Source organism: Corapipo altera, unplaced genomic scaffold, assembly GCF_003945725.1.
Source record: "Corapipo altera isolate COAL_440 unplaced genomic scaffold, ASM394572v1 2b, whole genome shotgun sequence".
Lineage (NCBI taxonomy): Eukaryota > Metazoa > Chordata > Aves > Passeriformes > Pipridae > Corapipo > Corapipo altera.
In genome coordinates this window covers 14,675,584-14,819,762 of record NW_020884874.1, presented here as the reverse complement: position 1 = coordinate 14,819,762, position 144,179 = coordinate 14,675,584, and the positions used below count along the sequence as shown (strand labels likewise).

Sequence of the window (144,179 nt, the reverse complement as noted above, 5' to 3'; positions counted from 1 at the left end):
TTGGGTATTTTACATAAAGCAAAGCAATGGACCTCTCATTGTTCTATGCTACAGACACAACTTGTTAGATATCTTCTGTTAGAGATGTTAGAGTGCTCCATATAGCCATGCCATGCTTCAAACTAAGGGATTTCAAAGCAATAAACAAAAATTTCAATGTGGGTGATTTTCTTGAAGGGAAATTAGCTGATCTAAGAGATGCAACAGGCAGAGACTTTCTTTCCTCTGCCTCCTGCTTACCCTTATCTTAATTAACTTTGAAGCAGCAGGGAACTCAGCAGAGAGGCACAGTAATGATGCAGGAAACACAAGAACATAGAGCATGTCTAGCTGGCCTGAGAACATTCCCTTTGACACATTACACAATAGCAACTGGCTAGTATAATTTGCCCATGTCACTGAGTGGAGAGGAAAGACTAGAAATTCCTGTCTAGGCATAAGCATTCATTAAAAAAAAAAAAAAAAGATTAGGAAGCTAGAGGAGTCTCTTCTGACTTCAATAAAAAAAGACAGTCTGCCTTGCAAGATTCTCTTTGGAAAAAGAATGGCAGTGTGTGGGACTTGAACTCTTGCAGATATATAGCAGTATTTCCCAATTTCCTTTTTTCAATTATTTATAACAGAAGCTGACTGGGAAAAACATGCAAGAAAGTATTAATTTGCTTTTAATCAGGAAGAAAAAGATTCAGGAGTCAGCAAGCATCATTACCTTCTTCATCCAGGAGGACCATGATACTATCTCTATGTGTATGTCCAAAAAACTGGCCCGCAATAACACTACTGTATTTGCGAAAAATCTTTACCAGTCTCTCATTGTAATACTCCCTTATAGCTGTAGTATTCCTTGCATATGGCAAGTATCCTACCGGTACATGACCTATGATATATACCTAAGGAATTAAATACAGAAAGCATGATTAGCACCTTCATTTGAAACTTACACTTTTAGCTGTAACCTAATAATGGTTACCACAGTTTCATAATAATGCTGTCTCAGAAATGTCATTCTGAAAGATGTAAATCATGACAGGTTTTTTATATAAAATACAAACAGTATGAATATTCAAATTCATAATATCAATTAAGTATATTATTAGAGGAAAATAGTTCCAATAAATCTACGCGTGATTTTAGGTCTAAGGAAAATATTATCAATTACTTTGAATGATAAAAATGAGTTACTATGGCAAGACTTATAATTTGGCATCTCAAGAAGATAGAAGGAAAAACTTATGTTCAAGTATTACAGCGCCTGCATGGTCAGAGAGTCACCAGAAACATGGAAAAACTAGTTAAAACCCCTCTGTCTGAGGCAGAGGCTTAGTGCCAACTGCACACACCAGCTAATATGCTGCAGAGTTTCATGAGGAAGGGAAATCTCTCCTTTCTCCTGACTGAACTATAATATTTTTTAAATTAAAACACTGCAGCAAAATGTAAACATGTTTCAAATTAAACACATCTTCTGCTCAGATGATGATCCAATCCCTGCACCAATCAATCAATCAATCTATCAAGAGCCAACAATTTATAGCTTCACTTCAAAACCTGAGTAATATATGACAATTTACTATAACACTCAAATCATAGCAATTGCGCAGCTTGGCTAAGTTTTGTGGTTGACAAACTCCTTTCTAATTTCTATTTTTGATACTTTTAATTATATTGAAATGTAAATCAAACATGCTAGCTTTTGTCTTAGGCCAAGAGTGTAGATTTTAAAATTAAAGACTATGTGTAAAAAAGCTAAGAAACTGGCTTCTGCAGTATTTTACATAGTTGGAAAGAAAAAGTATTTTACTGTAAAATTTGAGAAACTTCATTTGAGAAACTTCATTCAACTATTTTATTCATTGTTGCAGTATAATGTGCCTATCCAAAGAGGACTTATTAAAAAATAAATTTTAATTTTTTAGTATCTTTGGCAGCATTAATATTCTTCTAGAAGCATGTTTATATTTTCATTGTCTCTACTTCTTCTGATGGGTTCTGTTCATGGCCCCTACCTTTTCCTTGTTTTGTGAAGAGGTTTCAAGTATTGCCTCCAGCCAGGCAAACTGGTTGGCTGGGTCAGTGATATTCACAGTTAGGCTGTTGGGGCTGTAATATAAATTTGTGTTGAGACTGATTATCCTGAGCGGTTGAGAACTATCGTCGGATTCAAACAGCTGTGTGTAGAAGCCACCTGTGAAAACAGGACCAATATCCTATGAAAAATGAAAAGCTTCAAGGCACAACTTTACAATCAAAGTATGCCACTGACAAAATCCCCAGCCTTACTCTTTCTAATAGACTACTGATGCTTAATCAAGCCACATATCACCATATCACAACAGAACATCTTAACAACGTTTTCAGCCACATTTTAGTATAAATTGACACAGAATTATTTATGAATTCTTGCCTGTAATTGTCTTTGTGTTTATTTGACAGTATTCAGATGCAAATATCACATGCAAGAAGTGCCCTCCAATGTTTCTTCCACACTGAGATACAACAGTTGTTAAAAGGCCCACATTTCTTGAAATACCGCAAATGTACAGGCTCCTCCAGGAAGAACTGTTTGAGTTTACTACCCTTATACTTTGAAAGTCGTTTAACTTCAGACTGGTAATATGATGAAAAGTAAAGATCACATTTTTCAATTCTAGCTCCCAAAACTCTCCCCAGCATGCTGAGCTTCTTCAATGGGTGTAACTTCATAGTTCAGTGGAGCTACGGCAACAGAATTATAATATACGTGAATTTATGGTCTGTCCTTTGAGTTTTATTATCCTTCTTAAAGTTTCCACTTCCATTCTTATCCCGAGGTTGTTCTCATTCAGGACACAAACTCACAAATTAAACTTCCAAATCCGTAATGTTTGAGTGGATTGGAAACTGGGTTGAACTTTTCAGTCCTTTGCTAAAAAGAACAATCCTAATTAGGATATCAATATTCTCCCAGGTAGTAAGTTGGACACAAATGTCCAACAGTATAATCACCATGACTATGTGCTATCATAACCTGAACCAAAATGTACCCATTCAATATGCTCTGAAATACATATAGCATTAAAACAGAAACATCATTTTAACAGTTTTTTACAACCAAAGCTAAGTTTTCTTGTGCATCCATACACCTTCATCTAAAAAGTATTAAGAGGTATTAAAGTCAGAAAGGTATTTCACATGCATTGGTACAATGTCAGTAACACTGTACATCTCTACAAGAAGCAATAATTATTGCATCAGAAAGGAATACATGTATTTTGAATATAGGCATTGCCATTGAAAAAGATAAGTAACTTCTTCCAGGAGAAGCATTACAGATAATCCATTGTTCTGATTCATCCTATGAGACTTAGCTAAACAAACAGCTAATCCATAGAAACATTAATTTCCTAAACCTGAGCTTCACAATGCATTACTGCCATACTTTACCTTTTCTGAAGGTATTGATTGCTTCATCATTTAGCCAAGGTTTCCAGAAATCGGCAACAGCATTGTAAACTTCACTGGTAGTTACAGGAAGCTGATCCTGTGAGAGAGGAGAATCTGGCTAAATCTTAGCATTCAGACACACAGACAAAAAAAACCCCACTAAATTATCCTACCCGGCCTCTTGCGTAACATATAAGTGTATCCAGTCATCACCAGGAGGAATTCAAGAAAGGAAAAAACCAACTTCTGAACATCCAGTATTGCTGATCAGCTTCAAATGCCTAAACTTAGTCAGAACTGACTGCATGGCCTTATTAATGCACTGATAAACTAATGCCAGAAATACGTGAAACCTTAGGACTACAGCAGAATGGAAAACCATACATTCTGCAGAATTAATAAACATATCAACTGACAAGTCAAAGTCTAAAAATAAAGTCTCTTGGATGAAAAGCTTGAAGGTAAGCTTCTCTTAAAGAAGGTGATTTTTTCAAGAACTTGGGGTTCATAGCAGCTCCTTAAAACTCCACTACGGCCCTCAGACACATTCAGACGAAACTGGCAAATGTTGCTGTGGTGTCCTGTAGTTCTAGTAACAAAGCATTTAAAATATAAAAGAAAAAGTTTTGTCAATGTTTTCTCCCACTGGCTTTAATTAGGACTCTAGCACTCTTCAGCCTGAGCCACAGCCTCTTAAGAGCCATGCTCTGATCTAATCCTGACAGAAAGATACCAGCCTGTCCTAACAGGGTGGAAAAACAGGAACGGCATTGCAGTACATGTTTTCTTAAACATAAATTTGACCTTTCCAAGATCTTTGAAACTAAACCTACGTTGTTAGAGGCTTAGGCAGTAAGCCTCTGTCTAGGAGCAGTGCAATCAGACGTCTGTTGAGAAATTTGTTGCTTGCAGTGCACAGACATCAGTTATTAGGACAGTTTTGAGCCAGACCTAACAGTCACTGAGACACACAGCAAAACCTGATCTCAGATAAAAGATCATGTTATGGACTGAAGGTGGTTTGGACTCAGGCAAGCCAGTGTTCTGTGAACTGCTAGACAGCAGTTTGGGAATTTGTTTTAAGCAGGGGCAAGCGTGTGAAGCAAATAAGACAATGCAGAAAGACTTAGGTCACAATATACGATCTGAAAGGTATCCCAATGCTTGATTATACTGAGTAGTGTTTAGAACACGTTCTGCAAGAAAAATCACCCAAGACTGTTCAGGTGTTAAGACAGTTCAGAACACAACTGAGAGCAATAAAATTCTTCAGTGCATGGTGAGCACGCAGCTCTCACACTTGCTTTGGAGCAGCCCACAGTGTGTGTCTTGTTCCACATCACTTCCAGCCTACAGGACATTTGCCATGCATGTCCATATGAAAAAGAAAAATGTCATAAACTGCAAAAAACAAATGTTAAACCAATCAAAACAGATGAAATGACCCCATAGCGGGGATATTCTGATCCCATGGCCTTTTTCAAGCAGTAACTGAAAAGCATGCCAGTTCTGCACATTGGTGAAGCACGTGGTTTCAAAGCAAAGTATCAAACAAACTGTGTGGCTTTGCGCAGAGAAAACTACAACAATCACCAGTTATTCCAATCACCTGCCTGCTTCAAAGTCCTATTTGCTGCCCATCTGCCCCTCCTGAGCATCTTTTTTTTCTATTTTCAGATTTAATTTCACAAGCAAAATTCAAATTTTTTGAAAAAGTCCCTACATTCTTTGTCTACAAAGTTATTGTATCTAGTTTTTTTCTTCTATATCAAAGGAGACTGCTGAATGACAACTATTATCTGTTTAGACATTTTTATAAACAAAACAAAATGAAAACAAAACGAAAACAAAACAGCCCTCAGTTAGGGGGTTATTTATCAAAATACTTTACCAGAGGTTTCCAGTGAACCAACCTGTTCTCATCAGTGCACCTCACAAACCAACACAAGACTACCACAGTAAGAACACAAGAGACTGAAGTCCCAGTTTGTTTTCTACGCTCACATTTCCAATATATGTCTAGCTCTTATTTTTGTTTTGCATGTTTCCTTTTCCCACCCTCTCAGCACCTCTGTTAGTCTTCAGTCTGGAAACCACAAACTCCAGCAATGACACGGGAAATTATATAATTACCTAGTACACCAACATATACCCTGACAGGCCTAATGAATAACACAGAAAGCTGGAATAAATCCTTTGGGGTGTGAAAGGGTGTTACTGAATTCCCATGAGGCATTTCAAACAAAATATTTTAGTTGACCTGCTCCACATCCCTTCTGATCCCCTCAGATCCAATGACAGCATTTGCTTCTGAGTCCTGTGTGCTGCCAGATCAACCCACAACATGCTTTAAAGGACACATGAAGCAACTGTTTACTTTTGAGCTATGCCAAGAACAATATTCACAGTACACTCAAAGCAAAAAAGTCCTCAGCTGCACATAGAAATATTCACATTGATGATTCAGTGGCTACATGGAAAGAATAAGGAAAGAAAAAATAGACATATTTTTAATAATAGTGGCAAAACTACAGGGACATTACAAAAATTCTGCCATTAGTTTGGTAAAAAAAATAAATCCAGTGATGCCAGCAGACAGATTTCCAGCAGGACTTTCAGTACACCTGGAAACTTATCACAGGCTCATAGATCCATTACATTAAGGATGTAATTTCTGACAGATTACACATGCATGACTCATACAGCAATAAAAAAATAAGCATATATTAACTATTTCGACATATGGTGGTTCTGAGCCATGAGGAACAATTAGCAGTGAATTCAAATGATCTCAGGCCACGTACAGATTTTACCTGGCATCAACCCTTCTTCGGGTAAGAGCACAAAGAGAGAGATTTAGTTTCTGTTCTACAGCGGAACTATTGATAATTTTAAATGCTTACTGAAGAACTGTAGAATTCTGTTTCCAGAATAATTTCTGAGGCGTTAGGAACACACTCAATATGACGTATAAAAAAATAGCTAACTTGTTTTACCTGTGGCCAGTAGTCATGATTGCCCAAGGCTGGGAAAACCTGAAGATCTGGAAAGAAATTACGAATTGTAGAACTCATATTGCCAATGATGCTAATGACCAACTTTGTGGAGAGCTCTTTTACAGGAACATGAGGAGGGCTATCCCTGAAAAAGAAAAAGGCTTTATTAACAAGGGTTTGTTAGCAACATAAGGAATGGCAAAAAATTCTGCAAACACATCTACATTCTAACATGTAAGGCTACTATACTTTTTAATTAAAACAACAGAATTGCTTGAAAGGCTCACTGCAAAGGCTTTAAAAATGAGTAGACTAATGTTGTTTCATATCATAATGAAGACTTCTTAGAAATTAAATTAATTCAATGCCATCATTTTGAGCTACTGCGCAGTTTGGGTTATATGTCTTTCATCACCTGCACAACTTTGCAAGTTTCTTTTTTTCCTTTTAACAACATCCTGTTGAAAATTACAATAAGGTAAGTGAAACAAATTCATCACTTATCTTCATATATTAGTATTTTTTAACACCCTTCACCAGCAAAATTGACACAACATAAAGAAACTAGTTCTTGCAACACTCCAAACTATTAATCTCTTTGATAAATTATCTGTTGAGCTATACCATAAAAAACTATGTGATGGTAGAATTCAGAGTTTTCCTATGGCAGAAGAGTACATCGATGCTATCTTTCATGAATACCTAGAAAGTAGCAGGGCATAGTACTATCAAGCTACTCATATGCCTCCCTTTCACACTTCTTTCTCCAGTCGCATTGCTAAGGCACACAAAGCTTCACAGGTAACACCTCTGTGAGAGTATTATTATGCTCACTTTCTAATATGGAAGATTGGAACAGGAAAGGTAAATGTTTTTACTCAATAGAGTATAATGATAGACAGTACTGAAGAGAGAGGCAGCAACTATGACACTGTTACCCTCCCTCTGAGAGCCGCTGATCTAGAATCCATACAGGTACCAAAACAGAATGGTAACCTTTATAAATTTAAAAAAAAAAAAAAGCATAAGCTATAGTATTGCTTGATTCTAGTTACCCCTTAAAGAACTAAATGCAATGTAGTTACAGGGTATTTTCTAAGAAAGGATGCACTTCAGATGCAGACCTGAAGATGCCTCCCGTAATGATTAATTCCAGTCAGTTATTGCCCTGACCTTTCTTTTTGTTTTTTCCATTTTCCACCCCCCTTACACCATTTCTATTAACTTACACTAACACAGCCATGTGGTAAATACCACAATGAACAGTCCAACAATTAATACAGAGATCGAAGTCTACTCCTGAGGCCTTATATTCTCAGTCTTCCACCTAGTAGCCATTTGGACAACTAAAGGGACAACTAGCGTTTGTGAGATACTGAACTCAGATCTGTTGGTGCAAATATAAACTTGTGAATTACCACACTATCTGGCTATCCAGCTTTAACTGCAATGACTTGAACACTTACCCTGTCCAAATCATGAATGAAACCTGCTCTTTTGAATCCTTCATGAATGTAAATGCTGACAAAATAAGTTGATAAGGAGAATCACACAAAAAATCTCCAAATGGGCCTGGGTTGGAGGCATTGGCTCCTTTGGAAGAAGAACAAACTTTGGTGCGATCAGGGGTAATGTGATAAGTCGGATCTAAATGTAGATCGGATACATGCCAGAACTGCCCTGTTTTCAGAAAACAAAGATTAAAGAAAATGCATTATTTGCATCCGAACTGGATGTACAGGGTAATGCCAAGTTTGCTCCAGGTTGTCTACTGCTATTCCTCTTTAAAGTCTTGAAAAGGAGAATAAATTTAACAAATTGTTGATCAGCCTGTCTGATAACTGTGGGCAAGTTCTGCATTCCTGACAAGAGTCGAGTCCTTCATGTAGCCTGCTTAGAAAAACTGAAAACAGAGGCAGAGGCATGGGTTTACACTATTCACCAGAAATAAAACGGAGATTGGAAGGAACTGAAAAATCAGCTCTTTTTCATTAATAGCAATCTGGAAACTGCAGAGTAGAGGAGGCAATAGAAGGACTTCTCCACTTCACCTGAAAAGAGAGGGAGTTGCATTTTTATTATTTTTCCAGAGCTCCCCTGGCTGGAAGCTACTATAAAAGATCAGAGCCTAGAAAGAATGGCAAGAAACAGCATGTGTGCAAAAATTTCAAAGCTCTTCTCCTCAGAAGCCACAGTAGCAGAGACTGGGCTTCTCACCATAGAGCAATGTGTCAGCCTTACCACTGTTTTCCAGGCTGACATGTTCTCAGCCATGGCTACACAGCACTGCACGGATAAAGGAGCTGAGAAGTATAGGAATATGCTGAACAAGGTGAATCACGTCTGTATTAGCCTATAAGCCTTCAAGTTTCATGTAAAATAAGAGTAATTTCTTTCTGTCCGTTTCAAAGCACTTGGTAAAGGCTTTGACAGGCATGTATCTGGGGCAGTGATTGTGAAACAGGGACGGACATAAATTGATTTTTCCCAAGGTCACATGCCCACTCTGTGGCTGAGCAGGCACCACGCAACTCTACCCCGTGGAGCTTTGTTTCAGGAAGCAAAAACCAGCACCGTTCTTCAAAATCTGTAAAACTGTGACTCCTACGATTAGGACTCTCAGAAACGCCGGGATAGTGCTGCGTGTTCGGTCCGAGGCAAGTGTGAGCGACATGGAATGAAAATTCTGTGGGAAACCACTTGGGAGCACTCACCTGCGTGCACGGCCGTACCAGGGGCCACGGCGGGCAGAGCGCGTGTGTGTTTGCTGACAGCACGGAGCCCCGACGCGGTGTTTGCAGTGCATGCCCCGGGACACCGCGCCACAGGCAGGGCCGCGCTCACCTCACCTCACCCCACCCGCCGGGTAACTGGATAATAAACCCCGCTTAACCCCCCGTACCTGAAAAGCGCTGTGTTTACTGATCTAATAGCCACGTGCAGCTGCAGCCACTTGGGACAGGGAATACCAGGGCAGGGGGCTAAGCGCGGGCAGCAGTGCCACCAGGGGAGGGGAAAGGAGGCACAAGCGGGGAGCGCGCACCCCAGCCACCCCCGCCGCCGGGCCGGCGGTGCCCCCGGCCGGGTCTGCCTCCGCCGGGCCGCCCCTCGCCCGCCTCCCCCGGCCTCCGGAGGCGCTGCCCCCCGCCGACTCACCCACGGCGGAGCGGGGCTGCGGGCCGGCCGGTGCCGCCTCCAGCGCGGCGCAGAGCAGCGCCAGCCCGAGGGCCACTCGCAGCTCCATGTTGGCCGTGCGGGAGCGCCTGGCCCGCCGACGGCTCTGCTCATGTGACTGCCCGGGAAAGGGGCGAGCCCCGAACGGCTTGTGCAAGCCCCGGCCCTCCGAGGCCTCGCCGGGGCCGCCGGAAACCACGGCGCCGCGCCCGCCCGCTCGGGGCCAGCAGCCGGCCCTGCCCGCGGCTCCCGCCCGCTGCCAGGCGGCCGCTCCTGAGAGGGCGAGGTGCTGTCGCCTCGGCCGGCCGTGCCCGCGGTGACCTTGAGGGGAGCTCGCAGGAGCCAAGCCTGGCCGCGGGCAGGGCTCAAGTCAGAGCACCGGCTGATGTGAGGCGGCCTTGAAGGAAGGCTGCGCTCAAGACACCCCACACCTCAAACATCTCTTGGAAGGATGCATCCCGGTTACTTAAGATGCTTTAAAATAAGAAACAAAACAAAACAAAAAACTGATTAAATATGGTATGAAGTACACGTTTAATACAGCTTAAGGGAAGCGATGAGAAGTACTGTAAATACGAGTCTTCGCTGCCAAGGCTTTATGGTAGCAAAGCTGCCGTTCATTGCTGAAGTCAGAATAGTTTTGTCTAGAGGAAGAGTACTTGCTGTCAGTTTAAGGAGCAGATCACAATAGCGGTGTCATGGATCCTGTGGCTGCCCTCTAATGTCACAATGCTCTGTATGCTATTCTGTTCAGATCTGCTTTCCAGGGCTCTGCAAAGCTGTTTTATTAGCAGCAGCTGGAAGTCCCATGTGTCATTTTTTCACTCCTCTGAGCAGTGTCACAGGCACTACTTCTCCACTTTTCTCTCCTTAATTTGACATTAATATTATTTATCTTTAGAATAGCAAAAGACTTTACCAATAAGCTTCACGATGGTTTCATATTACATATAGAACTGATGTCTGTAGGGAAAAGTAGCCCTTGTTTAAAAGCAACTGTAATGTAAAATATTTACTGTTCAAGGTTTATTCTGAAATGCAACGCCTCTGCATTCCTTTCCTCATGTTTAATAAAAACCTTTTTTTTTTTTTTTAATTAATGACCCCACAAATTACTTGTTGTGAAGATGAATGTCAATATTGGGGAGGCAAGTCTGTTTTTCTCCAGTGAAGAAGGAAATGCAGCTGCTTCCACCTTTCTCAGAAGGGGTGGCTGGGAAGGACAGTCATGTGGCAAGAGCACCCACAGGCAACAGAGGGAAGGCAGATGAAAGCTGCATCAGATACTGAAGCTGAGGATTAAATGAGCTAATAAAACTGAAGGGCGGAAGATGCTCCTTAAACAGAACTTGCACTGTAGCAACTAAGCAGCCCAGAAGAGCTCCCCATACCACTGGAGCAAGTTCTACTTTCCATTTCTCTGATGAAAATTGTTTGCTCCAGATTTTAAAAACTATCAATAGCCACCAAATAAAACATCTTTAATGGTTCATAATTAAGGACTCCCTTCTAGATGTGTAGTGTTCCCCACAAAACAGACTTGAATCTTCCTTTCAGACAGCTTCTTTGTGAAAAAATAAGCTAATAACATTAAATTTTATAGTTATGTGGGTTAGGTGCCTGTTATGTCTGAACTTTTATCAGATGAGTGAGATGGGCTACCCACATTATCCTACCTATCCAGGGAAGTCAACAGCATCTTTCCATGATATCATACAGGAGACCTGAAGGATGACATAGTGCAGGATTAGGCCTGGGAGTTGGGCTCAGCTGTGCCTTTGCTTGCAAGGCTATAGGTACCTACATCTCTATGTGGTTCACTGACTCAGTGTGTAGAAAACATGGACTCTCTAAACAATTTCCTCCCTGCTGCCAACAACCCATTCCAATTTTCCTAATAATCTGAGGTGTAAGGTGAGCTTTCTTACTCTGGTATTTTAAGGAAATATTGGTCAGGCATAAGGTTTTAATTTATCGTTTTTAAGCAGCATTTTTATTTTAAATTGCTCACAGTGCAAACTGTTATGTCTCCTGTACATATTAGCTATAAAAAAAAAACCAGTTCAGGGAAGGGAATTTTACCAGGTTTGTCTTGTACTGTTTTCCTGCCATCCTTGTGGAGACTGATGAAAGAGTTATTTATCATGTTGACGCTTTCCTCTGACCCTGTCAAAGACTTCAATATTTGCATATTAGCAAAAAAAAACCCCAAAAACAATCCAACAAAAAAACACAACCAAAAAACAAACCTATCAAAACAAATTAACTCTCTTAACTACTAAACCCAAAACTCCATGATCACCCCAACATCAGTCTGTCTACTGACCTTAGCCTGCATTGGGAAACAAATTCCCAGTGAAGAGGGGAGCTGAAATTGGCTTGAGCATCTTACTTCTTTGTCTACATAAAGACAGGGGCTTTATCTTTCTCCAGCAAAAAGAAGCCATTGAAGTAAGTCTGTTTTTCATTTCCCAAAATACTCTACACCACATAGAAAGGCTGCTGCATCATTGTGCTGCATACTTTTCCATCCTTAAACTCAGAAAAGCAACTTTGAACACCTCCCTCCAGAACACTAGAATATTAGCTGATTAAATGCCAAAGGAGCACATGTTTAAAAAATGTTTTAATTTCTTTTTGATTTGCATTCCAAAACAATTCACATATTTTCCATTTACTGTAATAAAAAAAAAAAGAGGCAAGTGTTTCAGAAATTTAATGCCAAGTTTAACCTTTAACCTGTTTCACTATAGAGCACAAGCATGCCAATTTGATGGCATAAAGTTGTTTTTATATAAAAAACACTCTCCAAAACTCTTTATTAACCTTTCATGCCAGAAATGTGCATTTTAGCTATGCTTGATTATGGACAGGACATTAATCCATCCAGCAGAAGTAACATCTGGACAGAGGTCACGTAAACTCTACGCTTTCTCATAGTGGCGAACAGCAACCACATCACCAAAGGTGAGAGTCTGCAAGTCCAAGGAAAAGACAGACATGTTAGATGCTGGACTATTTTCTGTAATAACACATATTATGAAGGCCATGCTACAACAAGTTCAGTTTACATTATGTAATTTATAGAAAAATAAATTGGTCTAGCTTGACATTTTAAATGAAGAAGCAAAGCCTTACTTTAGTTTCCATAAGAAATGAAACTTTCTCCTTGCTACTTTCACACCCAAGAAGCACATAATGCACATTTACAAGGCAGCACGAGTGAGGTTAGAATTTAACTGTTTTAATATAGCATTGTTTTAGTACACTTGTTTTCCCAAAGCTGATCACACCAAGATGTAAATTTTAAAATTTGAAGTCCTCTATACTATTATGCATAGGTATATACTTAAGGAGAATCCTGCATTAAAAAATGCATTCTGTGCCCTGTGAAGCTAGAACTAGCAGATACTATAGTTGCTGCAATTGTGTAGAACACTAACTACAGTATGCATTCTGGAGGTATTTCCTGAAGTAGAACAGGGCACCTCAGAATGTTCAAATTCCAAAGGAAAAGGTTTTCTGCATGTGTAGCTATTTCAAAAAGCAAAGCATGTGTTTTCCCTTGAATCGCTTGCCACATTGTGTTGCCTTGACTGTATGCTTTAAAGTTTGTATTATTTGCAAGTCTCCATCCATGCAGATACTCTCTGAAGTATGCAGGAAACAAACTAACTGGTTTTCTCCAGCAACCAAGTCTGATACATTAGTATAGCTGAAGACGTTTTTTTTGAAAGCTACATCTCTGTGCCAAAAATAAGCATGAGAAGTGCTACCCTGGACATTAGCTATAGTAACTTTAACATTTATTCACCCTATACTCCAATTTCTGAAAAGTTGGGAAAATAACATGAATTTAAACAGATTTTTCTCTATACAACAGCTGTTTATTGTAGTTTATAAAAAGATAGGAGGACTAAATCCTTTATTATTAAATAAGAATATACCATTACCTCCTGCAATATTGTAATTATTTTCACAGGGAAATGCTTGTTTTGTATAATTAACTATTTATGTGTGCATGCATAAAGTTTTCGACAGATAATTTCCTATATAATCAAGAACTTTGTATCATTACCAGAACTTTTTTTCTTGGGTATTTACATAAAAGTCTAGAAAGAACATATACACTCTGGAAATCCATAGCCTGACTTGCCTAAAACCACTAGCAATTTTTTAGTTGTCACTAAGACAAGACACAAAACAAAACAACTATTTGAAAAATCCCTGCTAGCTTTCCCTGCTAATTAGTTTAAGGATTTGTGTCTAAGTAACACTATCTGTTCACAAAGCTTGAGATAAGGGTAAGTGAGAAGTGTTAGTGGTACATTCGAATGCTCAGGGAGCTTTATACTTACCATTACCATTTTGCCATCCTTTATTTCTCTCACAAAGTTTGTCTCTTTGCCGTCCCATTTCTGTACGTGCACTAGCTTGTCTCCATCCAGGGTCACAACTGACTGTGAGATACCAAGAAACACAAAGACCTTCATTTATTTGGGATATTTGGGATTCTGCTCACACATCCAGCATTCTATTGAATTCTCTTCAATAGATGGATGTGGATCTAGAATTATAAAGTAGTCCCAGCCATTTTCAAGCCAAGGCTATGAATCATCCTTGTTTTAAGCATGAATTCCACACAATTCTTGTTTGTGTCAAAGGATGAAAAAGTTGTTTCCTTCGAGTTCCAGTCTCACAAGAACCTGCTTCAGATGTGCTTTGGGATAACGTTTCATGTTAAGCCCCCAAAGGTGCACAAAAAAAAGGAATTTGACTATTTCGACGGGAAAAAAGTTTCACCAAATTGTATTTGGATTGAGAGAAAAGCGGGCAAACACAATTCATCGACACTGGAAGGCAGACAGGGAGCTGGGGAAAGTACACATTGATTCAGGCAAGACGGTAAGCGGGCTGGGCAAGCAAGATGCAATCTTGCCTTTTTCCCCCGTCCTTCGCAGTGCTACAACTAGTAGTAGCAGAAGTTACATTTTTTTCCCTTTGACCCTACCAAAGATAGAGCCTCGGGGGCGGGGAGGAAGAAGAGAAAAAAGACAGAGGCCACTGCAGCCCCAGAGTTCACTTACTTTGCAGTTTCTATCATCGGGGGTAGTTTCATCAAATTCCTCTCCAAGTTTAAAGCTGATTTCTGTGTTTTTGAAAGTGCTTTGAGTCCTGATCACTACTTTGTCCCCCTCGCTGCTGATAATCACAGTGGGTTTAGTCACATTCCCCACCTGCCGTGTTGCAAACCCCACTCCTAGACCATTCAAGGACAAAGAGAAATCCATCAGACCTTCGAGTTTTTATATATTTTTTCTTTTTGCCACACATCGAAGTACAGAAATCTCTCCTCCCGCTCTAGAACTGTAAGCTATCCCTGTGCAATGCTGCTTTCTGCTTCGCTTGTGCCCTGGTAGGGACATTATCCATCGGTACTGCCCCCCCCGCCCCCGCTGCAGCTCCGTACCCCCCTGGCCGCCACCGCACCCCGTCCGCGGTCACCCCTACGGCCTCGATCGCTTCTGCTGCTCTGAGTTTCAGTTCCTTATCACTCCAGCATAATGATTTCTTTTGTGTTTGTTTGTTTCCTGCTTATCCGCAAGCAGCATGTGCCCGTCTTTCACACGCATCTCCTCGCCCGGGGCCATCGCCCGGAGCCTCTCCCCGCAGGACGGCTCCCACGCAAGCACACCCGCACCCCCCGCCTGAATGACCCGCAGCGAAGTAGCTCTGGGGATAGAAGCACAGCCGTCTCAAACAACCCCCCTCACCAGCACCAGCGCTGCCTATGCCTCATCTACATCTCTGGCAATGGGAGGGGGTCCTTTTAAATTATTATTTTTTTTTTTTTTTTTAGTATGGTGCAAAATTCCGAGGTCTCCTAAAGGTGCCGCCGCCCGGCCGTACCTACCCAGGGCCTTCATGTACTCGTCGAAGTTGTGGCTGTCCACCAGCTTCCAGGTGGCGCAGAAAGCCTCGACCATGGCGGCCGGCTGCGTGATCCGAGTGCGGTGCCGGGGGTTGCAGAAACGCCGGTCCTTCCGCGCCGCCCCGCATTTAAAGCAGGCGCCCGGCGGGGGGCCGGGGGCGGGGGGCGGCCGCGGTCCGCCCCCGACGGCCCCGCAGAGACGCCCCACAACGCCGGGGGAGGGGGCTCCCCGCCCCGGGGAAGAGGCGCGGTGTTACCCAGCCGGGACACAAGGCGGGATGCAGAGGGGAAGGGAGAGGAAAGATCGAGGCACCGCTCCTCACCCGAGCCTCCCCGGGGGCACCCCCCGTCGGTCCCCGTTGCTATCCCTAAATGTAAAGTAACACGGTGGAAAAAACAGAAGCGGGCACCCGACGTGAAAGACTCCACTGAGGATCACAATGCTACCGAGTTTTCCCATGAAGATTTTCAAACCCAGTTTGGTGTTGGCCAAGTGCAGATCCCTTTACCCCTCACAGCATCTATATGGATGCTTTCTGAACTTGGCGTTTGGCGTTGCTGATTGGAAACAGCACCTTGCCCCCACAACTGGCAGCATTTGGAGACTAAGAATGAAGAAAGAAGGAAAAGAGATTAAAACTGTTTCTTTCTTTTTATCCCCCCCCTCCTCTCCCTGCAAGAGAGGGAATGTTTTCTTCCTAGTTGTTCTTTGAAATCCTTTTAAGATGCTAGGTGGTCATCTTGTCTCTCAAATGTTTTTCAGAAAGTAGCCTGTCTCTGTGGGACACACCACAGTGTCAGCATTTCCAGACCTATGACTTGGATGGATTCCAGAATACTGAATCTAGCACTTCAGCTCTTGTAACAAAACTCAGGGACTAAGTGAATTTGTGTGATTCAGGAACAAAACCTCAGCAATTTTTTACCTTGTTTAGCCATACAAAATATAAATAATTATGAATATTTTCCCAATATTTTAAAATTAGTTTCTGATCATCATTTGCATTTCTTTCAGGCTCTTGTAGTATGGCACATTCTTTAAGCATAGGGCAAATGATGATTTCTGATGGGATTTTAATTAAATTTGCCATTTTCTCACTCGTCCTCATAAGGAATTAAACCCTCTCTGAATTAATCCGAGGAGTATAATCCTAATTCCTTTTACCACACAACACAATTTTCATTAATCTTCATAACCTAACGTTATGAACTAGTGCATCAATTTCTCTTTAACTTTCCATTCACTTACTTTGAAGCAAAAAGTGTCCTCCTGCAGCTGCTCAGTTTATGTCTGACTGCCTCTTCTGACCAGCTCTTCTGAGGCTTTTCAGCCAGTGCTCAGAAAGCCAGGGAGACTGGAGCATCACTTGAAATAACAGACCTCCAGTTGTTCATGAGACTGAAAGGAATCAAGTCCCCCTTTTTTTTTTGTCAAAGTTGAGTAATGCTGTGCCTCCAAAGTTTGCAGAGAATATCAGTCTTAGTGGTGCATCTCATATGGATATTCCCTAACTTCATGTCTGTAGTCAGTCAAACCCTCTGTAATGAATGAGTGCCAATTACACTTTGTAATGGGCATTGTCATGGCATAGGGCACATGGGTTTGGTATTGTGTCATCCCTGGCTCCAGTTCAGTTTGGGGATTGTGTTTCCTCAATACAATAACATTATCAAGTAAATAATGCCCACCACTCATAGCCAAACTGCAGTGGTGGTCTCACAGAGCCTCATCGCTGGCACCCAGGCAGCTGACACACAAGTACATACAAACTGACCTCATCACTTACTTACTTCACCTGAGATGCATCAGTACCTAACGCGGACTACAAGAAAGCTGGAAAGGGACTTTTTCCATGGGCATGCAGTGATGGGAGAAAGGGTAAATGGCTTTAAACTGGAAGAGAAGAGGTTTAGATTAGATATTAACAATAAATTCTTCTAGTGCACAGGAACATGGTCACATCTTGCCTTTAGAGCAGATTAAATTTAAGACCTATCAACCTCAGCAGTGTCTGGGTCAGTTTTCTTCCTCTGCACTGACAGGGAACAAATTTGAAGCCCCTGAGGTGTCATTTCTCATGCTTTGAGTTATTCCCTTCCTTTAGTTCCCTTCCTGAGGATGATCATTTTTCAGCCAAACTTGTGAAGTCAGTGAGGCACTGGAACATGTTGCCCACAGGAGCTGTGGATGCCCCATCCCTGGAACTGTTCCAGGCTATGCTGGATGGGGCTTTGAGCAACCTGATCTAGTAAAAGGTGTCCCTGACCATGAGGGGTGGGGGTTGGAACCAGATGATCCCTTCCAACCCAAATCATTCTATGATTCTATGATATTAAATTCTAAATGATTTTACCAATATCATCTTGATCTGTATAAATGCTTTGCTATGGCTGGAATGGAGATTGCAGTGTGAAGTACACTGACCTGGTGTGCATTTTAGGTTGCTGCACAAGAGACCAGCTTGGAGTTTCGTTTTTGCTGTCAGCAGTTTGATGGTTTTAACAGACTCTGTACTCCCCTGTAAAATGCCTGTGTGACGAAAGCTACCTCTGGAGATTTCTCTCTGAACACGAAGGGATTCATTCTCCTTTACACTAAACTCTTTACACCACCTGAGCAGTCTAAGTAGGCACATTTGTGTTTTCTGTGCAAGGTCTGCTTGAAAGATGAAAATGCTGTGGCAACATATCCCTGTGTAATGAGTAATCCTTGCTTCCAAAGGCCATTCAGGGTGAACATGAGGCTACTCTAACCTTCAGCCTTCAAATACAGGTCACAAACCCTGCTTTTAGCTACCTTTCCCCTCTTATATCCCTGCTTCACGTGCTCTCGGACATTCAGAGAATGAGGCTGTCGGCCTCGTTCAGCCTTCATTCTGTACTTGAAAGAAAAAAATTCACTTGTTCAGGAAAAAGGAAAAAAGAGGAGGAAGGGGGCACCACATTATGGACACCAGACTCCTATGGTAGAAAAGGGGGGCCATGAGATTCTATCATGTGTGGATTCCTCACAATCAATGTCAGGAGCTGCTGAGCATATAATCACTACAGCCAGTCACTAAAGGCTTAGTGTCTGGCTGTAGAAATGTAGTGAAATTGGTGCAGCTTGTGTTTGAAGTCAGGTTTATCTGTCCTTCTGCTCTGTACCTCAGTGGATCTAATGCAGGCAGGGCACTCTTGCTACACCAATTCAGTTAAACCTCCATCATTTCACTGTCTTTTCAGTACAGTAGCCAGGAACTGCGTAGTACTCTGTAAAGTTTGATCAGTAGTTAAGGGGATACTAAGTTATAAGATCTTCAGATACTTTAGTGATGACTGCATTATTCAAATATTTTTGTGTTCGAGGCAGTAAAGACCCTGGAACTGCAGAGTATCTTGTATCCATGTATCCAACAAAGGGTAGCAGTGTTACCAGGGCCTAACTCCCCTGGTATAAAAGCAGATGTAGGCACTCAGAGGCCTTTTAGGTATTGAATCCAATTGAAACCAACATGATTCAGGGTCCTAACTTACTTAGGTGTTTCTTTAAACTCTTAGCATTGTGAAACATATAGGGGGCTACTTCTGAATTAAGGAAATTGAAAATGTGCAGCTGAAAGAAGAAGCTTCCCCCTTTTATGGACAGCCAGCTAGGGTATTCTTATCATGTTTTAAGCTTTTTTGAAGTCCTGCTGTGAATCTCTGTGCAGTTTTGATCTCAGTGCAACACAGAAATGAACAGATTTTAGTAGGTATTGTGTCAGATGGGATGATGTTACTTCAGGGCTGAGTGCGATTTGATTTTTGATGTTGCAGAAAAACCTAATGTCAAACAGGGCAGTAGTATGTCCTTAACTAAAATTATCTCATATGCTCTCTAGCTGCCTGAGAGATTTGCTAATCCCCTTAATAAAAATAAACCATTTCAGTGCTGTTGGTGAATCACGGAAAATATCTAGGTTTATTTACTCTATTTTCTTTAGAAATCCCAATTTCAACAAATGCCTTATGGAGAAGACACCCAATTATGCAGCTGCACAAGGAAGTGGTCACAGAATGGCCCCAGGTACAAAGCATCTGTATGAATCCAATCTTGTGCTGCATAAATCCCACGTGAAGGGCTTTGCTGGAGCTGTGGACCACGTGATAGGCCAGGGTGCAAGGTAATGCAGGCAGAAGCAGGGAAAACATGTTTATAGCATATCCCTTCTAAGAGCATGGCATACTGTAGGCAAAACTTAGGAGCATGTTCAGCAGGCTTCTTGCCACTGTAAAAGCTCAACCAAAATAGTGCCAGGACAGTCTAACATTAGACACAAGTCATGTTAAGATCTAATTCTGGTGTTGATTGCTAATTAGTGAAAATGAAGTGGTCTGTGATCCTGCATTTCATTCATGAAGATTCTCTCTTATGTTACAAATTGGTGTGACATGAGATTAGGAGAGTCCTGGAAAGTAAATACCCACTAATACCTCATTATGAACTATTAGACATATATTAGGATTGGTTTAAGCTGAGAGGACAGCTGGTCGACAATGGTTTAAAGAAGTAAGCAAATGCTGTGAAATATCTCCAGGGTCTTCTCTGCATCTAAAAGGCTTTCAAGGGGTTGTTATCTGTTATCTAATATTACTGTATCAACTCATTTAGAGGACTCAAGTCAGAGGTTCTCCTCAAAGAATTAGCCTGCACTAAAGCCAGCTACCTTCCTGGCTCCCGGTTCAATTCATTGAAGATGCAATTACTTTAACTTCATGCCATTACGCCTTTTTAATTTTAATATGTGCCTTTGCTTTCTTTTGTATTTAAGAGTAGAAAAACTATTTAAAACCCTCCAAAATATAACAGAAATATCTGATACAGGGTGTCACAATAGCAGTCTAGTTATTGTAAAATCAGTACAAGAAATCAGCTTTTCAGACTTACAATTTCAGCATGGGCAAATGTCAGGTCGTACACTGAGGAAGAAAGAAAGAAAAACAACTATTTCAGGGGTAATAATAACTCAGAGAAATTTAGAAAACATATGAATAAGAGGAACATATTAAATTAAAATAATCCTTATGTGGAAAAACAGAAAAATAGCACATAGATTTAAGGAGATTGGATGACTTGCATTTGGCTTGTTACAACTGATTCTGAGTCATGTGTGGATTTGGTGTTCAGGGCATACCGGTGAGAATATTAGTGGAGCTGAAACACACTCTGTATTAAGGTCCAAGGATTCTGTATTATAGCAATGGAGGGAATGATTTTTATCATCATCAGTATAAATTTTACAGTGTTAAAGGTACAAGTTTAAATTGTCATATGTCATTAATGTCATATTCTCTTTCTGTAGCCCTAGTATACAGCATGTCAAATACTAAGTGTGACTACTTGGAATTCAGTGTAATCAATGTCAAGCTAAATCCTTTCAGCATAATAAAAGACTGCGTAGTCTGCAGGGCTGAATTTAAGAAATTTTTGGAATAGCTCAATGTAGCTTTATTCCGTTTATCCATACTGAGGCATTCCATTTTATGCATTATCCTGAAATCACTCTCAACACCAGATAAGATTTAGATAAGAAGTAAAATCAGGTTTGTTTAACTAAATTTCAAGTTTAAGAAAACAGCTACTGAATTTGAAAAACAGATGCAAAGTTAAAGCACAAGGACACAGCCACAGCCTGCTGGAGCCAGATGTGATCCCTCACTCCTCTGGGTTTGTGTCCTCTAAATCAAAATCTCTCATCTGGAGGAAGCCATTTTCTCTGAAGTTCTAAAATGCAGTGTTAACACACTGAAGAAATGTCTGAATTCCACAGTCTTGATAAATAATTTAATTATGTTACCAATTTATGGGATGGTCATGGATGAATAAATGCCTGACACAGTTCAGGCATTTGAAATGAAACCTCATGCTGGGTGACCTAGCTGGAATTACACACCTAACCTGATTCATTCAAGAGTGCAACTATATCCCTGCTTTACATATTGGTTTGTGACCAAGTGTTGAGTTATTTCTGAGTTTTCATGAGTCTAAATACATAAACTTCCTGGAACACAAAATTCTAAAGCAACTTGAACCATTGTAGAGTTAAGATAGCTCATTACTAGCTTTAAATAGGTACTACCATCAAGACAAACTTCAGGAAAATTTAGGTCATACTGGCTGTTGGGAGACAATCCCAGAGAAACAGTGGTCTCTTCAATCTGGTATACAAAACTCCAGTCACTGGAAGTTAAGCCAACAGAAATTTATATTAAAAATGATGTGCATATTAGCTGTCAGGAGACTTAACCCTTTGACCAACTTTCAAACTGCCTTACAAGACTTTTTATTCCTGCAAGTTGTAAACTATGCTAATAACCACAGCTATTGAATATCATGCAGGAAGTAATTCAGAGAAGTTCTATATCCTGGATTATGCAAGAAATCACATTGAGATGGTTGCAATAAGCAAGTCTATACCAGGAAACTTAAAATCACATCCCACTTGCTAAGCGTGTGTTTGCACTTTGCCAAATTCAGAATCTACCATGGGAAAAGATAGAGATATGCATAGAAAGGAAAAAAGGCATGCAGTCCCTGCCTGGATAATCGTGGGACTCACTTTCTGGACTGTACTGCAGCAAGTGCTAAAGAGGAAGTATAGATACAGCCACTATTCCTTTAATTCTATATAGTCATGTTTTTCAAAACATGTTTCAAAATATTTCCCTCTCCATGTGGCAGTAGTAAACATAATCCAGATCTTCTAAGGCCAAAATGAATAACTAATTGTGTAACATTTAAACAAAGCTTCTAATAGCATCTTCCTCCAGACCTTTGAAACTTTCTTGAGTGGCTGATCAGCCTTGCAGCCGGAGTTCAAAACATCCAGAGTCCAGAGTCAGTGCGGGGTGCAGGAGCAGGCAGCTAACTTGCTTGCACCATGACTGGCTCATCTGTTCTTATAAAAGAAGGGCTATGGAGAAGAAACATGGCACAACTTTCATGCATTTAAGTCCATCTCACTGTGCTTTGTCTCCCCTGTCCTTAAATATATTCCTTCTTACATTTCAACATTTCATTTTATCCTTTATAAATTTACCTAGAAGTTCTGACTCACAACAGGCCATGTTTAAAAAAAAAACAAAAAAGATACAAAGTTCAAAGGCTGTCTGAAAGAAGGCACTTATTTCAGCACTTTCTTATATTGCAACACCATCTCTGCATAATCACATGGTATTTGTTTTCTACAGAATCTTTCTCCATGTTCAAGACAAGGGCTGTTCAGGGACTGGCTCAAGGGTCTCTAATGTGTCTGTCTGATATGTAAGATTTACCCAGAACTTGCTGGGAGGAACAGCAATGAGTTGCCCTTTTACCATCTCATTTTAGTGAACACAGAGGTAATTAAAGAGATTAGTTTCTTGTATTGGGCGTTTAAAGCACTAATAGTTGATGTTGGGCATAAGAAGGTGTGAGTGAAGCGAAGGGTGAGCACTGAAAAAAAGGCAGTAGATGGATGTGAGCTTTGAATGGAGTTAGATGAGAAATTAAGAGGGAAGGAAGGAACATGACGGGATTTTTGAGCAATTAAAATAGAAGATGGGTACAAAATTGGTGGGAGGAACAAGAAGGTTGAAAACGTATTGTTCTCCTATGAATGCATGTATGGAAGTTTTCCTGTTTTTCACTTAAAGGGCCTTTTCGTTCACAGTGCCCTGGATGTCTTCCTCAGCCCCGGCTGCCTGTTGGAAGCTGGAGGTTGTCCGGATAGCTGCCGGAGAAATTTCGGCTCCCCGGGCAGCTCTGTGCGGGGGGCTACTGGGCCATGGGGGGGCCGCTGGGGTCCGCGGGCTTGCAGGAGCCACAGCTTTGCTGGAGAGAGAGAAGTAATGATATAGTGCTGCTGTTTTAGCTGCGCAGAGGGACGCCGGTGCGGTCCCCATGCAAGGCGCCTCTGAGGGCAGGTCACCGACAGGAGCTATAAGGGAGGCACGTTTCCAGCCCAATCTCCCTGCTTTGGAAGCCTCGGGAGTTCTGGCGCTCAGGGCCCCTGTAGGGCTGACCCGCCGAGCCCACGGAGGCTGGACGCGGCCGCGGGAGACGAGACCGGCCCAAGGCAGGAGCGCCCTCTGCCGGCACCGCACGGCGCCCGAGGGGAGCCCTGTCATCCGTCCCGCGGCCGAGGCGCCGGTACAGCCGCCGCTCTTTGTCATGTTATGGATCATCCTGAAGGACAGGCGAACTCTGCCGTGTCCGAGGCGCTGAGAGCCGGCGGGCGGACAGAGGCGAGGGCTGAGGAAGGCGAGGGCTCGGCCGTGTCCCTGGCAAGGCTCGGGCGCCATCTTGTGCCCGCTGAGCGGGAGGTGCCGCCTGACGGCTGCGGAGCCCGTCCTTGGGGAAAAGGTGTTCCTGCAACCTAAGGAAAGTGGGTGCGTTATGAGAAATATGCATCTGGAATACTGCTGAGGGTTAACAGCAGTTCATGTGCTCCTTCCTTTTGTGTTTACCCTGCTGGTGTATAATTTGCAAACATGCCCTAGAGGTCTGTAAAACAAAAACAAACAAACAAACACCCAAAACAAAATACACAGTAAGGTTAAACCAGCCACAGATTAGCTTTTCCGTACACTGTATGGTAAGCACTGGGTTTACACCACCAATCCCTGCATAGCAGTGTGCCAGGAATAAAGCCCTGGTAGGGGTTGTCCAGATCCTCACATCAGGGCCCTTTAAATTGCAGGTAATTGTTTAATACATGTTTAACACAGAAAAGCCCACGGCACCCAGGAAAAAAAAAGAAAAAAAATCCATAAAATCTAAGTCTTGCACTAAAATCCAGAGATCTGGCATTAGGCTATGGTGCAAGAACAAGGTGAAGTGACACCCTTTAAGCTTCCTATCACTCCCAGCCATCTTGGGATATTAACTGGCCCCATTGAGCTGACGAGGGAAATAAACCAAAATAGTAACATAAAGTAACAGCTCTCAGCATTTATTGCTAATTACTAGTCAAAGTAGAACAACTTCAGGTTGGGAAGATGAAACTGAGTTCTCCCTAACAACAGGTCAAAACCAGTCTGCTGTGGCGGGATTGACACCCCAGCCCAAATTGCGGAGCGGGCACTCAAAGCTGGGTACCAAGTCAGGCTCAGGCACCTGTTTTACTACAGAATTTATGGGTTGGAACATGAGATGCCTCCTGTTTGCCATCACCCACATTTCTCAATACAGAGGCACCAAGGTTCTGGGCCCTTAGCAAAACCCCTGGAGTGAACGTCTCAGATGAGCTGGAGACAGTCGGCCTCTCAGCAGGCCAGTTTGCAGTTGGGTTTGAGGTCTCTTAAACTGTCTCCCTTCACTTCCTTGCACAACCTACCTGAAAGCTGAAGACCCCACTAGATGGCAGGACCGTTTAAGCCTTTGCTATTCCTACTTAAGAGCAAGTGCCCCAGCGGGCTCAGCCCCACTGGTCTGTACTGTCTGGACCGTGGGGTTTATAAGCTGTGCCAAACTGGTGGAGAAATCCATGCAGAAATCTCTGCTCAATTCCTTTTCACGGGCTTTATCACACACAGAGCTCCATCAGACCGAAGAGAGGAATACGAACTAATCCTAATTCCTCTTTGTGTGTGTGATACATAAAGGATATTTGGCTTACTGATGGTAAAGTGTAGTTTAAATCTCTTCTAGCCTCTGCTCTGTTGTAATTTTTACGTAATGCAAGTGGAGTTATAATTTTGTATGATCACCATTGTATGAAAGTTGCAAAACAGAGAAGTGGCTGCTGTGGGTCAGGTCACAGATGGATATAACTAAGTAAGATGTCTTGGATAGTGCAAACATTTCCACTGATTAACTTCCTTGCCTCCAAGCATTTGTGTTTATGGACTTTCTGAATTGGGAAATATTTTCTATTTGATTAGTAACTCATGACTTAAAACTAAAGCTACATATAACTCACAGTGTAGCTAGTATAGAACCAATTTTTGTCTTCAGCGATAACTAAATTTGGCCTGCATATGGCTGTACTATCACTGATTTGGAAATTTCTTTTAAAATACACTACCTTGTGAACTGCTTTGCCACTCATTTCATCCATGCAAGTTCAGCCTATGCAGTACTGCAGCAAAAAGATGGTACATAGCACAGGTACATAGTTGTATAAAGAATCAGCAAATAAACTTCATTTTAAAAAATCCTTAATTACTTCAAATTATCTAATTAACATTCTAATAATCAGTCCCCTACTTCAAACCTATTTAGTCTTTTATTACCTTTGAGATAAAAAATTGAACTCTCCTGTTCTATAGTAACAAAAGATGTGCCTCAGAATATATATTCATCCAACTCTTAGAGGAAGCTTCTGATGAAGGGCTGACCCAAAGAAAATTACCTTCTTAATGACATCTGGCAAATAATATGGCTAATTTTCTGTATATTCAAAATACCTACATTGGTTTATATATGCACAATAAAATTACAAGGGTATTTCCTGGGGTTTTTTGTTTGTTTTGTTGGGTTTCTTTGTTTGTAGTTTTGTTTTTGTTGTTTTGTTTTAAATATGCAGAGTGGGTAAGAATAGATAATTGTTTCATTAAGTTTTAAAATCTGGAAACAACAAAGTTAACTTTTTTCTTGGTACTAAAATGAAATTGTTAATAAAAGCTCAGAATAGTGCTGTATGATGATGAAAAAGTTACTATTACCTATGCTGCACTTGCTGGAATGGAAATTGGGATTAATGCATTATAATACCAGATTAGCCTTAATAGAAGTTTGCTGCAGTAATTTATCAAGGTAATTAAGTATGTACCTAATTTTAGGCACCTAAGTAGTTCTGTTGACTCCTGTGAGACTAGTCTGCATTTAAAGTTAAGCACATTTTAAAATACCCTGCTGATTCAAGGCCATAACTTTTTGGCCACAGTGAATTAAGAGAATGCACTGTCCTCAATAACCCATTAGTTAAGCTAATGGGAGGTGGTACAGACTGGATAATGGTTAAAACTGGATAAACTGGCTCAATGAAAAGTATATTCAGAAGCACTTCATTTGTTCTTTACAGGCTCAGCTGAGATTTAGTAGGTCTATTACCTATCTTCAAGATACTAACAACAACATGAACCAGAGCTTTCCCAACTTTGGCTGTGCTTAAGACAGTAACCCCACCTAAACCCCAGATTCCTGGACAGCATGGAATACAGTCCCCCCAGAGAGCTCTAAAGGGGCTAGCTCCCATCTGCCTGAGTCAAGCATAATGCACAACTAATAAACTCTGCTCGTGTTCAAAGATTATATGGCACAATGTCTCCCACACCAACCAGTTTGTGGTTCAGTTTATACTGGTCAAAAATATTCGTCTGGCTCAGAATTTGAAAGATTTGAAAAAATCCAGGCATAACTAAATATTCCTCTTCTATTTCTGAATGAGCTCTCTCATGCAGTCTAGACTAATAATTGTTTAGACACAAACAGTACATGCACGTGGCAAAGAAGCATTTCTGTGTCTGTAGCTTGGTTAATATGCAACTAGGTAATACATGTGTAACACTGTATAACATATTATCGATATTTTAAAAATGTTCATCCCACTTTTAATTGAGTTGCATTTTAAATCTTAGTTTTTACTACTTAGGTATTTTTTCAAATTTTCTGTTAAAATTCTTCTTTCTACACAATGTATTTTCAATGGCAGGTTCATACAGCTCAAGTACAATGTAAGAACTGTAAGCACCAGAGTGCTTACATTTGTGAGCGGTTAACTCCATTTATGTAAAAAACTTCAAATCATCTTAGGCTAACAAAGTACTAAAAGTATCTATTCCTGTAGCCCAAATTTCAGTGTCTGTGTTCTATCAGAGAAGGATCTAAATATATTCAGTGCTGCAACTGCAAAAGTGCAGAATTCAATATAGGCTGTGACCCAGGAGAGCACATTAGCATATGCTCCGCCTAAAGCATATAAGGAATTCTGTTTCAGTAATACTTGGCTACTTGATTTCCATGGGATCATTATAGCTTCTTATAATTTGCCAATTTTATGTACTGTGATGCTATAAAGGAGGCTGGTATAGGAGAATGAGACTGCAACCCAGAACAAGAATGTGTGCCACAAATATAGTTGTCTCCAAATCCCTCTCCGCTGTGGTTTTCAACGCTGATCTCCCGCATCAGCTACTTCAGTCTCTCAGACTCTCTTACGTCACCTGTTTTTCTCCAATGGAGTAAGTTATTTTACCTTTTCAAACCTGAAAAAACTCCTGAGATGTTGCACTTGTTACATGAATACAGGTTAAAGAGAAGGGAAGTAAATGTCAGTTCAGTTGAAACTGGATCCTTTATTGAATAGTCCCCAAACAGCAGGGCATGAGTAAGCGCACAGCAGGAATGGAAGTTGTACAGAGGCCTCTTACAAGTTCTCTGCCAGCTGCAGAATACACAGATATTTTATAGATGGAATACCAGTCAAATGTGGAATGTACCCATCAAAAATGCTTCCTCTGTCTGGCTACAACGCAACAGTGGGCAAAGAAAAGCACTCGATTGCAGGTGTTGGTTAGGTTTCAAGATGTATGTAAGTGGCTGCTACCCAGGCTATAGTGAAGGTGCTTGCCTGTACCTGAATCTTAGGTCTCCTACAATAAGGGAATGAATGCCAAGTATTTTCAGGAGCATGACCTCGACAGCAAAACAATTCCTTTCAATAGACAAAAAGCTTTACTTAAAATCTGTGTAAAAATCACAATGATTGAAACATCTTCATTGTCAGCAAACAATAAAACAAACTCTAGATAAAATAAAAGAAGCATGTATTATAGGGTTTTGTCATACAGGAGAAACATCAAGGAATCAACCCAAGACAGAAAAGATTATAGATAATTAATTTCCACAGTGAGATTAAACAATATTCATCATATACAAACATGGCTACTTTATTTTAGATACACATGAACAGCTACAATATTCAGCCTGAAAACAAATGACAGAAGTGGCAAGACTGTAAGAGTGGGAGAACTGAGATGATATGCCATAATCAAATAGAGCTAAGGAGAGTTTGAAAACAAACAGTGGTGTTTAAGTAGTTTACAAAACCTTTTGGAGACAGGAGAAGGAAAGAAAACATTTTTTTTTTAATTTCTCACACTCATCTATATATGTCTAATGAGAACAAAAATCTCAGGAGATAAATACAGATAATGTCTGTAATCTAATATATACTTAATATCATGGTGGAGAGAGTGAATCCACCTCTGTGTCAGAGAGAAGAAAGCTGTTTTAGGAAATTAAGATACAGGATTTTTATTTTGAAACAATCATTCCTGGAACATCTGCTAAATATGTTAGTTGGAACTGTCAAAGAAGATTAGTTAGGATGAATACTATAACCATGACAAAACCCCAAACAAGAGATACATTCTTTAGTTCTCTTCCCATTTGGATGTGTAGAACATTGGTTTTGAAGGATGACAGTATTAAAAACAGTATGTCATCCACATTAATGTCATCTAGATACAAGTGTCTTGCAAAACCATGTCTATGCTCCTAAAGTTGCTACCACACTTCAGAAAGGGTGACACAGGGAAGCTGGAAAGTCTGTTTATAGGTTTCATTAACCCAGCAGTCCTTAGGTATTAGGAATCATTGCTTTTTCGTTCCGCCTCTTGACTTTCCAGCAAGGCTTTGGATGATGGCACTTCTCCACCCTCTGCTCCTGCATCTAAAAATAGACAGAATTAAATATTTATACCACACACATTCTCACAGCTTTTTTTAATGCAGCCAAATATTTGAGTTCATCTCTGTTTGGACTGGCTCTATTGCCACAGTCCTGGATGCTTTAGAAACAGAAATTAACTTGCAAGATAAAGACCTTGCAGAGTATCTTCCAAAAGCAATTGCCTATTGGTGTTGATTTGCCTGTTCCTTGCACATACTGATCAATGTATATTTGGCTTTAAGAAACAAATTGGAAATAATTCTGTATTATTGTTATTCTTTTTTTACTGGGTCATTTCCACAGACAAGTTACAATATTGCATTCCTTTGAGCGCTGCTTGGTTTCAGGTAGATAATGTTACAGTTTATGAACATGCCAGTTATCTGTCTGACCTTCTTTGCCAAGAAATACCTATGTGAATTCACCCTGTCTTCACAAGAGGAGAGATTTTTTATTACTCTGATTTGGAAGTTTGCTCTTCTATAGATTAGAGTTGAATTCTTACATGACTAATATACCTAAAAGCTCCCCAGTGTGCCTGGTCATTATATGAAGAGTTCCACACTGTTTCTTTTGATCCTCAAGTTTAATCACTAAGAAACAGGAACTTCTCTTCCCTCAATTTCCTTTATAACCATAATAATTTTCACATTACCTTCAAACTCCACATGGCAGTACCAGAGGTAAGAGAACACCCAAATCTATGGCAGCACATAGTTTTTGGGGACAAGGAGAAGTCTACTCAGCACATCTGGCTGTACCATCTTCTACTTTAACAGCCATAATCTAAGGAGTACATTTTCAGCTATTTGCCCTGGAGACTTGCTATAAAATATCACAAACACCCAAAAGAGTTACATGTCTTGATCTCTACATATCATAGTAAATATATAATGCTGTACACAATTCATCAGCTAAAGCTCTTGGCAGCAACTGATTATGTTTTAAGTCTGGTTGGACATTTAGAGGCTTTGGAGGTCTATACTGGTAAATAAAGAACTGAGTTATTTGACACCCTTCAACATTACGTATCACAGCACTGTTGTGGTAAGACAAAGCAATATCTTCTATTGGCTGTTTCTGTACAGGGTTGGATGTCTAATAATAGAGGAGTCTTGCAAACAGGGTAGAGGAAAACGGTTAGAGGAAATCTAATCTCACAGTTGGTAGCACTTAGGCATGCAAACAGGTGTTAGGCTGCTGAGTGTATCAAGATAGTTATACACAGTCACCTAGGAAAAAATCAGTAAACAATAAAAGTTATTGACAGAATGGTGCCCTAATCCAGATTACCAAATGTGGGAGACCAGTATAGCTTCTTTGCTCTCTCTTTGTGTCTTGCAGCCTCCTCTTCAACCTTTGGATCACCAGTGACACCAATCAGCTGTTTAACTTGGTTCCAGTACAACCTCCCACCAGATCACCTGTGGAAAGTCTCTGCCCTCCAAAACTTATGCACCATAAGAGGACAATCAGACAGGATACAGATGGTCTTCATTTCAGAGTTAGGCTCCAAGATAAACAGCTGGTGCCAGAATCTCTCCCTCTAATCTCATGAGAACATTAATATGGTGTGGCTTGCAGAGTACATGGACATCTATATCACACAGCTACAATCCTTGTACAAATAAAGCAAATCTCTTTTCTAAGACAGACAAAAGGTATTAGCACATCCTGTTCCTGATTTTTCTCTATGACAGGAGCTGAAAGCATTTTAGAAAGAGGAAATGTATGATACAATGAGCATTAGCTAAATTTGAAACAAGATGGAGAGAGTCCTCTTTACCACTTCCCATAATCTTCACTGTCTGAATTTCAGAGCAGAAACAAAATAGGGCATACTTTATATAGCCACATGTTCCATCTTCTGCACTTCTCTCATTTATCTAACTTCTTTGTTCTGAGCTGAAAATTACTTTCAATTTTTAACAATTCATTGTTATAACCTGAAACAGGCAAAAAGAGATGCCTGTTTGAGCTCCAAATGTTTTGCAAACAAACTCTTTCCCTGTTGCAGCATTTGATCTTCAAAACTGTCTTTCCATTTTGATGAAGTCTTCTCAATTTGCTTGCTGCCTCATCAAAAGTTTAACTCACAACACGAGGCTGTAATTCCCATCTGATGCTTACGGAATTGCCATCCCCGAAAAGCATCCCAACAGTCAGTGAACCTAACTGCATCCTGTATTCATTTCCTATTATCACTGCTGTAAACTGCTGATAACAGAATCTGCTCCTTTCCAGCAATCTCTGGCACAGCTATATGTCAATGACAAAAACAAAGTACAATTCCATGATCTTAATTGTTCTTCAAATCCTGGCAGTGCTGGTACCTGTATTTGTAAGAAAGCATCGCTACATTTTGCTAAAACTAACATAGCTATTTCTTCCTCTTAATGCATTGGAAAGGTACCAGGAGAGGAAGACTATTCTGTCTGGAGGGCTAAATACTTATTTTATACTATGCTGTAACATTTCTTATAACAAGACTTTCCCTCTTTCCCGTTTATTTCTGCGGGGGTGGGGGTGAGACTGAATAGAGAAAATTTTTATGCTTTAGAAAGTATATTCTTTCCAACTACTAAACTTTCCAGAGGCTAAAGTGAAACAAACATGAGAAACTTATCTATAGCTGTTGTATTCTTTTGTGGTCTAACATGGTGCAACTCCCTCAAGATTTACTTCTCTAAACAATACAAAGGCTAGTTACCCCTAATATAGCAATGAATATTTCAGTGGATTGAACCTGTCATTTCACTTCCACAGCTCCTGACAATAATAACAATATAAATTCCCATCTACCTCCCCTTTGGTAATGGAAACAATTCTTTCCTGCTGAAGCCTGACCATGCCAGGCAGAAGAGCTATTTGGAACAAAAAACCCCATAATATTTGAAAACCAGAACATTAAATGTTAAGTGACTGTTTGTATTTCAGAATGGATTTCCGGTGCTCCAGCTGCACACACCAGAAGGAGAAAATCTGCAGGGACATAATGTTCATATTCATAGCGAAGAAAATCTCTCCTTGAGACAAAGGAGTTTTAACCGGACTCACAGGACTCCCAGCTTTACTTTGAATGTACTCTGTCACAGGAATCCCACCTGCTCTTCCAGATTCTCCCAGTTCCCCTCACTATTATCCTGCAGCCTGAGGGTATCTAAACTTGCCATCTTTCCCAATTTTTTCTTTATTTCCACCCTATTTTCTTCACAAATCCTTGCACCTTCCTTTCTCAAAAGTGACGTCTTCTTCCAGCACCCATTCAGGTTCTTATTTTCCTCTCTTTTCCCAGTTCAAGTCAGGGTAAGGTCATTTCATCCCCTGTCACACCTCCTGGAAGTGTTCTTTCCACCTGCCCAGCAGTCCTTTGATTAGGCCCATGTTTAGTTTAGATTACAGAACCCCAAATACATGAATATAAATTAAATCACCAAAGCAATGACAATTTGTGATCAAATAAATCCTCCCCCCCAGCCTTTATGGTACTTTAGGAAGCTGTAAACTCAACATCCTGTAGTTGCTTCAGGCAATGTAAAATGAGGACATGCATCCTCATCTCTCCTATAATCTACTTCAGTTCAGATTCATGGACCCTCCACACCCCAGTGCAGGCTTGCCTTTCCCTGTGCTGCACCCAATACCATCACTGCTCCTGGATGTGGGACCATCAGTTGTGGTGGCATATGTCATGGCAGCAACAGTGATGGGCATGAGAAGAAAAGGTTTTCTGAAAAGATTCTGATTAAAAAAGTAGGGGCAAACCATGTTTAAGGTCAACCTATAATTTTCACTTCGTATGCATTAGAAACCAGATTTTTCTGAGTATGAAAATCCCCCTGAAGTCACTCTGAAAGTAAAAAGCTCACATGCAAAGCTGGTGTTCATTAGACCTGTGCTAAATCAACAGAGCACCTTATCAAATTAAAGGACATGGCAAAATTGGGCACTGGTCTCAGATAGCAAAGTTGAAAGCCTACTATCAAGAGTAAATCACTATAAACCCTACTCTTAATGTATATGCCTGAGTTAGGTTAGCTGTCATTGGATTAACAGCACAGCTTGCTGTCTTGTGCTAAGTTATCTCAGTGTAGAAGTACATTTGAATTTATAGGTGATGCGATGGGTTTTCCAAGATGCCCATCAATGCAAATGTGTTTGCTCTTCCTAAGGGGAACTGGAATTCAGTTCCTAGCACTGAACTGTTTCCCCAGGCTGCTGAACACTGAATCTGTGGGTGAATATGGCAGACTTAGTCTGGGTTACTGTTAACTTGTCTTATCAGGAGATACAAGAGAGAACTGCGTTGGAAGGTTGAACTCATTTATAAATTAAGAAATAAATGTCAGTATTGTGATAAATAAATAATTGTGATTCGTGAAACAAATGGGTGATTATATCAAAATAAAACAAACTGATTGTAAAACCCTCCTCACAAGGTCAAGAGGCCTAAACCCTCCTTACTATCCTAAGAATAAAATATAGTAGAACTTTAAATCTTTAGGCGCCTGTTCGTCCAAGGATGCATGAACTGGTTGTAGAGAGAACCCTTTTAGCTTTAGCTGTAAGAAAACCCATATATTAAATACTTAGCAAAAACCTGTAGAATGTATATGTATATGATATAATTAATATGCATGAAGTAGCTAAGATAAATACTAAATGTACCCTGTAGTAGAGGTGTGCAGATTTGGGAAACTGGTCCCATTTCTGTCACCCAGCCGGGTGCTTGCTTTTACCATATAATAAACTATTATTCGAAACTTATAGAAACTCGAGACTTTGTTTATCACAATATTGACATCAAAACTGTGTGGTGGCAGAAGCCTTAAGGAGAAAGCAAAGGACGACTGCATAAAAATGTTCCTGTCTGCGTGTGCAGCCATTACCTTCTGAAACAGAGAGATCAGCCAGTTTGTGTGGCAGGTCTGAAGTCCCAGCACCAGCAGGAGAGCCCAGGATATCTGGTAAGGCGTTGCGGCGCCCTGCCCGTCCTGATGCTGCAAAATCTGTGACCACAGGCTCCACATCAGTCATTGCTGACTCCTTTCGTCATAGCAACGTCTGCAAACAGAACAAACAGAAGAGGCAAACAGCAGCCTGATGGACGCTACTCACCTGCTCAACAATACAATAACTATAGGCTTTGCCCAATGGTTCTTTTGTTATTAAAACCCATACATTTCAATACTGAGTGCTTAAGCTTTATTTCTGCCCCAGCTGAAGATAAAAGAACGTCTGTCCATTTCCTTTGCACATCACATTAGCACTATGAGCAACTCCGTACTTACAATAAACCTGTGAACAGGGTCAGCAGCGGCCCTTTCTACCAGCCATCTGTATGTCTTTTCATGACCTGTTCCCTTTTTTTAAGTGGTTTTGCCATACAGCTACCTAGAAGGAAACTGAAACTCTGTTGTCATAGTGTGTATGAAGTAAAGCATGTTTTCTTTATTATCAATCTTGCTCAGATTCTTATTTACAATCTTGTTAGAACAAACTCGTTTCACAGAGGAGCAAATTATACAAAAAAGACCTCTCAAAAAACAAACTGAAATTCTTCATAAAATTTCTTTATCCAGCAGTTACCAAACCACTTGTTTTCCTCTACTCCTTATTACCCTGGTTGAACTTCCGCTTGGGAATGTGACTTTTATCTAACAAGTAACTGAATCCTGGAAATAACAGAGCCAACAGTGCTCTGCTCCCTTGTTCCCTGTCTCAAAGCCCACTGAATTGAATAGGAAAACTGCTGACCAAAATGGGCTTTGGATCAGGCACGGAGGTGTTTGCAGGATCACACCCTAGGGCAACAGGTTAAGTGAGAACACTGAGCAGAAGGAGGCGATACTTGGCTGCAAGTGGCACACAGGGATAGTGTGTGAAAACTGCCATTAGCAGTCACAAAAGACTATCAGACCAGAATTTACACAATAATTGCTGGTAATTAACAGAGTAATTTCTAATAATTAGGCATCTGTTACTCAAAAACAATAGTTACTTGCCCTATATGAATGCAGTTCTGTGCACAATATGGAAACAGGAATTTTGTCTCTTTGGGTAAATACGGTCAGTACTTTGAGTGGGAAGGGATACAGATGGAAATGGAGACCAATCCGATGGAAGGCTGTCAGTTTCTGTTTGACAACTGTCCGTATTTAGGATAAGAACTGGATAAGGAAAATCACAATCACTTTAGTGTTGATAGTGTCGTTCGTGTAAGAAGCAAAGCATCATAATCCCCTTTCTAAAATTCTAAAGTTGGCAAATATTAGTGCTTTCATTTCATGGAAATAAAAAAATATAGAAATAGAGATCAAACATGACTTGCTCTGATCTGCAGGAAGGAAGGAGCAGAAATCTGATTACTGATGCTGACCTGGCATTTCCACCACAAACATTTTCTCCCTCAAAGTGCCTTTCAGCTGTGCCGCTCCAGAAACAAGAATAAATATTCTTCATCTTCTTTATATCTCTAAATACTTTGTAATAAAAGAAATGCATAACTTTTGGTGAGAAATGAAGGCACAAGTAAAATCTGCAAGTCTGAAAGATGACCTGAACATGCAAGTAAACCACTTTCTTTAACCAGAGTCAGTAAGTGAAAGTTCTGACTTGGAGATTTAGAAGAAGGTTCCTGTCCTGCATGAAAACAGGTCAAGTCCAAATGAATCTCTTCCATAAGTGGCAAGAATATAAAATCATGGATATTCAAGAATGCAACTTTTGAGAAAATACATAAAGTACATGCATTGACATTCTCAGATATAGCATTATACTATGTATTAATTAAAATGGTTAAGATTCAGTACTTGACATGCAATATAAAAATAAGGAGAAAGAATCCATGTTTACAGACAGTCTCATGGTTTTTTGTGCGTGTCCATATTTACTTAACTGTAGGTGTTCTAAATGTTTTCTTCACATGCTCACCAGAGCAAGTACAGACATTGTGAATTGCACTTCAAGAAAATACTTGGGATCTTCTTTTGCTTAGTAAACCTGTTAAAATTTGTTCCCAGTTCTAAAATACCAGTATTGCTGCAGTTCCTACCCATTTCATTTCAGCCATTTATACAGTGAAGACAATAATACTGTTGTGAGTTGACCGCTGTTCACATGACGATCTACAGAATGACATTAGTGTTAAAGACTTTCTCAAGCCTGCCTTGTGGAATTTTTTCCATTTTTTCTCTCCTGCATGGATGTTTTGGTCCCTAAATGGTTACTTTTTAAATGGAGAAAATCTGCTCTACAACTCATGCTATATTAAACTACTCTCTTTTGCAGCACAGTTTCAACTTACCCACCTTGTGTATTTGTTTCGAATCCCTCCCTTTCCTCTCCAGCACACCTCTTTCTCCTATGACATAATCTCCCTTCATTGCACAATACTAGACAACACAGGAAGATGATGAAGGACACAGTCTGACACACCTTTGTGTAAGCGAATTTTGATTTATGCACTTGATTAAAAAAGTGTGCAGAGACAAATCTAGAACATCTGTCAGACAGAAAATCAGATGATCATTATCAATACGTCTGCTGGCCATAATTCAAATGGAGTTATGTATAAATAATAAAAGTACACCATCCTTTATATACATAGCAGTTGTATGTTTTCACCTTTGTTTTTTCTGTGCTACACTATGGCTAGCACAGGATGTTCTTTAAGTATATTTGAAAGAGGAGGGACTATCCCAGCAGGCTTAGAACTGACATTAAAAAACTTAAGTCCATTTAGGTCCATATAAATCAAAACTTAAGTTCACCTCCAAACATATGACAGACATTATTCAAAACAGCTTGCTGCTGTACTTGAAAGAAATGGCATTTTGTTCTTTAATGTTCTAAGGAATATTTTCAATTTAATTCTGATCCTCTTGCAGAGTTTCTCCTCTTCATCTGTTTCTACCTTTAATTTTTTAAACATATCCATCAGGAAATGTCTACCTTTCTGGCATCTTCTTGCATCTGTTAAGCACAGTATTATTCATCCTTACTCACAGAGTAAACAATAATCACAATGTGCAAAGCACCTATTTTCTCAATTCCACTCCTCCTCCTGCCGGCAACATCTCCTTCAGCTTCACTGAACCCATTTTGCTCTAGCCTTATCCAAGATAAAGATACTTATATCTTGCCAACTCCTGCATGCAGTTGCTTCTCTCAGTTTCCAAATTACTGTTATCATTTTTCTCCTGTGTCACTGCTCACCAGACTAACAGAGCACAGCTCTAAAAGAATAGTGCCAGATTTGCAAAACAGAAACTTCTGTTTCTGTACTTCCCCAGCTCCCTTTTTTCCACAGTAAAAACCCAGGCTACCCAAAAGTATAAGGAGACTGACTGCGTGGAAACAAAGAGCTGGGTAGGGATGCAGGCTGTTTGCAGGAGGGTCAATAGTAGGAAAGCAGATGGATGTCCCAGAAAAGCTCATCTACTAAAGTTAGAGACCAAAGGCTTTGCCTGGCATCCCATCAGTACTCCATGGCACCAGGCTAACTTTGAAACTCATTCCTGGGCCAGGTTTTTGGGAGTACTAGGTTAATCCTCTCATATGCGCCTCTGAAATCCCTGCAGGACCACACAGAATGCACATCAGACCATTCAGGTGTTGTCAGAGATTGAAATGGTTAATGATTTACACATTCTGGGACCGCTAGGGGACTTTTGCAGGCTGGGAAGAGACGGCTGCTCACCCAGCCGGCCCTATCCTCCCAAGAGTGCTGCTGATGGGTTGAGGACTGAAAGGCGGGATGAGCCGTTTTTGCCATGCCCTTCACGTGAACTCTGCACGTCTGGCCTGGGTTGTCGGAGATGTTGGAGGCTCGTGGCACGGCCTGTGACACATGGTAAAACTCCCCGCCCCTGAAAGGTACGTGGCATTCGCACCTGAGCTGGAAGTATATAATAACTCATAACTTCTTTGAGCATGTGGGTTTCCCTTCCCCACCCCCAATGGACCAAGACCACCACTTCAACTAATAGACATGGAAGCTGCAACTACCAAGTTTCATCGCTGGATCCAGTGGGCAGTGACTATATATATCTTTCCACCTTTATCCTTTCTTTCCCTTTCTCTCCCTTATGCATTTCCTTAAGTGTTATCCTTATGCTCTAATGATTGATATATTGCTATAGATGATAAATATAGATGATAACACCCAAAATGGCAACATACCTGTTTACCTTTGAAACAAAATTGGTCTAAAATAAACCCTACATGTATATGTTTTCAAACACTGATTATTCAGTGTCATTTTCACTCTAATCCACCCCAAGGGATTAATTAATAAGAACTTGGGTTATCCTCCACTTCTTCTAGGGGCGGGTCACAACAGGTGTGCAAGTGGAGAGGAAGTGCTCTGCTTGTGAAAACTGGCTACAATGAAAAGCAAAACTCAATTACTGATGTATGAGACATTCAAGTAATCATTCTCAGACAAAATAATGGCAGGTAAACTACTAGTGACATTTTTTCTGAGAGACAGCTAGTTTGTTAATCTTTGAATCCTCTTTTGTTGGCAGCATAGCCAGCCCTTTGGAGGAAAATGAGTCACAGAAGCTGGTAAGAATTTCTTTAAATAAATGACAAAGGAAGAGAACAAATAAGTCTCACGAAACAAGTTGTGTGCAGCAACAAGAGAAATAATGCTTCAAGGTACTCAGCTGTAGCAGTCCACATGAAATGTCAGTGCTATCTCTTCCTCACTCTTATCTGCTAGGAAGTAGATAAATCACCACCTTAAGTATTTGTGAAAGCTGTTCTTTCTTCTGATCTTTCTACTGTCTCACACAGACAAAATACTGGTTTTGTTCTTCTTGGAAGGACAAGCTGTTCCTCAGTAAATGTCAAAAGGTTCCTGACATTGGTATTGTGGCAAATCCACTCCACAGGAGACTGAAAGATCAAACATATCACTCCTTGCCACTCAGGCATTCTGTCAAAAACTCTTGTCTTAGGTCTTAAGAACAGTCTCTGCCTGTAGCAGAGAAAGCTACACTTACCAAACACTGTTCCTTTTGAATGCCCCTTAATAGGAACAAACTGGAAAGTGTGAAATCCTCTCAAAAACAGATGAAAAATAAGTAGCCAAGTAGTACTTTCAGAGCCATACTGACTGATTCTATGTCTTGAGAGTCTCTTACTGTAAGATGCATTTCAGCATCTTACTGTATTCAGAAAGAATTTCAGTCCTTTCAGTGTTGTTTAGTTCATTTTTATTTACTTGTAAGTAATAAGTGTTCTCCAAGCACCTGTAGGTTCAAAACTTTCTAAGTAAGGAGAACAAAACAGAAAACTTATTGAATTAAATGCTTCCGACCATGCAACTGAGTTGAAAACCACATCGCCTTCCTGTGCAGTTGCAACACTTTCACATCCACTTCTGCTGCAACTGCATCCTGATGGCTTTGCCTCTTCTTACCAAAGGTCTCAGAACAGGAACATTCTCAGTATATGTGCTCATGTAATCCTTATACTTTATCATGAGGCATTTTTGTATTACAGAAAATGAAAAAAACCCCTAGGAACATCCGTGCTTTTAAGGAAAACAGCCCAGAGATTATGATGATGACTAACAGTAACTTGGGCACTTGCATAACAAATTTTGTGAGAAAAATTTCTGCTATGTGTTTTTTTCACATCAGGAACATTTGTAACACACTGGTAACCCTAGTGCTGGGAAGCACACAGGAAGATAAACAAGTGCTCTTTACTATAAGTATATCCAAACACAGGGGTCTTGATTTTGTTTGGGGCTTAAGACAAGAGACCACACATTTCTTAATATACAGAAGCAATACATCTGACTGTATGAATGTTAGAAGTGATTAATTAAGGAAAAAGAAGTAAATTTGTTAGCTTTCAGTTTTTTAATACATCACTAAACTTGAAACAAGAGTTCCTTTTATTATTTCACGTTAGAAGGATGATTTGGGTTTCCTGTACAAAAAGATTTGGCCTCTCTAGTCCATGTTCTCTGAAAAACTGATGAGCTGTTTTTCCCTACAGGGAAACTAAATTATATCCCATCTCAGTAAATCTACAATGCAGAAGCATATCTGAGTCCTTCTACATCTGTGTCAGTCTGGATGTTACAGCCCAAATAACACATGACATTTTTGGGATGATATTTCAAAGTCTGGTGTATTGTATAACAGGTTTTCACTTTTGGTTGCTTACAGTGTACACAGCTGGACAGACATTTAGCACAAATGTCTTGTGTGTTCCTTCTGCTCTGGATACATGATCTGCTCTACACTCTTGCACCAGAAGAACATTCTTACTGATAATGTGCAAAAGTGGATTCTGTTTTTCCTAATGCCAAGTTGGTCAGCCTGGGATATCATGATTACATCATTCTTCCATTTCCTCCCTTGATACTCTTAGAAGCACTGAATGGAAGTCCAAGATCTTGATCCTATTGTTCAGATGCTCATCATTTTGGGACACATAATCTGAAAGTCTTGGCCAAACCTGTAAGACTTTTTTCTTCCTCAGAATGGTACTTCTAAACTAACAGTTGAATATTCTGATCACTTCCATAAAGCCAATATTATACTCATGGGAGGGATAAGAGAAAAAAAGCTGCCTTCATGCTTCTGGAGAATGCGCAGATACCAATTGTGAAGTTCACCTTCTACAAGCCCATGCAAAGTAGAAAGCTTTACTGTGAACTGTGTCTGATTCCTGAGTATGCACAGTGCTCCAGTGCACAGGAGAACACATTACAAAACTAATAACAGTTCTAAGTAATGGCACAATTTTCCCTTTGTGAAAGAAAATAAGGGAGAGAGGAGAAGGGGTCATGATACTGACAACTGAATCAGAAGTTATCTGCAGTAAGTAATAAATGAAGTGACATTAGCTGAAGGCAGTCAATACCAGGCAAGCAAGCACGTCACTTTCGAAATGTCTGTGAGTGACCAAGAGCAATGACAAACATAAATGTTTGTCGACTTCACGGGAAACACAATTCAATTCAAACTCATCAACTATACTGGAAAGAAATCAAACACATCCTCTACTAGAGAATAAGAAATAAAGTTCAGTGGTAACAAATCAGTGACCAACTTAATTCTTCCTCTTATATTTTGGCCATTAATCCTCACAGAGTTTTCATTTCCTATTGCAATATGTATAAGTATCAACTGTCCCACATACCCCCAAATAACTTTCTGAGTTCAGCCACAAAGTTACAACCTTCTAAATCCTTCCTTAGGATCTGTATCTGGCTTGAAATCCAAGAGAATTTTGCCCACTTACAGGAATATATATGAAGAGTAATTTAGAATCACAGAATCACAGAATCAACCAGGTTGAAAAAGATCTCTGAGGTCATTGAGTCCAACCCATGACTCAACCCCACTCTGACAACTAGACCATGGCACTAAGTGCCACATCCAGTCTCATCTTAAAAACCTCCAGGGATGGTGACTCCACCACCTCCCAGGGCAGCCCACTCCAATGTCTGATCACTCTCTCTGTAAAGAATTTCTTTCTAATGTCTAACCTAAAACTCCCCTGGCACAGCTTAAGACCATGCCCTCTTGTCCTACTGCTGGTTGCCTGGGAGAAGAGACCGACTCCCATCTCGCTCCAACCTTCTTTCAGGTAGTTGTAAAGAGTGATGGTCTCCCCTGAGCCTCCTCCAGGCTAAACAACCCCAGCTCCCTCAGCTGCTCCTCATAGAGCCTGTGCTTGAGTCCCTTCACCAGCCTTGTTGCTGTTCTTTGGACACTCTCCAGCACCTCGGTGTCCCTACTAAAACGAGGGGCCCAGAACTGGACACAGTACTCATGGTGCAGCCTAACTAGTGCTGAGTACAGGAGAAGAATCACTTCCCTGGTCCTGTTGGCCACACTGTTCCTGATATAGGCCAGGATATCACTGGCCTTCTTGGCCACCTGGGCACACTGCTGGCTCATGTTCAGCTTCCTGTTGATTAGAACCCACAGGTCCCTTTCTGCCTGGCTGCTCTCCAGCCACTCTGTGCCCAGCCTGTAGTGCTGCATGGGGTTGTTGTGGCAAAAGTGCAGCACTTGGTCTTGTTAAACATCATACCATTGGAGTCAGCCCATTTATCCAGCCTGTCCAGGTCCCTCTGCAGAGCCCTCCTACTCTCCAGCAGATTGACACTCCCCCCAACTTGGTGTCATCTGCAAATTTGCTGATGGTGGACTCAATTCCCTCGTCCAGATCATCAATAAATATATTAAACATATCTTTTATGGATATGGACTGGGCAACAACAGGACAAGTCAACAACTATGTAAGCCAGCACACATATGTCAATACTGTATTCTTCATTAGCAGAAAGGGATTTGCCAACTCTGCGGAAGAAAACCACTCTGACAAAACCACCAGGAAAAGCTAAGGTAGCAAACCGCTTAAGGCATACTGAAGTCTACTTACACAATGCACTCAAGTAAAGCAATCAGCACTGTGCAATCTCAAATGCAATTGAGAGAAGATGAATTTACAGTTTAGCAAATATATGAGAATGGGGCAATCCTATGCACATAACCAACACAGTTGTGTACTCAAAGTCTCTCACTGGAGAAGGCCCAAGTCTCCTTGAGATCTTACTGACATGAACGAGGAATGCATCTATCTGGTTCAGAGTGAATTTGAGGGTACGAGTATGTACAGGCCCAGGAATGGAAATCCTTGTGGAAGTGCTTATAGAAGAGAAGGAGTTGCAAAGCACGAAGTTGACTGGTAGCAACATGTGGGCACAAGTTGAACATGTGGGCTAGGAGCACAAGGATGACAGAGAAGAGGCATGGGGAGCCTGTAACTGTGCCTGTATGTAGAGAAGAGAGATTAACTGAGGGATCTTTATCTACATGGGATAAAAAAATGACACAGCAAGCTAAAGGAGCACAGGAAGAAAGGAGAGCTCTGGAACCTTACTGAGGAAGAGAAATTAAATCAGTAATGAGGAGTTTCCTTGGAAGACAAGCAAGATGGCGACAGGGAGGATGAGAGGCTTGTTCAAGTTTGAGGAACATTTCAGGAGACTGAAATGCAGGATGATGCACAGAGACGGGCATGATAGAGAACCTATGGATTAGCAGCAAACTAGCTAGGTAGCTAAAAGATTAACTGTATTTTATTTGTATGATTCTTTCTTCTTCAAACCTATGAGCTGTATTTTTTATGGCTAGCAGACCATCCCACCCTCTTCACAGACTTCTTCCCTGGGCAGCTCAGTTGCACCTTATTGATGAAGACTGGCCATGATGATGATGACTTCAGTTTAGCCAGTTTGGTAGTCACACTCCTTAGCATTTCTTCACCTGAAGATAGGAGAGGATACTCTCTGTCTTGTAATGATATGTCTATGTCTGGTGGACACTTTGGAAAAGTTAAACTCTAACCAAATCCAAGCACCATTCTTCTTTTTAAGTTGCAGTAAAACTTCACTATTTCTGCATTCTGGTTTCATAGGGCCAAGCACATACAAGGAGGAGCCACCATTTCCACACCAAAAACTACTCATAGCAGTCTAATACAAAAACAAACAAACAAACCCCAAAACAAAACCCAAAACAAACACCAAACAAACAAAACCCCAAAATAGAACAAACAAACAAAACCAAACAAAAAATCTCCCAACACAAACCAAACCAACAAAAAATGAAGTGAAACTTAGTATTAAATTGCTGCTTACACAGAGGTCTAGATACAAAGTCAGCTTAACTCTCTATTCTTTATTGAGCAGACTAAGTGCTAACATACTAATAAAGGCTATTTTTATTTTATTTACCACAGCAAGATGCAACAAAGCCTGCTTGTCTTTGTCATGACAAGTAAATCTAACCCTCCAAGTTTTTTTATTCTGTAGCTTCCTTAAGCACCAGCCTGACAGGTAAAGCAGTTGATGACTTCATCTACTTTGGTAATGTTGACTGTTGATGCCTCTACCGCTCTCTTCACAAAAAGCAAATATCAGTCTGAGAGCCACTAAGGTATCTTGCAAACATCACTCCAGCACTTCACTCAAACACAGTTCTCAGGGTCTCAGCATCATCCTTTCATCATGAAGCTCTGCATAACTATTTCCCCCATAATTATTCATATGTTTCTCACTTCAGTTGCTTCTTGTACTCCATAAGTGATCTGGGTTGAACTATTCTTCTCATCCACGGATGCTTCTGGAAATCCAATCCAAAATACTTAATTTGGCATTCTTCACTGGATAGGATGTTGGAAAGAAAACCATGTTTGCTCAACTCAATAAATTTTTAATTAGGTAATAAAATATTATTTTATTAACTCACTTCAAGGGTAGTAAAAACTCTTTAATTTTGGAAATATAAGTGAACTATTGCAGAATAATCCTATAAAGACATCTTTGCTGGTATACCCAAAAGCTTTTCCAATTACATTTTTCTAACTAATAAAAAAATATTTTCTTTCCCTAAGAACTCTGTCTTGACCATGTCCTTAGGCCACCAGTGGTGCTGGAAAGTTCTACAAAATCATTTTGGTTCAGTTTGCCCTCAGGGGAAGATGAACCAACAAAGAGGAAAACACTGTGCTTTTCACAGTAATCAGGTGACTTTTAAAGTATGCGCAGGCAGCAAACAGCCATTTGGCAAGTGAAGTCTAAAGCAAACAAAATGGAGCTAACTCCCAACTGCAAGTCAACCTGGTGCACTGAAGAAGCCTTTAATGAGACACTGAAGTTTCCTACTGCTGTGCTCAACATGTCAGTGATTTTAAGATTCATAAAGATTAAAAATCAATAGGACATATGGCTACATTTTGAGTAGTTATATGACTTTGCTGCAGTGTCTTTGAAAATTGAGTTTTAAATCTAGACCCTCAGTTCCTGCTTTGTATGTTCAATTAATATTTTATTTATGCTTTAGCATAAACTTTTGCCTCAGAAACAGTATTTCTTCAATATTAAATGACTAATTTTTCATTTTCATTTCATTCTCCAGCATACATCATGCTTACTCTAATACAATTCCACTCAGATTATATCCTCTAGAGTTTACCTGTTCAATCTTGCCAGTATCCTATTTTTCTGATTTTAATGAAATTACAGGTAGAAAAATTTGCCCCCTCCCATGGTGACTCACTAAGAAAATAGACTGAGATTCAAGAAATCTGTCTTCCTTTAGGTTTATAATATAAACAATGACCTTGATTCACAAGACTTTCTCAATTATATTTACAATAGACTTTAACATGCAAGAAAAAAAATTTCAATCAATTACAATTCCCTGAAACATATCCTGATAGTAGAGGTTTACAATTTGATCCTGCAGTTCTGCATGTACTTGGCTTCATCTAATTGCAAGGCTTCTGTTGCTTCCACTGAAATTTGCTAATACAGACAGGAGACAGTACTAGGAATGAGCTCTTTGACATTCAAGAGCAGACCAATGAATTGGATTTGTCCCACTCAAATTTGGTGATAGGAGTTGTCTCCAGAGGATCAGACACCTGATGATACAGTCCCTGCTTATCTGCAGACCAAAAAATCTGTGACTGCACAGATAAAGGTCAGAGACTGCAGAGTATTTACACGCACAGGCACAAAGGATCAGAACAATGCAAACCTCAGACTTACTCCTCTTCTAGAAAATTCTGAGATTGGGGGAAAACTTTTCTCACAGAACAAGGAATATGGGGCACAAATATTTGAGAGCATCTTGTTCTTACATTTTCTGGGAATGAGCTACTACTCCACTGAATATCACCGATGAGAGAAATTAAATAAATAAAAAATCCACAACTCACAGTCTCCTGAGGACTAATGATAGAAACAAATAGGCTATATGATTATCCAATTTATTTTGGATTAACTTTACACTTCAGGTGAAGGGTTTGTCTGCAGTACTATACTTGCTCTTGCCTTCCTATTTTTAGATGATTCCATTTGTTTCCTCTGTGACTCTGCTGAAAGGATACCATCGATCACAGCAATTTATAAACCTGGCTGACTTTCATGCTATTTTAGAGTCTCTCTTTTTCCTAGGAGAACAGGTCTAAAATTCATATTAGTTACAAGCCTAAACATGTTTAATTTCTTTAGCATTTCAATATACTTCTATTTTATCAGAATATGAATCATCTCTATTACTTTCCCACACCCTTAGCCTAGGACATTAAAACAACCTTCTTATCTTAGGGCTTCACAGTTATAGACTAGTTTGGTAAAAAAAAAAAAGATGTATTTCAATCAAAATTCTAGTAAAATATACTTAGGAAATTATTTTAGAATCTCACTGATCTTACTTGGCAATTGAAGAAAATTATTGTCTCTCAGAAAAAGTAAGCCCTAAAAGCAAATCCCTACCTCCAAATATTATAACCGATCTGTTGTTCAAGAACAAGCACCAAACAGACCTTCCCAAGGCATGCATGAGGCTGGCAGTCAGGTAATTTGCACACAGTTGAATTTATGTATTTTAAATAATTCAATTAAAATTATCTCAGATTAAGGCAGATGACTTTAAAAGAATCTTTTCCATTTTGGTAAATGATGTTTCAGTAAACAGCACCTGGGTAAAGTGCTTCAAATAGGGACCAAAAAAAGGTGTATTTAGATCCCAAAAGACAATTAGGCTATGGGAAACAATCAGTATATACAGGATGATTTAAGAGACGACAGCAGAGAGAAAAATGTGCTTTTTATAAATTATTTGAATGAAGTACTTGCAGACTTTGAGTACTTAAAAGGGGCCTAGAAGAAAGATGGGACAAACTTTTTAGCAGGGCCTGTTGTGACAGGACAAGGGGTAATGGTTCTAAACTGAAGGAGGGTCAATTTAGATTCGATATAAGGAAGAAGTTTTTTACAGAGAGTGGTAAAACATTGGCACAAGTTGCCCAGAGAGGTGGTGGATGCCCCATCCCTCAAAACATTCAAGGTCAGTTCGGATAGGGCTCTGAGAAACCCGATCTAGTTGCTGATGTCCCTGCCCTTGGCAGGGTGGTTGGACTAAATGACCTCTAAGGATCCCTTCTAACCCCAAACATTCTACGAGTCTATGATTCTAAGTACGGCTAGACCCTTAAGGTATTTTAGCTGGGATGTCAGGAGCCCCAGAACTTTTATTCAACTGTATTAATCTTCATGGGCCATTGATGCTTAAGGAAAAGTGGAGGAATGACACCAGAACATAAACAAGCAATCAAGTCTTATTCCTACTTGTCATACAAACAATATTTAAGTAGAAGTTCCACATACTGAATCTTTTGGGTTTAAAAGTTTAATCAGTTCACTTTCTCCTGGTCTTTTCAATTTTAGTTTAATGTTTAGTCTACTGTATTCTGAGTGAGAGGTGGGTTTAATTCTGACATGTTAGAGCAGAGCCATCAGAGCCATTCTTCCATTAGGAGTAGCAAAAGCAACAAGCAAGATAGGTCTAAGCAAATGTTACTTCCTTTTGGAGTTGAATTGGATAGGATTTTCATCTTGAAAACTGTTTTTCACTATAGAAGAATCTGCACTTCCACTGCACAGAGGTCTGTTGGAACCATGCCATTCCTGAATCACATCAATTTTAATGAAACTTTTTTACTAGGTTTAGTCAAGAGAGAGATTGCTGAAGAGCTCCTGAAGAGTTGCTTGCCAACAGTTAGGGGCTGGCACCGTGTGGGAGGACAGTCAGTTTGAGTTACTATGGATATGGCGAGTGCTTTAATCACTAGGTTTAACTGGAAACTCCAGGAGATTTTATTTTTTTTTTAGTGGAAATATGAGTTGAGCATTTCAAACCAAAACCTGGAAGTGATACTGACAAATGCAGATCATTGAGGGATTATGCTGATGTTGTAGCACTCAAAACATTTACTCCTTGTTTTATGTACTGGCATTTACTTCTGCATTAAGACCTATATATTCAAAAGGTCAAAAATAAGAAGGTTGCTTGCCATGGTCTCCTGATAAGTGCATATCCTTAGAGATAGTGGATTCTCTTTTTCTAAACACCACTTAGCACTGGAGTTCAGTAGAGCCTACACCTCATCCCTAGAGTCTTGCATGAATCTGGCTGGAAAACTGCATATGGTGAGACTTCAGGGGAGTCTTTCTGCAGATAACCTCTTGTTCTTGAAGAGCTACTAAAGACTACGGGCATGATAGGAAACCTTCTTCTACATTTTTATGTCTCACTTTAAAATGAGCAGTTGAAAGGTTTGTTTTATTTATAACTTTTGTTTTTCTTTAAAAAGTGCAGAAATAGTTCTGCATTTTCTTGATTGCAGATGAATAGGCACGACCTTTCACTGAACAGACCTGTATGCTTTTCTCATTTTAAAAACATGGGGCACATTCTGTTCCTTATAACATCAACTAAACCAATACAGATTTGTTCAATGACATGGAGGTTAAGGAGAGTACTGTCAGAAAATAAATCTCTGCAGATACCCCTCCATAAAGCCCTACTCTTTTATGATGACAGATGGAAAAAAGTAAGAGCAAGATTTGTTCCTGCCTGAGAAGTTTCAGCACTCCTCCCTAAACTGCAAAGAGTCTCTCAAATTTATGATGACTGTGTGAAGGCCAAGACCAAGCAAAAGCAGCTATTCCTGCTCATTTCAGAGCTGCTTGTGTCCACTACTCCATCTCAGACTCCTGATGGCCACAAAGGGCTCCAGAAACCTGGCTGTGATGCATACGTCACTACAGGACTGACCTGACAATCTGCATTTTAAGGGCCACATACACGGTTTTGCCTGATGAATCCCTCTTCCCCTCCCCAACAGAGAAATTGAACCCATTTCTGTACTTCTCAGCAGGGCACTCCCTAAAGCACACACAAGCACAGCCAAAGAACAAAATTTTAACATATGATCTAGAGTCTTTTTGGCTTTTAATCTAACCACATTTATTATACCAATAGATGCTTGCTCTGGCATTTCGAAGGAGAGCCTAAAAAGACAAAGGTGACTTCCACAGTGTGTAACGCCCAGTGAACAGGAGTACATTGGCAAGGCTACAAGTTGAAATTAAGGGGAATTTCTCTGTTTGCTTAGTTTGTTCAAGGCAGTAAGGAAACAAACACAGCTCTTTTAACTAAACTTCTTTAGGAATGGTAGATGCTTATGAAATGTTGCTAAAGTACGTTTTAAAAGCAGACTTAAAAGAGATAGATAATACAATATGGAAAATGAGAGCATAAGAAAAAAGTTACTTACAGGACAGCAAAAAGGGGCTGATGAATACCAGAGATGCCCAGAAACAACTGGAACATGATCTCAATGTCTGGCTTTTCAGCTGACTACAGCAAAACACCAAGGGAAAGCGGAACTGTTACCAAGAGGGAAGATAAACTTGCACGCATTTAAAATAAAGGAACTGATTACAAATTCACATAAAGAAGCACATGCCTTATAGATGGACTTCTGGACTTCAGCCTTTCCATTCAGGGCATTTTTGGTACAAAAATAAGTCCTTACAACCATGTCATTAAAGGAATTCTACATCCTCCCATAACAGAGGGTAAATCTTTCTGCAGCAGCAATGCTGTTATATTCACCCCAAAGGTGGCAACTGCTGCCTGGACATAGTGTAAGCAAACAAGCTTTGGCTGTCCAATGGCATTCTGCTATCCAGCGGCATTCTGCTATCCAAAGAGAGAACATGTAACTGGCACAAAAACTACTTCCACGTTGTTGTAAGATAAATAATACTTTCCCAATGCATTTTCAGCAAAGGTAAACAACAGTTAAAATTTCAGCATCTACACACAGATTTCACAGCAGACAAGAAAGCTGCCTGGAAATAACCATACTGCTTAATTTTGTATTAGCTGTCTGTTGACTTGCCTGGAGAACCAACCAGCCTGCAAGAAGAGGGTCATCTAGTATGGCTATTTGGCAATCTGCCCAATTCTGCCTTCCCTAAACCTTGAAGTCTGTGGTTCAGGTATGCCCTCAGCATCCACACCGTGATCTTTCTTCAAGAGGGGCCAGGCATGAGCTACGGGAGAAAGCCACTGCTTGAGCTATGCCAGCAGCTCTGGTTTCTACTGTCTCCTCAAAAATAACCTGCTGTCACATAACTACCAGAGAAGTAAACTGCCGTTGGAAAAGCCTCCCTGCTTTTAAAAATCAGGAAAGCTGAAACAATTTGAAGCCATACAAATAAAAAAAGCTTCTTTTGTGCTGAACATGTCAGCAGGGTAAAAAGAGGAAAGAAACACTGAAGAAAAATTAACTTCTCAGTTAAGGAAATGATTCAATATTCTGTGCCAAGACAAGACATTCTCCACTGATGTTTTTCAAGGGTCAGTCAGCCACAGGTGAGGGATTGGAGGGAAGGTGAGGATTTTATTTACCATCAAATAGGTTTCTTCAACACAGAGGACCAATTCTGGTAAAACTTGGATGCTGTAAATCTAGAGCAATCCCACAGAAGTTATGTTCCTCTAGATGTACACCAGGGCAATCGAGATAGGGATCTTAGTACAAACTGTTCATATCAGCGAATTACTTGGTTACTAAAGTAAAAATGGGACATTTCAGTGGATGTCAGTGGAAACGTAAAGTCAGGTAGCAGAAATAGAAAATAATTTGCCTAGATACGTATTCCTTTTCTATACAGTGTCATCTCTATTTCAAGTATTTAACCTAGACATGAAAAGAAGATAAAAAAGGAAACAATTTTGTTTAAATGGCTCTATTAAGCTAACCTTCAAACAATTAATGTATTAATTTGGGTACCACACTGAAATTAAACCACACTAAAGTCTACACATATCTATTAAACAATTCAGCACTTGCCAAATACAACCTTTTCTTCCCCATATCCTCTCTTGGATGAACATTCTTCCCTCTCACTTTCATACTGAGAGATAATACTTCATGAAACCCTGTACAAACTTTGCAAAGAGCTCAGAGAACCCTTGCCTTTTTCACAGGTATTAGTTATAAAAATGCTGCTCCAGAAAGTTATTAGAATAATAATACAAAAACCAGCAATGTGAAGTAGATGCGGGTTCATCATAGACAGATGACTGGATTTCAAAATAAACTGTAACATTTCTGCAACAGTAGCTGATACAATGAAGAATGCATAAATTTACAGAAAAAGCGCAATCTTCCCTGAAGCTTTTAGCACTCTGTAAAATTAGTTTTCTTCTTGTGCATATTGATTATGGTCATTTTATTGTTTTGCTTAATTAGCACTATCTGAAAAGAACTTCACCTACATAACTGTCTTTGACCATTGGTTACAAGATATGCTTCATTTATTTTAGTATAGCTGGCAGGGCAAAGCAAAAATGGGATTCTAATTAAGAGCCAGGATCTGAGGAGACTACAGGGAGTAGTGAATTCACAGTATCTGTGAATACAGGGAGATAGAAAATGTTATCAATTTCTACCTGTTCTACAGTAACAGAAAGTATGTGGCTGCCACCATGCTGATGCTCGCAGACAACCCAGTTAGGGTAATGCAATGTCTACAGCACCATTAGCCCCCTTTCCAACATGTTTTCTTCTCTTCTATTCCCCTCCCCCCCCAATAAATCATGCCTGATATCAGCAGAGAAGCATAAAATTGTGAATGTTATCTCAAGTTAAAATGCCATCTTGTTCTGAATCTGTTGCTCACCTGAAGACCAAACCCCATGCTTTTATTTCAGCTGATACATTACTGGACAAACTGTTAGTACAGTCAGTGCTTTGAACCACATCCTTAGTCCAAAATAGTTTCTTTGCACATGTCCTTTCAAACCTGACATTTTGTGTGTTGATTTTAGCTGCCTTATAGTTACCTAAGTGCTCGGGAGAGGAAGAAAACAACATGCACATACAAAAGGTCTGTTGATGGGTTCTCTCTTTCCTATTTTGAAGTTTAAAAGCGTATATATCATACATCTTTGCAGCTCTCCAGGTTTTCTACTACCTAAAGGATAGATTTTTCTGAGCTGTTACTGCAGCTTCCAAAACCATGACTCAGAAACCAAATTTTTACACTTAAAAGTTCGGCAAGTGACGTGGTGCCAGATAAATTAATGATCTAAGAGCTTCCTAATATGCTTTAATGAAAGTTTGCCTACTACATATGCAAGGACAGATTACTTGCTGTAAACTTGGACAAACTTTGTTGGTCTTGCAGCATTGAGAGCATTCAGAGTATCACAAAAGACATGTTTGGATTGTGTAAAGTCCATTCAGACATGTAATCATTTAGTAAACCACTTCTGCATTTCAAGAAATTAATTTTCCAGATAATTCTGCTGAGACACTTACTGACTTTTTCTACCATAAGAAGTTCTATTTATTAATTTTTTAATATATGAACAAAGTATTCTGAACTTGAATTTGGTGCACTTGAGAAACTCAGGTTAATCTTTTTATAGACTGACCAAGTTATCTTGTATTAATTTTTAAAGAAATCAAAATTAGAACGTGAGGTATATTATTGGATCAATGTCCACAAGGTTCTTGGGTTTATAAGATGCATACAAAGGCATTTCAGGTTATTTTTAATGTGCATTTATTTTGTATTATTAGGTATGGACAGCTCCACATCTCCTACACTGAGGAGATACGTTATCCAATTTCTTTTCTCTCTGAATGCTTTTGCTATAGCCATTAAGGTGAGAAGACTAGGGATGAAAAGAAGTTCTCTGAGTTTCATTGGATATGAAAATATTTGAGGTCACCCTACGACTGATAAACCCACACTTTTCTCTAAAGCAAATAAAGGTGGAGTTAAGCAGAGTGCAAGCAGCCAATTGCAAAGTCTAACTTTTTGTGGGATGTCATGATAAAGGTCCACTACTGCCCCTGGAACTCCTCTTGCCTTTTTTCTTGTTTCACACACAACAATTCTTCATAGCGTATGGGAGTGGGTTTTCTTCATTCTTCAGCCAAGAGCATGTGCATGTATGACAAGTGCCACAACACCTTTGCTTGAGGTAGCAGACCTGCAAAGCATACAGAGGCCAAACCGAAGAACTAGATGCCAAAGTTTCCTCTCCCAAGTTGGATGCTTCAGAAAACTGCTTCAACCTACAAATTTCATACATGAAAGGACAACCACTCAGAACTAACCAACAGGTAATATCTGGGAGAAGGGCATGCCTAGGGATCCCACTCATCACAGACTTTGCCTTGCTCTGGGTTGTCAGGCAGCATCTGCATCTACCCACCGCTCACTTCAACTAACAAAGAAGTCATCACGTCTGCAATGACACCTTCAAATCACCAGGCACAGTTCATTCCTCCTTTTGAAAACATGCCCAGAGGAATACCTTGTGATTTGAATAAAAACTGCCTTGAGCTGTGGTCTCCTGCATGAATGTTTTGATCAGCAGGGAAGAAATGAAGTTGAGCAATAGCACTTTACACTGTGCAGAAGTATTTTAACTGAAATGTTGCTCTTTTGATGTCAACTGAAATTTTGCCCTATTCTTTACACTTTAACCTCTAATGCGATGCTTTCTTTGAGGGGGAAAAAATGTATGCCACTGAAGTTGGGAGTCAGGACTGGCATTAGTCAGGCCACCACCTGAAACACAGAGGAAAAATATTATGCTTTACACCTAAGGAAACTTGCTTCTGTAATTTATGCAGTGACTATTTTTTATACAAGAAGAAAGAGGCCTTGGAGTCAGGCCAACATTCACAACTTCCACATTTGCAGCTGAGCACCATAATTACTGTGCTTGTTTTGTCCCCACAAACCATGAATTCTTATGTGTCCTTTTCTCTAATTAGCTCCCAACTAGCTGAATAAAACCTGTCAGCAGCACTGAGCTTTTAGAAAGGGTTAAACCAACATGAGCAAAACAAAAACAAAATCAAACCAACCCAAACCACTGTATGTTTACACTTAAAAAGCATGGACCATGCTGCATGGAACATGCTGAGTGTTTCTATGAAAGAATATTTTCCTTGCATTGCCAACATTACATTACAAAAATACTGCTAAAGAAAGCACTCAGGAGGACCCCAACAAGACACTGTTCTCTTGGGGAAAACAGTTGCAAAACATCTTAGGACATTTATGTGCTTCTTGCAACTGAAAGTGAATGAGATCACTCACAACACAGAGCTGCACAGCTGTAATTGCCTCTGTTATGTTAACTCGCCACAACTAATATTTTGATTTTTCCTGTCTCCCTGGTGGAATGGTTAATAGAATTTATCCCTGCTAGTGAGGAGTTACCATATATAGAAGGAAAGGAACAAGATTAAAAGAAAGTTGAAGAGTCAGTTTTCAATTGTATGTATTATTTGCATGTACCAAACTCAAACAGGGATTATTTATTCTGGAAAGAATTTTAGACAGTTTTAATACAACTACACTCAGGGAAAAAAATATGCCTCTTGCCAGCCTTTGGTGATGTTTAAATACATGGCATACATTAGTTTGTGAGGAATACTAAAAGTATTCCTACTAACAGTGTAGCTGTTAGACACACACACAGCACTAAACAGACCACTAATGCCCAAAATAAGCAGAAGTTATTTATGCAATTATTTTGGAAACTCTAGGCATCAATTTTTGTGTTTATCATTCCTACATCACATGTGTCTTCTACTGCCACCTCAATTCCCAAACACTGACAAAGCTGTACCAAGTTCAAGAGCTGGATCATCACATAGTGAAGCCTCTATGATGCCAACACTTCATCATAAATCATACATCTGCACGTCATCATACATCAGAAAATGCCTCTTGTTTTGTTCCCCTCACCAAATAGAAGGCTGATTTACCCAGGTTCTGAAGTGTCTTGCTCACACTGCTCTTTAGGAGAGAAGTTCTCAGGCACATACCAAGATAATCACTGAATTTGAAGTTAGTGAACTCTTAGCAACTGCTAAGAAAACAGTGATGACCAGTTCTCAAGGCAGAATAACTGGATAAAATGAAGTGACTTTTTAGACACAAACTGACCATCCTACCTCTCTGACAACAAGGAGCTGTGTTTTCTGGGAGAGACTTTGCTCACCTTATTGTAAGCCAGTCTAGCAAATTTCCTCTTCAAAGTAACATTTTTAGGGGAAAAATGTAATACCAAACATTCAACAGTGGCGTAAGAGCAAAAAAGAAGTGTTCTTGTTATAACTTTTGTTATATACTTTAACACATTGGAAACTGAGTCTCTTTAATTTTAGGAAAGAAAATAAATTCTGCCATTTTCCTAACTTTCTTTCACATTTTATTATAAAGTTATTATTTCAGACCACTCATGGTGTCATGATGATGTCTTTGTATCTGCCCATTCTGTATGGATTCTGACTCTGCTGCTGAAGAAAAGCACGAGCTTTCTGAGTTTTTCTCAATGTCAGCTGAGGAGGGTAAAGGAACAAATAATATAAATGAGAAAAAGTACAAACTAGTTCAACTTTATGCTTTTTAGTCTTCTAAAAAATAGTTCTGTGTATGAAAATAAATTAGGGTCACCGCTTCTGGGACAACTAAAAAAATGATTTAAATCAAAGCAAGGAATCTTACTTGACTTTGCTGAATACTTTCTGAACAGATGGGGTACATGAGACATGAAGGAAGGTCTGTGAGGAAGCAGATTGTGGTGGCTTCTTAGAGGCCACATTCCACTGATGCTTGCTTCAGAATAACAACACAGATAAATTTTGGGATAGACTAAAATGTCTGTCTCCTGAAAAAAAGAACAGTCATCTCTTTCACAGTGAAAACAAGTTAATGAAACAAAGTTCGTCTGTTCAGATGGGAGTAAATGGATGAGGTAGTCAGGAAGAAATCAGTAACTGTCACTTCCAGCAGTGGTTAGAACCGTCATCTTCACCAAGCAGATTTACAAGGCCAAAGGGACAGACTGCCATAGGTTTGAACTCTGGTACAGAATCAGTCAAGATGATGATTGGGTGTGAAACATATTTTACACTTCTCTGATGTAAGAAGTCAGTCTCTTGCCAATGAGTCCCGGGTTTGCTGTATGGGGTTTAATTTTTTTCCATCTGTCTTTTTGCCTAAATGAACATGTATCCAGTGTCTTTGGCTCATTTCCTGGTCCTGCTCCCAGAAATTGCTCCACTTCATTTTGGACCTGAATACAAGTTCTTTGAACTTACTTGATGCTGGAACACTAGATGGTATTATTTCTTCATTTTCTGAAGCAGAAGGAAAACTTCATTTTTGTTATACTAAACTCCCTCAGCTAAATGTTTGCTGGAATTCCATTCTGCCTTCCTGCTAATTACTGCTATGGCTTCTTGCCAGCCATCATTTTGAAAAGTCAAATACTAGCTTCCAGATGAGCAGCAATGTGAAAGACAACAAAGAATCATTCTAAATAAAATATATGGCTGTCGCTGGGTATCTCCCGAAGGTCTCGGTCCTGGGGGGGGAAGAATGACACACAACACACACAAGGGTAACGAGACAAAGAGATGTCTGCCCGCTACGCTGAGCAGGCAGCTTTTTATTAGGTGCCAAGTTCCCCTTTTCCCATACATACATACTATAAACATTTTCCTGCAAAACACCCAGGAAGGCAACACCTGCAGTTTGTTATACAGCTCGACCTTGCACTGTCCAACTCTCAGGGCTGTCTCCATGGGAATGCACAGTTATCTCTTACTTCTCTCACGGGAATGGCCTTACTCCCTTTAATGCTTCTAGCTCTTCTACTTCCAGGGGGGCCGGGGGTTCCATGGGCCTGCCATCTCCCCCCACATATGGCAGCATGAAAGGAAAGCAAATGTTTTCCTGTTGGGACAGTTGCCTGTAAGTCCTGGCTAGGCAACTGCCTTATGAAGATAAGGTGGGGTTTTGTCAAAATGGGAGTTTGTCCACATCTCAAAAACAGCACACTTTTCATCATGTCATGGTTCACTTGGTGGAGAACAGCATTCCTTCATTCCTTGTAGGTGTCTGAGAGTGGGACAGGAGGAGGTGTCTGGGACAGAGGTAGAAGTAGAGGACAAAGTTAGGCTGAAAATTTGGTGATATAAAATCATAGAGTAATTCAGGCTGGAAGTGACCTCAGGAGGTCATCTACTCCAACCTTCTATTCCAAGCAGAATCAATAATTAATTCAGATCACAGTCCTTGAGAATTCATCCTTTCAGCTATTGAATATTTTCAAGGATAGAGACTCCACAACCTCTCCGTGCCAGGGTTTGACTGTCATCATGAAGAAAAGACTCTTCCTTACCTGACATCTAGTTCTAGTTCATGACCATAGTCTCTTGTTCTCCTGCTGTGTAACTCTGCAAAGAGCCTGGCTCCATCCTCTCAGTAACATCTTACAGCTATGGGAATGCTGGTTATAGGTCCCCCCAAGTCTTCTCCAAGCTGAAAAAGCCCCAGTTCCTCATCCTCTTCTCTTCCCTGACCAACTTGGTGGTCTCCTGCTCCAGTTTATCAACATTCTTTTGGTAAGGTAGGAGCAAAACTGGACAGTCTCCTGTACACAGTCTAATGAGTGCTGCCCAGGATGTTTACTCACCTTCCTTGGTGAGTAAAGTTTGGTTTGCACAAAGCAGAATATGACAAGTCCTGTTACCAAGAGTTTTCAGGTTGAGTGGCTCACCCTGACAGGTATGCAAAAGATGGGGAACTATCCACTGATCCAGCAAGATTTTGTATTCTAAGAGTCTCCACCACTTGGAAACTGGGCATGGTGACAGATTTCCAGTTCGGCTGTGAGACATATAGAGCAGAGCATGTGGTACTCCAAATCAAGCATCAAAAATCAGCTTTTTTATTCTGAACAGGACTGGCGCTGAGTCTGGTTTCCAGATGGTTTTCTGTTGTGTGTTTCTGTTGCTTAGAGGAACATAGCAAAATCAGACAGGGAAGCCCTTCCCCACAGAGAAGTAAGGAACCAGGGAAGCTGAAGTAAAAACCTGAAGAATAAGGCAATAATTAGAATATTACATCACTTCCCATGTCAGTTTTCTCCAGAAAGGAACCAGCAATGGAAGCTCTCACTTTTATGCCAAATAATTCAGTGTTTGACTCTTCTGTCTGTAGTAGCTTTGGCTGGCTACAGTCTTATTTATAGTTAGATGCAAAGCAATCCATTAAAATGCTTGTTATTTCTTTATTAAAAAATGTGGTCTTTTAAAGGACAGCTCTTGTTTACCATTCCCTCAGATTTCAGTCAAACTTCATATCAGTGTTTGTGCTCTATACTATACAAAGTCTGATTTCTTTTGTTCTCTGTCTGCTTTTGATATTTAATTTTTAAAACTGTTCAATGACTGTATTAGGGTCTGGTTTCGTTGTTTCCATATTTGGAAATGTTCCTTACAGCTCATTGATCTCACATTCATTCATGAATCTCATTAAAAGTCAATGGGAAATTTCAGTTTAAGAATGTGATCTTTGGAGTAGCTCTGGCTTCTAAAAGATGCTCAGCACAGCTGAAGAGCACATACTTACTAAAGCAGGGACATGACAAAGTTGACTTAAAGGACTGCTAACTACATTCACCTCTAACTATTTGTTGGTGTTCCATTTATTTGTTGTATTAATTGTCCATTTATTACCTAACAAAAGACAACTCAAATACAAGAGAAGATAATGTAAAATCAATAAACTGAAGCACTATATACAATGAAATGCCTTTTTAACTCCAAGTTGTAGCACTACCCACCATTGTACTGCATAGCTCCAGTACACAGGAGAAGTTGACTGCATGTCCAGTTTTCATAGCTGCATCCTTAAAAACAAATACTTAAGCACTCTGTAAAACTAGGGCCATAAATGCTTATTTTATCTTATTTTTTAATTTATTCTTTAAAAATAGCAGATGCAGGCTTAAGCGAGACTACCAGGACACAACAGGTCCAAATGTTTAACTTTCTCTTTTTAACTCTGCAGAGTACTGAGTATTGCTGACTTCTACAGGTACTGGGGAGACATAAAGTCATTTAGCAATTTAAAGGATTGAGCACTATTAAATTACAGGAATGCACAAGACCTCATCAGAAAGGTTTCATTCATTGGGAAAATCTTATCTAACAGTAGATTTTTCCCTGACGTCTGATTTCCTGTAACGGGATCACGTTCTTGTGGGTCTTTTGTGCTGCTGTGGCCTTGTACCCAGGCATTTGAGCAGACAAACAGAGAAAAGATACAGCAAATTATAAAAACAGGATTCCCTTTGGTGCTTATACCATCCTGCCTAAGGGCATGCATAGGAGGCTGAGCCTGGGGCTCATTGCTGCTGCTGCTGAGCAGCAGTACCTGGGATACAGGAATCAGGGTAGGAATTACATTACCCTCTAATTCTACTGCTTTTTCAGCATTTGCCTCTTGACCTTCAACTCATCTCACAGTTTCCTCACTCGTTACCTATTTTTCTCTTTACCTTCTATCTTACTGATACAGAATTTGAGGTAATAAGCTTTATGAGTTTATTACTTTTTCCTGTCACCTACAAATTACTTGGCTTGAAGCAGAAACCCAGGAAATCTACAGACTGTGGTAGCTAAAATGTCATACTATCTTTGCAGAGACATAAGCAGTATATAGACAGAGAGGCAGATTAACCTGTGCTCATAACCCTTCAGAAGCAGCACTGTAAAAAGGCAAATGTGTGGTTGCAGGACCCATGAAACACAAAGAGTGAACAGGCTGCGTTTTGAAGGGTAATTTAATTTTAATCACCGGTCAGAGATTTGCCGAAAGCAGAGAAGGCCTTTAAGGCTTGCCACTGTCCACAGCACAGCCATGCAGATGCCAGTATGTCAGTAAAACACCTTTTTTCACATGCCCTAGCACAAGGTGGACACAAGCAGAGCCACGTAGATATCAGCAGAGCTCCAAACAGCCCTATCTGCTGGTCTGAGACCCAGAAGGAGCCATAGACTCAAAAGGGGAAGGCAGGGAAAGTGGTCAAAAGGATTTAGTCTGTCCTTTTATACTGTAGAGCCCATTGTGCCTGTTTGTTACACAAAAAGGAAGGGAGGAAAGAAATCTCCCCCAAACATCAGTATGCAATCTTCCACAGCTTGTAGTCAGGAATCAGCAAATTCACACAGACAGACCTAGGTCTGCATGAGGCTACAGCTTATTTCTGTGCAGGTTATCGTACTGTGCACGGGTCTTTTAAAGCACAAATATAGTTTCTGACATCCTACCTAAATGAGTGGAGTGGTCACCATAGTAACACCTGCATCACATGGCACTGAACACCTGATACCAATCAATCTTGAAAAAATCTTTTTAAAGAAACAGTCTCCTGGAAAACTGCAGATGAATATTTCTAAGACTAAGAAGATGCTCTTTTCAAAATTGAAAGTTTTACCTTATCGTCTTCTCATCTGGTTCTCCCTCCATAAAATCCCATTCTCTATCAGTTTATAAAGGTGATAGAAAATAAACAAGGGCAATGTTTCTGTGCTGAGAATAGTTACAAATAACAAAGTACAGCTGGCACATAAATGATACCTTGCATTTTTTCCCAGACCATGAACTGTGGCTTCTGAGAATACAGCCATGCTCTGGTTGCTGAAACAAAATATCAACATGCTCACTAAAGTGTCTCTCCACCTTCCTAGGACACCAGATTTCCTTCAAATGCTAAAAAATCCCAGAAATTTCATCAGCTTCTTTCTCCTTTTTTGGTTTCCAAGTCTAAAATTCAATTTTGTTGATTAGCATTGTGTTCCTCTCTGTGGGTATAAGAAGAAGAGTATGTTTAAGGAAGTGATGTTTGCACTTTGCTTGGTACTGAAGTGCATTCTGCCACCAGCCCTCCAGACACATCCAGCAGCCAAAGAGCAGATGAAGTTGCTGAAGTCCCTAGGGTTTTTGGCACGTTGTTTTTTTTTTTACAGCTCAGTTCCACCCTAACAGCCTACTGTGCTGTGACTGATCCTCTGCCTGTTTCAACAGTCTGCTGCCTCTTATTACTCTAGCAAGAGCATTGCTATGGGTTGATAAAAATAATCCCAGCAAAAAACTCATGCACAAAGTTCCACTAGCCTCAGCAGTATTTCCAACATAGTCTTGTTATTTCCTATTTTATTCTATCCCAAATTATCACTACTTCCATTATTTCAAAGTCTTCTGCTTCTTAGTTTTCCTTTGAAAAAGATTGTTCAGATGGCTTCAATCTTTGTCATCTTCCATTCCATATATATTTTCTTTTTCAAAGAAGTCACAGCTATAATCATCTATTCTGACAGTGCCTCTCCTTATTTCATGTGATTTCAGAACAGGAGAGCCACTGAATCTGTAAATGCCATTGACTGACAAAATTTGGATATCCAACTCCCATAAAGCTAGTAACAAATTTGCACAGAAATTCTTTCAGCATCCTAGAGATGTGTGTAAAACCAACAGAAGTAGACATTGAGCTCATCTGGGTGACTGCACATTAAAATTGATTAGGAAAATGCTTCCACAACTCAGTTAGTAGTTAGTTTGGAACTAACTACTTAAATCATCAGATGGCCACTTAGAAAAGATCTCACTATTGCTCTTCAAGAAGGGTGCTGTCAAGATTTTGTAAGAAAGGAAGTGCAGTAATTGTATGATTATGGTATGTATAAATCACTTTGCATGCATCACAACTGAAATGTCAAATCGTACTTGTTTTGTGCTTAGGTAGGAAAAAATCCAGTTGTCTCCATTTTTACTATAATACAGGCCTCTACCTAGAGGTATGTTTCAGAAGAAAAGCGAGGAGCAGAGAGAACTAAGATGCATGTTACTTTGAAGCTAGAAAAATAAAGGGAATTAGTGGTATGTAAACATTTGTGGCAGTTGTTTTCTGCCCTCATGTTGTCATGGAAATAACTCTGAGCAGCTGTACCAGGTATTTGTGCTGTCTGTAACACTCTACAAGACAGCACTTTCTACAAGTCAGTGCTAGCAGTCATGCAGTCCTGGTACACATAAGGAAGCCTGGCTTTAAATCTGCTTTCATAGTGTGGAAGTTACATTTATTCAGTAGCGGTTCTGATGCATGTCTCACAGTAAATGGCATTACTGTTCAACAGCGCAACAGACTGCAATGATAGAAATATTCTCCAAAATCAAAATGAAGAAGTCAGTAGCAGCTTATTCGGTTTTAAGGTGTGCCAGGGCCCAATTATGGTTTTCAAGCTGCAGAGGAATCAATGGCAGAAGAGATCTACTGATTCCATTGATTTTGGCCAGGATCGGAGACCATACTTCAACTACAACCAATATCTTTTGCAAAGATAAGTGGCAAGGGAATATCAGGAAAGTGCAAGTGAGTTGTCACAGCAATTGAGAAAGCTCTCAGTGGCTTCCTGTGATTTACCAGCCTGTAAGAAACTACTCAGAACCTCTCCTGCCCAAATCTTTAGTTTAAAGACAACAGCGTAATCCTTGCAATGAAACACAAAATGGGTCCACCCTCGCCCTGAAAGAGCATTGTCATAAATAACTAATTAACCACACAGTTCAGCCTGGAAGCCGAACGTTGTACTTGCCACTAGAAAATTATGATTCCTTTGTTTTCCATATAGATTTATAAATGAAGGGTCATAAAAAAAAAACAGCAGTGAGGGTCAAAACCACCACAACTATTTTCATTACCTTCTCTAGCAGGTCTTCATATGCTTTTGCTGACAGGAAGATCACAAATCTTTCACCTCTATGCAGCTGACTCATCAGAGCTGTAGAAGCTGTCAGTACTGCAAGTTTTGATATGTATGCTAAACTGATGCTTTCTGTTAAGGCTGCTACTATCCTTATGTGTATGAACTTCAAACACCAAATACCACACTGTGAATATGGCATGTGGCATTTAGGCTGGGGTTCATTTTTTAGTGCTTTTTTAGTAATAAAATCTTTATATAAGCACATCTACACGGTGACTCTTTTTTATCCCCTGATGCTGTGTAGTATAAATAACTAAGAAAATAGCTTACTAAAGTGTTATTTATACAAATACAAACACAACCCCCTAGATTTGATAATATATTTTTCTTTTGTACTAGTGTAATTGTGAAATAAAATCAGCTTGATAAAAATTTGATTCATAAAGAGAAAACAGGATCAGAACAGCAGAACCCTCAAGCAAAGCAAGTCAGAAAGTCTGCTCTCTGAGTTCTCCTTTCATATTCAGACTTCCATCCCTGGCATCTAAGGTTAAGATTTTTTTGCCCTAGTCCAGTTTTAATTTCTGAGTCTCAGTACTATCACCTAGACACATCTGACACCTTTTGTTCTCCTCCCCAAAGAAGAGTAAAAGTCAAGGATAAAGGCTGGATTCTCTGACAGGTTTTATCTTCACACTGTGATTAATGAAGCTGATGCTGTACTGAATTTTAACTTGAAAACGCCAAAAACAACATCCCTCTGACACACTGTGGAAGAAAGGCACCAATTCACCCCCTTGCCAGCCTGAAATTGCTTAGAAAGGCTCAAAAACATTTCAAGACAAGAGGGTCTCCCTTACTCCTTTAATTTCCCTACAAAACCCTTTAGACATAAACCATTGATCAAGCCTGGCACTGAAATTGAACTCAGCTATACCTAGGCTCCAATAGGAGTTTAGAAAGCAAGGGAGTCCTCCTAGAACCTCATGACTCAACGGGAATATTTTCCTTACCTTTTACATCCTTACCCTCTTACATACCTGGTCTCCATGTAAATCATTTAAAATTGATTCTAAACTGATTTTTCTTTGTATGCTTTATCTACATAGAAAGTCATAGAATGAACCTTGCCATCAAACTTTGTCAAGATGCATCTGCACAAATTGAGATTAAACCTGCTTTTGCCAGTACCTTGGACAGTGATTCTCTAAGTGACCTAAACCATTCATTTGCAACAATCTCCTAAGAGAGCATCCATGGTAACAGTTTTTACCCAGTTTTTACCCTTTGCCTCATTCTGCCTTCAGATGAGTTTGCATCTGTGTTAGGAGCAGCCTCCTAAGTGCTGACCTCTGCTAAGAGGCATTTTATGCCAGCTGTTGAGATGCACAGGATTACTGTCTGAGTACAGCTTGACAGAAGGGGAGGGACTGAACTTCGGTCTACAGACAAACCATTCTCCACGTGCTTCCTACTCCCATGACCGCCATTATGACATCGTATTGGCTGTAAGAGGCAAACTTGCTCTTTCTTCTGAAATACGCAAACATGGCATCAATTTAGACTGCAGTGCTTTTACAGGACACCTTTAATGCCCATGTAGAGCAACTTTAGAGATTCTTTTTGAGAGAGGTGTAGACAGGATCCCTCCAATGAAAAAATCCTTTATTGCAATTCCTCCTGGGTCCAGTATAATGGTATTGATCTGGAGGACTGTTTCCCCACTGCAGTGTGGTGCCCAGTCTCTGGAGGTTTTGAAGTAAAAAAAGGTGTCTATGTTAAAGAAATAAAGATGTGATGTTAATGTGGGTTGAACACTTGATCCAACTCATGCTGAAGTCAGGGAGAGCATTTCCAGGATCTCAGATGCAGGACAGGGCTCTAAGAGAGGGATTTGGTATATGTTTGGACTAGCAGCAAGGAATTATGCCTTCTGTGAAGCACCTTCGAACCCTGAGAGGATGCACAATGGCTTAATCCTCCTCACACAGCCTATGCTGAACATAAATGATATTGGCAGGAATGATTTCTACATTGTAAACTTGTATTTGAGGAGTTTATCTTTTAAAAATGGATGAAGCTTATCAATTTGCATATTTTTACCATTCCCAGACACAGAGATATGTGGGCTCTACGTCTGAACAGATAATGAAGGTCAATTCAATTTCTGATCCCATGTTGCAGCTACTAAGCTAAACAACTTGAGTCATAAGCCTCATCTGCAGTGAAATATATAAAAAAATGACATTTCATTTTAACCTTCTTTTATCAAGGTTAAAAATATGTATATAGCTGCTTCGTAGGTTATCTTATGCTTAAGCCACATCTGCTTACAGTTGTAGTTCTTTACTCAACCAGTAACTTGCATAAGGGCATTCTACCACTTTCATAAGAAATTTCACAGATTCAGAGAGAAAAAAACCCCTTTCCATACCTGGCATGTTATTAATATTTATTGATGAGCATTTAAAACTCTAAATCTGTTCTAAACATTCAAGAATGAGCAATGAAGGAAGCTTGTTTTCAGTGGCAGAAAAACAGTTTTTCAAAAACAAATCTGTCTGTATTAATGAGGCCTAATTAAGCAACTTTCTCTTAACAGTCCTGGCTGAAAGCGCATACTGAATTACTTACTAATTTGCAGAACTGCTGAATATGTACTTCTCATGTGGAATCTGTAGGAATTTAAATGAAACAATATAGTGCAAACATAATCTCCTGTAATTAGCCTTTAGTTTTAATTACACAAGTTCAGATGATTTGTTAACATATATTTTCTTCAGATCTTCAAACACAACATTAAGGAATTCTGCTCTTCTTGTCAATAGGAGAGAGTCCCTTTTCTTCCAGCATTGTGACAGGTTCCTGTTCCATTCTCTTTTTCTGGGACATTTCAATGTATACCTTTAGTATAATCAATAGCTAGATCATCTGAGGGGTGTTCACTGCACACACCTCCTTTCTCACCTCAGTATTTCTGTGTGTGCTAAGAGGCACAAGAGCAATGCTTTTGTCTTCAAAACTGCTTAGCCTTAGCAAGGCAATGGCAACATCCCTATATACTAGAAGTGGACAAGAAAGCAATGGCTACAGCTGGGGTAGGGGACAAGGAGCAAATCACACCAGTTGGCAGAGGTTGATAAGAAGGAAGAAGTTAAATCCAAAAGAGAGGTGAAATATGGCAGCAGTGAGGGCTGGCTTTGAGAAGATGGTGGCTATCATTCCTGATGTCCTGTCCCTTGGCCAATATCTCTGTTAGAAACCAACACTGCAAATTCACACACCTCCACAGATTTATGGTTTGCTTTCCATTACACACGATCTTAGCAAATGTTCACAGAATTAACAGGCAACAAATTTCAACTGTTTCAAAGACAGAACTTGCCTGATGTCATGCAGGTGGCTTCAGGGAGCAACTTCTGGATGTCTGTGGCAAATCTACCCTGGATTTGAAAACTGTTCAATCTCAATAAATCATTGAGAGGTCAAAGCGGTAATTGATAACGTTGAGAAGGTCATAGAAAACCTGAAGCAAGCAAAAATCTATCAACAGCAATTAAAAAATACTGTGTCTGGCTCCAATAACCAGTGAGCTGCTGAGCACTGGACACACGGACAATATACAAGGGGATGCACCTTTGTGTGTTCACGGTGTTTTTCCTTATTTTTTACCTCTCTCAGCAACAACACACTATACACTAGACTGCCATTTGATAAGAACCAGCTCAACTGTCCTCAACTGCTCTAGAGGAAAATATGAAAACAAACTCCCCACAAATGAAATCCCCATTATGTCAGTTCAAAGAAAGGGGAAAAGTTCCATCCCTTTCCTTACCAAAGAGCAATCTAAGTCATTGAGTCACCATCGACTTAAGTAAACTCATTTCTTTCTGTGACAAGGCAGACCATCATGTTTCTAACAAAGAGAGGATGACATAAAAACATTTTCAGTTCTGATTTCAACCTCCAGAACCTGGTGTGAGAGATCACCTTCAACTAAGCCCACAGCAACCCCCTGCAGAGGGGCAGGACTAGTCCCTCCTATGGCAAGAAGTCAAATTTGTCTGCTGATTTTGGAGGTAAAAAGCAGAATGTGAAAGTGGAAAATTACAAGGGTATTTTGTGCTAAGACATCAGCTTTCTGATGAAAATGGGAAAGGATCCCTTTAACTGTTCATTCAGTTTAGTTTTTTTATTTCAAAGAACTAGACAATGAAAGAGTACTCTAAAGATTGAAAGAGATCAGTCAGAAAAGAACATAAGATTATCAATTTTGTCTTCCTATTGAAACTGTGTTACCCCTTCACTTGTGCTAAACTCTGCCTAAATGGTAAAATGGGAAGTTTTAAAGTGCAGAAAGAGATGAACATGTAGGTTTTTCCATACTGATCACCCCTGAAGCCCAGTAAGTCTCTGCTGGTGGCTGCAGAAGCAGCCCTGCAGTGCTGCAGGGTGCCCTTCTGAAAGGACAACAGGAGCAACCAACAACCAAAGCAATGTTCTTTAAAGCAAGGTGATGAGGAGGAAATTTAAAAGTCAAATGCCCCAAAGAATCAACAATTGCTGTCCTGTCTACAGAGAAATCTCTGACATTGGGCAGGCAGAAGATGACAATTTATGTTCTGTCTTTGCCATAAATAAAGCCATCAGCATAGATGTGAGACCTGAAGTCAGCAGTTCCAAAACTAAATCCCTCTTTAAAACCTATGATGAGAAGGAAAAGGGGTCAGAAGCCCAGACAGACTCCAGCTGCATGTTGTAGTCACTTGCCAATGTTCAGCTAAAGCAATCTGCTCTCACACCAGGACTCTCCAAAGGCTGAATGGCGTTTGGAGGTGAGGGGAAAGCACTCCCGGGGAAGACAATGAATCATGTTTGATCCCTAAAGAGATGCAGAGAGACAGCAGAAGCAGAAAAGGGATTTCTTCAGTCTTTGTTTTTCCACTGGGTAGGCCAGATACAGTACTTATATCTGCATGTAGCAAATAATAACAAGAAGATGCAAAACTGATATTAGTAGCAGAATGATGATAAGCCTGAAGCCTTGATGATTAGCCTGAAGAGAAGCAAGTGTGTCTGAACACTACTCCCTTATGTTCAAATTCACTGCTGGATCCACCATTCATTTTCCCCTCCCTAATTTCATGTCACATTATCATTGTGCCTACTCCTCCCTTGCCCCCATGCAAACTGTCCTGCAAAAGAAGACTCGTAGAATCACAGAATCATAGAATCAACCAGGTTGGAAAAGACCTCCGAGATCATTAAGTCCAACCCTTGATCCTACACCACCCTGACAACTAGACCATGGCACTAAGTGCCACATCCAGTCTCATCTTAAAACCCTCCAGGGACAGTGAATCCACCGCCTCCTTGGGCAGCCCATTCCAATGTCTGATTACTCTCTCAGTAAAAAATTTCTTCCTAATATCCAACCTAAACTTCCCCTGGCACAGCTTAAGACCATGCTCTCTTGTCCTACTGCTGGTTGCCTGGGAGAAGAGACCAACCCCCACCTGGTTACAACCTCCTTTCAGGGAGTTGTAGAGAGTGATGAGGTCTCCTCTGAGCCTCCTCTTCTCCAGGCTGAACAGCCCCAGCTCCCTCAGCCTCTTCTCATAGGACTTGTACTCAAGTCCCTTCACCAGCCTAGTTGCCCTCCTCTGGACCTGCTCCAGCACCTCAATGTCCTTCCTGAACTGAGGGACCCAGAACTGGACACAGTACTCCAGGTGTGGCCTCACCAGCACTGAGTACAGGGGAAGAATCACTTCCCTGGTCCTGCTGGCCAACACTGTTCCTGATCCAGGCCAGGATGCCATTGGCCTTCTTGGCCACCTGGGCACACTGCTGGCTCATGTTCAGCTTCCTATCAATCCAAACTCCCAGGTCCCTTTTTCTGCCTGGCTGCTCTCCAGCCACTCTGTCCCCAGCCTGTAGTGCTGCATGGGGTTGTTGTGGCCAAAGTGCAGGACCTGTCACTTGGCCTTGTTGAACCTCATCCCGTTGGAATCAGACCATCTCTCCAGCTTGTCCAGGTCCCTCTGCAGAACCCTCCTGCCTTCCAGCAGATCAACACTCACCCCCAACTTGGTGTCATCTGCACATTTGCTAATGGTATACTCAATCCCCTCATCCAGATCATCAATAAAGATATTAAACAGAACTGGGCCCAACACTGATCCCTGGGGACACCACTAGTGACCTGCCGCCAACTGGATGCAGCACCATTCACCACCACTCTCTGGGCCCGGCCCTCCAGCCAATTCCTGACCCAGCACAGAGTGCCCCTGTCCAAGCCATGGGCTGCCAGCTTTTCCAGGAGTATGCTGTGGGAGACAGTGTCAAAGGCTTTGCTGAAGTCCAGGTAGACCACATCCACAGCCTTCCCCTCATCTACCAGGGGGGTCACCTGATCATAAAAGGAGATCAGGTTGGTCAGACAGGACCTGCCCTTCCTAAACCTGTGCTGGCTGGGTCTGGTCCCTTGTCCATCCTGTAGGTGCTGTGTGATTGCACTTAGGATGATCTGCTCCATAACCTGAGCACTGAGGTCAGGCTGATGGGCCTGTAGTTTCCCAGGTCCTCCTTGCAGTCCTTTTTGTAGATTGGTGTGACATTTACCAACTTCCAATCATCTGGGATCTCCCCAGTGAGCCAGGATTGTTGGTAAATGATGGAGAGCGGCTTGGTAAACTATTCATGCCAGCTCCCTTATCACCCTAGGATGGATCCCATCTGGTCTCATAGACTTTGTGAGGATCCAAGTGGCTCAGCAGGTCACTGTTTCCTCCTGGATTACAGGGGGGGCTATTCAGCTTCCTGCCTCTGTCTACCAGTTCTGGAAGCAAGTTGTCCTGAGGGCAACCTGTCTTACTGTTGAAAACTGAGGTAAAGAAGGTGTTAAGTATCTCAGCCTTTTCCTCATCTTTGGTGACTCTGTTCCCCCCATGTCCAGCAAAGAATGGAGGTTTTCCTTGCCCCTCCTTTTGCTATTGATATATTTGTAGAAGCACTTCTTGTTATCCCTAACAGAAGTGGCTAGTTTGAGTTCAGAGTGTGCTTTTGTCTTTCTAATTTTCTTTCTACATGACCTAACTATATTCCTAAACTCTTCATAAGTAGTCATGTCTGTTAGCACAAGGTTATCCACCATGCAGGCTCTATAACTGCATTTGCTAATGTTTCTTTTGACCTAACAGGCTGTGACTGACCACATAATATTCCATGTCTGGTATCACTGAGATCAAACCTGAAATAAAACAATGGAAGGAAGTCTTAGCACAGTGGGTATCACATTGCTGAGAACTGAAGGTCACCTCTGGACTCAGTGTGCTGTGACACCAGACCTCAGGCAATCTGGTGGTGTTCTTGCTCTTCTCTCTGCTATGTATACCACTGAAACTGTGAAACACTACTTGTGCAGCTTTAAGCAATCTGCAAGTGAAAATAATTCTGATGTTAATTCACCAGGTATTATTCATGGTCCATCTCTCTCTGAGGTATGCACAGGAACAGCATACTCTATGTTCATTCCAGGAATGACAGCTTTACCTTACCCTATATATTGAGGAAAAGAACAAATGCACTTATTCTGAACACAGTTCACATGTCAGTGTTCTACACAAGGATATGGTCAGGCTACACATCAATCAACCATGCAGCTTTACAGCAACAACCAGGCAGATCTATAGATTTTTTAATTGCCTTTGGTATGGATGACATCCCCCCCAAAAAAAGCAGGGCCAGTGTACCACTGTGCTGCAGAGATGCATCTGTGAGGCTAATGTAGCCAGGCATGATTTGTAACAGATATTCTGATATATACCAGAAGCCAAATTCACTCTCGTTTACCCTCAGCCTCCACAAAGTAGAGGAACCAACACAAGACTCTACCCTTCAAGTCCTGGGCAGTCCATTCCTCAAGCCTTGATGAGTTGTGGGTCTAAGCTGGCTAAAAACACCCCCTGAGGGAGGAAACTGTTCTTGAAAGAGCTGCTAAAAAGATCTCCTAAGGATGCACTGCTTCCAAACAGATGCATAAAACCCCAATTGAAATAGAAATAGGGTGGATACATCTCACAGAAATGAAGCAACACATGGGCATAGGACTCAAGATTCCCTATAGTCAACCAAGTTCCTTTCAGAGTTTTATTGAACATCATAAAAATATTCATGCATAGCAATCCAAGCATACCCATTCCCACTGAAGGATGCTCAAGCTCTACAGACAACTTCTCATACAGTGCTCTGAGTTTTTTCTATTTGTCCTTAGTTATTTTTTTGCTTCTTCAAAGAATCCTCAGGGCCGCATGAAGGAGAGGAGACAGCAGTTATTTAGCAGAACTATCATGTCTGTTAAAAGCACAAAAGCTACCCTGCCCCAAATACCATCTGTCAGGGGTTTGTGCCTAATGCCCTTCCTACCATATGTTCTTAGGATTCATCAGTCAGCCTGGCCTACACAGTCTTCTCAGTTTTCGTGGTCACTGAGTTTCATGAGCTAATACTTGATTTCTCAGAGATGCATGTTTTGAACACATCAGCTGACTGACAAAATCCTCTAGAGATATATATATGAAAATTGTATGTATATGAAGAAAAAAGGAGCCACATTAACAAATAAACTACTCTCCTGGAATTCTGGTCTTTCGGCTACAGAAAAATGGGTACCAGATACCAAACACTGATGCAGACAAAATAACCTACTCAAAGGAGAATGAGCTGAAAGCTCACACTAAGTCCTTTACCAGTGCAAGTGTTAATTTTATCAGGAACTGTGAACCACTATAAGAAGAAAAATCAAAGTCAGGATATACCAATAGCCTTTCTGAGATTTCACGCAGTAAGAAAATATGCTGAACCTACATATCCAGGAAAGCTCTATTTAGCAAAGTGAGGTTTCAAATTGCTTACAGAGTGAGCTGAAATAGTTGAATGGACCAGGAGTAGTTTAATGGCTGTAGAGAAAAACAAGCTGAGTGAAAAAACAGTGCCCAGTCTGTGTGATGGCAGAACCCTTGCCTTGTGCAACATGTTTTACATACAGGTCAGTAAACATTTCTGGGATCATAAACTTTTCACAAAAAATGAATTTCTATTATCACTCACTAAGCACAACTGAATCCAGGGCATGTCACTCTTTTGCCTCACTAGAGGACATGAACTCCTCACTCTTTCAAGAAGCTTCCATGGTGACACAGTTGTCTATTCTGTGCTTTGAAGGCTTCATCTCACGACTCAGAAGGTAATGTTTTCCCATTTTAGCAGGGACAAGAAAATCCATCCTTAACCTCACAGATCCCCATCTGAAGGGGATGTGGCCTGCAGCCCCAGAAGAACACTTCCAATGGAGGATGCTCCATAACATTCATATCACCAAATCACAATGTGGAGGGATCTTTTAGATGCCACAACCCAGACCCTAGCATTAATCAACTCTGACAGCCAGATGTGGCTCATCAACAAGATGGAGAAAAAGCTGAAAACTTGTGCAGGAATTGGGGCCACAAATGGCCATGAAACCACCAAGCCAAGGTGGGGGTGTGAGCCCAAAGCCAGTGGTGTGAATGGTCAACAGATGCAATACAACAAGCAGCAGAAAAACAGCTGCAGATCTTACTCCCCTTCCCCATGTCCCACACTATTGGATGTGGAGAGGGAGGTACTTGCTATTGCTGGGAGGTACTGTGATGCTGCACATCAGTATTTTTGTCGAAGCTCATTCTGGATTAATTGGGATAGCTGCCCTCACTACTCAGTCCCAGAGAAAAAAAAAAACCCACAGACAAAAAATCAGGGTTGCATGGTAAAAATACTGTTTTGATATGTTTGGGTTTTTTGTTTCTTTGTTGTTTTATTTTAATCTGAACCGTCTATCACTCTAAAGCTCCATACAATTCCTGCATTATCTCAGTATGCACTGCTGATTCAAAGCAAGGATTAGTAACAAATCTGTGCCACCCCAGAGCTACTAAAACAGCAAGTCAGTGGATGGGAAAAAGACATGCATCTGATAACTAAGATGACCTTTCCTACAGATATTCATGTTTGATTACCGGTATCTTTTCTGGTTATACAGATCTACTAGTACACCATAACATCACAGCTCTTACTGAATTGTAGAGACAAAAATAAGATAGTCTTTACAACGAAACAGTGCTGCATATGCAGTGCAAAATAGCACAAAACTACCAGAACAACGTTATTCTTCTGAATAGTGAAGATACTTTAATAAACCCTATTAAACCCAAGCATCAGTATCAGCCCCAGCATTAAACTGCTGAAGAGCAGTCTTTTAATGGCAAATTTATGACCAAAGGAAATGTTCTAGCCTTGGTATTTTTATAGCATCCATTCATTCTTTAATGGAGGAGGGGGCTATCCAAGATTTTAAATGGTATTCAAAGTGTCCTCTACCTTGAAGAAGAAAAATAACCTACATCCAAACACCCTGCCACAGCTCCCAGAACATGAGATGACACCTGGGTACAACTGCTGTCGACAAAGCACATTCATTTTGTCATCCAGCATTCTCCTCAACAGACATCCTGCACATTCTGGTTATAAAACAAAGCCATCCTGACCTTTTATCTCACTCCTCTTATGAATATCATTGACGCCCATTGTAAAAGTCCTGGTTCACAGCCCCAAGGCCAAAGAGCGAGGGTCCTCAAGTTCTTTCCTTGTGCCACAGACCTTGTTTCCCAAGCTGCCTGCTGCTCTGCCACCTCGGCTCTCCCACTGGTGGGCTGCCTTTCCCAAGGCGTTCAAGTGAACATCCCGCAAACTCAGCACCCCAAACAAGAAGTAAACACAAGTCATGAGATATTTTCCAGTGATTTATTACCAAATGCAGCATGACCTGAGAAAAAAAAATAATTAACTGTTATTTTTGTTCCTCTAATTTAGAAAATGAGGGCACAATTTCCTCCATAAAGCAGATGCCACAGAATTAGCGGTGAGTTTTCTTGGTACTTTGTTCACAGTTTAAATATGCAAATTGGAGTCGAAATATGTGTTTGTTAAATGTTTAGAATAGTTAAACTCCGTTTTTAATTAGAGATGTATCATTTCAGATGTCACAGTTCACCAACAAATGCTGAGCACCACCTTTGCACAGAGTTGCATTTCCCATAGGGTTACAACTCCAGAGCTGTTAGTGGAAATGCCTTTTTCTCCTGAGTGGCAGTTTTTCCAGTGAAACATAATTAACAAGATACCACATCACTGCAGCTCCTCTGCATCTTCCATTTGCAAACAAACTGGTGCTAAGCCCTATCATATTCCAGCTCTTTTCTCAGCTTGCCTTCCCCCTCACCCTCCCTTCCTAAATTCAGGGACACAAATCTACAGAAAAATGTGCTAAGACACTTTCTGAAGAGATGTAAGGAGAACAGTGTCTGCTATGTTTCTCGCCCAAAATAAGTCTATGTGTCTTTTATACAGTCCATATGCCTATTTTCTTAACAATTTTGAAACTCCCTTACTGATACCAGACATGAACATGCCATAATATTCCTTCCTTAGTTTCAGGGGTTTTTTCCTCCCAAGGATTCAGTCCTCTGAACACTCCCAGAACATCTCCAGCCTTTCCCAAGTTCAGTACTGGCTGTGTTGGCACTGTGCAAACACAGCTCACAACACCACTGAGCTGTTTTTAGCTCCCATGCTGCCTGAGGCTGAGATCTTCCCCCTCATCACATCCCATTTTGTGATGAGCCATCTATCCTCATGCTTTTGAATGCTACACTGTCTCTTAGGAAATCAAGCCTTAAAAAGACATGCTCTTCATCAAAAGTATTCTGCTGTCAAGGCCTTTGCCCCAAAACATAGGGGAAGTCAACATAGACACTAGAAAGTCAGAACTAGGTCTTACCCGCACCTATTTTGTTGGGCTGTATATATAGACTGGCTCCCTGTCTTGCTGGAGCAGTTCAGACCGGCACAGGAAGAGCAGAGCCAGATCTCTCTGCCAGCTCCTGGTAAGACATCTGAACAAATATCCCCATTTTGCTAAAAGCTTAATTTCAAATGGTAATTACGCCTCACCTTTGATGGGCTCCTGCTTTTCTAAGCCTGAACACTGGACCACCTCACTTGTCACAGACACAACCAGCGGATCCACTGCCATCTACACATCAAATGTGACTCCCGTCAGATGGCAGCTCAAGCTGTCAGCCTTGCTTCTCTTCCTATACGAAATACTGACATCAGAAATTCTCAACAAGGAAACTGGGATTTCAGGAGACATCCTTTGCTCCAGAGACAGCACTGACAGCTCTTATCTCTGTCCCCCAGTTCTCTATCAGGAATAGTGCAGTAATAAATACATTCAATCCTACCCTGAAAGGCAGCCATACAGAAAGGTCTGGGTTGTAAATCCCAGTTTTTTGGTGACTTTAATCAAATGGAACAGCTCTGGGAGGAGAGCGGAGTGTGGTAGTTGGGAAGTATCAAGCCATTCAAATTTAAACTGAAATTTTCTTAATTTGCTTTGATTCACCTCTTACACACTTTTTCCTAAATTTTGAAAAGGTACAGAAATGAGACCAAGAAACAGATTAAAAAAAGATATTTACCATTTCGTTTCAAAATGTATGCCTAGAAGAGTTGCATAGTTAAAATATTTATAGTAAGGGCTAATCAAGTCATTAAGTATAATTTAAAAGTTTCCTTTCTTAAAAAGGTGCATCTCTGAATCTCATCTTTCAGTTCTTCCAGAGTATAAATCTTTATTTAATTTTAAGCAATAGAACTTCAGGTTCTAGGTTTTACAGAAATCCAAAGAACCAGCAACTTTTAAGATCATTAAGGTGTGAAGTTTTAATTGATTTTTTTTTGGTTGTCAGAATCATGAGGCAGATATCGCACCATGTGGATGTTCAAAATAGATCATCTGGATAAATTTGTTCAGTTTTCTCCTATGCTCCACAGACCAACAATTGCTATTTCTTTCTAAAGAGGTCTCCAATTTTGTTTGTTCTTCCTCTATGTGAATTAAATTCTCTACAAAAGTTGGACTGTTAACCAGTCAATTAATACAGCTATTATAGCATTAAACGTCTTATTACATCCCTTTAAAATAGCTGAGTTTCTGCTAAGAATGCTTGAATTCATGCTAAGATGCATGAATTGTTATAGTTCATGCAAAACAAGAAACTGTGCAAAACAAGAAACTCTCCTTAAATGTGATTACAGCAATAGGTTTCAATTTGGAATTATGTTAATATTCATTAAAGGTAAATAAATTAGTGTCATGACTTAATATTTATTTTTTTCATTTCTTTTTCAAAACTTGCTAGAACAGAAGTAATACATTGAGTCTCTTGAGAAATCTGTTTGAGAAACACATCATCCCATTTATTCTGTTTTACTTTGAAGCACTACTTCCAGCTACCTGTAAGTAATGAGAATCTCGAAGGAGAGAAGGCACATAAAAGTGAGTTACTCATTAATAAAAGGAACTGCGTGGACAGCATGTACGCTCTCTTCAAATTGCAAGTAATAAAACTACCAATTCAGAACAGAAAAAGGTAGCATTGCCTTTTCAATGAGCCTTTTTCCTAAAGGCAACATGCTATATACCTTCCACATTCAAGTGGAAAGCTTCCAACCACATCAATAATAGGTTGTTTCCATTAGGAATTGGCTGAGATTTATTTTTATTCAATTCCTTCCACGATTCTAGCTTTTCCAGCAAACAAATGCCAGTTTAAGGAGAAAGAAAACAAATATTCCCCCAATCCTCCCACACTCATCTTTTTAAGCTTTTTTAAGCTCTCTGAGGTAAACACCAAGCACTTTTAGTGACAGCTTCTGAATAATGATGGGGAAGAGTGAGGAAGTGGTTGAAAGCACCACTGGCTTCTTAATGCAAACTCTTTTATAAAGTTACTCAGGGAACATATGTTCAATCACTGCTTATGAAACAGCTTTGACAACATGGAGAGGAGCTTTTTGCTTGCTGTTTGTTTAAATGAGATTCTATCTATTGTAGAAGACATTGCTTTTAATTTCCCCCTCCTTTTTTTTTTTTTTTTGTTAAACAGAAGGAACTCACAGTCTTAATAACATTTTAGTGAGTGGCTGTCTTCTCTGGAGACTTTGTTATCAAGAGGTTTCACTGCACTCCAGCTCTTCTGAGAAGACATTTAGAGAAAACATCAAAAGGGTAGTACCGAATTTCTAATACCTGACCTTCCCAAGAAGAAAAACAAGCAAGATACATTAGAAGAACCCCATGTTTACTTAGGGACCTTTCTTTTAAAGATCAAAATCACATCACTCCACATGATGCCTACTTCCAAGAAAGCAGTAGGTTCAGTGTTTCATTTCTGAACACAGAACACAACTATCACATTAAGGCGTTAGCAAAACATGTTTACAGAAATCCCTGTGTTTTTATTGTGCTGTATTGTGCCTTGGAGAAAGCTTTTCTTAAGTGAACAAAAGCAATAGCAGGCTGAAGTAGACTTGAAGCATGAAACAGATCACATGCAGAACAGTTAGAAATTGTTTTGCAACATTGAATTTAACTATATCTAAGGTAGACTATATTAGCAAGATATTTTAAGGCAGGGACTGCAAAACACTATGCTGTTGTTAGCAACTATTTGTTATTTCTTATTAAAGATACTGTCACTGACCTTCTTTCAGTCTGGTAAATAATGTTGCTCTTACCTGTTACATTTTTCATGCATAGATGGTTAACAAGGACTTGTAACTTTACAGAGTCTCAGCTTTGGTTTTGAACTTTGAATGACAGAGTCATGGGACAGCTCAGGCTGGATAGGAGCTCAGGATGTCCCTGGACCAGCTCATCATCGAGGTCAGATGGGGCTGATCAGGGTTGTCCCCACTTGGGGCTGGAACACCCCCAGAATGGAAATGGCACAGCCACCCTGGGCAGCCCACACCTCTGCCTCCGTGGCCCCTTTTGCTTGTGCACCATCTGAACCTCTCTGACTTGGTCCAGCTGATGCCCTTTGTGTCTCTTCTTGACCACCTCCCTACAGTACCAGGGGCTGCTGTCAGCACTGCTGGAGCCATGCCCCCTCAGGCAGTCCATCCCTCAGTCTCTACTCACAGGGCAACTTCTCCACTCCTGACAATCATGCTTTTGATACTCTAGAAAATGGCTCCTTCCCCAGAGGATAGTGCATCCCATTTTATAAGGAAACAGGTAAGGTGAACTGCACTGACAGCCCTGGCCAACTCCAGAGCATCATCTGACTCCGTGTGCCAGGACTGGAAGTGCATGCCTGTGCCCCAGTCCACCTCTGCTACAGGCAGGCTTACAGCTAAACTGGTGTCTCGTCTTCCCTTACAAGTTTTATCTGTAAGAGCATCCCATCCATGATCTGGAAGAAGTGACAACAGAATTGCAGAGCTCTGCCCTGCTCCTCAGTTCCAGGCTGGCTTTTTTGTCAGAACAGTCTATAAAGCCAATCCTCAAAATTTTTATTCATACAAAGAGCAGCAAAATTCCTGCACTCCCACTGTATCATAGATTTAAGGTAAGATGAAGTGCCATATGATTGTTTAACACTTTGTTGTGTCATCTGCCAAAGCCAACACTATTCACAACTGGCTAAGCCCTGTATACTTCACGTATTAGCAAACCATATCATTCTACTTGGAACCACAAGGGAAATTCTGGTTAACATTTCACATGCTACTTTCAGAACTGCTTGTCCACTCAGAGACAGAATTTCCAGGTGTCATCTTCCTGTCTTCTGCTTCCTTTAGTCCTCTTATCCAACCACACCTTGTCTACAACAGACAGAAGAGACATAAAGGTCTCCACGTAAATATTCACAGGACAAATCTCATCAATGCTATTTAATGGAAACTCCCTTAATTAAGGACTATAAAATCCACCTTTGTGGATATAAATTGATTATGGACAAAGTATATCACATATTGCCCAGGAATTAAAGCTATTTTTGATGAGAAGGCTTTGAGAGAAGGCTTAGAGGCGACCTCATCACTCTCTTCAACTACCTGAAGGGAGGTTATAGCCAGGTGGGGGTTGGTCTCTTCTCCCAGGCAACCAACAATAGGACAAGGGGACATGGGCTCAAGCTCTGCCAGGGAAGGTTTAGGTTAGATGTTAGGAAGAAATTCTTTACAGAGAGGGTTATCAGGCATTGGAACGGCCTACCCAGAGAGGTGGTGGATTCACCATCCCTGGAGGTTTTTACAAAGAGATTGGACGTGGCCCTTAGTGCCATGATATAGTAATTGGAGTTGGATCAGGGGTTGGACTTGATGATCTTGGAGGCCTTTTCCAACCCAATCTATTCTATGATTCTATGATTCTATGAGGCAGAGGGAGGGCATACACTCATCTCAATGACAATCTTTGGCATCACTCAGTGATACCACAGAGCACTTTCATTAGTTAGTAAGAAATATTTAACAGCTGCCAGTGCTTCTGCATCTGTCTGAAAAGGTGTTGCTTCCTTTTCTTTTAAGGCCTATCACACAGGTAGTGCTAACAGTTTTGAATTCACAACTAATTCAAAATACCATGAAGAATATGCTAGTGACACCACCCTTCAACAAGTCAGCCTGCTCTATCAGGAAGAAAGATCAAACACAGAGATGTGAAGGCATCTGTGTTTGTCTTCTAAAAACAGCTTGTGTACTCCAGTGAGGATCACTGTAATACTTGTTTTAATGGATCTGCTAGATTCTCTTTATGCAAAATGAGTTACAGGATGTTGATCTAATCCAGTGCTGACTCTGAGGGATGGGTTTTCATTGCAGAGGAGGAAGCTGTACCTACTGCCCAAGAAGTGTTGAAGGCTGTATATCTTCCAAGGTCATTTCAACAACTGTGAAGCTGCATTACTAATCACAGTTCCAGATTACTCAGAAGCCTATGGGAAAATTTCTGAGTTTCCCACAGAATTTTGCAAACTGGTTGCAGAGGTAATTGAAAAAGGCAAAAATAAAAGGCTGCCCATTTGCCCATGAGGCCTAGAAAGCAGTAGAAATTATTCCCTCTGTTCTGCATCAGCAGGTGCTCAGATCTGAATACTACTGTGTACTACAAACCCTCTTCACCTTCCTCTGTTGGATGGAATATGTGGACAGGATGGTCCTACAGAGATAGCTTTGCTATTGTTATGTATGCAGCAAATACTGTTTAATCTGTAGATTAAAAGAAGAAGAAGCAGTTAGAAGAAAAAAGGAAGAGGTGCTCCCTGATCTGCAATTTTTTCTCTGAGATTTTCCTAAGGACACAGGAAATACAAGGTTTTTAATTAAGAGCTGTGTCCTTGCAGCACAACCTAGCACACACCTGCTCCCACTCCAGGGTCAGCATGGAGTGTGCTACATACAAAAGCAAGCACATGCAGCAAGCTTCTGCTGCATATATTCAGCCCATACTGCACTCCGGGAAGCAGGCTGAACATCTCCTGTCCAAATGCCTTAGCCTGAGTGCACCTGGCACAGATCCACACTCAAAGGCTGCTCTGGGTACACGTCTTTGCTTGTGCTCTGCAAACCTGATCCAACTGGTAAAATGATCATCTCCCTTTGCTGACAGTGTTTTTTCAGGCTATAGTCAGATTTGCTGCCTCAACCACAGGTGAAGGGCTCCTGCTCTCAGCCCTGCTGATGTCTTGCCCAGCCCACGCTCCTGGCCTTGGGGCAGAGCCACGCTCCCTCTCTGTAGGATGTCACTGCCCTTCTCCAACCTGCCAAGGTAATGGCACGGGTTTGCACACCCTACCCAATCTTTCACCACAACACAAATTAAACACTTCCACTGGTATAGTTTTGAGATCCATCCCTTGGATGCATTTGAACTGAAAAAAACTGGGTATCACCTGCATATGCCACTACATCCCACATTTCCAGAAGCCACACAGCTGCTGGTGAAGGGTAGGGGGTGAGAAACCTCTGTGGGAGTTGTCTTTTACACCAGCTGGGAGGCACCCAGCCCAGGGTGCAGAGTGGCAGCTGCACGGAACACATTCCATGTGGGGCTGCCAGGAGGCCAGGTCCTTGCGGCAGGGAAGGATGTTTGGCTCCATCAAAGTGCAAGAAGATGAGGCAGGGCAAGATGCTACATGAGCATGTGTGCTTGTTCCCAGAGAAAAAGACATCATTGTGCATTTTGTCCTTCCTCTTGCTAAGATAAAACAAGAGAATAAAATCAAAATGTAATTGCTATACAAGCACAGTGCTCCTGTCCTCAGTGGGGAATGAAGGCTTTAATAATATATAAATGATTATAAAAGATGTAGAGGAGAGCTTAGTGCAACTTGAATGCAGACAAGTATTTTAAAAGAAGTGAACATTATCCACTGAACACTTTAATAAATTAGTTTCATTTATATATGTACATTCATTCCCAGAGAGCAAGGCCAGTTGATAGGATTTCTACAACAGGGAAAAAACTGGCAAATCAACCTAATATACTATTACAGCTCTCTAAAAAACAAAATCAAAAAAAAAACCAAACAACCAAACTCACCTTCCCCCAAAAAACCTACTCACAGCAATCTTATAAGGAGATAATGAAAGATAAAAGACAGACGAGTATTGTGATGATATGATATTAAAGTTGTCAAGACAAAGAAGAGAAGAAAATGGGCAATTACCCGTAAACATCTCTTAACTTTAGCTATATAACAGAACAAATAATCAGAACAATAACCACCACTTAAAAGTCAATAAAAGCAACATGTATTTATAAAGGTCTTGCTAGATAAACTCATAATACCTTTTCATATTTCTCCTCCACTATCATTCTCCTGTCATGACACGGGGAGAGTGTTACAGCAGCCTGCTGTGCAGAGAAAGCAGAAGAGGATGTTTGGATGCAACCATAGCCAGAAGAAACGGCAGTGGCAGTAGGAAGCAAATTAAAGTCTAATCAAAAACTTGTAAGCAATTCAGAGAAACTGATTGTGGAAGAAACTGGGTTTTATTGTGACCACATTAATCGAGTGTTTGCACTGAGTCAAGACTAAAAAAGAAAATTATTGCACCATTGGCTATCAACCCTGTATCAAGAAGTATTATATTACAGGCTAGGAATTCAATACATCAGTTTATGAAGTTAAAAAAACCCAGCATTTGTATATATAATCAATTACCAGAAACATCTCGGAGACGTGGAGCTTATTTTGAGGGGACTATGGAGAAGAAAAGGCACGATCAAAACTACCAAGACTGTGCACTCCCAAGGAGCAAAGAAATTGAAAAATATAATCACCAAGCCTTGAGCAGCAGAAGCAGTAACACTCAACATCCTATGGAGCACCCACACAATACCAGAAGTCTTGAGGTTTGTAAGATTTCATCACTTTGAAATCTCTGCTCTTCTGTTTATACTGGTTGAAATTAATCTCCAAGCGTAAAAGCATTACTCCAAGGCAATGAGAGGAGCTATCAGTCAGACAGCATTATTGTTGTTTTAGCTTCATCTCCTTAGGAAACCAGGCTGAAATTAATATAGATAAGGCAGAAGGGAAGAAATAACAAACACAAATCTAAAATGGGAAAAACTTCTAAACCCAAAATTATTAAGTCAAGTATAGAAGACATTATTTCACGTGAGGAAAGCCAGATTTGGGAGCTTTTCACAAAGAGATCACCATTTCTGACTTTCTAGGATTTCTGCTAAGCCATACTCTGATGCTGCAAGGAAAATCTGGATGATCCCCTTGCAAAAACGCAAACACTAGAATCTTAATCCATTCTAACACAGATGTTTGACTGCCTAAATACTTCTACCAGACAAGATCACTTGGATTTACTTTTGTAATTCTCCCCTTTCAGTGCTGGAGGTGATCCCATGGGTCTGAGTGGCCAGTCTGGATGCCACAGAGTGGAAGAAATTAAGGCACCAATCTGAAATCCTGCACTGTTGCGCTGCTCATGAAACTGTTCGAGAGAACAAGGACCACCCTAGGGAGACACAGTGAATGGAGGCTCTTTGGACATCAAGATATGGAGAGAGCACACCGATTTCCCTCACTTTGCCCCCAAAGCCAGCCAGGGGGGAGCCATGCCCAAAGAACTGAGTGCAGTCCTGGGGTATCTTTGCCAGGAGAAGAAATCAGTGAAGTCCAGCAAAGAGCCCAGTAGGAGTTCAGGGAACATATGATCTTGAGCTGAATGAGAAAACTGCACAAATGATTCCTCACAGATTTTCCATCCCAGGTTTTAGAAGTTGAAGGAAGCAGTTACATTCTGAAAGGCCCATTAAAAACACTCATCAATATACTAATAGAAAATATTATTTGTACAGGATAATAAAAAAATGGACACAAGGGAACAGTTTTGCACTTCCAGACAGATTAACAACATGACCTGACTGAGTTTCTTTCTCTCTGTATTTCATCGTTTGCATTAGTATTTTTTAAATTTGTCATGATTCTGAAGTTCATGTATATTTTTATAGCATAATGATGTATGTTATGCTGTTTTGCTTAAACTTTCCACTATCATGACATGACTAATACAAAAAAAAAAAAAAAGAAAGACAACACTGGTCTCTGTTCCAACAAGCTGTATTTCAAAACTAATTTACATAACTAAACCTTCCCTCTAACAGTAAAGTGGTTGCTTTCAGTAGTTATTTAGGTATTTCTAGTTAAGTTTCAAATTATTTTACTTGTGTGTAAGTAATTTTTATCAACCACAACGTAATATCTCAAAAACATCATAGCACAAACATTCAAGTTCAACATTTCAAAGAGAATATTAACAATTGAAGCAAAAAACCCCAACAACCATTCTCATCCCCATGACTCCTTCAGTGAGAAAAGGTAAACAAAGTGTCATGGTCTTTCCTTCAGCTGTTTTCAAGGTCTCTGTTCCGATCAAATATTTCATCAAAATCTGTTTTTTTCTAGCTTCAAAAGGTGAAGAAGTTATGCTGGGTAAGTCGATATGCCTCATGTATTTCCACGCTCTCCAATCTTAACCACAATGACCCGAGAGGTGGCCAGGATTTTCTTGGAATGACCAAAGTCTAATTTCGTTTCAAAATGTAGAACTTAAAGAATTGAATGTATCTGTACCAACCAGACAAATAGCCCGATGTAGACAATTTTATCTATTATACTGCTTAAGGAATATTTTATCTATTGCTTCAGGAATTTTGAATACTCTTTTACTTCTTCCTTCGTTAAAAGCACTTGCCTGCTCTTCAGAGTCCACAAATTATCAAATGCTGAGAAGCACCATTTTTAACTGGACTAAGAAACAATTTTGTTACTGCCAACATTTTGTGACAATCAGAAAGAAAATTTCCTGTCTTGCGCATGATCTAAGTATAAGGACACTTCTTACATGCACAGAAAGCTGAAAGTTAATGATGTATTTTAAGTGATTTTCTAGGAACATCTTTTGCATCCACAAACTGCATGTTAGTTGTTCATTATCCTGCCCGTGCAACTTAGATTATGGACTTTATGCAAAACGGTTATGTTTCAGAAATGTATTTTAATATACCTAAACAGTGCAGCTGTGTAAATAAAACTTGTATTTTTACTCTCTAGTCTTCGTGTTGTCGCTACTGATTAATTTGACCATACAAACATAATTTCACGAAGGAGATGCAGTTAAAGGTCGCACCTGGCGCACTTCTGATTGCTTTTCTCCGGGAGAAAAACTCATTTCAGTTTCCTTCCCGATGAGGGGCAGCCTACGTAGACACCGATTAGCGGTTTCCCTAAAGGCTTAATACCTGGCGTTAATAAACATTAAACCTGGTCAGTGAGAAAGCATCCAGGGCAGGGAGGCACGGACAGATTATCCGTGATCTATCCACGGTCACGCAAAACGCCTGGGACACGGTGGGACACGGGACATCACGTCCCCAGGAGCAACCTCAGGAACAGCTTCACCACTCGCCCGGAGTTGCCCGCCCTCCGCTCCAAACTTCTCCCCCTTCCCTTCGATGCCCACAGGGGTGCCCGGGGCCAGGGTCGCGGAGCGGGGAGCCGGCAGGGACTCGCACGGTACCTGGAAGCTCCGCGCCGCCGGGAACGCTCCGCTTTGCGAGCGCAGGGCGAGCGGCCCCTCCCACGCCCCCACCGCGGCTCCCGCGGGGCGTCCCCGTCGGCAGCCGGACCGGCCGGGAGGCCGATCCACTTCCCGCAGCCACGGCCGGGCTGGAGCGCCGCTTGCCCCCCGCCCGGCCCGGCCAGAGCCCGCTGCCCGCACCGCCCGCACTCACCGGCGCCGCACTCACCCGCTCTACGCCGGGAGCGCGGCCGTGCCGGGAGGCGGCGGGATGCTGTGCCCGCCCCCCCGGCGCGCCCGTCCCGGCGGGAGCGGCGCGGGGGGGCCGAGCCCGAGGGGCTGCCAGGCCTGGAGGGGGCGGGCGTGGGGCACTATTGCCCAAAATAGCGAGCGTGGGGTGGCTTAGCTTGCCTTTGCCGACATGGTTGGGACCCCCCGCCTCCACTCCATCAAGCGCAGAGGGACGTACCCACCGAGGGTCCCTGTCCCCCGTAGTCCTTACAGGGGCACAGAGCTGTCCGCCGGCAATTTGTTGTCGCAGAGAAGAGCAGGTCCCCGTGCCCGGTCACCAAAAAACAGCGGAGAAAAAACACAGCTCTTACCCGGAGCCTTGTTCACTTTAGTCACAGTTCTTCCTGTTACGTTTCTCTTTTTTTTGGCTGCAGTCCCTCAAACTGAACCAGCAAAATGACACAGGACATCCTCCCGCTCCTGCCCGACGCAAGCAGCTCGCGTCTGATAAAAATTTGGCACCTGGATGTAGCCATATGTGACCCTTTTCGGCTACAAGCTTTGTTACACCGCACAGGTAGAGGCCGTGGTGCAGCTGCAGTTGGTGTCAGAAGGCTGCTGACCTCTGGGATTTGCCTTATGCAGGAGTTTGGAAAAATCCAACCTTGGCCTAAAATCAGCAGTCTTTGCCCTTTTCATCTTAAAATGGTACCCTGTGAAGAATACTGTAAGTTCTCTGTCTTAATTATTGCATTTCAGCAGAAACACAAAATTAACATCTGGCATCTGGCATATCAAGGCACTGGTACATTCCCTGAAGCTGGATGTGTAGGACCAAATTATACCAAACTGGCTTTGAAAACTTTTTAAAAGATCTAGGTGGCTTAAGCATTGATTTTTAGCATAGTTTTGGGGTTTTTTTCCTTTTTTTTTTTTTTAAAATTTTACCTAAGGGACTCTAGACTATCTATTTTGAAATCACTTTAAACTGTTTTGAAAATCACACTACAGCCAATCCATATATATCTACGCTTTTATCCAGCCACTTCTCTAGATCCAATCAGAGCCGAATGACAAGGGAACCTACACAGAGGTTTTCCATTTATACTCTCAGATACTCTACATTTGTATTCTGAGAACTGGACAGATGCAGCTAAAGGTGGGTATCTTACCTGGATTTTACAGTGTTTACACTATAAAAAAATGTAGGGTTTTTTATTATATTTATTTATAATAACAAATAAAGAGCGTCAGAGGATTAGAATTTTATTTCATTTTGAAAATGAAGTTGGCCTTCCTGAACCTAAAATCCCTTGGTTTTACTTCTTACAATTTTCTGGCATGACCTAGAATACTTAGGATCTATTTTTAACACTATTTAAGCCATGTTGTTACAGTAATCCAATTTACAACGGGAACTTTAAACTCCAAATAACTCAGGTGATGGCTTAGAATTGGTTGATTATTTCACATTTTTATTAGATGTTCCCAAATGTCCTCTTAAAGTATAAGAGCTGTAGTTTGGAGTTCTGCCAATACTCCCTCTAAAATATTTTTCTTAGAATATAATATACTGTACCTCCTTTGATAATTAGTCTTTTTGTAATTTATTTTATTATTTGGGCAGATGTTTTGATTTCTCGAAAACCCCCCTTATAACTACTATTTTTGGCTTAATGACAAAAAAGATTGGCAGGTGCCTTTCATTTTGCGGGTTATAAGAAAGGTTTATCAGTAAAAATAAACCTGCAGTTATTCTCCCATGAAGCCACAATTTCTACTATAGATTTACATTCAGTGGCTCATTTTTCCAATAGAAACTGAAATTTAGTGTGCTGATCACCTACGGTGCTTTGTTTGTGTGAGGATGCACGAGGTGAGGAGAATACACCCAACCACCATATCTATCACCATTACAGATAATAGTGCCAAGATACAGTCCTGGACTTAACTTGGTGACATGTGAAGGCCTTGACATCTTTGTAGCTCATCTGTATGTCTTCAGAGGGAAAATTCAACCTGCATATTCCTTCAGGCTGAGGCAGGGGTAGGACTTCTGAGGTAGTAGGAGATGCTGGTCAGCTTTCCTGATGCAGCTGGCATCTGCCATGTACAGGTGGGATTTCACGTGTGGGGTTTGGAGGGGAGCACTTCAGACACCTTCTCTGAATTGAGCCAATATAAATATAAATATAAAAATATAAACAAATGCTTGGAAGAACTCCCATGCCTATATGTGAGACGACTACTACATGGCAACAAGTTCTTCAGGGATGTGCACACTCCCACTGTGGCACTGAGAGAAAAATCCTCCCTACAGAGGAGTGAATCAGTTACCTTAGTGATGTTCAGTAGTGGAAAGCTGTTTTGAAGCAGCTGGGATCAACTTATTTTCTGCTGTGGGCATGCCTTGACGGAAATGTGGAGCTTCCCACTTAGAGCTACAATGGTGTTTCTCTTCCCTTTCTTTATCATAAATTGCTATTTCTTTATTTTAGTTTTTCCTTCCTTGTAGCAAAATCAATGTCATTTGAAAAAGAGATTTTATGTATTTGTAAATTTTGCTGAGAAACTTTTCAAGTTGTAACTCTGTGCAGTTTCTATATTTTTAAATATCTGGAGGATTAGGAAAAAATCCTAGTGTACTTTAATAATACTCATGTTCAGCCTCTCTTTCTTTATATTATATTGTACATATTGTTTGAAGTTTCAGATAGATAATAACACAAGATTAAATCCCAAAGAAGCTTCTAGTGAAACTGATTTCTATGCGAGGAAACAAGGCAGTGACGGAAATACTGTAGATGACTGTTTTTGAATTCCAGTTGAGAAATCTATGAAAGAAGATTGTGTTTTACTGTGATGCCTAGCAGACATGGAATATGGAATTAAGGCAGTGGCCCAGATCCTTGCTAGTCTTGTGACCATGTTCCATGTTCCACTTGGCATCTAAAATTTTAGAGATAAACAGGATATAAATAAGGTAAAAATGAACAAAAGCAAAATGCAGACTTTTACAATTATTTTGCTCTCTGTGCAGTGCCCCCACTTGCAGTGGGCACTGGCAATACAACCAGGAGAGGAAGGAGGCTACCCCTGGGGAGCTGTGGGGAGCTGCAGGCTCTGTTGGCCACCTCACTGGATGGGCCATGTACCAAACCTCCTGCCAATGGCTCTTCCCTGGGGATAGAGCTCTGCTGAGATGGGTTTTCATAGGATCTGAGCAGCCACAGTACTGGATGTGTCAGAGACAGAGGCTACCTTTTAAGCTGGAGGCAGAATCTTACCCCAGTAAAGGCTTCTGAATGCTCTCCTTTCTACCAGAGAGCTGGCTTTAGAAAGCTGATATTTTACTCTCCTTAAAAGCATCATCTTAAGAGGTGCAGAATAAATTAATATTCCTTGTAAAAAAAAAAAGATTCTTAGATAAATAAGATGACAGAGCTAAATAGAAAAGGTCTTATCTGAAGGTGAAAGGCATTTTTCAAGAAGTGGAAGCTATGTGCAAACAAGGGAGCTTGCACAGATCATAAGCCCAAACAAATTATGCTTAAAAATATAAACAAAGGGTTTGAAGAACAACTTGCTAAAGTCAAGTATAAAAGTTACTCATAAAACTTTAGACCACAAAAACTAGGAAGATCTGCAGAGCTGAGAGTTGATCAAGGAGTAGGAGTATCACAAAAAAGGACATATAAGAGGTATTAATGCAAATCTTTGTTGAAGTGTTCACTACCAAAGTGCTTGGAGACATTCATATCCATGCACTTTCTTTACAAAAATCAGGTCTGCAGAGTTATCTCATATTGAATGGTTGGAAGAAAAAAAAGCTCAGATAAGGAAAATGGGTAATAAAATCAGCTTGCCTGAGTCCTATGCACCTAGAAGTTCCTTGACAGGCCAGATATTGAACAGCTGTTCCACTAACTGAAGTGTAAACTTAACATTCAAATAGTTTTTGAACTCATCCAAATAGAAGGTACAAAATCTTGAAAAAGGCTTGAGGGTATTTGTATTTGAGACAATCCATTTAAAAATAGCCTAAAGAATACTATCAGTTGGCACATGAATAACTCTGAAATAATAACACTCTGGCCTGTATCAGAAATAGTGTGGTCAGCAGGATTAAGGCAGTGATTGTCCTGCTGTAGTCAACACTGGTGAGGTTGTACCTCAAATCCTCTGTTCTGGGCCCCTCACTACAAGAAAGACATTGAGGTGCTGGAGAAAAAGTCTTGTGAGGAGCAACTGAAGGAGTTAGGGTTGTTTAACCTGGAGAAAGGTCCCTCACAGGGAACCTCATCACTCTCTACAACTGCCTGAAAGGAGGTTGTAGTGAGGTGGGGTTAGTCTCTTCTGCCAAGTAACAAGTGATAGGATGAGAGGAAATGGACTCAAGTTGTGCCAGGGAGGTTTAGATTGGATATTAAGAAAAATTTCTTCATTGAAAGGGTTGTCCAGCATTGGAACAGGCTGCCCACAGAAGTGGTTGAGTCCTCATCCCTGGAGGTATTTAAAAGAGGGATTGATGTGGCACTTAGGGACATGGGTTAGAGATGGACTTGGCAGGGTTGGGTTGATGGCTAGACTCAAAGATCCTAAGGGTCTTTTCCAACCTAAATTATTCTATGATCCTATTCTATGATTCTATTCTATGATTCTATCGTACGATTCTATTGTATGATTCTAATGAAGAAGCATCAACATGCCTTTTGTGGAAGGAAGTCATGCGTCTTTGCTATCTGCTGAATTCTTCATCAAGCTCCTTCCTATGTAAATGTTCTGTTTTATCTAGACTTTTAAATTCTTAAATTAATGCTTCTTTCAAAGTCTTTTAGGAAAGATCAGTGAAAACCTTTATAAAGAATCTCAACTAACTTGAGTTGAAAAGGATTAATAACTACTTAAAGCCCCATCATGGGATATTAAAGGCAGTGTTCCAGATTCAGCTTCTGTCTCACAAAACAAGAAAAGAGTCTCTGAATGAAATCCTCAAACAGTGTTTGAAACAAATAAAAAGAAGTAGTTGTTCCATGCCACACATTATGAAATGACACTTTGCCCACATGATCAGAGGATAATGTAGAAACAAAAATCATAAATGGGTAAAAAAATGCAAATTATGGGAAAAATATCTATCAGGTGAAATTGCACCCAAAAATTGAGGCTTCTAATAAATGACCCAAAGAAACAAGGTTTATAACAGAGTACCGAAACAGAAAAGCAAGTGCATCATCTGTGTCTCAGCTCTTTGCAGCTTTAACACCTATGGTATTTTGGGGGGAAGGCTCAGACTCTGGAGACATTCAGAAATCTTCTTGGAGAAAATGTTAGTTGCAAAAGGTGTTCAACAGGAATATTATTTTTTTTTATTTACTTGTTTACCAGTATTTTCATTAAAATACTGGCAGCATGAGCAATGCATGGAGCCCTTCCTAGTTTGCATAGCACAATTACTTTAAGTGGTAGAATCTTTTTCTTGTTAGTATCACACCCTCATGTTGATCAAAAGCAGGGACAGGGCCTCCAACATATTGGCCTCTAGTGACTGGCCTCTAAATTAGTATGAAGCAAGAGTAAATTCCACAGACGTGGAAAGTAACTGTGAAGGAAAAATTGAGCTTCTATTCATGAGGTTGATGACAGGTATGCATCCAGATACATGCAAACTTCCACATGCAGGCTTCCTGTCATCTGTGATACAGCATCAAGTATCACATCTTGCTGTGACCTAGAACAGAACTGACAGTTATATATGTACTTTGAATTAAAGCACTCTAAGGAGAAGGGAGGAGATTACATTGCCTAGATTCAGAAATGTCTACCCAGAGGATCTTCATCTGAAATGTGTGTTTGTATCAGAATGACAAAGCCAGGGTTTGAAGAGAGATGCTGCTTTTTCAGCCCAGAGTTGGCCTTGATGGGTTGCATGTGATATGTGCCTTGCAGATATCCAGTTCCTGCCTCCTGCCCCTCCTCATTCTGTCCAGGCTTCCACACACAGTCATAAAAGGCTTAGAGGATTTAAATTGCCTGGTTACAAAATTGTATCGAAACATAGATACTGATGCAAATTGTACAGCCTGTTGGCACTGTATGAATCACGTCAGGCCTAGAATGCGTCTACATTAATTCCAAGTGTGCTTATTTCCATTTCCAAACTAGTTCTCTTTTCATATTCATATTGTGAGTTGCCTTCATTTAGATTATTTCCTTCCTTTCTTTTTTTAATTTTCTTTTGCATATATTAATGCTTTTGCCAAGTCTCTGCATACATAGCTAATTTCCAAAGCTTCCCTCATCCTGTTCTGTGTTTGATCTCCAGTTCTTCCAAAGGAATATATACAATGGCAATCAGAAATTGAGATAAAGAAAGAAGCATCTTTAAACTAATTGTTACAAACAAATCCCTATTAGAAACAGAACCAAAGGAATAAGAAAAGGGTTCTTTCCCACCGTAAATTTACTTTTTTTTTGCATCCCAGAGATACGCACAGTGGACTAGTGTCCTACCATTTTGGTCATCCTCACTTCTTTCATATGAAAAGCGTGTGCCACTCTTTGAAGCCTGTTTCTGCTTTCTAAGGGAAAGCTGTTCCCATGTCACTGCCATAGGGAACACAGGCACACATACCAACAGCACATACACCATGCCATCAACAGCAGTCTTCTCTCCAAAGAACGGAGAAGCAGGAAGACAATCCAGGCTGGTGATACTGCCACTGAATCTGCATTTATAAAGTCAGACATAACTTTGGTGAATCTGATTCCTGAGGGGATTAACGGGCAAGACATATGCAACTCTGTGTGCTGCAGCAGCTGCCATGAAGTCAGTACATTGCTACAAAAAATTACAAAAACACCTTTAACAAATACAGTTGTTCATAAATCTCAGGAATAGCCTGCTGGGTGAAATGTTCATTAAAAGTCACATTCAATTAACAAATGACTGTTGTTGCCAGATGTATATATCCTGAGGTACAGTTTAATGTATGTCAGACACAGACAAGAAGACAGGCTAAATGATGATTAATGCTTAGCTGTCAATTTCACAAAGCATCACACTAAGTAAAGGAATACCTCTGAAATAAACATCCTATTCCACATAACTTAAGATAACTAGGGTGAAAATATGAAATAAGTAAAAATAGATGATGCCTCAAAAATACACAGAATTGCAATCTGTTTGCAGTCATTTCCCAAGCTATATTTCTATCTTTTGCCCAGCTGGGGAGGAAACATCTCCTTTTCAGGTCAATAAATAGACAATAGACTTGATACATCTATAAATGTTTTACAACATTATTATCTGCATTTTTTTTTTCATTTATTTAAGCAAAGCAACTACTAACTTATCTTTCAGCTATAAATTCCCAACTTTGGGAATGGGCTTTGGAGAAGTTCCAGCTAAAAAAATGCCACATTAAGGTATCCAGTTTACCTTGGTCATCTCCAAAAAACCAGGTTCTTCCTCAGAATTTTTTAACTAGGGAGCACTCTTTAGTAAGCACTGAGTAAAGGAGTTGGAGCTTATAAAAGGACATAAACAGGACTCTTGGAAGCTGCAACAGCTAGAAGAGCAAATAAGCACTGAGACGCATTAATGATGAATGAAGCACAAAACAGAAGAGAGACAAAAGATAAAAGAAACAGCATTGTGGAGAATTGTCTGCATGTCATCACAAGGTGATTAGAGAACTAATATTACAAGCATCCAGGCACATAACTATCTATTAATTTAGCATTAATTGTAATTTAAATTTAGTATCTGATCAACCTGGACTAAAAAGTTCCAAATAAAGAAGACAATAAATGCAAGTAATTTGGAATAAAAGAACTCAGAGAATAGAGTGGACTTGAATCTGAGTTTCCACTTCAGATGTAGAGATCATTACGTCAGGGATGATGTAAGCAGTAATAAACTTGCACTGTGTCTTTCTGGGAGGTACTCACATCATTGCTGGCTAGGAAAAGTCTCCAGGGAGAGAGCATGTGGATACTGAAAAGCAGAAAAAATAGATTCTCGAGAGGGGTGAAAGGACATTTTGTCCTTAAAAAAACCCCAAAAAACAAGAGAAGATGTTTCATGTAAGAACCTCTCAGAATGAATCAGCTCTTTGGAGTGGGTCAAGTTAGCTTTACAAAAGAGATTGTTGCTATGTATTCACCATTCAGGAACCTTCAGTGAATCAGGGAATTAATTTCTTTTAGGAAGTTTCTCAAAAGTGCCTTACCAACATTACTGGAGAATTAATCTTTATAATTCAGCTGTCAAGCAGTGTGATTGATCACCTACAGTTTTATTCTTGTTCCCTCATTAAATGGTCTCTGCTTCAAAAAGTCTTTTTCCCCTAAAAAATTGATCTCAAATTTAAGCAGGCTTGAAGATCAAAGTTCTTAACTTCGTGTTTATTAGTCATCCAGAATTGTAATTATCTGAAAATACTAGGAAAGCAAAAGTTATATTCTTTAGGAAGCTCAGGAAGAGAAGGTAACTAGGCCATAGACAATGAACTTGAAGATAGGGGCTGACCCTCTTAAATAACCTTGTATAAGACTATGCAGACTTGGAAGATGGGAGAATTAATAAATCAGAAAATTTTAAGAGAATGATCACTATGGATTTGGAGGTCCAAAACATTATACCAGGTAATGAGACCATAGGGGAAGAGATTAAGGATGGACATACCTGGGATTTGATCAGTTCTGTGGTTGGCAGTTTGAGCAAGAATCTACCGACAGAAAGACCATCAGTGAAGGACTGGGGAGAGTGATGAACTTTTAGAAAGCAGAACTGAAATATTTCTCTCCTGATGGTGATTAAAATGTGAAATGTCCAACAAAAACAGTTGCAACAAAACTCCATATTCAAATAAAAGTTGGATGTAGTCAGATGGTACCAACTGGAAATTGTATCTTTATCCAGAAGCACTGAATGGGCATATCTCCAAGTTACTCATATGTTATTAGGATGCCAGAGCATCACCTCTGTTTGCAGACTATGAGAACAGCTGTAACGATTCACAGAAAAGTTCTATGACTACAAAAATGCTGCATGTGGTCTTTCCATATTTCAAACTTACTATTAAGTTCCTTCCTGCTACAACATTTTAGCAACAGTAAAGACCTTGATTATTGTAGAATGCAAAATTTTCAAATCATGACTACGTAGGAGACACACAGTCTGAGGGTTTTTTTCACTCTCATAATCCCTGAAAGACGTTTTCTCTAATTGTCCACTAGAAAATATTATTTCCTTTTCAGATTTTTTTGCATACCATAGGACAGTTAACAATGTGCAGAGATGGTTGGTCTTCTACATTAATAAACAAAATTACTTGGGGAGCTGTCACTGGAAAGTTCATTTGCTATATTGCTTAGAGTTTATACAATGTTTACTCACTTGAATGTGCTTCTAAATTTAATAGAGTTGCTTCTATAAGTCTTCACATAGAAGACAGACAAAGTGGTTCTTGCTACCTGGAAAGTGCTAAATATTGACTTTTATTTTTTCTGGTTTGGTTTAATGCGAGAGGACAGAATGAGAATATCCTAAACTACAGATGTGAAATATACAGAAAAAAAAGATGTTTCCCAATTGGAAAATCTGATTTTTTTTTTCTTTTTCAGTTTGGAGGGTGTGTGTTTTCTGGTTTTGCTTCGTTTTTTTAGTTTAGTTAATTTAGGACAATTCAACTTGATCATGAGAGTAATACTTGGAATCAGAAAGTGAAAAGAACAAAAGGAAAAATGCTTTTAATTGGAACACTGGCACACAGTGGAAAAAAAAATTTTCCAAATTTTTTAGTTTTAATTAGCATCTATTAAAGTACAGCCCCACATCAAAAGTATGACAACATCTTATTCAGAAAAAAACTAAATGCTGATGGCAAGACATAACTTTCACAGAGGTTTCCTCCATTTTAAGGAGCTTCTAAGGACATCTAAAGGTGTATGAACCTCTTAATTATTTTGCTCTCAAGCATTAACTGGATAACCAGGTAATGCTACAATTGTCAGGAGATGAAAGTAAAATATATGGTACCAAACATAAACAGTAAAACTAGGTGAAACTAGCTTAGGCTGGGTTGTTCCAATACACATTTCTGTTGTAGATCTCCTCCATGTTCATTATGTATGTTCACCTTCGTATTCATTATATCCTTATTTGATCCAGGTTTTCTTTCCCTCTGAAATCACACATTGCAGATTGAGGAGGTGTTGCTGCCCTAAGACTCCCTTCCATACAATCCCTATGAGATGGCCACTGATGTGCCAGTGTAGGAGTACAAAGTATCTATAGTTTGTTCCCTTCTTTTCATTCACCAGGGCATGCAAGCTTCTGAGACTGATCTTTTTCCTTTCCTGCAGTCAGCTTTAAAAAACCCCACTTTTTCTGCTAATGGCATATCAAGTCTTGACATGAGAATGTCAGAGTGATCTATAAAATGGTGCCCAGCCTCCCAAGCTTGACTATCTGTGGACTTTTATTTAGAAAGATATGTGTAAACACTTGTATAAACATGAGTTCTAGCAAGAGGCAGCACTTATACTGTTTGCACATGAAAATACCTGTTACTAAATGGAATGCCAGGGATGTTACCTGGGTTCCAGAACAGCACCTGTCACTACCTAAGCTGATAAGGATAAAAACATAACATTGTAAATTCAATTTATGGGCATGTCATAAAAATATTTAGAATGAGTTTAATGTATTTCTTTTACACTAATGTCCATGTTTTATATACAAAGATATGTTGCATATTTATAGGCCCAAACTCCATTACACATGCTGGGACACCAGACTATGCCTGCTTGGATGTGCAAGTCTAGATTCATCCCATCCCCATCCCTGGAAGTCAAGGCCAGACTGGATGGTGCTTTGAGCAACCTGGTCTAGTGGAAGGTCCTTGGCAGAAGAGTTGGAACTAGATGATCTTTCAGGTCCCTTCCAGTCCAAACTATTCTATGATTCTATGATTCTATGATTCTATGATTCTATGACTGTGCTCCTGTAGTCTGCTCTCCACTTTCATTCTCCATCATCTGGGTTAGGATATATAGACAGGAAGGACATTGTCCGCCTCCTGAAACATGACTCCAGTCCTGAGACTTGGAGTCCTGTCACCAAGTGCCCAAAGCCCCCTTCCCAAGTCTCCGTCTTTAAGCCAGTGACTAAAATATCAGTAGGTTAATTATCTTCCACTCACTGACTATGTAGGGTAGGGGAGCTTGAGCAACCAGACATTTATCTAAGGCACATAATTTAAGAAAGAATTAATAAAACTTTAGAGTGGCCTTCAATTTGGTATGTCGCAAGAGATAGATGAGGGCATTTCTAGGCCTTTAATTTATCCAGGAAGATGGACACTGGATAGTGACCTTTAATCCACTCTCAGCACCACCTGGACCAGTACTGCTTGGACCTTTGTCTTTCACCATTCACATTGCCCTGAAACAGCACCTGACCTCCTTCGGACCTGTTACATCATCTGCCTCACTTGACATACTGCTGTCACAGATTTTGCCACTCCAGAAAGAAGAGAAATTGCATTTCATTCTTTTCCTTAGAGCATTGAAATTGAAGTCTACCTCTGTTGTTGAGTAGCTTGGAGCTGGCTCTTCTTACCTGGATTTCAAGTGGGTAGACAAGAACATTTTTGTCCCTGAGCTCTGATTCACTGCTCAGAGCTGGCAGAAAATCTCATTGCCTTTTTTACAAGACCTCACATGCCCACCTGAAACAGGTTTGCTACAAGGAGATAGGAAAATTTTATTTGCAATTTGCTCAGCTTTCACCAAATTACTTTGCCCAGAAACAAAGTTGGTCTGGGGGCATTCCAGAAATGGTGGGAGGCTGCTGAAAAACTGTAGTGCAAATTCCCACCAGGAGACAGCACAACCTAGGCATGTCTTGGCTTTAGCTCTAGAGTCAAAATAGGACTTAATCTAGTTCAGCATTTGAAAGTTTCATGTTAGTGTAGGTGTGAAACAGTATGGATGCTTGGGCCAAGCCCAAGCTGTGGTAAGACACAGCTTTGCACTAGAGTGCAAAGAGGAACTGGCAGAAACTGCCGTGATCCTGCTGCTGACTCCAGAGAGCCAGATGAGCTAAGAGTCACCAGAGGCTAGAAACCTGACAGCCCAGACAAGGAGGGAGTCAGGTACTGTTTCCTTTAGGTGAGCACCGTTTCTCTACAGTTGCCACACATTGCCACTGGCACATATTGTCACCGAAGAGAGATGTTTTCTAGGATAAAAGTTAAACTGCCATGAAAGTGAGGAGACAAGATAAGAAAATTACTTTTCAATCCGGATCTGAAAGGATATCCATAGAAAATAAATTATTTATACAAAATACAGAGAACATATCAAGCAAATTTGCCATAATAATATGTTGAGAAAGCCTGGAAAACCTAAGAAAGCAGATCTAGACCAGTGTTTATATAATAGGTATCATCAATGAATTATAAAACCTATGTCGTAATTACCTTATGTAGGAGAGATGAAAAAGCAGAAATCCAGTTGCACTAGTATGAAAAAAGTACAAAATTTTGTGTTGGTAGAGAAACAAAAGTTACAGTGACTCCTTTTCCTGCCTTAGGTTTCAGTAAGCCTGCTGCAACTGGTATCATAAGGAAAACAAGAAGCTACTAGTAATGAATAATATGTATAATACATTCATGGTAGTAGAGTAGATAGACCCCCTCCTAAATTCTTACATGGCTAAATAACCCCCCTCTTGTTTTTAGACATAAAGAGGAAATCAGTGCTGAACATATTCCAAAGCAGTTACAGAAACACCAATGCTTCTGAACACTTCCTCTAGCCCATGGCTTTTCCATCATTGCTACAAAGTGACTGCTCCAATATCATTACTCCAGTGCGGAATACCATGAATGATGAAATGCAGAATTAGCAGTGAAAAAACAGTGTTCTTCAAACCAACCTGTCAAGCCAGAGAAGAAAAATGGCAGAAGGATGTTGTTCTCATCACAAATAAGCAATTGTTAAAAAGGAATTTTGGCTCTAAGGTTTTGGGTTTTTTTGTAAATAGGGACCCCAAGTTAGGCATGATTGGCCTGAGTGTTCTGCCAGCTGGAGGTCCAGAGAATCAGCAAGTTCAGCTGAAGTTAACAGGACTGCAAAGGAATTATTTACATATTAATTCGGGCATTCATCTCTGAAAACATTGATTCTGTTTAAATACTGGTTCCATCTGAAGTCAAAGGATTCTGAAAATAAACAGTGATTTACTTCCTTGAACGCATTGATCAGTATATCTGTGGTGTGTTCTACTCTTAGGCTATATTTGCACACAGGCAATTTGTTCCACTCCAAAAAATAGGAGCAAACTATTCCAGCTTGCCAAGAGATCATACCGACAGCTTAACAAATTGAGAGAGCAATTTGCCTGTTTAGTACATAGACATAAATCTTTTCTCCTAACAGCTTTGTTTAATGGCCAGGACTGCTCAGTCCTACACCTGAACCTGCCACTAACATATACACGATTGCACTGGGAAAGAAGTAGTGAGGGAGAACATTTACATTTACAAATGCTGACTTGAATAGTGTTGCTTTCTTATGAGAGTTTATACAGATGTAGAGCTCATGGTGTAGTCCAAACTTTCCTCATGTTCAGTACTCCAGTGTTTGTGGCTGTGCAAGGCACACATGTAAAAATTCCAGCTTTGCTTTCCCTGCACAAGCACAGCTCTTGGGTTGAAGGATTATGGTCAACTCGTGTCCCTGCTGGTCACCCAGAACTCTGCAGAGGAGGGCTCTTGTTATAACTCAGCAAACTGCAGGTACCATGTTCCTTTCTCCAAAATCTTCTAAAAATAAGACAAATGATAGATTTCGGCTTACCTCCTACACTGTCCTGCAGCAATTAAAAAAACAGACAACAAGGGCTCAAATTTTGAAAGTTTGACATATTCCACAAAAGAAGGTATTGATATATTCCACAAAAGAAGATTTACTAAGGGCAGATCATGCCTGACCAAGCTGGTGGCCTTCTGTGAAGGACTGATGGCAATGGTTAACATGAGAAGACTGACAGATATCATCTAGCTAGACTTCTCTAATGCCTTGGATACAGTCCCACATAACATTCTTATCCCCAGATTGGAGAGGCATGAGTTTGATGGATGGACTATTCAGTGGATAAGGAATTGGATGGACACAGCTAGAGAGTTGTGGTCAATGGCTCTATGTCTAGGTGGAGGCCAGTGATAAGTGATGTCCCTCTGTCTTAGGACTCTATTTTTAAATAAAATTACTAAGTTACTTAAGGAAGAGTGCCTTTATCATTAAAAAGAGAAAACTATAAATAGTTTTTACTACTTAGTGGATAATAAGACACTTAGCTAAGAATATCAGGAAGGCTGCACTAGGTCAGGGTAAAAGTCCTTGCCTGGCATTATGTCTCTGAACAAGATCAACAGCAAATGCTTAGGAAAGAGTGTATTTGAAGGACAAGCAGGTGGTGATAGCTTTGCCATCCCAGTTCCAGCAATTACCATTTTAAGGATTTTCTGAATAGAGATTGGAACTGGACAATTATGCTTAATAGCCCTTGATGGATCTTGCTAGTAGCTATTAATCAAAAAGGGAGCCTCTTTTGTCATTTCATGACTGATTAGATGCTTTGAAAGGTCTTAGTGAGCATAGTGAGGACCTTGTGTAAGGCTTTTTAGAAATCTAGGTACACTGCAGAGGCCAAATCACTCTTATAGGTTCACTAACTTTTTAAAAGAATGCTATTAAGTTTGTGCAGCATGTGTTCCCACGAGGCTAAGCTGCACAGGTCCCTCTGGAGCCTTTGGAAAAACTGACATCAAATTTGCTCCCCACTATTTTCTGTGGCAACTCCCACAAACAGTTAAATAACAACTAGCGCTTCAACATTTGCATACTTTAATTTGTTTAAAATAGCTGATAAGCTGCATCTGATCCCACAAATGTTATTAATGTCTTCAAAATTAGCCATAGTGCCCAAAATATCAGTCCTAAGAGCAGAATGGTCACTAAGTTCTTGCTTTCTTGTTCCTGCAACAGGGAAGTGTTTTTATGGAGCAAATACTAAAATCCTTATGATTACCTTTTAAGAAGATTAGAACCTCTGCATTGCCACTCCTGGTTGGCAAACTTTATGCTTATCTGAAACTCATAATTGAGGGAAATATGTCTTCATTGCCTTTGAGAATGAAAAGAAGGTCATTAATAATACAGGCCACTAACAGCTGATGTGTGTCAGCATAGCTCCAATAACATCCCTGCAGATATATAAAAATAAATAAAAAATAAATACTATCTTATAACACATAAATTTTCTGTAACAGTTCTGCTTTTTGTGTGCATGTATGCATGTATTTTAAGGGTTATTTTAAAAAAACCCTTATTTCAATAATAAACTGGCTCCAGTCTTGGCCACTTGGGCACGCTACTGGCTCATGTTCAGCTGGTTGTCAACCAGCACCCTCAGGTTCTTTTCCACTGGGCAGATTTCCAGCCACTCTTCTCCAAGCCTGTAGCACTGCATGGTGGTGTTGTGGCCCAAGTGCAGGACCCAATATTTTGCCTTGTTGAACCTCATACAATTGGCCTTGGTCCATTGATCCAGCCTGTCCAGATCCCTTCGCAGAGCCTTCCTGCCTTCCAGCAGATCAACACTCCCACTCAACTTTGTGTCACCTGTGAACTTGCTGAGAGTGCACTCAATCCCCTCATCCAGATCATTGATAAAGATATTAAACAGGACTGGCCCCAACACTGAACCTGAAGGGAGACCACTTGTGACCAGCCTCCCTCCAAACCTGTGCTGAAAGTTGCCTTCAGCAAAGCCACTGCGAGGAGATCTCTGTTGAGACTGGAAGCTGCCTAGTGCAATGCCAGTGGTGTGTCCTCACGTCCTCCCAGACCCCTGAATGAGCCCTCCAATGCACAAGACGGGATGATTTTGAAGAACACAGATGGACCCAGGTCTTCTAAAATCTTGCTGGCTGATGGAAAATAAGGGGAATAAATAATTCCTTGATGAATTCCACATGTTTCTTTAGACTTATCTCCAGGATGAGCAATACAAACATAAAACTTCTTATGGTTGGACCACTAGGCAAGATGGAAATAGACTGAAAGTTGTCAGTATTGGGTTTTAAAGGCATCCATCACACACTGGTACGATGGTAGCAGGAGTTTCCAAAATGCCAAGTATTAAGAAACACTGAACCATAGTATGTTATACAAATTGAAGGGGGTTGTTTTTATTACAAATATTTCTGTCTTTTCCAATTAAGGCATAGAGCATTATGTAGTGATATGAAACTGTCTTATTAATTTATCCTTGGAAAGCATTTATTCCAGGCGCACGATAACAGTAACAGAGGTAGAAATTAGTTTTCCTCTCTCACTTGCAACGACTGTGATGGGGCTTAATAGGAACATTAATAACAGTCTTGACCCAATCTGCATCTAATCTTCTCCTGCTATGAATAGAGTGACAGCAGTTTGCACAATCTGATGATTTTTTGTTCTTTGCTTCATGGCAGTAGCTGTATAAAACAGATTCAGACCATTCACGATTTTCTAAAAAGGATTACATCCATACATATTTACAAAATGTATGTAGTTGTTAATCAATTTCTACTCAGTGATGTATTTTTCAAGATAACATGTCATAATTTTAGAAACATACCAGATAATGCTTTACCATTTAAATCCATTGCATCATTTGATTTTGATCTACATAAACAGGTATTGTTAGAATAAAAAAAAAAGCAAAAAACTAAACTTGTAAGAGGGAGATAAAGAGAAACATTTGTGCTATACTCCTATCTATTTATTTGAATTAGTATTAGATTTATATCTATGTCAGTCATTGAAAAATATGGTCTCTGAATTCCATTTAATTTCTGATATCTCTATTACAAGTCTTTGCACAATCTATCAGAAACAAGAATTTTATTCTTTTGTGTTCTACTTCTCTCACACCAGAGATAGAATCCTGGATATCATAATCTGCTATCACAGACATTATTTCAATATTACTTTTCATTTAGAGGATCAAGAGGACAAAAAAGATTTTTTTTGTAGATTTCAATAAATATGGCTTAAAGTAAGTGAAATGTGGAGTCGTACTGTGTACACAGATGCATTCCAGAAAAAACACCCCTGTAGACTATTTTTCCATTAACATTGTTGAGATAAAACCCACATCTTCAAATTGCCATTTCCATTTAAACGCTGCCAGGGAAATACTTCCATTCTTTAAGTTGCACTGCCCTCTGGGGGAGAGGATCTTCAGCAGCTGTAGTTCCATGTCCATGTTGGGAGAACAAAGGCCTTCCTCTGTTTTCTCCTTCAGTTTTGAAGGCTGAACATTTTCATTCCTCCAAATGTTATGCTGATGCTTCATATGATTTTGGCATTGTACACAAAGGCGAGTGAGGCCTAATTACAGATATGTTTTATTTGCTTTTTTATTCCCTTGAATGTTCTCTTTGTGTGTGTGTGTGTGTATGTGTGTGTGTGCGTGCTTGTAAATCTTGTCTGGGAAGGTTTGGAGGTGCTTTTATATCTTTCTGAAATTTGTGGATGTAAGGTAGTCTATCCACGATGAAGGTCTGATGCTGCTGTACCACAGTGTTGAATGCTTCACGAAGCAATGCCCTAGGCTCCAGAAAAACATGCTCATGGCTTCTGCACATTTAGAGGGGGACAGAAAACACATCAAGATCAACACTGTTCACAAAGTGTTTTAACTTCTGCTTATGCAGTGCATATTCCTAACACATACATGGGCACTGCCTAACTTTACAGAGAATTCCTGAGCTTACGGTGCACGTGCTACACACATGGTCACCATACATATACCTGCTGTTTCCTGAAAGCCACAGGGTTTATTCTGTTTTTGTCAGGCTGTGTAGTATTTATATAGGGTTTCCAGCATGATACTTGCTTTTCCTTCAAGCAACAAATGCAATGAATGGTAACTCAAATACTGAGGGCAGGAATTCATGGCAAGAAGCACAGCCTCCCTCGGTGTGAGGCAGGCAGGCTACATGTCCACCTCCCATCCAGAGCAATTTTCAGGATTCTCCCTTCATGCTGTTTACCAGTGTGTTGAATGACTAACAAAAAAACAGAGATTTGGAAAAGCCTTGCCTAAAGAATAAGCCAGTTTATTGTATCTTGTTCTGTCTAGCTCACCCTTCCTCTCAGTAGTCTGAACTCAGGAGACATAATGGTTACGAGGGCTTTTCTGCTGTAGGTTAAAGTGTGTATAGCTGTGTTTGGGCTCCCCCACAATGCAGCTCTGGACTCTCTGCAGATCTGGTGTTTGCTGAAGGAATTGATGGAAGTTGCTTGTGCAGACCATGGAACTGATAGGTGGTCTCTAGTCTGGAAAAACCATTTTCCAATAAATAGCTGACAAAAAGGCAGGTTTTAGTAAGAAGCTCCCTAACACAAACTCGTAAGAAGTTCTCTAATCCAAACAAGGAAAAAAAAGTTATTTCTTGTATTTGAGTTCTGGTATTTTCTAAAAAAAAAAAAAAAAAAAAAAAAATTCAGAGGGCCAGTCAAATAATAGACAATTATAATTCTCATAATAAGCAGGATATCACACTGGGGAAGCCATCTGGGACAGATATCTGAGTATGGTGAATTTCACCCCCATTCAAACTAAGTAAAACTGATGCACTGCACCACAAGAATGGATTCAAACCTAGTAATGCTGCAAGAAGCTTTTCCAGTGACAAGTGGACTGACAGCAACTAGTTAAAAGAAACTCCAGTACAAAGGAAAGTATTTACCATCATGGCTGATGGTAAGCAAAGTCCTATACATTTCCATATCAGAACATAACAGCCAAAACAGACCTCCAAATTCCTAAAGAACAACATTGAGGAACCACTAGTTTCTACACAACTGAAATTTCACAATGATTTAAAGCTGTCAGGCAAGCTGTACAACTTGAAATTGGAATAAAATTCTAGAAGAGAAATTCTTGTAGTAGATATTTTCTCTTTTACAATTTCTTAGAAAAAATGTGTAATGAAGAGAGGCAGGACTTGTTTCAGGGAAGTATATGTAATGCTTCAGCATCTCTCCACAGTAGATGCTCCAAATAAGACAGCAAAAATAATGATTGCATCAGAGAACCATGATGTGATTTAATATTTGGAAAGAAAAGAGATCGGGTTGGTATGGACAGAAATAGTCTGCCTTGGCTGTAAGGAAAAAGAGTACACTGTGAAGACTGCGGGTATATTGAAGTGGAAAAAAAATTATTAACTAATGAAAACTCATATTTGGAGAAGATTAAGGGCTCCACAAAGGAGAGGGAATAGAGATTATGGATTCATCACATGAAGCAAGACACAGTGTTACCTGCGAGCTGGTGTTGAGCCTCTAGGACCTTCTGGCTATTGTGGTGGCGTTAAGCAGAAAATGAGCACAGCACACTTCACTGGCTCAAATTAGTGCACTAACAAAAGTGAACATTAAGAATTACTGTTGTGGATCTACAGGCCAAACTAAAGGGACTCCAAAATTTTTCCCCACCCACTGCTCTCCCATTGCCCTTCTGAGAAGACACAGGACACAGGAGCATCAAATACTAGTTCACTGCCAATCACAGCCTCATGCTCCAGTGGCAAGGAGCAGGAGAGAGGAGCACTCGCTGCCTTCCTCTCCCCATTGTCTTTCCCCTTGGCACAGCTGCAACTCCATTTCCATTACACTGCCCAACACGTCTGTGTATTTACCTTTCAAACTAATAGCTATGACCATTTTGTTAATTATTCCCATTCCCCTTTTTATCACTAGACAACAATTGCAGCCTTAAACCTTCAGCCTGCAGAAACTCCTTCTTAGTTTTTTCTTTTCATGTTTGATTTTGAAAATAGGATTGCCTTTAAACTCAATTACAAATAATAGATTTAGCAACATCCATAGATACGTCCAATCTGAGCAGCAGCTTAGCCTGTAGTACTATAATCACTGCATGTTGGTAAGGGAAACCTGTGAGAGACAAAAACATTCCTGATTTGTAAAATGATGTGAAATGTTCTGCCTCATACTGCTAAGTATTTTTCTTAAATTCAATTTCTTTACATATCCTTCTGAAGTACCTACTGTATGTATTAAGACACTTTTGACAAATTAAAGGGTTGCATTTTTCAGCTGAGACAGTATCCTTGGTATTATAACGTCTGTATTATTAAAATGTACATTTTCTGTTCCCTGATTGTCTTATTATTTTTTAAGGATTTTTGAAGAATACTTTTTCGTTTAAGGCTATTTTCTTTTTTGGACTCTTTTCTTCTTTTGGGCTGTGTTCATCTTCTATGTAGCGTCACCAGAAAGCCCCGCAGGCTCAACACAATAGATACTTGTAAGAAACATGGTCCCTAATATGATATGATGTAGTAAAAATTTTATATGGTTTTTATGGGTTGAAGCCTTCTAGTTAGTATTGGGCAGGTGAGTACAGCCATCCTGCTTCAGCCCATTGGCCGAATTTGGGAGGTGCTGGGAAACAGCACAGAAAGTGCTGGCAGCTGTTGCAGGGAGCCTGGCCCATGGCCCATTGCTCCGGGCAACATCTTCCCCTCTTTCCGCCACTCCCTGGCTTAGGTACTTGTGGGGAGGCAGTGAAGAAGCACAGGCCAACTCTTAACCACCTTGTGTCCTTCTAACACATCAAAGGACTGTGTGTGTGCATGCGACCAAAACACATGGTGGCACAGGCAGCCACAGCCAGTCAGCCGCTTGTCTTGCCAGGGGATGCCAGAGGCCTGCGACCAGGGATGCCACTGCCGGCCTGTTGTCCAGAAAATTGGATTCTTTACCTGGTGTGCAACAAACTGATAATCACATACCCAAGAGAGACACTGATTAGTTATTTATCTCAAGAGTTGTGCAAGCCTGGTTGCTCAGTGGTGTTCCACAAATCAAACATGCCCCTCTGGACTTTCCACGCCATTATTTATACACAGAAATTCAGAGTTAGTAATTTTCCAAGTACAAATCTTGTACTATGATTAGCTAGAAATTGCCATACAAGCTACATAACCCCAGCTAACTTCTACATATGCTCAGGGTAAGGGTCTGCACCTGGACAGGGGTCTTTTTGATCTGTAGGTGTGATTTTTAGCATTATAATGAACATAGTTCAGCTATAGGATACATGGATCTCGAGTATTTTTTCAAGTTAGCAATGTATACATAGACATGGATCAACATCTTGATTTACTACACCATTAAAGTTTGTTAGTTCCCTGATGTCCTTCACTAAGGGATGCTGTTTTTGTTCTACTGACAGACAAGAACATCTTGATTTACTATATCCACAGTTTACAAGTAACACGCTTTAAGCTTTAGTTCCCGGGTTCCCTTGACTAAGGGATGCTGGCTGCTGCCTGTCCCACTGGTTAGGTATCCTTTCTTGCTGATTAGGCTTGAAAGCGTACAAGGATCTGACACCAAAGAACACCCTGGCTTCACATACTCTCGACATATTGCACAGACCCCGGCCAGCCGCTCCCGGGCGGTGCACAGGGCAGCTCTGCCTCCTCCAGGATGGAAGTGACGCTCCCGCTGCCGTCAGAGCGGCGGAAGCGCCGCTGGGAGCAGTAAACAACGGCGTCGGAGCCGCGTCCGCCGCGCTTCCATCTTGGAGGAGCCCGAGCCGGAGGTGTTCGAGGACCATGGGCGGCGTCCTGGGCCTCTGCTCCCTGGCGAGCTGGGTAAGGGGGGGCGCGGGGGTCCCTCCCTGCCCGTCGCAGGCTCGGAGCCGGCGGTGCTCCCTGCCCTTCTCTTCCCCACTCGCACTTCCCTCTCCGCTTCCCTCGCCGCCCGGGCCTCGCCCATCATCCCGCCGTGCCCGTGTCTCCCAGGGGCGGCTGTGGCGCTGCCTTCCCGTGTCCCCCGGCGCGGGGAGGCTGCGGGCCCCCTCCCCATTCCCAGCCGGGCTCTCGGCCCCGAGCGGGCGCTGCCCCCGCTCCTCCCGGGCAGGGCTCTCTCTGCGGCGGGCTGAAGAGCGCGGGCCCCGCCGGGGGCCTCCCCCGCTCGGGTTTCTCCGGGGATCTCCAGGCATCTGGCGGTGCCGTGTTGCCGGGGCCGTGGCGAGCTTCGTGCTGACCCAGTCAGGCTGGGCTGTCGCGCTGCTGGTCGCTCTTAATCCGCGTTATTGTCCTGGGGGTGTTACGGTGTCCACTGAAATTCCCTCTCCCCGGTTCTGTAAAGGAGTCACAGTTTCATTAAGTGCTTTGAACTCCAGAGGTTTTTTCAGGAAAATTAAAACTCGCGTGTTTCCCTGATTCTAATATTTGTATTTGAATTCCTCTTTCCTATGGCTTTGTCTTGAGCAGCTCCACTCTTTGTAGCATCTTTGTCTGACCGAGCCATCGTTTTCTCAGTGCACAGTAATCCGTGGTGGTGTGTCACCACCGTGCTAAGCATCGTCGGGTGTTTTTTCTTAACGGGGAACAATAGTTTGAGATGGTATTAAAACTGTTTGCACTATGCAGGAAAGCAAAGAAGTTGATAAAGGGTCCTCATCTGAGGCATTGGTCTTTTATGCGTAAGTGATGATACGTCTTTCCAAGTCTAGACCCTAGATATATAGGCACAGTCAGGTGGACTGTGAATTTCTAGACATTTGGCTTAAAAATGTCAATGGAATAGCGAAAATCTAAATTTTCCATACCTAAAATATTGTACCATACATGGATTAAATTAGGTTACCTGTATTCAAACAGTTCACACACACGTTTTAGTGTAGTAAAAAAGCTTCATATTTATCCAAGCTCGTGGTTTTTGTACTATCAGAATGCATGGGCTTTGGCTGCTCTGGTACAGTGATGTTTAATTGAGATGATATGTAATTTGTACTCATGTACAAATTATATGAAATGATCCTAGAATTTGAAAATTTGTATGAGCTGACTTTCCAGGCTGATATACATGTAAATAATCAGCTAGAACACTGATGGTACCCAGTTAACTGAGTACTGTCAGTATTCAGTGTCAGTGTTTTACTTCATTGTTTTTATGAGCAGAAGTGAGCTTGTCAGAGATCGCGGGTGCGATGGAGGCAAAACTGTAAGAGCACTGTCATCTCACCAAAAGTTTTCTAATCCTGACGACCTAGATTGGTCAGGCAGTACTGCTTTCCCTCTGCTGCATTTTGCCACTTTCCCTCTGCTGCATTTTGCCACTTTCCCTCTGCTGCATTTTGCCTCTGCTGCACTATTTCTCTGAAATAGCTGAGCTCCTGTTTTGCTCGCTTTAATATTCTCTGCAAAGGTAAAGATCTTGATTGATTCAGTGCCTTTAAGCAAAAGAGTAGGGATGGTGTAGCTAAAACCTGACTAGGCCCAGCAAGGGCTTAGTGTTTTTGCAAATACTTAATCCAGTATATAATCATTTAGTCATTACTCCAGTAGGAAGATTATATTTGATATTAAAAATTTGTTCTGTGTCCATCAGGGCCAGTAACGTTTGACTTCCAGAGATTTTGTGGGGTTTTCTCTCCTCTCTCCTGCAATATTCATCTTACGTGTTCCTCACGCAATTTCCACTGCCCTAGGGAATGAAGTGACTGGTTTAGCAGGCATGAATTAGCTGGCTGGTCTGCCCAGCTGGCTGCTCCCAGAATAGGTGTGTGGGTTGCCTTTTCTTATTTTGTCTTAGTAAACACCACCAAACTGCTTATTTTTCTCAAAAATGTAAAGGGATATGAGTTGGTTGATAGGTACAACAGTTTCTAGATGGCAATAGATTTTATGCAGTTGAGATTTTGCAACTGATGTCTAAGCTTCCTTATGAAAACAAGGAAAAAACTAATTAAAGAGTAAGTTTTTGTCTGCATCTATGACTCAACTGAGTCTCTTATGGGGAGCTAAGCTTTGATCTGCATGGTAGTATCTTACTATTTGTACTGTTGCATATTTTTGTAGGAAGTGTGCTTCAAATTTAGGATGAAAGTGGCACAAACTGTCCTTGTCTCCTCTGCTGATGGACTGAATTCCATGGGCTGGATGTTCTTTGCTTTCTATTCTTTTCGAAGTCTAACTTGCTAGAAGTCGTTTTGCTAATAGTATAATATTATTTTATTGGAATTATGTATATTCTTTTGCCAAAGGAAGAGTGATTTGGACTGTAACGGGATTCGTTGTAGAAGTGGTCAACTTGTATAAATAGTATCAGTTATCAATAGGTGTCTCTTGTTCAGAGATGTGTGTGATCACAGCTTGAAAGCATGAGCTGTTTGGGGGGAAAGTTTCACAAGATGATGTGGGAGTTCAGACTCTAAAGTGAGCTATATTGTTTCTCTTGAGACACATTGTTTTCCAATGGGGTGGAAACAGTCACCTTTATTTCAGCTACTGCAAGCATCCAGTATCCCTAGAAACATACTGTCTTCCCATTGAGGCACTAAGGAGCAAGCTGTTTGAATTATTTAGGTATTAAACAATTTAACATTGGGATTCCCCAGAGAAGTGACTTTTTTACAAGGTGCTCTTTTCACCAAATTTTCTGCAGCAGATGAGCCTAGGCATATATTGTAATCTACCAAGTTCAACCTTTTATTCAGCAGTATCTTTGGAAATATTAATGCAGACAGAATTAGTTCAAGAAAGTAACTTTTTAAGCAGAGATGTTTTTCACTAGAAAGGCTGTTTGTGCGTGTAGGAAATAGCGTAATACAGTAATACTATAAAATTCTGATGCATTCTGAGCCAATATTTGCTATACATTTCCTATTTATTAAGCATAGATGCCCCTAATGTAGTTTTCATGCAGTCATATAACAGCCTCCAAGGATCATCTGGTCCATCCTTCATGGAAAAGGGGGCCTAGATGGGATGATCTAGTGCCCTGTCCATCTTGTAGACCTCCAGTGATGGAGACTACTGCATCCTTGGGAAGGTTGTTGCAGTTACTGTAAACAATTTCTTTATTATATTGAGATGTCCTGTAATCAACATCTTAATATTATTTGTGCTATAATGATACTTAGTGGAGGAAAAGGTAAAAAAGGGCAATATAATAGCTTTTACATTCTGAAATAGTTAAAACTACCTAGTTTCACAAATTTAGTAGTGAAGTTTACTAATTTAAAGATGATTCTGTAGCACGGTGGAGTGAAAATTCTTGGCTCCTCCATCCTCAGGAATGAACATCAAGTACAAAAACAAATAAGGAAATGATTTAAAAAACCCAACTCTGTGAGTCCAGTGTGTGAGTTGAACACTATTCGAACTGTAAGAACCCCAAGGGCTTCTCGGGAAGCTTCCAAGACAAGAGTGTTGTGGCAGTTTGTCTGCTTTTCCCTGCAACCCCTGGGGCCTTTCCGGTAGCAGCAGACTGCTGGCATTTTTGTTTGTCATATGACTAAACTTTTAAGAACTCTTTCTGACACATTCTGGTCGTACTGGGTGATTGACATGCCCTGGTCATGTGGCCATGTAACTACTCATGTCCTTATGTGACTGGCTGGGTGTCTTTCATGCACAGATGATGGACACCTGTGGCTTTTGTCACATGGCAGAGGTGTCCCTGGATGTGTGCTAGGGGAAAAGATGGGTTTTAACCCTGCTCTGTGTCTTTGTCAGAGGTGGCACAGTCTGGTCTATTGTAGCTCAGATAGGGCAGTGCTCATACATTTTGATTGTATCTTTCCTCTCTTGGTTAATGTTTACTTGTGGGACCTTACCTGTTTTTTGCTTCCCAAATTGCCATCCAGCAAGTGGCAGAGAATTGTTTCTCGCTCCCCAGCCCTTTCCTGGTGAAACAGAACTATCTGCTCCCTTTCTGTCTTCTGACAATTTTCTGCTTAAGTACAGGTAAATTTTGTCCTGGTTTTTGTCCCTCTTGTAGTATTATAACTGTACAGCATTCCCATCCACTTTTGCTGTTGATATTTGGTACCAATAACACATGTACTGTATATTTATTCTGCTCTTGCCTTTTGTATTTTTTAGATTGCGTAAGATAATTTTGCAAACTAACAGAATTATGTGATATATGAGTAGATGATAATACAAAATAATTTGTAACCTAAACTTTAGGCTATTTACCTACTTTTTGTGCTCCAGAAATGTTTAGGGCCCCAGTGAGGGCACTCTGCCAGGTGCTAAAAGTGTACCTTCATGACTGTTATTTTTTTTCCTGCCTTGTATTTGTTTCATGTGTACAGGTGTGGAGGGGAGGATGTAGTTGCTAACTCAGAATAATCCTTGAATCTTATTTAGCTGAAATGAAATAAATTGAAGAGAACAAATGAGCCTGAATCAAGTCTTTATTTCTTTTCAATGGATAAGTGATTACTTTTGACATAGCACTGATTTCACTGTGCAGTGGCGCATCAGGAAGCACTGCCGAGGTCGTTGGGTGGCTCTGTAAGATGTTGCAGTGACTTAGCCTGCGCTGGTGGGTGGGATGCATAGGATGAGTCATTTTTCATCATAACTTCAGATGATCTACACAGCCTGATTAAATATTGAAATCTAGCGATGCAAAGCTTTATAAATAATTTATGTTCTGTCTCCCTCTCAGATACCGTGCTTGTGTGGAAGTGCCCCGTGCCTGCTCTGCAGATGCTGCCCCAGTGGAAACAACTCCACCATAACTCGACTGATCTATGCCTTCTTTTTGCTTCTTGGCGTGAGCGTTGCCTGTGTGATGTTAATACCAGGCATGGAAGAGCAGCTGAAGAAGGTCAGGTTGCTTTATTGCTAACATGTTTGGTAGAACAAATGTCACAGATAATAGTAATTGACATCTTGAAAGCCTGGATTTTATTTGGAAATACGTAATTTTGCTGCCACCTGTACTTCACAGTCACCATTTTTTTGATCATAGATCAAATAAACAAAGAACTTTTGGAAAATCACTTTATAGATGAAAAGAACTATTTTGAAGTGAAGTCGCACCTTTTCTTTAATAGCTTGGAGCAAAAAAAAAATGATTTTTTATCAAACAAGAAAATTTAATTTATGTGTGTATAGTTCAAATTACGTCTTAAGGAGATGCTTGTTTTTGTGGCACTTGATTGATTTTGATCGCAGTTAAAAAATAGTCACAGTCTAAAATATCTTCCAGTTTTATTGTACTGTACTAGTTAAAGTTCTGTTTTAAAGTCTGCAATGCATAACAAAAATATTTGTCATTAATCATAGTAGTGTATTTTTCACTCAGGAAATTAGGAAGTGCTTGTGGAATTTTACAGTTTATTGGTTATGTGAAGATGTGATAGTGCATGTAAAATTAGAGAGTGATAATGTGAGCTTACAGGTTCAGTCAGCTTGGGTTGCCTGTACTGTACTTCTGTTAGTCTTTGTTTTGCTGTCTTTTCTTTTTTTTTCAGTAGATAGTAACTTTGGTTGGGCATGCTATTAATTTTTTTTCCCCCCAAAATGATTCATTTGTAAATGTATATTTCAGTGTGGTATAGTAACCACACTGGAGCTTCAGTGAGAGCCATGTTAGTCATGTAGGAAAGAAAATTACAGCCTTCTGGAGTATGATTTGACTTCTAAAAGATGTTGATCATGTCCTGCTAGTGACTGGAAAGAATGTTCTCAACTGTTTTGTATGGAAGTTACAGGTACATCTAATTGATGGTGATGTTACATTTTTTGGGAGAGTCTGAGACTGAGATGTGAGCAGGCTGCCACCTCCTAGCTATGTCATGAGCCTGACAGTAACTGTCAAGTCAAATTTACCAGTTCCCAGATCTTTTATTTATCTCTTGATTCATGTTAGCAAGTGAAAACTGCATTTCTTTGAGAAGTTCCAAAATTGCTAATAACATTTAAAAAACCTTCTGTTCATAAGATCCCTGTTTCATCCTTGGAAACTTTCAAGATCAGGTTGGATGGGACTGTGATCTAGTTGAAGATGTCTCTGCCCATGGCAGAGGGTTTGAACTAGGTGATCTTTAAGGGTTCTTTCCAAACCAGACTATTCTAAGATTTGTTTTTGGTTTTGTTTAGAATTTGCCTATGCAGGATTTTTTTCCCTTAAATATGTTTGATATCCCAGTTGGACTGTAAGTACCTATACAACCCTTCAGTATCATATTTTCTAACAATGTTAATAGTTGCATAATGTTATAATGTTAATGAGTTACATATTGGCAATTTATTAATATGCATTTACTCAAGGAGGTCTTTTAAAGATCACTGAAGTATCTTGTATTTATCACAGATTCCTGGATTTTGTGATGGGGGGATGGGAACAAGTATTCCTGGTGTGCACGGCCACGTGAATTGCGATGTACTTGTTGGTTACAAAGCCGTGTACCGTGTGTGCTTTGGCATGGCCATGTTCTTCCTCCTCTTCTCCTTGCTGATGATCAAAGTGAAGAGCAGCAATGACCCAAGGGCAGCGGTTCATAACGGGTAAGAGGCAGAAATGACAACTGAGTTAGTGATTAATTTTTTAAGAGGAAAAGATACACATGGCTGCTGCTTTTCAGAGCCTAAGCTGTGACATTAGATAATCTGTCCAGAGGTTTCCCAAGATTAGAAATTCCACTTCTTTCCAAAGATGACGAAATTCAGAGATGAATAATGGTACTAAGTTTCATTCCACTGAGATTTTTTTAACAAATAGATTAAAAAGCCTCATTTGTCCTCTGGGAATTCTGTTCCTCTTAAATTTGAAGTTTTTAAGGGCTTGCTCTTTTCTGAAGAGTTTTGTTTTAAAAGTTATGAGTTAAACATATCTTTTCTCTGTCTGCTGTCTTTTCTTCAGTCTACCCTTTGCATAAAGAAATAAATGATGTATTTAGTTTCTGAGCTTTCCAGTAATTTTATATTTCATTTTAGTTGGAGTTATCAGAGGGAAGAATATAGTGGGATTTCAGCTCATGGGTTGACACAAGTGGCAGTTTTCATCCAGGCTCTGTCTATGTGTAATGTAACTACTTGAACCAAGGAGATGAAAATATTTGTAAGAGGGCATGAGGCTAAAAAGCCTAAAGCCATTTATGGTGCCTAGTCTTGATGGTCACAGTGATTGCTTAGACTTCTACTTTTCCAAGGTGACTGTATTTAACGGAAGCTATGAACAGCTAAGCCATAAAAATGATGAAGTAATTTTGTCTTATGGTCAGTATAGTAAGATTAAACATGTCTAACATAACATGAGAAAAAACTTCAAATTATTTCTCTAGGGGACAATAAAATAATTAAGACTCAGCAGAATATTGCTTTGTTTGGTTTTTTTTTTTGTTTTGGTCTAAAGAAAAAGATACAGTACAGTATTAAGACACATTATCATTAACTCAGTTCAGCCTTTCCCTACACTCTGCTTTGTTCAGGAGAATGTACTTGTTACAAGCAAGAAGAAAATGGTTCAGGTACATTCTATATCAGTGTCTTGTGTTCATTTTTACAGCAAAAGACATCTTTTATGTCATGTAGAATGTTTTTACCTAAAACTTTGGGATCTTCTTGGTACCCTTATTTGGCGTTGTGCTTCCCAGTACAAATTTTTGTATTGTTTATGCAACCCATAGCAGTTTATTCTTCTTAGCCAATCTAACATGAGCACTAGGATAAAAAGAAAAATTATGTTTGTTAAATGTTACTGGTAAAATATTTAATAATGTTATTTCCAACACTTCTGTAACAAATGGTTGCTTCGATAAAATGCATTACAGTTAGCTTTGTGAAAAGCTTTATGGCTTTTGATTTTTGAAATTGTATGTATCTTCAGTAATACTTTGTGATGTAATGTTTCTGTCAGTGAATTTATTCAGAATATTGTTTTTTCCATCTCTGTCTACTGACTTTTTCATTCTTGCGTGCAAGTTAAGTCCAGTAATATGTTCCAGTGCCAATGTTCACCTTCTCTGCTTTTTTAACAGCAATCAGAGTGGTTTCTTGCCTCAGGTTTATAATAACAATAGAAAAAAATCAGTTATAATGTATTTACAGAATAGTAGCTGGGTTGCACAGAATGCATAGCAGTTGTAGTTGTTGTCCAGCATGTTAAAGGGTAGAGTATTAAGATACCTTAAAAGAGTCTGGAATTAGAGATTAGATATATACAACCTTGAATCCATTCTTATTTCTGTAATTGAGAATGACATTGATTAAAAAAAAAATAAATTCCTCATGTGGATTCAAAAACTAGTTTTAATGGGGTACGTATTGCACTGTAAATGTTATAACTTAATTCAGCTTTCAAACTGGCTTTAATCACTTCTCTATATCCCAGGGAATTACTAAATATTTTTCAATATACTACACTTCTGTCATCTCACATAGTTCCTCTCTACACAATTGGAATTTATTCCTCTGATCTCCATTATTTGACTGTAACAGCCAGCAGGAGTGATCAAACTTGTTCAAAGTATGGGAAAAAAAGGGAAGGGATAGAACATTTGAAAACTGTCCAAGTGTTTGACATTGTGAGGGTGTGGTACATGTCTTTGTGCTGTTATATACAGTTTTGAAGTACATGTAGATGACATCATGCCTGTGTTTGGAGTTGCCTGTCACTGTGATCAGAAAAAACAGTCTTCACCTTCTTACAGTTTATTGACATAACAGTTTGAATTTCCCTATACAGTTTATACTTAGGGTGAATTTGGTGAATCTTTGGTGAAATATACTCCCTTCTATGCTTTCTAGGAAACATTTGATGACCTATGAGTGCATATCTTTTACTGGAAAAAAATTCCAATGCTACTGCAGTGGAATTTGATTGTGTGTTTTCTGTGAAGGATTAATCATTTGCTTTTGTTCTTGTGATAAATACTTGTAAGATGTAGGCCTAAAGAGTCTGAAGTTGGGTAGGAAAAATGCAGGCTTTGGTGCATATCTCTGTTGTAGGAAGCAAATGGAGACTGATAGGGAGCTCCAGCATAGTGTTTTCTGTCATTGTAGGCACCAACCAGATCTTCTACCTTTTTGGTTTTGATACTAGAAATAGGCAGGGATTTTTTTTAACCATTTTTTTCTGATATGCAGGTAGTTCAGTAATCTCACTGCTCTGGCTAAAAATGTTCTTAGGAAAAACAAAAAAACAATTCACAGATGGCTTCATTTGTAATTCATGAGTGTGATCTCTCTGGGAAATATGTCAAACTCAGTCTAGCACAGTTGAAACATAATTTTCTGGATCACAAAAATCTTGGACAGATAAAATAAGAATTTTATCCTATTTCAAGAGAAGCAGGTTAAGAATGAGTGAATTAAAAAAACCCAACTCTTAAGGATGTGCATTTCCGTGTGAATTAAACAAGATGTAGCAGTTGCCTGAACTTTTTTTTTTTTTTTTAATTTCCCCTTAGATTCTGGTTCTTTAAATTTGCGACGGCACTTGCAATTAGTGTTGGAGCTTTCTTCATACCAGAGGGACCGTTTACAACTGGTAAGGGAATATTGTCTTCCACTGTGTCATGGTGCAATGGTAATGGGCTTTAAAACAAAGGCAAGTGCATGCTGATGTCATACAGTTTTAATTGTAGCTGTATAACTATAGCATTTCTCTATGTTTAGGGACATTAATACAAATTATCAGTGGTTCTTAACTGGTTTTGTTTTATTTCTCCTTTAGTGTGGTTTTATGTAGGTATGGCTGGAGCATTCTGCTTTATTCTTATTCAGCTGGTCTTGCTCATTGACTTTGCCCACTCCTGGAATGAATCTTGGGTTGAAAAAATGGAGGAAGGAAACTCAAGATGCTGGTATGCAGGTAAAAGACTGTACTACAATCAAGTTTTAAATTTCAGTTTATGTGCATTATATTAAATAAGTTACTCACTGAATAGTGCGTTTTACCAGAGTGCAGAAGGTCTGCTTTATGCCTAAGTCTCATTGTCTCAGATTGTGTAGTTCAGCTCCACTGATGTCCTTCCGATGTCAAGTTAAATAAGGAGAAGCAGGGAGGGGAGCAGCAGTCTCTGAGTAATAAGATCCAATCCCTGGGAACAGGGCATCAGTTTTGTAGCGTCACAGACTGGGTGAGGTTGGGGGGAGCCACAGCAGGTCATCTGTCCAACCTCTGCTCAAGCAGGGTAATCCTAGAGCACATTGCACAGGATTGCTGTTGGAACCTGCCCCTGAAGGTGGGGTAACTGAGGTTCTTGTTACTAATAGATCCCTTGGGGCACATTAGAGAGAAAGTACACTAAATGACTGGTGTTTATAAATATATATATGGCAAGTTTATTTCAGAACAGTTTGGTTGCAATGAAAAGGGGGTATGTAGCCGTTATGGTTATTATTTGTAGAAATACAGCAATATAAAAGCATAAAAATAACACTGAAGAAAATGTATAAGGAAAAGAAAGGATAAGAGTAGAAAGATAACACCACCCGTGGGTCCAACCACGAGACTTGATGCAATTCAGATGTCTGTTGATGGAAGTCATGGTCACAGTCTTGGTCCGCCAAGGGTGGGGGAAGCCCATGAAACACAAAGTGCAAGAGGTTAATATACGCTGAGATTCAGGCGGGAATGCCCAGGTACTTCTCCTGGGGTGGGGTGTTTTGTACTGTCTGATTCAACACTGGATCATGTACAGTCCTCTGGTGGAAGGTGGGGGGGGTGGTATTTCAGGGGTCTTTGATGTTTTATGGCGTCTTCTATGACAGCTGCCTCTCACATCAGTGCAGTTGAACCAGTTATGCCCCATCAGAAGGGATTAGGCCTTCAGGCCTGTATGTGAATGTGAATGTCTCATGTGAATGTGAAAGAGGGTTGGGGAGGAGTTTGACAACTGAGCCAATTGTGTAAGGGAGAGCATTGGCATGATAAAAAGCATTATCCCACCTCTCAGGATCTGTGACCTCTTCCCTTATTTGGCTCAAAATGGAGCTTGTGTGCTCACTCTGTCTGCACCCGGGCTGTTCTTATGCAGGTCAGAGGTCTGGCTATCACAGGTCCAAAAACTCTCAAACTCTCCTCCTCCCCTTCCTTTGGGGGATGCAAACCTGGACTCATCAAAGCACCCTGCTGCTTTTGCCAATGGATGATTGTTTGAGTCGTTAAGTTCAACATTTCAGTCTCTCAGGATTGCATCCAGATGGTTCTTGAATGTCTCCAGTGAGGGAGACTCCTCACCCACACAGTAAAGAAGTTCTTCCTCAGATTTAAGTGGAGCTTCCTGTGCATCTTAGTATCAGGGAAGTGACGACTGCAAGTTTTTGGTTTTTTTCAGCCAGAGGTTTTGTTATACCTTTAGCACTGATTAAAAACAAAGAAGTCTGTTAGTGCTTCATGTTGAGCGTAATCATCTCAAATAATCGTTTTTTCTATCTGCCAGTTGTTATTCTTCGAAGGTATATGGTGGGTGAAGGGCCAAGATAGTGAAGGAGAGTACAAGTCATCTCACTGGAGAAATGATACCTTATTTTAATATAGCATTTCAGATGTGATCATTTAGGTGTTTCAAAAGACAGTATGGCCTGTTTTCATTCAATAGCCATTTCACTATTTAATGTTTTTACTAAGATTTGGAAATGGGATTTTGTTTTACCTTCTGTTGGAGAAGTATTTTTTGGATTCTTTTTTAAGCTGTTAGTTTCTTTTTAACTGTTAGCTGTGTGTAGTTGTGTTCCTTTATACTTGCTCTTCCTAGTTGCTGTTAGGGTACTGGAGAATCAAGTAAAGCTTCAGGATTCCTATGTGTTATGTTCTTTCTTTATAACACTTCAGACTATTGAGAACTTCTGTTACATTTCAGTGCCTGTAACTCTCATTGTATACCATATCGAAAACCTGATAATCATGCAATATTATTTCAATTTTAATAGTCTCTGTTATTAACCAGTTTAACTATGGTTTTGTCTCTTCACAGCTCTGCTGTCAGCTACAGCTGTCAACTACCTGCTGTCTCTTGTAGCTATCGTCTTGTTTTATGTTTATTACACTCATCCAGAAGGTTGTTCTGAAAACAAGACATTCATCAGTGTTAATATGCTGCTGTGCATTGGTGCTTCTGTAATGTCAATTCTGCCAAGGATTCAGGTACAGTTTTACCTCTGTTACCTCTTAGGGTTTGGGGTTTTTTTGTGTTATCATAATATAATTGTGCCTTAGACTTTTAATTGCCTAACTTCCCTATTTTTTGACTCCTTTGTGTAGGAATCTCAGCCAAGGTCTGGTTTGCTGCAGTCTTCAGTGATCACAGTTTATACAATGTATTTGACTTGGTCAGCTATGACCAATGAACCAGGTAAGTGCAGTAGCAGTGCACGGCTTGTGCTTAGGTTTTGCAGATTACTGCATTTCCTCTGCGGTGTCAGGGTGATTCGTCTCCCTACCAAGTTTCATGTTTCTTAGATGACTGAGATGCTACTGATTTTATTTTTCCAAACTGAGGATTTAAAACAAGTTTAAATAAATGTTGTCAATGTTTACTGTGTCTGAAAACAGCTGAGCATCTCTAAAGATAAATAAATTAATTCAGAAATTCTGGTGATTAAAATAAATTTTAAAATATTGATTTTGGTGGTTTTAATTGGATCTCTGACCCTTTTATCTTAACTATGGACAATCTTCTGTGCTTCTGTGTCACAGCATACATGAGTTATATCAAATCCTGGCAGTGATTATGGGGAAATAAGATTGTCTGCTACTTTCAGCTGTTTAATCAGTATTACCTGTGGATGCTGCGGGTTGGGAACCGCTGATAATACGAAACCAACTCATTAGCATTGTTCTCCAACTCTGAGATGACTCTGGCACCCCATCTGTAGAATATATGTTTGTCATACTTGCTTTCTAGTGCTAGAATTTCTAAAGCTTAATATGCAGATATTTTAATTTTGTTGCATCTAATTATGAGATGGAACAGTAAAACATTTGATGCATATCTTATGTAAGTCTAAAATCCTTTTATCTGCTTTAGAGACAGATTTTTATGCCGCATACTGTCATTTCCCTGCTTTAGGGAGACTCAATAGGCTAAAATTAGATTCAAAGCTTTTTTAATTCAAGACTGTCACAGTCGTGAAGTTCTTTTCTATTACCATGTATTCAGCATGGAAATGTGCTATTAAATATTTGTCTCGTTCTTGTTTTATGTAAGTTCTAATGCAGTTTCCCTCACAGATAGGCGCTGTAACCCAAGTTTGCTGAGCATCATTGGTTACAACAGCACCAGCACTCCAACCCAAGGTCAGGTGGTGCAGTGGTGGGATGCACAAGGAATTGTAGGACTGGTTTTGTTTTTGCTATGTGTTCTCTATTCAAGGTAAGATTCCTTTAAAAAAATAATCTATTAACTTGTATTACTTCTTGTTGTAGGATACTAAATTGTGTTTATTTGGGTAACTGTACTGTGTCCTTTCCTGTTAAATACAGCATCCGAACATCCAACAACAGCCAAGTTAACAAACTGATGCTGACCAGTGATGAATCAACACTGATAGAAGATGGAATGCCCAGGAGTGATGGCTCCCTTGATGATGGAGATGATGTTCACCGAGCCATAGATAATGAAAGAGATGGAGTTACTTACAGTTACTCCTTCTTTCACTTCATGCTTTTCCTGGCATCACTGTATATTATGATGACACTTACCAACTGGTACAGGTATTTACATTTGATAATATGTTGTGCTTAATAATGAGCATACAAGATGCCATCTTTTGCTGGACAAGGAGACACAGGTTGTGTGCTCTGGAATGTAGGTCTTGAATGGGACTTCTCAAGGGACGTATGCTGTTTGAGCTATATTTAGTGAATTGTATTTGAAAATTGAGTGCAGCCAACCTTGTTTTCCCAAGTGCCTGTTGTATTTTCTAGGATAATTCTTGTGGTTCACTGGACTGCTGAAATATGTCCTGATGAAGTGAACAGGATAAAGACTTAAATTCTATAACAACTAAAATTAGTAAACACTAGGTCCGTGTGTGGTACAGAAAGCTAGAAAAAGGAGAAATAGGACATGTTATATCAATAGGTCAAGGGAGAGATGTTCCTTCCCATCTGCTCAGCACTGGTGACTCCACACCTGGAGTGCTGGGTGCAGTTCTGGGCTTCCCAGTACAAGAGAGACATGGACATACTGGAGAGAGTCCAGCAAAGGGCCACAGAGATGATGTAGGGACTGTAACGTGTCATATGAGGAGAGGCTGAGAGCTGGGACTGTTCAACCTGGCCAGAAGGAAGCTCAGGGTGTCTTATCAATGTATATAAATACCTGAAGGGAGGGTGTAAAGAGCATGGAGCCGGGTCTTTTCAGTGATGCCCAGTGACAGGACAGAGACAAAGGGCACAAACTGAAGCATGGGAGATTCCCTCTGAACATCAGGAAACACTTTTTCCATTGCAGGGGCTACTTAGCACTGGCACAGGTTGCCCGAGGAGGTTTGTGGAGTCTCCATCCTTATGTCCTCGCTGGAATAGGGGTGTTGGACCAGAGAACTTTTAGAGATCTCTTCCAACCTCAGCTATTCTGTGAGAGGGCCTGGTGGAACCAGGCAAATTAATTGTCTGCTCCCTGAAAAATTCCTCACAATAAAATAGTCCGTGTGTGAATTGTTTGTTGTTAACAGCTAGAGCAGATGTTCTTCAGAATTTAAAAATACAAATTATGGTCTCTAGTAATTTGGCAAAGGACAATTTGTATCAAAATAGCGACACTAGAAAGCTACTTCCTTCAGAAGTAACTCTGATAGATAGTCCTGCTGTGGATTTCATTTCTGGCCCTGGTTGGGTCAGTATGACATCAACATGAATAATTTTTCTAGGTGTTGTCTTTTGGAAAGTTAAAATACATTATTTGTTTCTCTAAGTGCTATCCATTTACTGCCTTCCTGCAGATTTGCTTAGAGATTCCTTGTAATCATTTCCGCTTCTTGACAGCTTCTCTTAGTAAATGTTTTTTGTGCTGTTGTTGTTTTCCGCCTTCCTGTGACACCAACTTAACAAATGTTGTTCTTGTACAGACTGGTGTGAACTGCCTGGAAGAAGGGTACAAATGTCCTCTGAGGTGTGAGGTGAAAATGATCTACTTTGAAAAGAGTGTGGAAGGGTGGCTTAGTACACAAGTATGTCGTATTGAAAGAAAAGTTGCAAATTACCTTTTTTCTTTCCCTTTACTCACAGTCCGGATTCTACTTACGAGACAATGACCAGCAAGTGGCCGTCTGTCTGGGTGAAGATATCTTCCAGCTGGATCGGCATCGTGCTGTATGTGTGGACTCTGGTTGCTCCGCTGGTTCTTACAAACCGTGACTTTGACTAAGCTGTGCTGCTCTCCAGGGGGGCTGTGTCAGCTTCACCGTGTCTTTGAAACAAACAGTATTCTGGATAATAGTGCAGTTGTAAATACGTGTGTGTGTGTGTGCGTGTGCTGTCCATGTATAGTATATCCTGCTTTATTCTGCATGATTACCTTGAACCATGTCTTCTGTCATTTCACTAAATGACTTTTTCTAGCTGAGCTCAGTGATAATTGCTGTAATGATGGTTTTCATGGGATTACTCCTAGATTGAGTGCTTTGGGAGCACGAGATGTAAGATTGAGAACTATTAGAAGTACATTTTTTCCCCTCAGTTGCATTAAATAGTTGTAGGAAAAAAAGTGCAAGTGTTAATTAGGGTAACTAAACAGTGCTAGGTCAGGCTTTGCAAGTAAAGGAGGGGCTGCCTTTGATGATCCCTATTGCCTTGATTCCAAAGTAAGCCTTGAGTAAGCAGTTAGACCTAAAATGGAGCACACTGGAGTTTACTGGACATCTTGCAGCACTTAGGCACTAACAGCCTGACCTTTGCCATGCTGAGGGCAGCAGTAGCTTTAGCACAGACGTGATAGGGAAACTTGCACCTGGAGCTGCGGAGGAGCCAGTGTCCTCCATGGTGCTGCTGGGTCTGATGTGTCCCATTGCAGACAGGACAGGCACCCTGGGGAAAAACCTCCTCGTATCAGATGCTCAGAAGCATGTTTTTAAGGCACCTGTTTACAATGCGCATTTATGTATTATTATTTTTTTAAAGTAGTTTATATGGGGTAGCTGTGCTGTAATTTATTGCTGTTCTGTGTGCCACTTTCTTCTTTGCTAAGCTACAATCACAGACTTTGCAAGGAGCTGAGTGCTGAAAGCTGTGTAAACCCTTTAGAGGAATTTTTTGAGTATTGTGATTAAAAAAAGAAGTGGAAGAAAAGGAGCACTGAAATTACAGTAACTAAAGGAGGGGGTTTGCATTTACTGAGGCTTCAACTAAAGAGTTTCTTAAAATATTTGCAGCTCTAAATCTTGAAATCTTTTACTGTATTAAGTATTTTGCTTGTTGTCCATTGCCAGAGATGGACTTAAGCCTAGGAAGTCTAACTCTAGGCCTGAGTTAAGACACTAATCTGTTTGATCACAATATTATAGTTCCTGTGCCGTTACGAAATCTTAAATGCTTTTGTGCTTGCTGCTTTGTAACGGACGTACTTAAGCTGCGTTATTTCTCTCTATTACTTGTTACAACTTGAGACTAAAGCAGCCTGACTGGGAGTGACCCTGGAGCCTGCAGCAGATGTCATGCTCATCTCTTACTGTGGTGTTTGTAACTGTGACTTCCTGTTGCTGTTCTCTAAGCTTTTATTTTAATTCTGTACTGAACACTGACATTTACTGCAGAAGTCTGACATGTCAGTCAAACTTGAGATGATAATGGAAAGAATAATAAAGGCTTGTAATAATTTGGAATATGTTGTTACCTTATTAATAAATAAATTTGGATGAAGATGTTCCATGACTTTTGATGTCTCATACTGCAGCCATATGTGGCTAGTGCAAAATTTTGTGTTACATTCTCATCCCCTCTTCTGGGATTCTGAACAGTAGCAGCTGACAGTGCTGCAGAGCACACCTGTTAAGGCAGCGAGTCCCCAGCAATTGGGGAGATCATGTGCAACCCCCTGGGTGTTCTCTTGACAGCTGTCTGTGCCCTCTGCAGCTGTGTCTCTGCAAACACAGCCATGCATTGCACCTCTGACTGGATTCCTGCTTCTTCAGCTGCTGCTGCTGCCGCATTGGATTGCACCTGTTCAAATTTGGTAAAACACCTGAACACTCGTTCTACTACAGCAGTTCTTCACTTTCTTTGACTTACTGCTTATATGAGATCAGGAGCTCAGGGTGACATGACTGTGTCAGCTGCCCCTTCAAATCCCTCCGGCTCTGTAACACAACTACAGAAATTCACTTCAGCAGCTGTGACAGCCTTCAGTGAATGCAGCAATGGACACACCTTTGAGAGGTGTAGCGCTCCTCCACTGGAAGGAAAGCCACGGGGCTCTGCTGCAGTTCTCGGTAAGAAATAAAGACGAAAAACACCCTGTTGTGTACTACTACTGGAAAACAGTTTGCTGCGTTAAGCACTTATTTTGGACACTTTATTATAAACTGTAAAGTTTGGATATAAAGTATTTTCCAAAAATTGTGCGCAGAAGCAGACCTCCTTCCACAGCTACGTATGAAAATGAGAGGCTGTCAAATCCACACCCATCTGGCACACAGAATAAGAGACAAACTCTTAACAAGTATCACACTTAAGTAACATTTATTTTATCAGCATAAATGGTCCAAGTTAAAAGTACTCATGCAGTCATGGGGCCTGGCGGCTGTCAAGAACTTTTCCCCAGTTTGTGCTATCTGTGAGCACTTCCACTGAAGTGAAAGTAAGGCAGAACCAAGATTTAGCAAGGTACAGGCACTTTGTTCCCAGTTCAAGCAGGGAAAAAAAAAGCCTACATCAGGTCCTGGTCCCCCCACCCCAAAAAAGCCTCATGTGTTAGACAAAATGCTGTAAAAAATAAAAAACCCAAAATACAGAAAGTAGGTGTTCCCTAACCATACACTACTAGTTTATGTCATCATATATAAGACCAGAAGTATAAGAAACCATAAATGAAAGCTTACTACTTACCAGTGTTGGGTACTTAGCAATGTGTGTAACACAAGTGTTCACAGCAGTGCAGCAGCACTCTTGACTAGTACTGCCAGCCGTGCCTGGTGGCTTGTCTAACAGTGTAACTAAACAATTGCTTGTAGGAAGATAGGAAAGGTACTTTAGATTCCACATACCTGGTTACGTAAAACAGTGATTTACAAAAAACTCTCATACCAAACAATATTCTAAATAAATAGTTCATCTTCATGACTATATACAGAGTCCCCCTCGCATCAGTTATCCAAAAACGACATATCTGTGTCCATGGGCACTGGAGCAAGTTCGCACAGGTAGAACAGCGTGGCTTCGCTTGCCTCTGCCTCTGTCAGTGGCTCCAGACGCACCAGTTTGCTCTGGGTGGGCTCAGGATCCAGGCTGCTCTCCAGGAGCTCGTCCCCTTCCAGGGACTTGTCAACAGTGGAAGGAGTTTCAGCTGCGAAGCTCCCACTCTCAACAGTGGAGCCTGGGTTCCCATCGAGGAATGCAAGGAGTGGAAATGCAGTGTAATGTATCAGCTGCTTATCTAAGGGGGAAAAAATGCCCAGAACATCAGTTCACACACCTTTCTACATGCAGAAGGAAAAAACAATATCCAACCCACAGCACTTATTTAGAGAACAATTAATAAAAAAACATTATAGGTGTTTGTTTTAAATGTGTTTTTATAGAATTGTTACATGCATATATAATGTCGTGCAGATTCTCCTGCAAAACATCAATTTCTCTGCATCTGGTGCAGTGCCAAAAACCTAAATCAAATACACCAAGTATTTTGTTTTGGTTATTTTTTCATCAGCGTAACATAAAACCAGAAAAAGAGCAAATAACCAAGATGGCTTTTAGAACAATGCACGTTCAACTGTTTAAGTATTTCAACAAATCGCCACAACTAACCTGATCTTGGCTTAGTAGCTTGTGTTTCCTGTGAAGCTGCTGGACCAGCATTATTCTTGTTAGTTTCTTTTCCCTTTGTCTCTGTCTGGGAACAAAAGCAAACTCTTTAACACATGCTTAAAGCCTGTACCAATGCCACTGGAACACAGCTGAGCAACTATTAAAAAAACCCTACAATTTTTATTTGTGAAGGTTTGCAGTGGCATTATCAGTATTATCCCTGCTAACAGACCTTGGCTGAGAAAATGTGAAATGGAAACATAGCCTAGAAAGCAAGAACCAAAACCAATGCTTGTAAATGAACAAGACAAATTCAAAGAGCTACATCTGCTTATTCTTGTGTTTCTTTTCCCACCAGACAATACAGATGAAACCATTCTGACAAAGTGTGTATCATCTTTCCAAGTACTAAAATCTTGGGGGATACAAAGTCAAGAGACTGGTACAATGTAGAGATATTGGCCTCAAAATAATACAAGTTTTAAAGGACATCATTAATTACTGTCCTTTTCCCCTTTGCTGTTTAAAGCCTAACAGGATGAAATCAGCTGTAGTCTTCTTTTTCTCATGGAAGTCTTAAAAGTCAGAGCATGAAGTGCCATGATACCAGTAAAGATAACAGCAAAAGGTGAGCAAAAGTTTGCATCTGTCACTACTGTGTACATCGAGCAATAGATTTAAGACTTACTTTGGTATTAGCGATATGATCATGATCTGTGGGATTCATCTGCACGGAGCTTGTAAAAAGCTGAATGAGACAAAACACATCAAGTTTTAGGTATCTTGATGCTGCTATTAAGAATACAAGACCATTGCATCTGCATATGTGAGAATAACCCCTGTATTTATTCCATGCTCTATGAGGACTGGAGTTTATCTACAGGTAGTTACGACTTTTGCAAAGAAAAACTAGCTTTGGCACACAATGGTTTGCGATTCCATGAAGCTCAGTCACAAAGAAAACAACTATATTGCATCTAACTAACAGTTTGCTGCAGTTTTAAAACACCAATTTCTTCTTACTTTGCTGCATGGATAATTCTGTCTACAATATGGACAAACACACCCTGCCCAAGTTTCCAAGTGACACCAAACCAGAAGGAGTCATCAGTATGTGGGAGAGCAGAGCTGCCATTAAGAGGTATCTCAACCAAGTGGGAGAGGGGCCGACAGGAACTCCACCAGGTTCAACAGCTACGCGTCTTCAGGACCCAGTAACCTCATGCACTGGCCCAGGTTAGGGTTAAGGAACAAATGGACAGGGAGTAGCTCCTCAGAGAGGGAACAGGGGAGTTGTGGTAGACAACACTGCCGCCAGCCAGCAGCATGGTCTTGTTACAGGGAGAGAAGCTCTGCTATGGGCAGCACAGCCAGGATGTTGCTGGAAGCAATTATTCCTCTCTGCACAGCACCTGAGGCCACTTGAGGAAGAGTGTCCACTTTTAGGCCTCCCAGTCCGAGAGTTTTTAAATTAGAGGGTGTCCAGAGGGCCACAGATGTCTGGAGGCTTAAGGCATGCAAGAGGCTCAGGAAGCCTGGCTAATCTTGTCTGAAGAGAGCCAATGAGGGAGGATAATTGCCCTCTTCCACTGCTCTGTTACCAAGAAGGCCACATGGACAAAGGACAAGAGGTAAGAGTGATGAAGTGCAGCAGGGCAAACTGTGACTGACATAAGGAAATGTTTCACTAAGAAGAGTCAAGCCCTCAACAGACACCCAAGAGCCTGTCTTTGGAGATTTTGGAATTTGAGTAAACAAGGTCCAGAGCAATAAGATTCAACTTTCAAGCTGACCCTGCTCTGAGAAAGGGGACTGGACTAGATGACGTGCACAGGTCCCCTCCAACCCAGACCATTCTACTCAACATAAACCTGAAGAAACCTGAAATTGCAGGGAAACTTGTAAAATAAATGCCAAGAGCCTTTTTAACCCCAGTTCATTGAGAAGACCACAGATGATGTGCTGGGTTATTTCAAAGCAAGAGTATTAGACATCTACTTGATGTCTAAGTTCATGTCACAACAAATATAAGCATGATTTCGTTCATTAATAAAGCCATTTTTCAATAAAAAACTTATGCATTCATTTGAGCAGTGGTGTAGCATTAAGAATTATACCAGTGCTCAAGAAACATACATCAGTAAATATTTGTAGCTCAGCTTTGTAAAGGGAAGAGAGGAAAAAATATCAGTTGTGGTTTAAATCCATTCTTCACAGTAACAATACACACAAATCTTTTCTAACGCCCATTGCCCAAGTATTTAAAATAAACAGTCAAAATTACATCCACCAGGAGATCTGGATCTATGCTGAACTGTCGTCCCGATAACATAGCCTGGAAGTCCTCTAAACTGCAGTCGATACTGTCAAGATAATCCAGAAGTTCAACTCTAGAAGACAAACAGTATTTTACTGCTGTATCCCTTAACAAAGTAAGAGAAATCCTCGAGTAAGCTTTACAGAGATGTACTACATGCATCTAAAAATCTTTACCAGAACTAGAATGAACTAAGTTTTTTCATCAGATATGACCTCTGGAAAAAACTGAAAACTTTTAGCCTCTAGAGGAGAACCCAAGTAAAGCAGAGGGGTGCTCTGAAACAGGTATTGCAGGTATTGTATCAACATAACACTATGACATGACATTGGCCCCACATAGCCCTAATGAGTCCCATCCGCCTGCAGGAGCGACACAAATAAATCTTGACAGTTTAAATAATGATATACACAATATTACACTGCCAGATTTACACATCCCAACTCACTCGTGAGCTTCACAATCAGAATCAGAGGTCATATCTTAAAATAGAAGGATCTTTAGAAACTGGCTAGAATAACAATGGGTTATTAATGTTATTAATTTAACATTCTCTGCAGAAACTACTGTTCAGTTCTTTTTACTTCAGTCAAATAATCTGTTCTAATACTCGAAAAAAAACAAAAACCAGACTACTTACTTTCCAAGAAGATTTATATTCTGTGAAATTACTCCATTTTCACTGAGTATGGAATCCATCACTGAGACTGGATCTTCTGCAGTTAAAGTTGACTGGTTATTCAGCTGTACAGCACTTGACATGAGTGGGCTTGTGCTGTCACTGACAGGGCTGATTGGATCATTACCTGGGACAGCAACTGATTCGGTGCTTTTATCCCCTTGAATTACAGGGGCGTATTCATCTTCGTTATCATCTTCCACAATTACAATATCGGGAGAAGGATAGCTACAACTACAGCTGCAATACAAGATAAATTAATTAGAGCATTTCATACACTCTTTTAAATTGGTGTTATTATACAGGTTTAGTTACTTCTCACTTTAGTCGAGCCACTATAAGGAAATAAACTTTCCTACTGCTTTTTAGTACTAAACAGGGAAAGATACTCTCAATATCTATTTTCCATTGATAAGGTTCTGTAATGCTCAATACAGTTAATGCAGCTCAGCTAGCACACACTGTTGTGCTAGACCACAATAACCAACTACTAAAAAGCTATAGGATAGCTTTTTGCATTAGAATAACTATAAGTTTGAGTATAAAGTATGTACAAAGTGGACCAAAGCATACAAGGCTATCAAACTAGACAGACAACATATATTTTGCACATTTCCTGTTGAACAGAATCAACTCTGGAGCATCCATAACATACAGGATCTCAGTCAACAGGTTTGTTATTAACCTTGTTACCTGAAAACCAAGAGCAAGCCTCAACTAATTTGCTTTCATCCACATTCCAGTTCTTAACTCTTAAGTAGCTGTTAGTTACACTGCCTCTCTTATCACAGCTGTATCCTCATAAAGCTTTTCTATCAGAGAATACATTCCCAGACATCAGCTGAGCAAGAAGAATGGTACCAGTTCAAGTGTAAGCTAGAAATATTTAACTTTTATTTCTTAAGGCATAATGCAGGCCCTATCAATCCAGTGTAACTCAGGAAGAGAGTTGCTCCTCAGTCCCTGGACCAAGTTTCAACTTGCCCGTAGATGCAAGATGAACTACTTCTATAGTACTAGAGTACAGTACTAGAGTCACAAAACACCTGGGACTGAAAAAAAAACCCTGAAATTAATTTGCTTAATGAAGTTCAAAGACCAGACCAACACCTGACAAACAACACATGCAAATTATTCTCCACAAAAATCTGTAAAAATAAGGGAAGTTATTCCTGTCTGTATTCATAACCAAAAGTAAGAAAACACCACTTACTCTGTCTTTGGACAACTAGTATATTTAAAAAGAGTGCAATAATACAGATTGCTTTCACCAGTTTATATGTACCTGCCACATATTACAACTCCAACAGCCAACTAACTATTTGGAATAAATCCAGAGGTCAATAAATCAAAAGCTAGTGTGAATTCACAGATGAAGCTTCTATATGTGCAGGAGTGCTGAGTAATTCTGACCACTTCATTAGAAAAAATTACCTATGACATCTGAATTATTGCGTATTATACAACACTGAAAGCCATTATCTACGTACACTTCTACAGACTTCTTACTTGGAAGAATCTGAAGTGGTATCTTCATTTGTTTCTGGTGTAACAGGAAAATTTTCTTCATCACCCATGGGATTTTCTTCATCACCCACATCCTCAGTGACATCATAAATAACAATGTCATCTGAAATCTGTTCTCTTTGTTTTAAGCCCTCATTTCTGTTGAGAGGTACCTGAGAATTATTTTTAAAGGAGTCAGGGGACAGAAGGATGATGAGCTTCAGCATTTTGACAGTTATCATTTTATCTTACAGTGTTTCTAATCTAAAAAAGTCTAAGAGTTTTCCTACACCTCTGAGATTACAAGCTGTTTGTATAGATCTATGTTTAATAAAAAAAGCCATACAAGTAAATGAACAAGATGGAGAATACCAGCTACAGGAAAGTTTGGCAAACACTACAGGCACAGAAATAAAAATATACTAGCACTGTCAGCAGATGTAACAGAAAAGCTGCAAAAATGAGACCATAAAATAAATAAAAATATTAAAAGAGTGACTACTGTTTAAATAGTACTTTGTTTCAAAGCTACTAATTCTGATGCCATGCTATAGCACTCATTTTGATGATTTCCCCATCAATCTTTATTTGGACAGCAGAAAACAACTTTCAGTAGCATGACTCATTCAAATGGAAAAACATGACATGATTTTGCTGCATTGGTGCTGCCTTGCAGACCAACACACTGGACCCTTGTCTCTGTATGGGGCCAAGGGTGCCTCACTCCCAGAGATAACAATGCAACACGTATGTGCTATTTCTAACAGCACAATTATTAAAAGCAAACTGCTTTCAGTGGGATCATGTCAAGCTGTATTTAACACACAGGCAACTGGTTTATACACGCTTATGTTGTAAAGTGAATGGTGATTATCAACAGAATATGACATGCCACTTCTACAAGTTGACAGCTTTCAGTACACAGCCACGTCTTATTCCCCATAAGACAATCTACTTGGTCCATCTGCCCCCCCTGCACTCCTTCCTTCATCATAACAGAGCATATCCATAACAGAAAACTTACATGGTGGCTGCTGTCAGCTGGTTCTTTCACAATTTTCTGAAATACATTTGACTTTGTAGGTCCATTAGTGTTCAAAAGTAGAGGCCTACATCAGAAAGAGTAAAGGAAGAAAGCAACCTCAAAACCAATTCTTTGGTTTTAGTCAACAAGGCATGTCCATTTACTGACTGGACAGCAAGTTTTCAAGATCATATCTACCTCTTGCGTTTTAGGCTCACTAGTTGGTTATTCTGCACCAAGGTAACAATGAATTGTACAATCTGTAAGGGAAAGAACACTATTGTTAATCACTCAACTTTGTAACTGCTTCTCTTGAGCATCAACCTATATTAAAGCAGAAGACTTCAATAATAAAATCTATACATAAACAGCAAAACACTTATGTTGTGTAGTAACTTTTATATAGAGCTGTTCAGAAAAGTTAAAAATCATGGTAAAAACACTGCTGGTAATATCTCAACAAAATAGTTATTCAGTTGTCCAAGAAAGGTTTTACAGATAGCAGGAGGTAAAAGTAAGCTTTTACATTACGTTTTACAGTACACAGAAAGACATCCAGCAACTCAAATGATTAGAAGAATTCTAATAAGCAATGGCAGAAGGCGTACAGAGATGTGGATCATATAAGTAACCTGTATCTGTAAATACTGGTTCTGGTGAAAGGCATTTTTGACAGATTCAGAAAAAATTACATGTACAATTAACATTACAAATACAGGGTCAGCAGGTCAGTCAAGTAGGACAGCAGTGAATTTCCAATACAGAACTTCATAATTGAGCACTCCCTCACGCAAGTACAACACTTGAATGAAGCCTTACCTTTCGAATAACTTGCTGTTGTTGCAAGTGTTTAGTTCTCAGTTCTGACACTTCCCTCCAAAGGGATTCATTCTCTCTGTTTAAAAATGATGATTTAAAAGTCAAAGTTATAAAACTTTGTTTTATAAAACAAACTTATAAAAGTTATAAAACTTTTATGTTAATTTTTGTTAAAGATTAGTTGGCCTCATTAAAGCTCTTCAAAATATGTTTTTAGATTGGGGCGTTGGGTGGGAGTGTCACACAGTCAGCAGCCTTGGAAAGTAATTACAAAATGGAGACCCAAAGACAACAAATGGCCTGCAGAGAATTTCCAGCCCTTTTAAAATGGAAGAAGCAAAAAATTCTCACATTTGGCAGTATTTATTAGCTATACATTCTGCATTTTAAAATTAACTTTCAGCATTTAAAAATTAACCGTTTTGTTTCCTTTCCTGTAAAAACAAAGTTACCTTCTTTTCTTCCTTCTAGAAAAAAAATAAAAAAACCCCTCAAGTATGCAGTTGGTTTCTGGCAGCAAGGGACGGCATAAGAATGCATCTCATCACTAAAAACCAGAGTTCTTCACCTACATCCAGCCTGCTTGTCCTCCCTCACACACCTTTCGCTAGGTGCAAGCCACCTGTCAGCAACTGCCTGCCTTCAAAGCACGTTTCTGCACACGCTTTGCTTGTGTGTACAGAACAAGCTCTCAAGTCACACACGCAGCTGCAGCCATTCAAATAGTTGCCTCTATTAGCTCCAATAAAGGGGCATGTTAGGTGCTAAAAACTAACAGAGCTTGTCAGAGGTGGCAGTTTTCATGAAACACTGCCATTTTACAAACCTTAGCTGTTCCAGTACTCACAGGAGGCCAGTTACTGAGACAGTCTAAAAACTGCCCGTGCTATTGTAACCACGAGAAGTTTGTTTCCAACAGCATACTGCATATTAAAGCCCCAATGAATAGGGAAAGGCAACATACCACTCTCCTCTCTTTTGCACTTTAATTTTCAACACAGAGAAACAAACCCCACTGGTGTTCAGTTTTTAGGAAACCTTAAGCTAAGTTTTCAGAAACAGCTGTTCACGTGCAGTGTGATTCAGGGTATTACTCCTCAACCTGCTTTTATGTCCAACATATGTCCAACATACAGTTTCAGAGTACAGTTCCATCAAAAATTTAACAACTGAAGTTAGGGATTCTGAACTTTCTCACTAGCTTTATTAACATGTTTTGTAGGACTAGGTCTTCTGATTTAGCCCAGTTTCTACCTTAGTTATTTTAAACTGATGGGACAAAATCATGGATGTCAAAGACAACCATTCTAAGTTCTCATCTACAAACTGTCAGGTCATTTTCAACTGGATGTCATTTCAGTCAAAGTCAGCCCTGCTCTGGGCAGAGATTTGGACCTGATGGCCTTCTGGGGTTATTTCAACCCAAATTCGTCTAGGATTTGCAAAGGGCAGATATGAGCATTTTTACTCTGGACTGGCCAGATTCTAACAAAGACTCTTCCTAGGCCAAGTAAGTTTGCCTCTGAATGTTCTACCCCTCAAGTAACTAGAACTGAAAACTATAAATGACAAAATTTACTTCTTAAAACTTTAACTAATCAGTGACCTCTGTCACAGAGGTACAACATCACTTACTTTCTCAATATAAGTTAAGGTACCCTGAGACAGTGTTCCTATTCAGGTGATGTGACTTACAGTGCATGAGCTTATTGTCATGTATCTTGTTTGTATCTACATACTCTAAAGGATTAAGTAATTTTTGACACACGTCTCTCTCACTGTTGAAAATAAATCATAATTACTAACTAGGTAAAAATGCTCTAAAAATATTCTATTTACATTTGCATTTTAGATTCTGTTCCTTTGTAACTGATGCAACAAATGAACTTCCAAACTAGATTTCTAAATACATTTTCCAAGGCATTAACTCTTCTGCAATTTTAAGTAGTGGGGGAACAAAGACAACAATAGGAAAATAAAAATCAACAACCAAAGACATTAACTGTTATAAGAAAGTATTATAAGCACTTTGCACAAACCAAACTCCGACTCAAACTAAATACAGTAACTACTTCAAACTTGAAGATGTAAACCAGCATACTTTATGCCAAGAGCTGATTTGAATATTCAGCCTCAGCAGCATTATGGAACTAAAGGTATTATTTAATTACCCACTACTGACAGTTCTGGAAACACCAATATTGCCTATTACTTTTAACAATATCAGAATAGTTAATTTTTAATGCAATTTTTCTACCGAAATTTATGTTCCTAAAGCAATACTGAATTTAGGTAATCAGAAATCAAGAGACACCTAAAATTAGATCTTTGTCCCATATCTAGTATCAGAATTACTCAGCATTAGGGATCAGTTACTGATGCAGCAACTTACCTCTTCAAAAGAGACAACTGAGATTCAATAGTCGTTTGTTTAATTTCCACCTTTTGAGCACTACATATTATTTTGGAGAGATCTTCCTGACGTATCTTGTTTTCTTCAGGTCTCGAAGATGAAACCTTTAAAAGATTAGAATCCAGAAACACCACTTCCCTTTACTCATACTTAACTAATATTCTATTTGGGTGATCAAATATATTTTCTTACTAGTGTTGATAAACTATGCATTTAAGTTAATAATAAACCAAGCATCAAAAAAACCCCCGAACCAGAACCACAGCTGTCATCACATTAGCTTTTGCTGTTATAAACATTTGTGTACATTCAGATTCTTCAGGCACTCTCCCAATTGCTCTACTTCATTATAACTGCTTCACAATAACCTGGTGTTAATAAGTACATCACTCTGTGCTGATTTTAGCTGGAGTAGGTAATTTTCTTTATAGTAGCTAATATGGGGCTGTGTTTTAGATTTGTGCTGTTATGTTGCAGCGCTGGCAATACAGAGCTGTTTTTGTTACTGCTGAGCAGTGCTTACACATGGAGTCAAGGCCTTTTCTGCTTCTCCCCCCACTACACCAGCAGGTTGGCTGGGGCTGCACAAGAAATTAGGAGGGCACACACATGGCTGGGACAGTTTTCCCCAGCAGATCAAAGGGATACTCCATACCACACAGTGTCATGCTGAGTATATAAAACTGGAGGATAAAGAAGGAAGGAGGGGTGTTTGAACTGACAGCATTTGTAAAGACAAATGTATCTGTTACGCGTGATGGAGCCCTGCTTTCCTGGGGATAGCTGAACACCTGCCCGCCCATGGGAGGTGGTAAATGAATTCCTTATTTTGTTTTGCTTGCGTGTGGGGCTTTTGCTTTACTTACTGAACTGCCTTTATCTCAACCCAGGAGCCTTCTCACTTTTACTCTCCCGATTCACCCACATCCCGACATGGGGGAAGTGACCAAGCAGCTCTGTGGGGCCGAGTTGCTGACTGGGGTTAAACCACAACATCCACCCTCTCACCAGAGTTTAATTTGCCATATTTCCATTTGGTACCTATATTCACCTGACTCACATTAACAGCAGAGCACATTTCAGAGTCATATTTAGCAGCATAACAAACACGTTTATAGGTTTGCCCCCTGTTCTCTTTGGTGGAAAGTTTAATGCTTACAGTAGCTTCGGTCTGAAACAAGCTACATTAACAAGCAGTTTCTTCTATTACTGATTAGGTAAAGTCAAAGCATGCTCTGTACTTCTAATACTCTCTTGCAAATTGTCATATTTGCCTAACTCACTCATTTTTGCCACCTGTGAAACTTACTATAATGACAGCGAAGTAGGTTAAATAAAGAACCCCAGTCAAATCTCCCAAAATATGTTTAAACAGGATCAAGATATGATGAAATGAAAGCAGTGCAGTTTGCTTCCATAAACTCCAAACTATCTGCACTCATAATCCTGCAGTTAAACTTGTCATGAACTTTGCAATTCATTGACACGTAGTAGTACAGGTTTTCTACATACTGAGTTTTCACTAACCTTCCTTTTAATGTGTTCCAACAAGTCCTCTCGGCCCTGCCTAAAATATGCATGCCGAAATTCTACTGGACCATCTCGCTCCAGTTTGACAATCCCAGAATCAACATGGACAACTTTCCGGAAGCCATCTTTAAAAAAAAAAAAAGAAAAAAAAAGAAAACATCAAAATCCACATTAAGAAATTCAAAATATGCTGTCTCAACTATCCTATTAATAACTTTGAGGATAAGACAGTATCCTAGTTGCAGAGAACACAGGGCCACTGCTCAAAGGAAATCAAAACTAAATGTGTACAGGATCTAGAACTATGCTGGAATGCAAAATCCAGGAACTTACACATGTTCAGCTGTCTGACAAAGCTTGCCATGTTGTTGTGCTTGAAGTACTTGGGAAGAATCTCTTTTGCAAATCTCTGCTCATCCAACACCAAGAAACTCTTGCCATTCTAAAATGAGAAACACATATTAAGCTACTTAAAAACCATAGCAGAAAACACACTGGGCTTTTAGAATTAATCACCAGATAGGAATGTTTCCTTTGTGTATGCAGTACATTACTGTTCTGCCTGCCTACAACTTTTTGAAACAAAAAGCAACTGAGTACTATCAATTTACATCATTATCTGTATCTGAAGAGGAACATCTCCATTGTTACTTTTTGCTTCCTCAAGATATGAATTAATTGTTTCCCAACAATTATCACAGTTTCACTACAGGAGAATACTATCAATTTAGTACATCGTTCTGAAGTCTTGGTAAGAAATCTAACAAAGAGCCTGAGCAAGGAAAAAACACCAACAACCAGCTGAAAGTCCCATCTGCTTTCCACTATAAAAACATGATTAGTTTGATAGGACTTGTAGAGCAGATAGAGCTGTCAAAGGGCTGAGTATGTCCACTGGGTTTTGGAGTCACCAAAAAGGTAACCACCAAGGCAACATACCCCTTCTGGAACGCCAGTTGTGAAGGAGGACTGATGTTTTATTTAATCCACAGGCTTTGACTAAAATAGAAAGATCAGCTCTTTATTCTTCAATGACCACCCCATCAACTACAGGGCAAATAATTGACAAAATGCAAATTACCTACTTCTAAAAGCTTTAGGTGTCTATACAACCACAGTACTCTCACCCTGTATTTAATGAAAAGTCTATCATCTTTAACAAATGTCAACACTGTTACTCCATCTTCTTAGAAGCCTTTAGTTCAATAAGACACATTTTTCTTATCCTCAAATGCCAGCTGTTCTATGATCATCACAAGAAGCTTAGAGAACCAACCATAAGACCATGTGAAGATTCTTATCCAAGGGCTTGTGTCCTCGTTTCAGCAGGGATAGAATAATTTTTTCTTAGTAGCTAGCACAGTGTTGAGTTTTAGATTCAGTAGGAAAATAATGTTGATGTCAATATTATTCTCTGATGTTTTAGTTGTAGCTGAGCAAGTCAAGGACTTTTCAGCTTCCCGAGCTCTGCCAGTGAGCAGGTGCACAAGAAGCTGGGAGGGAGCATAGCAGGGTGGATGTGTGCACCACCACACCAGGACAGCTGACACACACTGGGCAAAGGGATATTCTATACCACAGAACATCATCTCCAGTATATAAACCAGGGGAGTTACCCAGAAGGGGGGCCAACTGCTGTTCACAGATGGGCTGGGTATTGGCCAAGCAAGTAGTGAGCAATCGTACAGTACATCATTTGTTTTTCTTAGATTTTCTCTCTCTGTCCTTTTTATTACTATTATATATTAATAATATATTATTATATTATGTATATTATAAATTACTTTGTTTCAATTATTAAACAGTTCTTATCTCAACCCACAGGTTTTAATTTTTTTAACCAGGGTGCGAGAAAGGGACCAAACGGCTGTGCTGTACTTAGCTGCCAGCTGGGGTTAAACCACAACAGCTTGTTCCTGACAAACCATGATCAGCAGGAACAGGATTTTATAAATGCTCTCCACTGGATGTGTTTAACACTGAGAGGACGACAGGAAGATGAAAACTTCCAGTAACGCCTGCCTGCCTACCTCCTGCTGAGAAACAACCAGTGGAAGGAAAAGGGAAGCAAAACAAATTGACTGTTTCAGGCAATGCTGTGTGAAACTCACCAACTGGAGGTGCTCAAATGACAACTTCCATGTGGTCCCTCACTTTGTCCCTTTGACATTGTCCAGGCTTAAGACAGGAAAATCTGGGTAACACATCTACTAGCTCTTGTTGCCCTGACAGTCATTTACAGCAAGGCTGTACAGACGCTAAGGCCTGTAAGCATCAGTAACAGCTCAACATGGTTTTCAACTCCTAGTGCCAATGACTGCAGCATACAGCAGTCTCCCAAGTGCTTCATTTGGTATTCCTGACCCGTATTTCCATGGACAACACGTACTGTGGCTTCACTGAGATATGTATGCAGGGAGACAAAATCTGGCTGTTTGGTTTCAGACGGTGTTTAGCCTTACACTGTAAGGATATAGATTGGTATAGGAGGAAAGCGAAATATTATAGTAACTGTACTCTCCCCTGTTACATTTGGTACACTTTTTGTACCCTATAATATCGACATAGTGTATTTTTAAAAGATATCCCAAGCAACCTCGATACTTCACTCCCACAAGAACTGCTCGTTGCCAATAACATCAACTGTTATTAGTGGACCTTCCCTCTAGAAACAGCCTCGCACAATTTCAAACAATTAGTCTTTAATGTTAATTAAGAAAATAAAACGAGGATACCTAACAGTCTTGGTGTGTTTACTCGAGATAAACATGAGCAATGAATTTGGAATGTGTTCATTAAAAGCATAAGGCAGCAAAAATAGCAGATCTTACGGTAGATAACGCCAATCTTCATATAACCCTTATTACCCCTCTTCCAAAAAAAAAAGAAAACAACAGAAGAAAGGAAAGCTGTCATAATCTATTGAGGCCTCCTGCTACCCCCTTTGAGAAGTTTTGGCTGAAGTTACTGGTAAATCATTATCAGTAAAATGTTTAAGATGTTTTATCGTTCCTCGAGCACTTAAAATAGCAGCTCTCCGTTGAGTTTATCTCAACACCATTTGAAGATGTTGACACAGTTTGAGAATAGGATTTTCTTGAAAAGAGGATGTAGAGAAAAATGAAATTTGTGCTTAGCATTTGGCACAAGAATTAATTATGTTAACTGCAGCAACTCGCCAGCCCTTCGCTACACTGTAAAAAGGTGTAAGAAGATGGTGCCCAATTAGACTTTCCCCGCGGCCCATCCTCTTCCCGCCGCTCCAGCAGGTGGACACCGAGACCGGGAACCCCCCGCCCGCCCCCCACGTGGCCGCTCCCTTCCGCCCCCGCGGGGTCCAGCCCCTCTGGAGGCCGTCAGCGGCCCACGGGGAACAGCAAGAGGACGGCACACCGCGCTGTCCCCATCCTCCCCGGCTCACCAAGGGCGAGCCCCGCTTCGCAGTGGGAGATCCCCCCGCAGCCCCGCGTTCCCCGCACTACGGCTCCATAAACACAGCGCACGGTAGAACCCCGCCACTGCCGGGCCCCTGCCCTCCCCTCCGAGCCGCCCGCCGCCCGGGGAAGCCCCGGCCTGCTCAGTCGGGGCCGGCGAAGGAGCGGCTCCCCCCAGGCAGCGGCTGGGGACGCGCCCCCGGGGCGGACACCGGCGCTCCCGCTCCCCGTCTACGACAAGGCCGACCAGCAGCCCGGCCCGGCCCGAGAGGGACCTGACCACGCCATGCGGCCGTACCCTGGCTTTCCTCCCTCCCCCCGCGCACGCCGAGGCCCGCGGCACCCAGAAGGGCCCGGTGCCCGCCGGGCACCGCCGGAGTAAAGCGGAGGGTGACGGGAGGGGGCTCCCGCCACACGCCGAGGGGAAAGGGGGGCGGGGAGGGTGGGTGTCGGCCGACCTGGCTCCAGGTGATGAGCCGGTTGCTGGGGGTCTCGCCCAGCAGAGCCCACAGCTTGCTGAGGAAGGCTGGGACCCCCGAGCCGGCGAAGGGCGGCGGCTGCTGTGGGGGCTGCGGGGCCGGGGCCGGGGCCTGGGCCTGGGGCTGCGGCGGTTGCTGCTGCTGCTGCTGCTGCTTCATTGTCGCTCTGGCGGCGGCGGGGCCTCTGCCCGGGGGGTGCGCACAGCGCGCCCGACCCCGCCCCTCGCGCGGACCCCGCGTGCGCGCCGGACCCGCTGCACGCGCGCGTGCGCGCCGGCCCCGCCCCTTCCCCTGCTCTTTACATAACGTCCCCACGTGCACCGCCCTCACGTGTCACAACAGCGCCGGCACGGGTGGGACGGGGCCAATAGGGGCGCGCCTCGCCCCGGGGGGGCGGGGCCACGTGGCGCAGCCGCACGTTCTCGCCGGGGCACTGCGCGCGTGGCGGGGGAGCGGCTGAGGGAGACGGGGCGGGTGACGGGGAGGTGTTCGGCTCCGGCCGCGGGGAACGGCTTGTGGGTGCCCACAACGTGCCTTTCTTAGGGACTTACCCCATCCTGGGGCTTCAGAAAGGCCCAGGAGAAAGGTACAATTCAAGTAACCTTTCCATTAGTTTTTTTTATTATCTTGTGAGGTCTGAGCACAAGGTAGTTGCTTGTCCATGTTCTTAAAGCTTCTTGGTTTACTATTTTACAAGCCAGCCATTGCAGAACTCAGCAGTTTTTAGCCAGAGGCTGTTTGACTTCCCAGTATTTTCATGAGCAGCACTATCATGTTTTTCCACTCTGCAGTAAAATTTTCCTCCATTTAGCTTGCAGAAATCTGGTAATTATCAGTTCTGAGACAGGTCAAGCTATTTAAATCTTTCAGGATGCAGTTCTCACCCTCCCCTCACCAGAAAAACACAGCACTAAAACTTTTTGGGCATTGTGAAATGTTGCAACTCAGAAAAAACCAGGCCTCATATCCCTGGACTAACCCCTCGAACCCAGCAGATTCTGTTCTTCCCCAGCCTCCTTCCCCTTCCCTTGGGTCCACAGTTCCCCCACATGCAGGAGTTCCAACTAAGACCTAGTGCTTAGGGACTAAAAGAGCACTGCCAGTAGGGAACGTCTGATTTCTAGCAGTTTTTCTTACAGCTTACAGAGACGCTATGCACTTAGCAGCAACTCAAATCTGGTAAGGAAACCAAGAGAAAAAAGTTTGACATCCCATATGCCTAAAATCACAACCACCACTGGTCTCTTCCTCTCATGCTTGAGCAGCAGGCAGTCCCTACAGCAGTCCCATACTCTCTTATAGGAGCTCTGTCCACTGATAGTCCAGTTTTGATGTGGCTTAGGAAAAATAATTTGGGATGAGGGATGTTCCACAGCACATTTACAAATAGAGGTCACAAAACAACCCTCATGGAACAATACTTCTCTTATATGAACTTCACCTATCTTCTCTGACTTCTTATTTTCTTCCACCACAGTGGAATATACAGCAAGGGTCAACAGCTCCACTCTTCTTACAAGCTATGGCTCTGATAAGGCTGATGGGCAATGTGTGAACTCCAGTTGCAACAGACCCCGAGTAAAGCTTGAGTTAACTCCCCAAGAGATACCAGTCTGCAGATTTTCCTTAAGACAAACAGCATGATGCAAAAGAAGCAAGTAAAAATGACAGGGGAGCCAAAGGTAGGGTGACAGATTTCAAGGCAATACTCTCTTCTTTTTGTGACTGCTATTTGTCCTGACCGAAATGCTCGCATTTGAAGGTTATCTTTATGATTTGTCTATACTGATCCCCATGAAAGTGTGTTGCCCCTGGAACAAGCACAGGCAGCCACAAGTAGACCATCCTGTAATGTCTGCAATATTAAACACTGTGCACAGTACTTCACAGCAAAAATTGATGCAAGCCTTCCACCTTTAAAAAAATTATCACATCATTTAAATAACTGAAAGTGTTCCTAGAAGTCCCAGCTCTGCATATACTAGAATCAAATTGAATCAAAAGCGGCCCCAAGAGGCCTGGTTTAAATTAATCCTCCTTGAACCAGGGCTGGTCTGAGATGTCTGTATTCATGATGAAACTGGCTAGAGTAGGCAAGATAGGTGACATTTCAGAGAGCTTCTATAAAGATTACTCTTCCAAAGCTAATATCCTTTCAGTTAGTTTTATGCCATTCTTGTTCATCTGATTCAAGTGCTATTCAGTGTTTTGGATAGTTAAGTTATTAATTTTCCTTCTCTGCATACCCTGCAGGGGAAACAGATGGCACAGTCAGCACATTGGCTATCTAACAGACAATGATACAATAAAGGCTGACAGCAAGTTCTAAAATTAAGTTATGATAACTGTTCCCTGCAGTATATTTAAAATTAAGCTATATTAACTGAGACTGACTTCCATTCATGATCAACAGTTTTTCTGTGTTGAAAGGAAGACCTACATTCATATTTACTACTATCCCTTCAAGATATGAAAATGGCATGGAAGTGGTATCCATTTCTTACTTACTTATGTATGAGGAGTACTTAATTTAGGCTTTTCCCAATTAGGCAAGATCTTCTATACTCCGTGAAAACATTCTGTGTCTCTTAAAATACTGTTTTCTCATACTATGAGGAAAAATTTCTCATACTAAGAGGAAAAGAGTTACAAACTTGAAAAAGATATATTTAAACAAGATGTTGTTTAACTAAGATAGTATTTAATTAATCACAGTAAGTGTCTTAAAAAAATTCCAGATTTGAAGCCATAAACCCCCTGACCTTTAAAAAGGAGACAAAAAATAATATCTGAGTTTAAACACATTTCTTGAGGTGTTAATGAGTTCAGGCCAGGTTATTTAATTTTGAGGGCTTCCTGCAAAGTTGAACTTTTTATTCAAGCTTCTGAAAGGATAGTAGATTTGGGATAAAAGGGAAGGACATTTCATGGGCATACTGCCTGACGGTAGTTTGCTATGAGCAGTTTGCTGTGGCCATGTCTTGATAATTACGGAAAAAAAGTTCTACGATAAGGAAAAAAATCCCTAAGTATATGAGCTCATTTGTTCATCCAAGCTTAACACTGCTTTCTTCCAAAATTAAAAGTAGACGAAAAAAAACTATGCACAATTTTCTCAAGACTTTGTTGTATTCTAATAGGATTTCATAACATAAATGTTGTGAACATTGTGGTAATAAAGGGCTCATAAATCAGAGTGAAGCATGAAAAGGAGCTTTTATCTCACCTGAAGCTAGTTTAACAACCACATACTACATACATGATTTAGTTACTCTAAGGCCTCCATTCCATGCTATTTTGCATTCCAATGATTAGGACTGCCATAAAATAACTATTCTGCCAGCTCAATTCCAGAGGCTGGCAAAGTTTTTTTTCAAAAAACAAGAGTCCTTACATTGGTTTACTCTTAGCAAGAGCACAGTAAAAATTCTTTGCGAAGTGTCAGTAGCAACTTTAACCATATATTTGACATGTAAAAGTAACAATGTTCTTGTTAAGTTTTAAAATTAAGGCTATTTTGAAAAATGAATTATATTAGCTTAATCTGCTTCCCAAGGTCATCCAGAGATATGATTTGAATGGACAAAAAACACTTGCTCCATGGTTATGGAGTCTGTCATGTCGAATCTCTCCCCATACTAATGACCATTTAACAAGTCTCTTCAGCCTGTTTAACCAGAAGACCTCCAGACTGAAAACAAAATAAATAAATCTCAGTCTAATTTACCTGAATCTGAACAGTTGGATCTGTAATATTGCATGTCTGTGTCTAATCCACTGTTGTTCATTGTTTGTTCAGACTCCTATGAGCTTTTATAGAGGAAAAAAAGAAATTACTTGATTTCCAGATACATGGCCCAAATTACTAGTTTCCCTGTATTGTAAGAGATACTAGAAAAAGCAATGATTTGCGATAGTTTCCACAGGATTCTGCTATTTCCTTCCCAGTTTGGTTAAAGCTACTGCTGCAGCAGCCACACACCACGGTTGAGTGGACAGCTGGTGACTGAAATGCTGTCTATGCTGAAACTGCAATCACAGCTGTCATCACCTTTGTGAAGTTAGTAAAATGTAATCAAACCATTATTGAATTTACATCAGTGTTTTCTTCCTTGCTAGGCTGCTTATTCTTTCCCACACAAATTGACCATTAAGTTGAGAGCATATGTTAAAAAAAAAGCTACAACTGGTAGTCTTCTGTATTATGCAGATGCAAGAACTCAAGACA

General features: G+C 40.4%; 5 protein-coding genes across 13 annotated transcripts in view; 1 reads left to right on the top strand and 4 right to left on the bottom strand.

Moving 5' to 3' along the window:
* The window catches only part of SMPDL3A (sphingomyelin phosphodiesterase acid like 3A), a 12,805-nt gene extending 2,979 nt beyond the window's left edge, over positions 1-9,826 (bottom strand). The window contains exons 1-6 of one of the 3 annotated variants that reach the window (XM_027633894.1): positions 9,576-9,826; positions 7,886-8,099; positions 6,420-6,564; positions 3,424-3,520; positions 2,007-2,185; positions 710-890 (exon numbers count right to left, since the gene is read on the bottom strand). In XM_027633894.1, coding sequence (XP_027489695.1) covers positions 710-890; positions 2,007-2,185; positions 3,424-3,520; positions 6,420-6,564; positions 7,886-8,099; positions 9,576-9,663 — 904 coding nt within the window. In that variant the 5' untranslated portion in view covers positions 9,664-9,826. Of the gene's footprint in view, positions 1-709; positions 891-2,006; positions 2,186-3,423; positions 3,521-6,419; positions 6,565-7,885; positions 8,100-8,361; positions 9,210-9,321; positions 9,432-9,575 lie in introns of those variants that run through there. The other 2 variants (XM_027633893.1, XM_027633892.1) reach the window with 2 other exon arrangements.
* Positions 9,827-12,201: 2,375 nt separating this feature from the next.
* FABP7 (fatty acid binding protein 7) lies at positions 12,202-15,640 on the bottom strand. The gene is made up of 4 exons (XM_027633934.1): positions 15,508-15,640; positions 14,681-14,853; positions 13,952-14,053; positions 12,202-12,568 (listed from the first exon to the last, which is right to left on the bottom strand). The coding sequence occupies exons 1-4, from the start codon at positions 15,578-15,580 to the stop codon at positions 12,518-12,520; spliced, it is 399 nt and encodes a 132-aa protein (XP_027489735.1). The 5' UTR covers positions 15,581-15,640; the 3' UTR covers positions 12,202-12,517.
* Positions 15,641-27,805: 12,165 nt separating this feature from the next.
* Positions 27,806-85,196, bottom strand: PKIB (cAMP-dependent protein kinase inhibitor beta). 5 transcript variants are annotated; one of them, XM_027634066.1, is made up of 3 exons: positions 85,172-85,196; positions 34,094-34,268; positions 27,806-29,204 (listed from the first exon to the last, which is right to left on the bottom strand). In XM_027634066.1, the coding sequence occupies exons 2-3, from the start codon at positions 34,239-34,241 to the stop codon at positions 29,119-29,121; spliced, it is 234 nt and encodes a 77-aa protein (XP_027489867.1). In that variant the 5' UTR covers positions 34,242-34,268; positions 85,172-85,196; the 3' UTR covers positions 27,806-29,118. The 5 variants fall into 5 exon arrangements, with proteins under 5 accessions (XP_027489867.1, XP_027489866.1, XP_027489863.1 ...); XM_027634065.1 differs by lacking the exon at positions 85,172-85,196 and adding an exon at positions 84,913-84,937; XM_027634062.1 differs by lacking the exon at positions 85,172-85,196 and adding an exon at positions 84,699-84,789.
* A 21,332-nt stretch (positions 85,197-106,528) lies between these two features.
* On the top strand, positions 106,529-123,654 carry SERINC1 (serine incorporator 1). Its single transcript, XM_027669785.1, has 10 exons — positions 106,529-106,684; positions 111,501-111,662; positions 113,154-113,347; positions 116,251-116,330; positions 116,517-116,654; positions 118,762-118,931; positions 119,049-119,139; positions 120,018-120,159; positions 120,270-120,500; positions 122,019-123,654. Exons 1-10 carry the CDS (start codon positions 106,646-106,648, stop codon positions 122,155-122,157), a joined length of 1,386 nt encoding a protein of 461 aa, XP_027525586.1. The 5' UTR covers positions 106,529-106,645; the 3' UTR covers positions 122,158-123,654.
* Positions 123,655-124,445: 791 nt separating this feature from the next.
* Positions 124,446-140,159, bottom strand: HSF2 (heat shock transcription factor 2). 3 transcript variants are annotated; one of them, XM_027669775.1, is made up of 14 exons: positions 139,931-140,159; positions 136,372-136,480; positions 136,036-136,163; positions 134,488-134,612; positions 132,096-132,171; positions 131,475-131,536; positions 131,277-131,361; positions 130,256-130,425; positions 128,874-128,986; positions 128,708-128,783; positions 128,035-128,140; positions 126,439-126,498; positions 125,751-125,835; positions 124,446-125,379 (listed from the first exon to the last, which is right to left on the bottom strand). In XM_027669775.1, the coding sequence occupies exons 1-14, from the start codon at positions 140,108-140,110 to the stop codon at positions 125,090-125,092; spliced, it is 1,665 nt and encodes a 554-aa protein (XP_027525576.1). In that variant the 5' UTR covers positions 140,111-140,159; the 3' UTR covers positions 124,446-125,089. The 3 variants fall into 3 exon arrangements, with proteins under 3 accessions (XP_027525576.1, XP_027525559.1, XP_027525567.1); XM_027669758.1 differs by having other exon boundaries at positions 128,708-128,986; XM_027669766.1 differs by lacking the exon at positions 126,439-126,498 and having other exon boundaries at positions 128,708-128,986.
* Positions 140,160-144,179: the final 4,020 nt, after the last annotated feature.

Coding starts and splice junctions, on each gene's coding strand:
- FABP7 (XM_027633934.1), bottom strand. CDS start 15,580: ATGGTCGAGGCTTTCTGCGCCACCTGGAAGCTGGTGGACAGCCACAAC. Junction 14,854..15,507: donor CGAGTACATGAAGGCCCTGG/GTAGGTACGGCC, acceptor TGAATGGTCTAG/GAGTGGGGTTTGCAACACGG. Junction 12,569..13,951: donor AGGATGGCAAAATGGTAATG/GTAAGTATAAAG, acceptor TTGGACTTGCAG/ACTCTCACCTTTGGTGATGT.
- PKIB (XM_027634066.1), bottom strand. CDS start 34,241: ATGACTGATGTGGAGCCTGTGGTCACAGATTTTGCAGCATCAGGACGG. Junction 29,205..34,093: donor TGATCTCTCTGTTTCAGAAG/GTAATGGCTGCA, acceptor GTCTATTTTTAG/ATGCAGGAGCAGAGGGTGGA.
- SERINC1 (XM_027669785.1), top strand. CDS start 106,646: ATGGGCGGCGTCCTGGGCCTCTGCTCCCTGGCGAGCTGG. Junction 111,663..113,153: donor TGGAAGAGCAGCTGAAGAAG/GTCAGGTTGCTT, acceptor TATTTATCACAG/ATTCCTGGATTTTGTGATGG. Junction 113,348..116,250: donor AGGGCAGCGGTTCATAACGG/GTAAGAGGCAGA, acceptor ATTTCCCCTTAG/ATTCTGGTTCTTTAAATTTG.
- HSF2 (XM_027669758.1), bottom strand. CDS start 140,110: ATGAAGCAGCAGCAGCAGCAGCAGCAACCGCCGCAGCCCCAGGCCCAG. Junction 132,172..134,487: donor CAGTTGTCTCTTTTGAAGAG/GTAAGTTGCTGC, acceptor ATTTTTAAACAG/AGAGAATGAATCCCTTTGGA. Junction 130,426..131,276: donor CAGCTGACAGCAGCCACCAT/GTAAGTTTTCTG, acceptor AATAATTCTCAG/GTACCTCTCAACAGAAATGA.